The 137979-nt window shown below is 37.1% G+C and overlaps 8 protein-coding genes, 2 non-coding genes and 1 pseudogene across 25 annotated transcripts; 5 read left to right on the top strand and 6 right to left on the bottom strand.

The window, feature by feature from the left end:
• Positions 1-17209: 17209 nt before the first annotated feature.
• LOC132154825 (poly(U)-binding-splicing factor PUF60-like) lies at positions 17210-35160 on the bottom strand. 7 transcript variants are annotated; one of them, XM_059563515.1, is made up of 14 exons: positions 35047-35109; positions 34128-34198; positions 33325-33432; positions 32609-32704; positions 28928-29017; positions 27118-27186; positions 26674-26835; positions 26502-26594; positions 26185-26398; positions 25691-25881; positions 25345-25401; positions 22944-23055; positions 20658-20905; positions 17210-17924 (listed from the first exon to the last, which is right to left on the bottom strand). In XM_059563515.1, exons 4-14 carry the CDS (start codon positions 32687-32689, stop codon positions 17625-17627), a joined length of 1617 nt encoding a protein of 538 aa, XP_059419498.1. In that variant the 5' UTR covers positions 32690-32704; positions 33325-33432; positions 34128-34198; positions 35047-35109; the 3' UTR covers positions 17210-17624. The 7 variants fall into 7 exon arrangements, with proteins under 7 accessions (XP_059419498.1, XP_059419496.1, XP_059419497.1 ...); XM_059563513.1 differs by lacking the exon at positions 33325-33432 and having other exon boundaries at positions 35047-35133; XM_059563514.1 differs by lacking the exon at positions 33325-33432 and having other exon boundaries at positions 35041-35121.
• Positions 26912-27035, bottom strand: LOC132155442 (small nucleolar RNA SNORA57). Its single transcript, XR_009437237.1, has one exon. It is a non-coding gene; the product is annotated as a small nucleolar RNA SNORA57 (small nucleolar RNA).
• Positions 32121-32253, bottom strand: LOC132155444 (small nucleolar RNA SNORA57). Its single transcript, XR_009437238.1, has one exon. It is a non-coding gene; the product is annotated as a small nucleolar RNA SNORA57 (small nucleolar RNA).
• Positions 35161-37181: 2021 nt separating the features above from the next.
• Positions 37182-64071, bottom strand: LOC132154824 (nuclear receptor-binding protein 2-like). The gene is made up of 18 exons (XM_059563510.1): positions 63543-64071; positions 42713-42835; positions 42435-42536; positions 42258-42347; positions 42116-42156; positions 41169-41263; positions 41022-41045; positions 40606-40689; positions 40361-40416; positions 40153-40248; positions 39930-40062; positions 39325-39427; positions 39184-39234; positions 38958-39093; positions 38751-38804; positions 38603-38666; positions 38415-38470; positions 37182-37900 (listed from the first exon to the last, which is right to left on the bottom strand). The coding sequence occupies exons 1-18, from the start codon at positions 63660-63662 to the stop codon at positions 37802-37804; spliced, it is 1527 nt and encodes a 508-aa protein (XP_059419493.1). The 5' UTR covers positions 63663-64071; the 3' UTR covers positions 37182-37801.
• Positions 64072-66553: 2482 nt separating this feature from the next.
• LOC132154821 (kelch-like protein 18) lies at positions 66554-73602 on the top strand. 2 transcript variants are annotated; one of them, XM_059563507.1, is made up of 10 exons: positions 66554-66792; positions 68301-68431; positions 68538-68678; positions 69163-69361; positions 69531-69691; positions 69927-70063; positions 70148-70370; positions 70539-70643; positions 71493-71604; positions 71726-73602. In XM_059563507.1, the coding sequence occupies exons 1-10, from the start codon at positions 66658-66660 to the stop codon at positions 72110-72112; spliced, it is 1731 nt and encodes a 576-aa protein (XP_059419490.1). In that variant the 5' UTR covers positions 66554-66657; the 3' UTR covers positions 72113-73602. The 2 variants fall into 2 exon arrangements, with proteins under 2 accessions (XP_059419490.1, XP_059419491.1); XM_059563508.1 differs by lacking the exon at positions 66554-66792 and adding an exon at positions 66828-66910.
• A 1198-nt stretch (positions 73603-74800) lies between these two features.
• On the bottom strand, positions 74801-78028 carry LOC132154822 (phakinin-like). The gene is made up of 8 exons (XM_059563509.1): positions 77480-78028; positions 77316-77398; positions 77069-77225; positions 76819-76980; positions 75860-75988; positions 75542-75777; positions 75123-75199; positions 74801-74973 (listed from the first exon to the last, which is right to left on the bottom strand). Exons 1-8 carry the CDS (start codon positions 77906-77908, stop codon positions 74930-74932), a joined length of 1317 nt encoding a protein of 438 aa, XP_059419492.1. The 5' UTR covers positions 77909-78028; the 3' UTR covers positions 74801-74929.
• A 3382-nt stretch (positions 78029-81410) lies between these two features.
• On the top strand, positions 81411-89198 carry LOC132155405 (keratin, type II cytoskeletal 7-like; annotated as a pseudogene).
• A 5474-nt stretch (positions 89199-94672) lies between these two features.
• Positions 94673-96863, top strand: LOC132154820 (C-C chemokine receptor type 9-like). The gene is made up of 3 exons (XM_059563506.1): positions 94673-94719; positions 94957-95024; positions 95175-96863. Exons 2-3 carry the CDS (start codon positions 94974-94976, stop codon positions 96210-96212), a joined length of 1089 nt encoding a protein of 362 aa, XP_059419489.1. The 5' UTR covers positions 94673-94719; positions 94957-94973; the 3' UTR covers positions 96213-96863.
• Positions 96864-102329: 5466 nt separating this feature from the next.
• LOC132154815 (serine/threonine-protein kinase PRP4 homolog) lies at positions 102330-111381 on the bottom strand. 9 transcript variants are annotated; one of them, XM_059563490.1, is made up of 17 exons: positions 110237-111381; positions 109973-110113; positions 109545-109697; positions 109389-109470; positions 108829-109036; positions 108402-108475; positions 107984-108074; positions 107702-107849; positions 107340-107477; positions 107104-107257; positions 106906-107020; positions 106624-106775; positions 106459-106545; positions 105343-106148; positions 103223-104164; positions 102980-103065; positions 102330-102571 (listed from the first exon to the last, which is right to left on the bottom strand). In XM_059563490.1, exons 1-14 carry the CDS (start codon positions 111286-111288, stop codon positions 105945-105947), a joined length of 2799 nt encoding a protein of 932 aa, XP_059419473.1. In that variant the 5' UTR covers positions 111289-111381; the 3' UTR covers positions 102330-102571; positions 102980-103065; positions 103223-104164; positions 105343-105944. The 9 variants fall into 9 exon arrangements, with proteins under 9 accessions (XP_059419473.1, XP_059419472.1, XP_059419475.1 ...); XM_059563489.1 differs by having other exon boundaries at positions 103018-103065; XM_059563492.1 differs by having other exon boundaries at positions 103645-104164.
• A 4108-nt stretch (positions 111382-115489) lies between these two features.
• On the top strand, positions 115490-117738 carry LOC132154819 (melanopsin-like). The gene has a single exon (XM_059563505.1). The coding sequence runs from the start codon at positions 115829-115831 to the stop codon at positions 117341-117343; it is 1515 nt and encodes a 504-aa protein (XP_059419488.1). The 5' UTR covers positions 115490-115828; the 3' UTR covers positions 117344-117738.
• A 1427-nt stretch (positions 117739-119165) lies between these two features.
• Positions 119166-121664, top strand: LOC132154191 (transmembrane protein 53). Its single transcript, XM_059562782.1, has 3 exons — positions 119166-119383; positions 119610-119713; positions 120605-121664. The coding sequence occupies exons 1-3, from the start codon at positions 119329-119331 to the stop codon at positions 121301-121303; spliced, it is 858 nt and encodes a 285-aa protein (XP_059418765.1). The 5' UTR covers positions 119166-119328; the 3' UTR covers positions 121304-121664.
• Positions 121665-137979: the final 16315 nt, after the last annotated feature.

Raw genomic sequence — 137979 nt, 5'->3', positions numbered from 1 at the left:
AAAGTACAGAACATAAGAAAAACAAGTGGATTTAAAAACTTGCATGCCAAACTTATGGTCATTTGATGGTGAGAAGAGCAGCAAGCAACATGAGAAAGGGCTTGACTCGTACCAAAGTTTTAGAAATTATTGTGCAGCTTGACCCCTCCAGCGAGCTGCAGGATTTATTGTGTTCTCCCTCTGACACCACACTATGATCCTGATTTTGTTGTGGCACCCTCATCATCATCTCCAGCTTCCACTGAAGGCGAGGAGGATTCAGAGGATCCTGTATCAGGGTGGATTGGGAGAAACGGTAAAGTGTGGTTTTCCACCAACGTGGAGACAACTCACTTGTCAGAGGCATGACGACAGGGATGACGTGTTATGCCATCCCAACGGTCCAGAAGTGTGTGTGTGTGTGTGTGTGTGTGTGAGTAAGTGAGAGGGAAAGAGAGACCTTTGTGCACTTACCTTGATGTATCTGAAAAAATCAAAATGTGCACCTCAGCTCTCAGAACTACATGGAGTAAAGAAAAACAAAGTAGTGTATTTATGCAACTGCTGCCTTTTGATGGTGATAAGTATGGACAGCCTATGTGTGAAATGCTTTTCTTTTCTTGATGGTAAAGCCAGTTTAAAACCTTAAAATCCTTCAATGATACACTTTTTTATTTTTCTTTAAAAAAATCTACTTTGCATCAGATTTATGAAAATAATTTATTATGAACCAAAATGCAATATCAATCTCAAACTGCAGCTCGCTGGAGGGTTCAAGGAACTTTGGTACAAGTCAAGCCCTTTCTCGTGTTGTTTGCTGCTCTTCTCACAATCAAATGACCAGCAGGATGGCATGCAAGTGTTTAAATCCACGTACCTTGTTTTTTTAGTCTGTACTTGTCACCACCATTAAAAGGCAGCAGGTCCATAAATACACTTACTTTGTTTTTGTTTACTCCATGTGAGAGCTGTACATTTTGATTTTCTCAAATACATTAAGGTAAGTGCGCAAAGGTCGCTCTCACACACTCTCGCTCTCTCACACACAATATAATATGCTGTTATATCCATATAGCTCCATATACAAGTCAGAAAATAAGCTTTTTTGCACAGGCCTATCTAAAGGGTTATCAACAGTACAAATTTTTTTTTTTACCTCTTTCCAACAGGGAAAACCACCAACCATCAAGAATGCATGATTTTATGGTGTCATGGCTTGGCAATCAAAAAATGTCGTTTTAATGGAAGTCAATGGGGCAAAAACAGCCACCAACAACAAATGAGGGAGAAAAAATTCATATCTAATGCTGCATATAAACTAAAAATGCATCAAAGACAGTGTTGTTACTAATCTTTGACATGCCCAAGACTGTGATAAAATATATTTATTATATATATAAATATATATCCAGCCACAATTACTTTTATATTGACAATAAGTCATTTTGTGTTTTCCCCCCCAAATCAGTGACCAAATCATCATTTATGAACTTGGCAATTAAATAGTTAAAATTTTTGATTTTTTTTTTTTTTTTTTTTTTTACATTTGGTAGTTTTGAAAAGGGCAGAGGTTGGTTAATGGTATGCAAAAAAAAAATTGAAAAAAAAAAAAATTATCTGATACATTTTTACAGTAGTTTAATGTAGTGGATGTTTTCATCCCGGACATATCAAAAGAGTAGTGAATTTGAACAATGCACAAGGGTTAAGTTAAACCAACAACAAAATTATCCTCAGGTGAATTATTTTACCACACTAGAGATCAAGATGTTAGACAATTCAGTTAGGAATTACTGTTACCCATCACCTAAGAGTGTGAACTATCGCTCGGGACTCTCTAGTGTTCCACTACATCTTCTGTATACCTGCAGTAACCAGACAGACTCAAGACAATGCCTTTAGATATGATTTAATCAAAGCCAAGAGGACCTCATACCAATCAGAGAATCCTCATGACAAAAAGAATACAACAGTTATACTGCACATGTGCATGAAAAAAATTTATTCATTTCTATTTTTTGTCTAATATAATTTGTTCTTCATATGAAGACCTGGCAAAGCAAATTTGTTTTTTTGGTTACTTAAGTATGTTACTCATGTCATGTGGTTATTCTTATATTCAGACAGACATCTAGCCGCCTTGTTCATATGCATCCGCTTTTGTAACACAGTAACTTTGGCTCAAGTGTTGTAGACGTTTAGTACTCAAAAGCATACAAATGTTAAGCCTGCAAGACAAGAAATGTTAGAAATTTTAAAATGATTAATATAAAAATTCCTTCACGTTACATTATATAGATGTAAATATTAAATTATATATAAATATAATGTAATATGTGAAGGTTTTCATTTTTCTTCAAATGGCCACTTGCAATTGAGCTTGATAATTGTTACATCTCAGACGCATCCAACACATCCAGTTTGTTGCTGTTCATTTCCTGATAACTGAAACAGTGCAAATGCTGACCCAGTACGATGAATCACTGCCGGGGGACAGTTCTCAATCCTTTTCATAATCTGCAATAAGAACAGTAAGAAACTTTTATTGCAGGAATATTTTGTCAACATACAAGATGGATCATGATGGTGTTCTGTGAATGTAGGAGGTTTATGTCCCCAATGGACTAATATAGTAAAGTGTAATGTTACCTCTTCTGTTTTTCTGAGAAGTAAACATCGTTCCATGGTTCCTTTACAGTCAATACAGGAAACCTGAGGCTGAGAAAAACACCATTGAAATGTGTGAAACGGTCAGGTTTTTCTACAATGACTTCTACAGGCATTTTGACAATTCTTCTCTGATAGTGAACACTTACTGCCTTATTTTCGAGCGTACAGTGTCTCTGATGGACACTCTGTGTTTTGCTGTCACATGAGGTGGGTCTCAGTATCACATTGACCATTTTATCATTCTGTCATAGAAATACGTACATGTAACTCTAGCATAAAAATGGCAAGCAAATATACTTGTAGAAGAAGCTTACTTTTTTTGTGGAACACTTTAAGTACATGCACAGAAAACCAAAAATCGAAACAAACCCACAAATGACAGACTATGAGTTAAATAACTTACTCTATTGGCAATGGTGTGAAAGTCAAGGTGTTGGCCTTTTCCATAATCCTTATTAGCTTGTTTTATTGCCTTGTCAACAATATTTCTGGCATGATCATCTAAGTCATCATATGTGGTTCCCTTTGTTGACTCCAGCAGGATCAGAGCGTTGAGCAGGAACAGTACGCCTCTCATCTTGACCAGTAACTGAAGTGCTGTGCTGTTTGCCTGATGTTTTTCAGAATCAGTTACTGGTGTTATGTCTACACAGCTGTGATTGGTTGGCTTTGTAAGTAGAGGCCCTCCCCTGTGAGGATGAAAAAAAAAAGGATTTCTGTAGGGTTTTAAAGTCTTTAAGAACTTTTTAAAGCTCAAGTAAAGAAAAATCAGGAATAAAGGCAACAAAATGTGTCGATACACGTCTTGTTGTTGTTGAGTTGTATTTATAGCAGCATTTTAAAGTTTCAAAAGATAAAAAAAAAAAAAATTAGTTAAACACCAAAATTATTAGTTCACTAGTGTTTTCACCAGCTAAAAAATGGTTTTAAGTCAGTTATTTTTATGTTTTACTGTAGTGTAACAGTAGGAAATATCAGTTTACATTTCCAAATTAATTAATTTGCCATCAATTAATTGTAATAATTTGTTTGCACAGAGTCTGCCAGCAGTCAGTGCACCGAAGAGATCTGATCTCATCATCTAAATCCAGACTAAATCCAGAAGAACTGTGGCAACGTCTCCAAGATGCTTCAAGAAACCTACCTGCAAACTACAGTACTGTTAAAGGTTTTAGGCAATCGTGTAAAAATGCTTTCATGAGAATGCTTTCAAAATTAATGCCATAAATAGATTTTGTTTTATCAATTAACTTCTATTAACTAAATTAAATGAACATTTGGTATTACCACCCTTTGCGTTTAAATAAACCTTTGCCCTAGGTGCACATAGTTTTTCAGGTAGCTTTGTAGGTAGGGCTCTTGAAGCATCTTGGAGACGTTGCCACAGTTCTTCTGGATTTAGTCTGTCTCAGTTTGTTCTGTTTCTTCATGTCATTCCAGACGGACTGGATGATAGTGAGATCAGATCTCTGTGTTGAGTACTGGCTGCTGTCAGACTCCTTGTGCGAACAAAACAAAACTAACAGTGCAAAGAACATTTCCCCAACTGAATTAAAGTAAACTAAAGTAAACTAAAATTACTATGAGACGTCTGATACGTATGTGTCTGTTCAAATCAAACTTTCTATTTAACCTGGTCACTTAATCTCATTCAACACAATTCACAAGAGTCACCTTAGTTAACATAAACCAAAATCACAGAATCTCTGCAGTGGATCAACCTTTCATACCATCTTCCCGGGATAACGGGTACAGATTCAGATACAGAGTATAATATTTAATCATGTGCTGTTATTATCTTACTATTTTTTCATCACTTTAGATTCCTCATTCCTCATATTTGTGTATGATCCATAATCCATCTCAGTCAATACATAATTTAAAATTTTATCCCATAAAAAATGGTCCATGACTCAAAATTGCATAATTCACACAGAAGGCTTCACAGGGGCATATCCTTTTATTTAATAATTTATTTATAAATGTAAAAAAATTTTTTATCTCAGGATAACAATATTGATCTTTTTCAATTTTTTAACAATTCTCTCTTGATCTTTATTTTCAGTCATGTTTTTAATTCATCACCTTGAGTTAATTCTCTTATTCAAGCAAAGAGCGAGTTGTAGTACTACAGCCTGCTTTTGGGATAATTGCCCTGCCGAATGTAGTGACAGCATTCCATCCAGTCACTGCTATCACCTGAATTCCCAGGTGAGTGTCAGATCTCTAGTATCTATACCAGAGGTGCCAAACTCGGTCCTGGAGGGCCAGTGTCCTGAAGAGTGTTGCGCCAACTTGCCTTGACACCCCTGCTGGGAACTTTCTAGTATGCCTAGTAAGAGATGATTAGCTGGTTCAGGTGTGTACACTATCACTCCCCGATTGTTATCATATGAGCGTAGAATCTTAAGTACTTATAATTCTAAGCTGCTGCATACAAGACAGGTTGCTCTTTGCAGAGACAAAGTTTTATTGAGAGCTTGTGATTGTCGATCACAACAGACAAGTACATTTTACATTTTTGGTATAAACTCCCCTATGTACCTTACTTAAGTTGAAACAAACAACAAAATTATCCTCAGGTGAATTATTTTACCACACTAGAGATCAAGACGTTAGACGATTCAGTTAGGAATTACTGTTACCCATCAACTAAGAGTGTGAACTATCGCTCGGGACTCTCTAGTGTTCCACTACATCTTCTGTATACCTGCAGTAACCAGACAGACTCAAGACAATGCCTTTAGATATGATTTAATCAAAGCCAAGAGGACCTCATACCAATCACAGAGAATCCTCGTGACAAAAAGAATACAACAGTTATACTGCACATGTGCATGACAAAGATGACATTGATTCATTTCATATCATTTGTCTAATATAATTTGTTCTTCATCTTAAGACCTGGCAAAGCAAATTTGGTTTTTGGTTACTTAAGTATGTTACTCATGTCATGAGTTGTTGTGGTTATTCTTATATTCAGACAGACATCTAGCCGCCTTGTTCATATGCATCCGCTTTTGTAACACAGTAACTTTGGCTCAAGTGTTGTAGACGTTTAGTACTCAAATGTTATGCCTGCAAGAATAGAAATGTTAAAATGATTCAAATAAAAATTCCTTCACATGTTATATTATATATATATTTATATATTTATATATATATATATATATTTTTTTTTTTTTTTTTTATTGACACACACACACACACACACACACATACATACACATACATACACATACATATATATTAAGTGTAATGTGTGAAGGATTTTTTTTCTTCAAATGGCCAGTTGCAATTTTCCTTGATCCTTTTTACATCTCAGACGCATTCAACACAATGAGTTTGTTGTGTGTATTTCCTGATTTTTAAAAGTATGCAAATGCTGACCCAGTACGATTAATCACTGCCGGGGGACAGTTCTCAATCCTTTTCATAATCTGCAATAAGAACAGTAAGAAACTTTTATTGCAGGAATATTTTGTCAACATACAAGATGGATCATGATGGTGTTCTGTGAATGTAGGAGGTTTATGTCCCCAATGGACTAATATAGTAAAGTGTAATGTTACCTCTTCTGTTTTTCTGAGAAGTAAACATCGTTCCATGGTTCCTTTACAGTCAATACAGGAAACCTGAGGCTGAGAAAAACACCATTGAAATGTGTGAAACGGTCAGGTTTTTCTACAATGACTTCTACAGGCATTTTGACAATTCTTCTCTGATAGTGAACACTTACTGCCTTATTTTCGAGCGTACAGTGTCTCTGATGGACACTCTGTGTTTTGCTGTCACATGAGGTGGGTCTCAGTATCACATTGACCATTTTATCATTCTGTCATAGAAATACGTACATGTAACTCTAGCATAAAAATGGCAAGCAAATATACTTGTAGAAGAAGCTTACTTTTTTTGTGGAACACTTTAAGTACATGCACAGAAAACCAAAAATCAAAACAAACCCACAAATGACAGACTATGAGTTAAATAACTTACTCTATTGGCAATGGTGTGAAAGTCAAGGTGTTTGCCTTTTCCATAATCCTTATTAGCTTGTTTTATTGCCTTGTCAACAATATTTCTGGCATGATCATCTAAGTCATCATATGTGGTTCCCTTTGTTGACTCCAGCAGGATCAGAGCGTTGAGCAGGAACAGTACGCCTCTCATCTTGACCAGTAACTGAAGTGCTGTGCTGTTTGCTTGATGTTTTTCAGAATCAGTTACTGGTGTTATGTCTACACAGCTGTGATTGGTTGGCTTTGTAAGTAGAGGCCCTCCCCTGTGAGGATGAAAAAAGGATTTCTGTAGGGCTTTTAAAGTCTTTAAGAACTTTTTAAAGCTCAAGTAAAGAAAAATCAGGAATAAAGGCAACAAAATGTGTTGATACACGTCTTGTTGTTGTTGAGTTGTATTTATAGCAGCATTTTAAAGTTTCAAAAGATAAAAAAAATAAAAAATTAGTTAAACACCAAAATTATTAGTACACTAGTGTTTTCACCAGCTAAAAAATGGTTTTAAGTCAGTTATTTTTATGTTTTACTGTAGTGTGACAGTAGGAAATATCAGTTTACATTTCCAAATTAATTAATTTGCCATCAATTAATTGTAATAATTTGTTTGCACAGAGTCTGCCAGCAGTCAGTGCACCGAAGAGATCTGATCTCATCATCTAAATCCAGACTAATTCCAAAAGTGAAGTTCGGCCAAGTATGGTGACCCATACTCAGAATTTGTGCTCTGCATTTAACCCATCCGAAGTGCACACACACAGAGCAGTGAACACACACCCAGAGCAGTGGGCAGCCATTTTTTATGCCTTGCTCAAGGGCACCTAAGTCATGGTATTGAGGGTGGTGAGAGAACTGTACATGCACTCCCCCCACCCACAATTCCTGCCGGCCCGGGACTCAAACCCACAACCCTTTGATTGGGAGTCCGATTCTCTAACCACCAGGCCACGACTTCCCCAACACAAAAGAACTGTGGCAAGATCTCCAAGATGCTTCAAGAAACCTACCTGCAAACTACAGTACTGTTAAAGGTTTTAGGCACTCGTGTAAAAATGCTTTCATGAGAATGCTTTCAAAATTAATGCCATAAATAGATTTTTCTTTATCAATTAACTTCCATTAACTAAATTAAATGAACATTTGGTATTACCACCCTTTGCGTTTAAATAAACCTTTGCCCTAGGTGCACATTGTTTTTCAGGTAGCTTTGTAGGTAGGGCTCTTGGAATGACTAAGCTACAATTTGAGACCAGAAACGCAGTAACTTTAAGAGTAAATAATGATGATAATAATAACTATGCACCTGTTTGTAAAGAAGCTTGTAAATTAATTTCTCTATCTAATGCGGTCACGTCACGTGACAAAAGAATGAACGATAGGTTAAAGCCTTAAATACAGTCTATGATTAAAGCTAATGGAGCTGTCACTTGATGAAGGAACAACTCAAACACGAAAACTTGTCAGATAAGAGATGAGGTGAACTAATCATAGACTGAAGACCCAGGTAAACAATGAATTAATCTATAATTAAACTATAGTTTTGTATTGTTTGTAGTGTGACAAACGTTTGCGTAAGTATTAGTAAACATATTAGGGAAGTAACACGTAAAATTTTAATTATATTTCGATAAAAAAAAAAATGACTCGAAAAAGATTGGTTAAAGAGTAACTAAACCCTAAACCAACTTTTTTTAGTTAATGATCTATAATAATGGGGCTTTATTAGTGCTGTTCATTGATTCAAGTAACTTTTTTGACATTTGAGTATAAAGTGTTTTAATTCTATAATATATGGTGTAAAAACGTCTGAGTGCTGCCCTCTTCAGGTTGAACGGTGGCTACTGCAGTTGATTTTTCCTATTGGATGTTGTGGTGGCAAGTGACGTAAGCGGTGGCAGGTGACGTAAGCAGTTTCCAGCTCACCACGCCCCTTGGTACGAGCTACCACACCCTTGGCAGTATAAAACCATCTTTTTCTGTCAAAATCACTGTAGTGAGTCTGGAGTTGGAATTGCGATTATTGAAAACGACCAGGATAGACTATTATAGCATCTGTTTAGCATAGTAATTATATAGTTATTTAGATTATTTTGTGTAGCCTATGTAGTAAATTAGCATAGTTTTTAGTGTAATGTTAGTATTATTAGAAGCACAGTTAGTTAGTAGCATAGTATTGCATCAGTTAGGATAGCTTCAAGTTGGCGTAGATTTATCTGTATTTAGTACAGTGGTCAGGATGGTAGGTAGGTGTAGTGTTGCTGGTTGCATGCACTTGGCCTGGAAGACCGCGAATTCCTGCCTAGAGCTGGAGTGTGCAAACTGCATTTTACGCGGGATTGCTTCTCCAACGCAATGGAGGTGGAAATGGGCTTCTCCACACAGCTCACGCTGAAAAGCGACGCGGTGCGGGAGTTAAGACCGCATTTTGAGCCAGCGGCTCGAATTGATATGAACAGACACCTCGACATCCTCCACTTAAGGTGAAGGTGGGGGAGAAAAATCCTCTACTTCAAATGATCGCTCTGTTGCAAAGCTACTTGCGTCACTACAGTCACTCTCCATTTTAGCGTCTCTGACAGCAGCTGTCAATCAATCCATCACTGTGGGTCTCAGGTTCACGCCGCACTCGCTCAGCCCCGCCCTAGGTTCGTCCCCTCTATCTCCGCTGTGATCTGCCCACTTTTCAGCATTTTTCAAATATTGCCAGTGGGTGGAGTCAGGCCTTGACCAGGGGTTTAGTTACCCTTTAATTTTGCTGAAAGAGACTAAAAGGCCCCGCCCTCTTCTGGTAAAGCGCAGAAAGCAGCAGCTTATTTGCTTTTAAAGGTACACACACCCAGGGGGGCAGGGTTTCGTATTTTTTTGAAGCACCCCTGGGCAGTAGCCCCTCACTGCAGAACACAAGATCCAGGGGGCGGAGTTGGATCCAGGTCCAGGGGGCGGAGTTGGATCTACTTCCAGGGGGCGGAGTTGGATCTCCTCCCACTGCATTTAGATTGGACATATGGCAGATTAACGTCATACATATTCAAGTCATACTTTCCGCATTCAGTCGTAAGTAAAGTTATTCTTTTGACGGAAAAATAAACTTGCCAAGAATTTTTTTTAAGAACACTTTAAATGCTTAGTTGCAAACACTGTAGTCGGGAGCACATAATTATGGGCAAGTACCAAATATTTTAATATTTTCATTTGGATGAACGTTTGTATTGAATTTCAAAACATTATAACTACCTAAATAAAAAATAGAATCATACATTTCACAATGCCTGAAATGCCCGTGGTTTCTTGTTACAAGTAAGAATAAAAACAAGTGTGTTTTTTGATTGGCTAAATCTTTACCCCTCTCAGTAGTCCACTTTCACTTCAAATTAATAAGTAGGCACATCTGCTTTTATTGGAATGGTATTAAATCAAGTGTCTACTACATATTTTCTAATCAAGTAGAAAATAGGTGTGCTTTCATCTACTGATCATGAACATTAATAGAAAACTGCATGTGACTAAAATATAGTCAAAATCCTATGTTGTAAAAGATGATGTGCTATGCCGGCTATTTTCAGTAAGAAAATATTTGCCCAACCTCTCTCTTCACTGTTCCCACATCGCAGACCTCAAATAAATTAAGTATTACATTTTTAGACAGTTTTAAAGTAAAGAAGTAGAGTAAAGAAAATACTATGCACAACTTCTTGAAACAACCAGTTCTTTATTTACCCTCGTAAGATCACAAGTAGCCTTGTAAGATGCACTCTCATTGGATCCATGCAAATCTCATAGGAGACCCATTTTAACCTCAAAAAAGTGAGTTGTCACTGAAAGGTGAGGAGTTTGCATCTATTGCACTACATGCACACAACACTCAAAGAAGGTCAGCACAGATTTGGCAGAACTCGCTGCAGAAGCCTGGGTGGGTGTCGAGTTCCCCTCTTCTTCCTTGACCTACATATTCTACAGGTATAGCAAAGAAAGAAAAAAATAAATATTCCAATGTTCATTATTTTTGTAATGTTTTAATTTATCATTGAAGGCAAAACACCACATGGCAACAACTAACACTGCATACCTGGAATACAATTTTTGAATATGTCTCCACACTGCATATAAGCTTCCAGTCTGTACATTTTGTAGAACTCTGCCTTGTAGTATGAAAAGAAAGCACTCCAATTTGTGACACCTGTAGACATGTAAAAGTACACACATTCAAAAATCCACAAGGCTAGAATTTATTAACCAGCTGTTCAAGCAAATAACATAAGAATTTTTTTTAAATACGTAAAAAGTTATGCAAAAACTACTAGGGAACACTTACTGTCAAGCCAAAGAAAATGGGCTCGTCTTCTTAAGGCTTCCCCCGTCACAAGGTCTCTGAAGCGAGTGCACTCAAGGGCCAGTGTCAGAATTGCCTCGTCACCCTCCTGGAGAACAACATTGATAAAAATGTTTTTACAGATGCTGGCAACTGTAAGCAAACAAAAAGGAGAAATATGAAGATTTTGTCTTTGTTCTGGGCATACATGTTTGTAGTGGTTTACATATAAAAAATATATATATAATAAAAAGGAATAATGGGATAATGGCCCATCTGTTTTCATTGTGAAGTTAATAACAGGGTGATCGGGACACATGTGTAGTCAAGATTGTATAAAAACCACATACTCCCTGTAAAAGGAATACAAAGACCAGTATGCTGAGAGCAATGTTGGGTGTAACTAGTTACCGAGTAAATAGTTACTGTAATTTAATAACAGTTACTTCATATGTAATTGAACTAATACTGTGTATAGACTGCAGAACATTTATACACAATTAAATAGTGGATTTAACATCAGCATTTAAAGTCTAACATTAAAATGAATGCTTTTTATGTACCCTTCTCACTTTAAATACTTTGTCTAATTCTCACAATAAACTAGTTGTGTATTAGCATGAATAATGCTGGGATATTGCCTGTTTATTATTACTTAAAAAGCACATATTAATATTCTTCAAAACGTTATTCTAAATACTTAATCCTAACCGATTCTTAAACTTAACTACTTTACTACGCTTTACTAAGCAATAATTAGGAGTACATTGTGAAAAATAGTAAATAGTGAGAATTGGACCGTAATCTAAAGTGTGAACAGAATAATTTATATAGTTACTTGAAAGAATTAAAAGAAACATTTCATGTCTATCTTTGTATCATTAACTTGTCAAGGCTGATATAGGATTTAGAAAGTAATTAGTAATAAGAAATTGAGTACTTTTTGGAGAGAGTCATTTGTACAGTAACCTACACTAATGTAATTAGTAACTAGTAATTAATTACTTTTTTTTTTTTGAGTAACTTTCCCAACACTGGCTGAGAGTAAAATTTCTAAAATGTACAATTGCTAGTAACTCAGACATTATACCACAAGAATCCCATGCTCCTTGAGACAACCATTCATGTAGTTCACTTGGTCCTTCTTGAGTCTTCAGGCTTCCCTATAACACAGTAAATGGTGTCAGAAATAAAACGAAGAAAGTTAAAACTTTGGAAAGACAGCATGGTTTTGCAAATCTGGTTCTCACCTTTTATGGCTAATGCACTCTAAAATTAAGTTCAGCCAGCACTCACGAATGGACTTTCCTTATACAGTAACTGTGTTTGGCAATAACAGTGAAAATGTGCATGTTCTCTACACTGCAAGTTGCACTTGACAATTAGGAATTCTGAAAATGAAGAAAAAAAAAACATTATTTATATATATATATATATAGTGAAAGTGAAGTGACATTCAGCCAAGTATGGTGACCCATACTCAGAATTTGTGCTCTGCATTTAACCCATCCGAAATGCACACACACAGAGCAGTGAACACACACACACACACACTGTGAGCACACACCCAGAGCAGTGGGCAGCCATTTATGCTGCGGCGCCCGGGGAGCAGTTGGGGGTTCGATGCCTTGCTCAAGGGCACCTAAGTCGTGGTATTGAAGGTGGAGAGAGAACTGTACATGCACTCCCCCCACCCACAATTCCTGCCAGCCCGGGACTCGAACTCACAACCTTTCGATTGGGAGTCCGACTCTCTAACCATTAGGCCACGACTTCCCCCTTATTATATATATATATATATATATATATATATATATATAATAATAATAATAATATAATAAAGGGATAACATTTTAGTAACATTGGCATAAGTTGTGGTACTGAATGCATTATTTGGATTATGACAATTATTTATAAGAAAATTCTGTGTAGGACTTATGACAAAGGCTAATGAAAGATTCATGTTAAAAGAGGTCAACAATACGTTATTGTATTGTTCAAGTCTTACAATACTATGAGGCTTACATTAAACAAATTAGGCTAATGAGCAACTGTTAACGTCAGCAAAATAATATTAAGAATGCCAAAAAAAAGAAAAAAATGCCAACCTACCTTCACGCTCCACTGCCAAAGATAAGTGGTTGCAGACATGGCCACCACATAAAGTTCCATGGTGGGTTTGAACACAGGCAATGATAATTAGAGTAACAGCATGGCATCTCTGAAGGGCAATCTTCTCACGTCGCAACACTGTTCCCTGCATCTATTGTCAACGTTAAGTGGATTTCATATGGTATTTCTTGCCAAGTTAGCATAGCCAACAACAATAAGAGCAAATGTTGGTGATTACGGGCTGCAACTTCACGAACATGTAACATTATGCAGCTTCTTCCGGTAGAACACGGTTTATAAAGTGGGAGGAGTTGGATCTAGGTCCAACCTCACCCCCTGGATCTTGTGTTCTACAGTGAAGACCTTCTCCCCCTGGGCGCCGCCATTGGCTAGCGGACCCCCACCTGCTGTTAGCATTCCATTGACTCCCATTCATTTTGGCGTCACTTTGACAGCGAATAACTTTACATCTGAGGCGTTTAAAGACTCCATTTGTCCAGTAATTATTTCTAAAGAAACACGAAAATGTACAAAAGGCTCCATTACCTTGTATCTTACGTTATGGCCACGTAGAAGCAGTTTTTGTCAAAAATAGGCTAACGATTGCGTCATAACATGCGACTCTCTGTCGCACAGTAGAGAAATTACCGTATGGACAGGAGGAGAAGCTCGCAGACAATCTTTTACTGTCTATGAGGCTATCGGAGGGACGTGGAGGCATAAAGTCAAGGGAGATAATTAATCAGAATACTTACCAAAATTTGCTCCTGTTCACGCTCGCCTTCTCTGCAAGATTCGGTGGGTGATTCGGATTTCTCTTGGCACAGCGATTAGAAGACTTACAGGTTGCTCACGTGACATCTACGTCATCAAGCTCAGTTTGAGTCTGCGCAGTACGCCCGACCCCCAGGAAGTGCGTGCTTCTAATTGACTTCACTTGTCTCCATTGAATCCAATGGGGTCGCTGTGGCCATTTCTTTTACTGTCTATGCACACACCCAAAGAGAGGCAAATTTGACAAGCTATAAAAGATCTTCAAAAAGTGAAACTTGTATATTATATGCATTCATTACACATAGACTGATATATTTCAAATGTTTATTTCTTTTAATTTTGATGATTATAACTGACAACGAAGGAAAATCCCAAATCAGTATCTCAGAAAATTAGAATATAACTGAAGACCAATACAAAGAAACAGGGCTGCTGCTGGCCAAATGGGTGCCCTAAGCAGAATTGTATTGCTGTGCCCCCTCCCCAAATTATTATGGAAGTAAAAAAAACAAACAAACAAAAAAAAAACACCTACTATAGGGGTCAGAACTTTAATAAAATATAAAAGTAAATAACTAACTTGTAATTAAATTGTATTATTTAAAAATTGCAATTGTACCTACACAGTTGCCTATGGCTATGATTTACTAATACAGTTGTCTGATTGTTTTTTTTTATTTTTTTATCTTCCTTGACCATGGACCACAGATGTAAATTAGATTTACAACTAACTCTGGTACAGGGCTTGAACTGTGCACGGTCCCTGTCAAATAAACGAATAAAATAAATAAATAAAATTGATTTTATAGTCTCAAGCATTCAGAAGTGACACACAAGAAAATTTAACTTCAATAAAAACAATGATTAGTTTTTGTAAGGGTTGTGATGTCCACATGTTTTTGTTGAATGAATTATGTAGGCTAGCATTTCTATCGAAAAAAGGTGGACAAAAAATTTAAAGATTAAGTGAATATTTTAATTACATGTTTAGTCAATATTAAACAAGGATTTGATCACCCTGTTACAACAATAATTAATTAATAATTAGGCCTTTGGTGCCCTTTGCAGGCATTTGAAATATATATTGTTTTTTTCGTAGTAAAATTTTGGTTAATGTTCGGAAGTGGACATGGAAACTCAGAGAATATTAAGGCAGATGCGGCAACGTTATTAACTCGATGTTATCAAAATAAAATAAAGTTTAACAGGATTATAAAAGTACCTTAAAGTGGTGCACGGGCCTCATCTTGGGCCTTTTTCTTTTTCTTATCTCGGCGCTGGACTGCTGTTGTCTTTTCCAGGGCATAGTTGTCCATCAGTTATGATAATTTGCAGACAGCCGCAATGGCGGGAATGGCACGTCACGTGTGCTTCGCCGGTCTGCTGTCTTCACCATCAAATGTTTTTTATTTTTATAATTGTGTTTATATCTTCATGTTTACATGCTTATTTAGGTATACGTATATGTTAACATACATATAAAACGAAAGTTTTTTTTTTTAGCAACTGGGATAGTGCCCCCCTGGGAGCTGTGTAGTCTGTGTACAGGCAACAGCGAGACTGCAAAGAAAGGATTTTTATAAACCTTGGCCAACTGAAAAGTATGAACATGAGAAGTATGAGCATGTACAGCACTCAATACTTAGTTAGGGCTCCTTTTGCCTGAATTACTGCAGCAATGCAGCGTGGCATGGAGTCGATCAGTCTGTGGCACTGCTCAGGTGTTATGAGAGCCCAGGTTGCTCTGATAATGGCCTTCAGCTCTTCTGCATTCTTGGGTCTGGCATATTATCGCATCTTCCTCTTCACAATACCCCATAGATTTTCTATGGGGTTAAGGTCAGGCAAGTTTGCTGGCCAATTAAGAACAGGGATACCATGGCCCTTAAACCAGGTACTGGAAGCTTTGGCACTGTGTGCAGGTGCCAAGTCATGTACTTCCTGGTATACGGCTGCGTTAACCTTGGACTTCAGAAAACACAGTGGACCAACACCAGCAGACCTCAAGCAATGTGGATTGTGTGCTTCTCCTCTCTTCCTCTAGACTCTGGGACCCTGATTTCCAAAGGAAATACAAAATTTACTTTCATCAGAGAACATAACTTTGGACAACTCGGCAGCAGTCCAGTCCTTTTTGTCTCGAGATGCTTCTGACGCTGTCTGTTGTTCAAGAGTGGTTTGACAAGGAATGTGACAGCTGAAACCCATGTCTTGCATACGTCTGTGCATAGTGGTTCTTAAAGCACCGACTCCGGCTGCAGTCCGCTCTTTGTGAATCTCCCCGACATTTTTTTAATGGGTTTTGTTTCAAAATCCTCTCCAGGGTCCGGTTATCCCTATTGCTTGTACACATTCTTCTACCACATCTTTTCCTTCCCTTCGCCTCTCTATTAATCTGCTTGGACACAGAGCTCTATGAACAGCCAGCCTCTTTTGCAATGACCTTTTGTCTTGCCCTCCTTGTGCAAGGTTGTCTTTTGGACAACTGTCAAGTCAGCAGTCTTCCCCATGATTGTGTAACCTACAGAACTAGACTGAGAGACCATTTAAAGGCTTTGCAGGTGTTTTGAGTTAATTAGCCGATTAGAGTGTGGCACCAGGTGTCTTCAATATTGAACCTTTTCACAATATTCTAATTTTCTGAGATACTGAATTTGGGATTTCCCTTAGTTGTCAGTTAGAATCATCAAAATTAAAAGAAATTAATTTGAAATATATTAGTCTGTGTGTAATGAATTAATATAATATACAAGTTTCACTTTTTGAATGGAATTAGTGAAATACATTTTTTGATAATCTAATTATATGAGCAGCACCTGTATTTTACATATTGTAAAAAGGGCATAATAGGCCCCCCCCCCCTTTTTTTTTTTTTACTTATATACAGACTTAAAATATTGAAAATTAAAGGATTTTTTTTAACACCATTCAAACTTATGAGCCTTCTGAAATTTATATTTTTTACTCCACGAACACCTTTCCAAAAAAAATAAATAAAAAGGCTGCATAATCAGTGTTTGTATGAAATAGTTATATTTCATATAGAAAAATTATTCTCAAGCCATGTTTACCATGTTTTTCTGCTTTCAAAGTACAAGTTCACGTCACCCCTGTTAAAACATTCAATGTTTGATTTGAACCCAAAGCAACATGTGCAAATATTACCCTTCACTCATGGTTGCATTTGTATTTACCATGTATACCACGTTTAACTATTACACCATCACCCTAATTCCAGTTAATCTATTAAACAGGACAATAATCACAAAAACAGCCGCTGTTTAAGTGCATTTCAAAATGAGGAGCTTCTATACAATTTCAGAAAGAGAAAAGTCTGAAACAGACCCAAGTGTCATATTTAAAGAATTTATTGTTCTGACATTGGAAACCAAGAGCATAACAGGTGGATGACAATATTTTAAACAATAATAGGGGGGGAAATGACAAAGCAACTGAACTTGGAGAACATCTGATGGAATGGGAAGTAATCAATGACCAAAAAAAGGGAAGGGGGCATTCAGTCGTTCACATTAAAGTACAGCAATAAAAAAAAAAAAAATATTCATGAGCATTTCCTTGTCTGTCCCATGAGGGATCATTAATAATATTAATATCAACATCGATAAAAAATAATTACAAGTTATAATGAGAAGCCAGTACCAATGAGAAGAGTGTCTGGCGGCTGTGTCGGTGTAAGTGAGAAAGAGGAAAGGGAGAGATGGAGAGAGAAGAAAAGGTTAAGAAGGGCAGGATGTATTTTTGACAGTCTATGCAGAGAGGTCACTGTTGTCAAACCGTTCCTGATCATACACCTCGGCGATGACCTTGCGACCTCCAAACCAGCGGTTGTTGAGTGCCTGAATGGCCTTGTTCATCTCTGATGCTGCTGAAAACTCAACAAAGATCTTGACAATGACGTCAGCATCCTCCTCCTCACCCTGCTTCTCCTGGTAGATGATCACTCTATTAACGGCTCCAAACTTCCCACATTCCTCCGTTACTTCTCCTTCCAGATCGTCATCTATGTCTTCAGGTCCAACCATGTTCCTGAGCACCATAACCGTAGACTGGAAAGAGTATAGACAAGTGTTTAAATGTCACTGCTCTACAACTTCCAAAGTATTATTATTTTTTGTTTATTCAGGAGGCATTTAATTGGATTGCATTTAATTGGTCAAAAGAATTTTATAATGTTACAAAATATTTCTTATTCAAATAAATGCAGTTTACTTAAAGAATCCTTGTTTCCACAATTTAAGCAGCACATCTGTTTTCAATACTGATAAATGATTCTTGTGCACCAAATCAGCACATTAAGATTTCTGAAGGATAATGTGATTCTTATGACTACAGTAAAAATCAGCTGTCACCACAGGAATAAATTACATTTTAAAATATATTAAAATAGGCTCTACAGTCAGACCAAAATTAATGCATTCAACTGTTAAAAAATATTTAGTTGCACCTGTGCAACTCATCAGGGGCTCTTTAATAGCATATTGGCAGAACAGATTTTCCAAACACGTGTATTAGAGTGTTTGCACATTGGAGAACATCAACAGTCTCAATTGACATGTTTTTGCAGTGTTAAGCAATGTAGACAGTCACAGATAAATCTGTTGATTTCTTGAATGCAATAGCCAAACAGATGTTTAGGTTAGTCAGAATCCACTCATCACTCAAAACACAAGCATTTTTAATCAGAGCTGAGCTCTGCAAGCTCTCAAACTTAAAGTTAAGCGAAGACACTATGTTAAGATATTCATTGTGCTGTGTAGATAACTTCATTTACTAAAACAAAAGTTTGAGATTGTGATAAACTGAGATGATTGAAATGTTTTTAATGATAAAGGGAGTTTGAAAATGAAATGTGATTTTATAAAACAGTTGAAGCAAGAATTTAATATCAAGTGACTTACATTTCCTTGAATAACAATAGGAACATCTGATTTTGTGCTATCATCAAGAAAATAGCTCCAAGCAAAGCCAAAGCAGAACTGCTGCACACCTCCAAGCAAACACAGTGGTGTTTCTTTTATGAACAAATCTGCATTTTAGAACTAATCTAGTGAGTTAATGATTCAATGACCCACTCATAGTCACTTTGTTCACTAATGAATTGGCTATTTGAATTAATCTACTGAATGAATGATTCAGTGACAAAGACAATGACGTGTTGCCACCTACTGGCAGTTTTGTTTTAGTTTCATCTAAAGCCCCGTTCAGACTGCACAATTTTAGCCCAGTTTTTGGCTCGCCGACAGGTTTTCAGAAATCGCAGACAAATGCCCGAAGTCACAGGCAAATCGGTGCTCGTCCATGCGCGTGACAATCACGCAGTGTGAATGAGCAAAGATGCGATCTGAGAGAATCGCCGACAAGTCGCCGATGCCTGCGAGATATTTGGCATGCTAAATATCTGGACCTGTCGGCGATTCAAAATCATGCTGTCTGAAAAGTGTTCTGACTGAAAACTACGTCGGAAATGACCGACAGCCAATGAGAGAGCAAGATACAGAGCAGCGGGGAGTTCGGGGAGGAGAATCCTTGTTCCTCGCGTCTCCCCCAACCATTTCCTCCTCCATAATCTTTTCTTTTTCTTGTTTTCGCTGCAAATCAGCGCACAGGCAATTCTTACTGCAAGCTTCTTGCGGGCTACCATTTTTAATAATAATCCCAGTCTCACTAGAGAACTCCAGTCTTGCACGTGTGATATCGCGTTGTTGTCTTGTCACATCTCACGTGTGTTTGGTTGTGAAACGTAGTTTGCGTGCCAGACAGAGTTGTCAGCGATTCTTCCTATTGTAAAGTCATGCAGTGAGAAACCTTCTGTCGCCAATCCATCGTGTAGTGTGAACACAGCAGTGACTGAATGCTGGCCAAGATAGTCATGCAGTGTGAAAAGAACAGTGACCCGACTACTTTGAAAATCATGCAGTCTGATCTCGGCTTTAGCAGAATTTATTATAATTTCTTTTAACCCTTTAACTGTCACCCCGCCCCGTATACGGGACGCCTACATTTACTTCACGATATTACAATTAAATCTAATCTTGACAAACTATATATATCATTGGAAAGGTCTAAGACTCCCGAATATATATTTTACCAATGTTTTTTGTTAAAAATTATGTAGGAAAAGTAATAGATAAATTTATGACAAGAGTGCACCCTCAAAAATCTACATTATAACAGGAGTTTTGACCTTTGTTAAAAAAAAAAAAAGAAAAGAAAAAGACTTTGTTGCCTTTTTCTCTATCATATTTTAGAAATCATCAGAAATTATATATCAACTGAAAACTTTAAATCTCAAAATTCATCCTTTAAACCCCATTTTAAAATCAGACATTGCATTACCATGTAATTGGTACATCAATATCATGTTACAAAATGTTTTTATTCATGAATTATAAAAATGTAAGTTTGAATCGTGCACTATAAAGTCTATGTTCAAAAATGTGAGTGACAGTTTTAAACCAATCAAAACATTACTTACACAACAATTAATTGAAATGCATTCATTCAACCTCTAAGCCTCATTAAACAGTTTTAATACCGCAATTTGAAAAAGTTTCAAATTTATTAATTTGACAAAAGAGGACAAATTAAAAACTGTTAAAATAAATGTTTTATAAAAAGGTAAAAATAAGCCCCTACAAATCACTTTAAAGAGTCAAGTAACACCTCATAATGGGAAGGTTCAGATTTGTCATTCATCAGGAGGTGCTCCTAAATTTAACATTATGAGCACAAGTGCTCCTAAAAATGAATCCAGTTACTTTAATTAATTGAGAACCAACCTCTTGTTTTCTCAACAGTTTCTGCATGACCATATGTCTGGCGCTGCTGCCAGAAATGCTCATGTGCTCCTGTTCACTGAGCATCTCCTGCCCCGTGCCGTCTAGAGCGGACTCTTCCTCTTCTTTTTCCTTCTTTGCCTCTTGGGCTGCAGCCACAGCAGCTGACAGTGATGGTGGAGAAGCCAGCACTGGGTTCACAAGGCCCACCTGAGGCACAACAGGAAGTGTGGGCCGCGCTGGTGTCACCCCTGCACAGAAACACAGGAGTATGTTAGCTGTTGTCTAACGTTAATTTCTTATAGACATCTATAAAATACCTCTGTATTTGAGCAATAGCTTTACCAGTTTCTATGTCCTTTACTAGAACGGTTCTCTAACAAATATCCAAAGCACAGTTTAAGAAAAAGTTGCTGTCATTTAGGGTGGCATGTTTCAAACCCATGTGTCTTTTTTTATACAATTACAATGATTGGAGAAAGTCAGTCAAGTATGTTTCAAACCAGTAATCTACAACACTGTCTTCAGAATTAATAGTATGGAAAATCTAAATCTAGGTGATTGACTGATAACCTTCTCCTCCAGATGTTAACTGTAATGACTAGATCATATGTGGTCAGTGATATAAAACTTGACAATCAATTTGTCAACAGAATGTTCAATTTGTGAATGAAAACGGGTTACAGCTCCAAGGTCTGCTAGAATGGATGTTAATATTTTTATTGAATAATGTCTTCAATTTCATAATTTTTTGCTGAACTATTCCTTACAGAAAACATTTATCTAAACAAGACCAGGAAACACACACTATATGATAGAAATTAAGCATTATAAAAAAAAAAAACACCATTGTAGATATCAGATAGATCTGGCAGTGCTTCAACATCCTTCCTCTATACCTGCTTTTCTCTGTGACAATGTTGAGCATTTAATTAAAACACTGAAAAACAATTTAGATGGGGTCACTTTTCCCCTCTTTGATGCAACATCTGTCCTCTCTGGGCTTGGCTTCAAGATCAATTCCACAAAGAAAAAACCCACACAGGATCTGAGAGACTCACTGGCCAATAGGAATGAGAGATTTGTTTATGAGGGGAGGGGTTAGAAACAGTCCTCTTCAAACTTGGTTGATCAGTGTGCAGCAAAAGGGAAGGGTCATGGCGAATGTGGAGAATAAAGACAGGGAGGGGAAGAAAGGAGAGAGAAAAGGAGAAAGAGAGAGAGAGACAAAGGAGAGAAGAGAAAATAAAAGAGAAATCTATTAGTGGACACGTCTCACGATAGGCCATGTTAAACTGAGTACTGTGTAGGTCAACAAAAACCTGAGGGAGAGAGATTGTGTACATTTAAACTACCGTAGAAGTGGGAGATTAAGGTCAGTGTTCAAAAAGAGATTTGCAAGTAAAACAAACAAGTCTGAGCACAACCACTTAAAGTTAGTGATCCCATCTAAACCTTGTAGCCCTAAGTAATGTGTGGGAGGTCATGCCTGCTAAATAAGGATAAGAATAAGTAAAATAAGGCATGTGTTTGTAATTATCTTTCAGTCTGACTCCTGCACATATTCCTAACAATCCTGTTTTCAAAAACAATACATGAAATGCTACCATTCATGCAAATTAGGGATGCACAGAATTTAAAATTCTTGGCCAAAGCCAAAACAACATGGTTTTACTCCATGTATTTTGCCAGTTTTTTTTTTTTTTACTTTTGCATAAATTAAATAACCAAAATGTGTTTTTTTAATGTTTTTTCTTGCTTTTCAAAGAAAAAGCAATTAAAAACTATTTAAAAATACTTAACACTAATAATCTTTTAACATTCTAGCAGAAATTATACCAACAATGCACAATTTAACAAACTTAACAAGTTAGTGAGGTAATATTTTTTTGGCCATCAGACCCCCTTCTTGAATCAGGCATGTACTTTTTACTGTACAAATAAAAGCAGCCTTGCTGAGCAGAAGAGACTTTTAAAACGTTAGAAAATATTAAAGATCCCAATTTGAACACTACGTGTGAATGTTAATATATTAACAGAGCTGCTGTAATTATTATCATCAGAGCTTTTTTTTTGTGACATTTTCAGCCGAATAACATTCAGTGCATCCCGAATGCAAATTACACCAAAGTGAAGGGCCCCAGTCTTACACGACACGTAAACCACATGCAGAACGAAAATATTGAAAAACATACAACACGATTAATGCACACGTGAAAACACTTTGTTGCAGAGTGCCACAGTACTGACAACATAATGATGTAACAAACCATTTCTGAATGCACCTACCTGTAATGACCCCTGGGGCCTGAGCTGCCATGACGGCCTGTGGGAGCTGAGGCAGGTTCAGGCCTGTCCCCGCGGTCATCGCCCCCAGGATAGATGCTCCCGCTACCGCTTCCTGGAAGAACAGAGTGGGACATATAGGAACACCGCCTGGACAGCGCCCGTTAAAAGCACACATAACACCAACACGACTGGACAAGCATGTCACGGGACAGGACATGAGACAAACAGACCTTTGCACACTCAGACAAGCCTTGGGCCAGCTGCATAAAAATGGGAAGTTTTTAGCTTATTTTGAGCCTAATGAGAAAAGGGATGCTCATATTGACCAAAAATAATATTGGCAGATGAATACTTTGTTAAACGGCTTAAGTTTTTTTATTTTTAAGTTTGCTGCACTGTAAAAGAAAAATATTCTTCACATACTTGATAACTCAAGTTTAGCACGCACCTGCTCCACTTTCCCTTAGTTAACAGTAGTAGTAAATGAAACACAATGGCAAGTGATAGTATTGGATGAATGGTTATCGAGGAGTGAATTTGAGATTCTGAATGGACTATAGCTTAGAAAGCATGCAAAGAGCCCTCTACTTATAATCACTAAAAAGCAGTCACTCATCTTAGTTAATTGCAATCTCACAAAGTTCCATTGTATTCAATGAAGTTCTACAGGCTGCGCTCCAGACAATTCCTTCAACACATCAACATGTTACTTTTTTATTTTATTTTAAACTACATTAGTTGTGCACAGAGTTAGGCCTGCTATTTATTTTTATGTCTGACGTGAACAACAAGTCTATGCCAGTTCTTCAAAGTGCAAATAAGAATTTGGTGGGCGTTTCATTTTGCAATCTTAATTTGTTAATTAAGGTGAAATATATTTAGTGTAGGCTTATTTATATTATTTTGTTTTTCCACTGTTTTCAGAAGCGTTGCAAGTGTGTGATAATTTGTGGATCAGTGAAGCAGTGGTTGTTGGTATGGAAAAACTAACCAAAATGAGCATCCCTAATTGAGAAATTAGATTTCTGTCTGCATTAATTGATAAAATATCTGTAGTCTACCATCTAATTTTTTCCCCTGTCGGCATGACAGAAAAAGATGTGGTCACAGTCAACATACATTTTTTTAATGTGCTATATGTTCAGCTGTCCCTAAAACATTAGATTATAAAAATTATATGCGAACACATTATAAACTTTTTTATTTTAAAACGGCGTTAATTAAAAGATGAAAATCAGTGAAATACAACACAAGTTAGGCATTTTAAGCTAAATAAAACCATGATTATTTGAACTTTATACTCAAAGAATCCAGAAAAAAAATGTGTCATGGTTTAAACTAAAATATTAAGCAGCACAACTTTTTAACATTAATAATTGTTTTAATAATTGATAATAATAATAAATTTCTGAAGGATAATGTGAGACTGAAGACTGGAGTAATGGCTGCTAAAAATTCTGCATTAAATAGAATTTATTTCTGTTGGCAAAGTAGATTAAAATTAAAGGTTTTGAATGGTATTTTAGATAAAATTTTTATGCTCAAGGCTGAATGCATTTTCCTTAATCAACATAAAAATATATAAAAAAATCTTACTCAAACTTTTGAATGGTAATGATTAAAAAAACATCCAAAAAAGTTAAGAGCTAAAGGAAATTCTGAATGAAACAATCAAGTGTGCGCTCCAAGTGTTCATCTAAACATTCAGGCATTTCATGCAACAAGGCCCAAGACCTGAAGTAAAGGTCAAGAACGAAACAAGCTAAATGGATCATTACTATACTTTTCCTATACAACTATACATTAATTTAAACACTGTAACATAACAGTTCGAAACTTATGCATTTATTTGCCTAACATAATTTAAACTATATATGACAAGCATGAGACAACAACAGGACAATTACATTCCTAATCATACAAATTTACAATATATATTTAGTTGCATACAATAACAATTTTAGCATGATCTATGCTGTAGCACAGATGCAATAAAATGGAAGTAATCCACAATAGAAAAGGTATCTCTGAATTAAAATATTAAAGGCACACACATTAACAAAGAACTATCATGACTATCAAGGTTTAAGAGATTAAGCAGACATCCAGATTTATATATTCATTATTATGTGGGCCAAAACCAAAAAAATTACAGATAAGAGGCATAATGTAGGCTGAAAATTTTTGGCAGAGGTGCTACTTAAAGTCACCTGCAACTAAAACTGCTCAGCTTTTAAGTTTATGGGCCGGTCTAGTAAATATTCTCAACCTGGCACACTATAGAGCAATAAGCATCAGTGTAACTGGGAAGTCCTGAAGACAAGACTCTCGCCACACTCATATTCTACACAAAACAAAAAGGCACCAGCGTGCTTTGAACAGAATTTCCTGAAGGATTTACCAGACAGTTGAAGAAGTCTTCTGTCCGATTCTCCGGCTGGGACAGATTCCATGCCATCTGTTTTTGGAGTTTACACGCTATGTTATCTTTCTGCATGTAAAAGCTCGGTCTCAAATAAGTAATGTTGTTTCATAACTTGTGTCTTCATGCCAGTCAAAGCCTAAACTGACTCAAATCAAACCCTCACATACAGCACCAAGTGTTTGCTCTAGCCTGCTAAGCGAATTAAAATCACGCTGCCTTACTTTACAAAGAAAGGCTTTTAAATGGCAAAGGAAGCAGCTGCTCACACACACTCTCTCTCTCCCTGACTAACAATAGATAATCAAGGTGTGTAAATGCTCACCTGTGCTGTGATTTTGGCAGTGGCGGCAGCAGCCGCTACAGCAGCTGCAGGAGGAAGACCGCCTGGCGTCGTTGGTGTCAGAAGGGGCATGGGTGGTGTGACTGCTTTGCCCACTCGCAGGTACTGGCCTCCTAAGTCGAAAAGGTTCATGGAGGACACTGCATCCAGCGAAGACTGGGCCTTATCATATTCTACAGGGGAAACAAGGAGGACTAAGACTCAACAGCTTTAAGAAGACTCAGCATTAATCTACCAGAGCTCTGAGACAGTTACTGAGTAATTACCAGCGGGCACTTATGGCACAAAAGTCCGTAACAGAGCCTAAGAAAACGACAACAGAAATAAAAACTTACTATGAAAGCATGTGAGGAACCTGCCCCCACCCTTCTCTATCCCCTGCGAGACATGTAGAGAACAGCATTCTACCATGACTGACTGCTCTCAGTCAGATACATTTATATGCAACCGAATGGGTGAAGCAGCCGCCTGCTCACCTATGAAGCCATAGCCTTTGTGTTTTCCCGTCGTGGGGTCCCTCGCCAGGGTGCATGACTTGATTCTTCCAAAGGCCTCGAACACACTCTTGATGTCTTCGTCTGACAAGTCAGGATGCACAGATGCCACGTAAATTCGGTTGAAGGCGCGTGCTTCTTCAGCTAGCTGGTCTATGATGGGTTGAGCCTGACCAATGTTGCTTGGTCGTCCCACCTACATGTGTTGAAATGACAGATCAGACATTATTGAATGTATGGAGTACTCGGAAAAATAAAAAAGTATTTCTTAAACCAAATTTTTTTTACAAAGTACTCACTTTAATGTTTCTACCGCCCAACATAACGGAGTTCATCTGTTCTAAAGCAAGCTGTGCTGCTTCTGGTACTTCATATTCTACAAATGCAAAGCCCTGCAGAAAGAGTAGCTTATCGTCAGTTAAAATACAGAAAAAGAAAAAAAATAAAGGAAGAAAAAAAAGCCCTTCTGACCTTGTGTTTTAATGTAACAGAGTCCCAGGACATGTCAATGCTCTTAATGGGACCGAAAGGAGCAAAGGCCTGTCTGATGGTGTCTTCTCCTAGCTCATAGTAGATGGACCCAACATAAACACGGCACATTATAGCTAGTGCCCGCTGCCTTTGTGCTGCAACCTGTAATAGAGAATTGAATGGATCAGATGGGGTCATGCCAGGCATCTACTCATTCATAAGAGCTCATTATTCACTGGCTTGTTCCAATGATTCAGGATAGAACCAGCAGACTATAAAAATGCTGGCACCCAAGACATAGTACTGGCATTTCTTTACCTCTGCCTACATGTACTGAACCACCGTATGCCAACAAAAGGAGGGGAAAATAACATCTACCGTATTCTCAAAAAGTTATTTAAATAAAGATTACTGAGATTACTTTGAGAAACTGTTGGGACTTACAGACTGTAGTGGTGAGAGGGGATCTCCGAAGCCCATCGATAATGAGGCCATCTGAAGGGAATTGGGGATCTGTCAGGAAAAATAAATCAACTTGGTAAGTCCATCCTTGTTGTGCAGCTTTTTTCTACCACATTCGGAAGTTGTCAGATGAAGGTTGAAAGGGTCTTGAGACAACATATTACTCACATTATGATACAGAATTACAATCATGATTAAATTGTGTATACAACAAACAATGTGGTGTTTTTTCAAACACAACCGCTCTCTAACTGCATTTTTCTATCATCAGTTCAAGCGAACGCAAACAACGGGATTAATTTTCATGAACCCAGCAGCTCATGAATCCTTAGAGCTAGGGCTGCAACTAACGATTATTTTGATAATCGATTAATCCGTCGATTATTTTTACGATTAATCTTTATGTACTTAAATTTTAGTTCAACCCATTTTTTCATTCAACATAGACTTTGAGATTTTAATTGAAAAAATACCTGGCGTTTTGTTTTATTATGTGTTAGTAATCCTTTGTCAAACTCTTCTGCAATCAAAAACCCATACTCTAGCAAATTTCACAAGGAGATTTCAAATAATGTTTTCACCATGGCAGTCCTTAGGGCTCCTAAAGTAGTTTAACATCCCGAACAAAGCTTATTAAGGAATCTTTCATAAAATATTTTCACGAAGAATAAGAATAAAACAGAATAAATTTGCAGTACATTGCATTTTATTATTTTTTTCCTCTAAACACACAACTTACACCTGGGAAACAGCTTTATAGCTTATGCTTTGAAATTGTAAACAATCCTTCGAATAAAGTGCCAGTGGCATGAAACCTGAATGGAACTCACATTTTAAAGTAAAATCCATCAGAAGGTTGTCCAGAAAAAAAAAATTGACACACAAAAAACCTGCTGTGTGAAAGAGAGCAGTGAATACTTAGAAAAAAAGTGCATTTCAAATACATTTACCTCTCATTCAGTCATAATTAGCCTGCAAGACTGAATTATGAACTGGTAAACGACAAACTGATCAAAGAACATGTTTGTAAATCTTTAAATGTTAACTGTTAAAAAGCAATGTTATTAGCTTTTACGACTAAACATTTGCAATCAACATTGTACTGGAGAATCTGCACAAATAAAAGTCTTAAACAGTTCAGTAGTGCAGAGTTTACAGGTTACTCTTCTTTTTTGAAGGCTCAAAGTAAAGTACTCCCACACTTTGGATGACTTCATTTGATTAGTTTTATCTTCCGCTTTTTTCTTTTTCTTTCTCAAGCGTACTCCACTGCCGTCTGTCTCCACCATCACGCTGAATGCTGCAGACGCAGTTCGGGAAGCACATGACATAAAACGAGGCCAGCTATTGGCTATTCGCTTCTTTTTGCTGAATAAAACCTGCAGTGGCTCATTACTGCCATTACTACACTTTGGTCACCGCAGATTTAAAATATGCACAAAATGAGCCGCTAACGGCAAATAAAAGTTGTTTAGCAACTAATCGATGATGAAATTAGTTTTTTTTCCTTACAGATACACTGAATGACCAACAATACCTTAAGCTCCACCAAAATGTCGTAAATTCAGTTAAAATGACAAATAAACATTCATAAGTGGTTATCAAGTTTTAATTGTAAACAAATTATCAAATAACGCTTTATCATCATAAAAAGCTGTGCCATTTTATAAACAAGCTTTTTATTTACATATAAAAACAATATATCAGTCTGATGAGTAAGCTAAAAAAAAAACATTTACTAGCCAATGGCGAATCTATTGCCAAAGTGTGTGTAGAGGGCTGTCAGGTTTACCTGAAGGTTGCTGAGCTGTTGCTGCTGATGGGCGAGGGTCTGCTTGACCAGGACGCTCTTGATGCTTTGTTCCATGGCATACTTCTTTGCCTACAATTGAGAGCACATAACACTGAATGTATACTTATTAAAATAACTTCAAACCACCTCAGAAGGACCCCAAATAGCCAGCTCTCTCGTCAGAAATAACATACTTCACTGAGCTCGACAATGTATGTATGTCTGCTTTGTGGATTTTTTGAAGGGGCGTGTGAAAGATCTTTTCCTCGTTTTCCCAAGCATCAGCATAATTGCAAATAACATTGTTTTTTTATACAACTGTTCATTTAACAAGTAGTTAAGTGATTTACATTTTAGACCAGGGCTGGGCAACTTTGGCCCTTTAGACAATACTGACCGATGAAATTTTTTTCAACAGATTATACCAGAACAGGCGCTCATCTCCAAGCAAGCCACAGCGACATTTTGTAACAGAATGGGTGATCCAACAATTCACTAATTTGCTAGTCATTTGCTTCATTATTGAATGAATCAGACATTTGAACGAATTGGTTGAATAAATTACCGTACTCAATTTAAAGACAATCTCTGCCAGCTGCCACCTACTGCTGGTTTTAATTCATGTACCAATGCATTATCACCAACATTTCATATTTATAGATTAAAATGCAAAAAAATATAAATAAGGCCATCCTTAAAAATATTTTGGTTTGCAGTAACAGTAATTTTTTTTTTAAAAAAAGGGTCGTAGGTTGGTCTATATTTTTTTTTCAAGTTTCAATGTAAAAAAAAAAAAAGTAAATTTTTGTGATGGTGATGACGTCGGTATGAATTTAAACAAATTAGCATATCGTGACGTCACTGACTGGGTCTTCAACCCGTGCCTTCGGGCGCATCATTGCAAACCTAATTTTGATGCAGGCTATATAGACCAAACAAATTTCAATTTGTCAAAAACATGTTTATTGCATGAATTTCAGGTGAGAAAAAAAATGAGTTACTGTTTTACTTGCATCCACCGATATGTATCAATGCAACCTACAAATGAGAGAACGTTTACTTTGCTTTCTTGGGTTGTCACTTTTGTGAAAAAAATCCTGTTTGATTTGAGTGACGAGTGTTCATTGAATCGATTGTAAAATGTCTAAAGTTTTATACGGCAAATAACACCAAATATAGGTAAATCCACGGACAACAGGCAGGAGGAATGTAAAGATTCAATATATTGGTAAAGACCAATATTTCTGATGATTTATTGGCGTGAAGTTACATGCAAAATGACAAACAGGAGTGCAACATTTTCGAAAAACAATAAGCAGAGTGGACTGCCATAATGCAAAACATTTACTGCAGGCTTCAACATGGCTGTGTTTACGATTAAATTTCAACAACAACAACAACAAAAAAAAATTGCATAGGCGATTTTCTTAGGCTATCAAAAAAAAATATTTTTTCGAATATTCGTCGAATTTAAAATAAAAATCCACATTCGAATGCGCATATGAATTTAAGGTGTGCATTAAGGAAGCTGCCTTATGAGCCCCAGTGCGTGTTCCATTCCATCTTACCGCGCGCACAGCTTTGTCTACACAACTTTCAAAGGCGGACAAGCTCGACACGCAGTATCTGCTTTCTCATCTTTCACCTCGTGTACGCGCACGAGATGCGATGACAATATATGTGTAGTAAAAAATTTGAATTTAGTTTTTTCAGCTATTTTGACAGCCCTAGGCGATTCAAGCCCGAAACTGTATGAGACTGAATACCGGCTGAATTCACATTTCTGTTGTAAAAAGAGAAACATTGTGCAGAAGTATTATTTGCTGTTATGCGTGTTTGTCCGAAGCTGCAGTTGCTGTGTGACAAAAAACAAAAACAAAAAAAAACAAAACCTGGACGCGCTCAGAGAAAAGGTCGTTAAAATCATTTTCTTATTTTCGTTTTCGAAACTTGTGTTGGTTGATTCGTGCAATAGATTTTCGAACATAAAGTGACAGTCGTCATGGTCACGGTTTTAGACTAGAGAGGAGAAGGGATGGGAAAAGATCTGGGCAGTTTTTCCAGAACTTTGTGCCAAGTTAAAGCGTTGTCGAGCTGTTTTAATGAATTTTTTTTTGATGTATTATGGTGCCCGAACCCGTATGACTTTGAACAGTGACCGCGAACATTTAGTTTACTGCAGCCGCAGCCATCATTACCAAGCGCGAACCGTTGAGTCTCACAGTGAGTGAGAGTCTGAGACGAAGCGAACGCACAGGCCACAGTGTGACATCCGTGTAAACACAGATGATGTCAAGGGTTTTTTTTTAATTAAAGAAGATAGCCTTCATTTGTATGTAGGCCAAGGCAATTTATATATTTACAATACTTAAATATAATTAATAGTATTTTATTGCGTTTGTATTAGTTGTTTGAAGAGTAAAAAAATAATTGGTCGGTCTTAACGCAAATTTACAATCGGCAAGTCGGTCGGACTAAAAGGGACTACGGACGTAAATTAGCATTACTGCTATAATCCGGCTTGTTTACATTTTGTATTCTGTACAAATGTTCATCAACATGCTTTGTCCCTATCAAATAAATAAAAAAGAAAGAAAGAAAAGCAAAAAAAAAACAAAAAACATTGAGTCGGTGCTAATTTGACAGGGTCGGTCGGGTTACGGCAAACAAGAATATTTTTAAGGATGGCCTAATTATAATAATATATTTGCATTGTAAATGCATTCATGTTACCTCTGAGTTTCTTTAAACAGTCTGTGTAAACGTATCTCTTTTAATCTGACTGGTACCATAAAAGTTCAGAATTTGACATTAAAGATGAGGCATGCTTTTAAATTTGGTTAGGATAAAAAAATGTCCACCTACAAAAGCAAAAAATGCCCTGAAAATCAATTTAAGAGGGCAAATATCACAAAAACTAACATAACACAAGTTTATGGATTCAGAATAAATTAAATTTTCCCTATGAAATTTTTTTTCTCTTCAGACAAGAATTTTTTTACTTGGACATGATAAATGACCGATTTACTTGCCCGAAAGACAAGCATGTACAGGCTTAATGTTGAACTCTGCTTCAGTTAAACAAAAATACATCTATAAAATGTAATGTCAAGTATAATATTTTACAAATCTGCCAATTTATTTATTTTTTTTTTTTTACAAATGTTAAATGAGAATATTAATTTTTTTTATAAAGTGTACCAGCTATTGAGAATAGTACTAGCAGATAATCAGATGCCACTAGTACCGAAGGCATAGCACTGGTTCTGCTCTTGTCCACTGCTTGCTTACATGTGCACTGAGCAAACACATGCTTATAAAGCAAGTGGACATTAAAAAGAATTGTCAGCAGTGCCTTCTCATCTGTTCCAGCAACTGACACCCCCCCCCCCCCCCAAATCTCTTGATTGCCAAAAATATATATAATTTTACCAACTTATTAATTTTAAGCTAAATTGTGCTTTGTTGGTATAGTGTCTGCTAGAATGTTAAAAATGTTCAGTGTTACATATTTTTTAATTTGTTGTTTTGTAATATTTTTTTCTTTGAAAAGCAAAACAAGACAGTAAAAAGCACATTTTGGTTATTTAATTTATGTTTTTGAGTTTGGTTAGATCAAGTCAGATATCAATCACTATTTCAGTACCCATATGCAGAAGCAGTGTCTGGGGAAAGTCTCACCTTCTGCAGCGCCTCCTGCTGTTCTGGGGTGAGGGGCGGCAGGCCGAGCTTTGAGGCCATGCTCTGTCCATTCTCCATCATCAGAGCCTCGCCTCCCTGCACAGAGCACAGGCATCTGTCAGGCCTGATGAATGTGAGCGGCAGCAGAACTGCACATCTACTCAAGATACACACTGGACTGCAATACACAATGAACAACTTACAGCTTTAAAACCATCTAGGTTAAGAGCAAACTCAAATTACATGTAATAAATCTGGATAATACTTTATTGAACAATAGTAGAAAATGCATCTTAAGTGAACTATTTAAATTTTTTATTGCATAAGAGAGTATTAGGATTAGATCTGGAAACAAGTTCTCATATTTACATTACTGCAAATGAATCTAAATCATTTTGAGCTTGCTCTAAAACAGCTTTCTACATCTCAGCACATGTTAGATATATTCAGTTATAGCATAGGTCTTTGTTAAAGACATTTTATATTGAACAGAAAGGCCGTTGATAATGAGCCTTCAGTTTACATTTAATTAACAGGCCTCTCACAATATGGTAAGGGGAACCATGTATTCGTACCCCATGGTGACTTCTCCCCTCAGTGGAAAAACTGAGATACTTGATTCTGTCAGTCACTGGAGGAGCCTATACCCTTATAGTGCATATGCTAAAGTAAGTGAGCCCTCTTATTTAATACTACACAAGAGAAAACTTAAGTACCTTTGCTCAAATGAACTCCAGAGTGGTGCACTGCCCCCCTTAAGGAGGTTTGAACCCAAAAGGTTCTGCCATTGGCTTTGGAAATATAGTACAGTCAAGAGATATGTTCTACAGCACAGACGACACATAGAGAGAAACGACAAAAAGAAAAAAGGAAAAGAAAAACACAAACCTACTTAGAACAATAGAACTGGATAGGGAGACAACAATTTGAGATCAAAATGGACATCCAAATCCAGGGGGGCAAAAAAAGGTGCCTCTAAAATGTTAATGACATGAGGCCCTGGGTGAAAAACCTTACAGAATATTTTGTACACATCTGTCCTATGAAAATTATTCTTAAAGAAAAGAAGTTCACCCCCCCCCCCCAAAAATGAAACTTTGTGATTTAAGGCCAATTCACAATAAGGATGACTATAAAACTTTAATAATCGTTCTGATTGTATAAAAATGACACATTACAACTATTACAATACTGTTGGTATAACTTTCATATATATATATATATATATATTTTTTTTTTAAATCAAAACAATAAAAACATTAACAGCCAATCTGAATTCACTCTTACATATTTTCCATGATTTTTCAATCCCTAATAGCTCTAACACTTCATTATACATATACTGGTGACACTTAAACAACATAAAAAGGAAGTATAGGTTGTCTGATGCAATCTGTTGTTTATCAAATATGAGTAATACTCCAATAACTGAAAGGCAATCATACAAAGTTCTTAGCAAACCCCTTTCAAAACAAAGGGGAAGAGTGGTCTTGGGGTGAGCAGTGGATCGGCCCCTTACCTAGCACCTGCTCTCCACTGGGGGGTCTTGTGAGATTATTTATTGGGAGCTTTTACTGTTCAATACAGAGTCTATAAGGAAAGAGAGAGGTTTCAGTAAACTCATGTAACGTTACACGGAGTCCATTTCACAAGTTAAAAGGGGGAACTTTTAAGTTTTTCAACCTAACGTTACTTATTATAGCATGACTTTTGAGTCTGTAAAACAGACTAACGTTAGTTAGGAAAACGATGAACTCTGAATAGAACATTTAAGCGGCATGCTCTGATTTAATACAAACACATTAACGTTACATAGTCAATGTTAACGTGACGTAATCACACTGACCAGGAGGTTAAAAACAAAATCAGTTGTATGAATGCGTCCCATACACTCTCGCAGGACATTAGGCCTTATGTAATGTTGGGTTTAATGATACTCAAAAAGATTAACGTTACTCGACGGCAATGCACTTTTTTTTTTAAAAGCAAATAGTAACTGCAAATAAATTTTAACAGCGTAAAGACTTTTAACCGAAGCGTTTAATTTCTGGACCGTGCATCATCAGCGGGATTGATTCAGCTCAGGGGGACAATGTGAGCGGGTTAACACGCTAGCTCATGTAAATGAAGAAAGTGAGAGAGCACAGGCGTGTGGTTAACAATCATAGCAATACACCGTTAACATCAACCGTTTTAAACAAATACTAATAGTTACAAATCCGTCGAGCAAGACTGAACCACTGTGGTTCTTATTGGACACGCAGCAGCAGGCCAAGGAGAAAATCCCGCTCTCGGTGCGCTAGGCTAACGTTGGTTAGCCATTCCCTGTTCTTCTAACTTTTTAAATGAAACCTCTGTCCGAAAACATTTTTATACGCTCTTTAAATACTACCGTGTGTGTATATTAAGAGAGAAGTTAAACAAAATATTACATTTACCGCTGAAACAGCCACCGCCATGGAGCACACCTTCCAGAGCTAACGTCCACACGGCGAGGAACACTATGAAATCTCGCGATACCGAGAGAGAGTTAGGTAAGAGGCGCGCAGCTGCAGTGTGATTGGAGGAAAGCGAGTCGCGTTGAAAAAACAGAATGACGCACAATAAAACAGTTTCTCATTTTATTGAGACAATATGTGGCGGTGCCTCTGATAAGACGATAGAAAAAAATTAACATGTCTACTGTAGAGAAATAGCGTAAAAGCCCACACATAGAGGGTCCGGGCTAGTAGTCACATTTTTTACTGCACTGACTATTTATCTAAATGGGCTCATGAAAGTTTCTAAACACACGCATTCATGTATACACGTAATTATTATATATAAATAAATCGTATTATATATTAGGCTATTAGTGATCATCTAACAATAAGCAGCAAGTTATGTGTTTTTAACACTGTTTTAATGTTTTAACATTAAAACAGTAGAATAGGCAATAAATAAATAAAAATTGTATGCATTTAAACCATGTGACAACTGTCCCTATACCTGACCTGAAAAGTCCCCTTGTACTGAGAGCACTTTACATCAGTTGAAATCTACATTAATTATATGAGAGCTTTCTATGCTATTACACAAAATAAATAACTTCAGCCATATTAAAGTATTAATTTTATAATTTAATGTTATAGTACTTCATGTCACAGTATACAATTTCAACACAAATAAAAATAAAACTAAACCAAAGCAAAAGCCTGGTTAATGTTTTTGATTAAAATGAGAAAGGACACCAGGAATTAGGAAGAGCATATTTAAAAAGTTACTGTACATTCATATCTCTTGTGTCTACGTACAAATGTATTACATTGCAAGACATTGGAGTCTTATAATAACACTGGGAGGATGGTGACTTTTTCATGACATCTGAATCATTTGAATTGGCAAGAATAAAAGGAGAATACAAATCCTTTGTAATAGTTTTCTGAAGCTGCAATACATCCATTGTGCAACCATGCCAATATATATAAAAAAAGAACAATTCTGTAAAAGCATTCCTTTCCTGACATGCAAATATTTTCAAAGCCATTGGGGAGTACAGTACTAAAAGCATCCCTAACAGATACTATTGCTTTGGAAGGAATGGCAACATGGATGTTTTCACAGAATGAATACTGTTGTAAATATGCAAGTGTTAGTCAAATACAGGACCCTATATTTGCAATGTAGTACCCACTCTTGCCAGCACTGCACCCAGTACATCTTTGGCTGTGACAAGGTTCAAGTTTTCACATATAGAATACATACAAAATAGCATATGAATCATTTCACATGACACGAAACATGCATACTGTGGTAATATGTAAATGCCAAATAGAATAAAAGCCCTTCATTCCCAGTGGAGGGATTTATTAAAGTAAACCATAATTTCTTCTGATTCAGTAAACGTCAGTTCATTGTATGCTATCGCTATGCATTAATTAGTGTAAGGGACTAAGAAATAATTCAAAGTAAACTGGACCCATATATTTCTAACACCTCTGAGCAGACAGCTGATCTAGGGTCAGGTCATATTCACATTAAGAAGGCAAATAAAAAATCTAGTTCAAGCTTTTTCTTGGTAAAAGACATCTGGATTGAATGCTCTCCTGCTTTGTTGCTTAAAACTGAGCAAATATCAGATGGAAACGTTCTTGAGGTCAGTAAGATTTTAAGCTGAATTAAGTTTGATCAAAAATACAGTAAAACAGTAATATTGTTAAAATATTATAAGATTAATATAGGGTTTAAAAGAACAGCATTTAGTTCAAAACTGATTTTTTTTCACAACAATGTAAAAGTTTTACTGTCACTTTTGACCAATTTAATGTGCCCTTGCTGGATAAAAAATTGTTTATTTCTTTAAAAAAAAAAATAATAATATTACTGACCCCAAACATTTGAATGGTAATGTACTAGTTAAGGATATCATTATTGCCATTGTCATCTGCTAAGTTACCATCTGTGTAAAAAAAAAGCAATTGAGATCAACATCTTAAACTCAGTGAGATCATTCAAGATTAAGAGCTAGAAATAAAAATTCAACATCTAAAAATAAAGTGTTGAAATACATTAGTACAACAGATTCCAAGAGCACTTTTGTCATAGTACCATACATTTGTTTACTCAACGTCAGCTCGTTAAAGCATACAGAACAAGATCATTTAGAAAAGTAGAATTAAACATTTTGATGCATTTCCTTGCTTGAACTTTTAAACATGTATACCAAGTCGGTGCATTAATTGTTTAAAATAATAAATAACACATTTATATTGGAACAAAATTGTCTGTTTGAGATTTTGTCCTTTGCTAGATGACAATGGATTATGCCATATAGACACAATGACTCGGAGGGATGTTATTACAAAAAAAAAAAAAAAAAAAAAATTGATCACAACAAAATGCTGGCACTGAAGCAGAATCTCTGCAAGTGATAGAAGTGTTCATCATGGTGAGATGATAGCAGTATTTCGAGATCCTTCAAGATCAAAATGAACAGTTTGAGCTCTTTGGAGTTTGTGCAGCTACCATGCGGTATGGTGTGAGCCTTTTTTTCCCCAGGCCCGTCACTTATTCTGAAGCCATCTTGTCGTGACCTTCATTATGTAATGTTGTAGTTTTGGTCTCATTTCCCTCTTCTGAATCTCTCACCATCGCTTTCCTCATGCTCTGACCCAGTCTTCAATCTCGGTTTGTCTATTATGGGACTAGTTGGGCTTAGTACATCACAGCCATGGCAGTAGGAGAGGTGGACGTCCCTGACCTGTGCTTATAAAATGCATCCTCAAGAAAACATGCCAACTTCTCACAGTCTTCCTGCATGACACAAAAACAAGATAATAACAATAACACAAAGCAAAGCTATTTTTTGAGTTGGTTTTTTTTGGCCTACACACTAGAGGACTAAAGATTTATCATGCACAATGTGTTATATACAAGTACTGATTTTCTATTAATTCTTCTTAAACTGCTTATGGTTGGGTGATATAATTAAAATTTTAACCCTGTAATTTATATGCATGATGCACATCACCAAATGGAAATTGGCATTACAGCAAATAGCTATAAATTGAACGATACCTTACGGGTTTCATGTGGTTTTCACCATTTAACAAATAAAAACTCCAACTTTCAACTACTATGATTATATCAACTTAACCCACATATATTCAGTATACGCATGTAAAAAAACAATACATATACTATATAGCAAATATGGTATATGCTTAAATATAGTAAGTATTGTATATAAATATAGTATAAGCTCTTATCTGCTAAATGTGACTGAAAGGCATGAAGAAGCCTGATGTTTAGAAGATCTTGAGCTTACTTCACTGATGAAAGCATGGTGAACCAATTCACTAGCCAAATCTTTGGGAGTGTCAGCTGAAAAACAACAACAACAACAACAAAAAAAAAACCTTTTGAGCCATTTACACACATCTCATATACTTTCATTTTTATTCTCAAAAAATAAATGCAACAAGAACACGTTTGAATATTTTAAAATGTACTTACATGGCAAAACATCACAGCTGAGCTGACGGTGAAGCCTGTCATCCATCTTTAAAAAGAGAGAGAGCTACAGAGAAAGAAAGGATAGATGATGCACAATGTCCACAGCTTTTCAGGTGAAGAAGCTAAGCAAAACTAAATGGTCTCTTACATGACTCCTTGTGCCTTCCTCATTCACTTCCAAATTACATTGGATCTGGACAACCTGTATGAAACCACAAGGATTTGGCTATTTAGTGCCTCTTTTCTGTTGCACAAATCAAACACACCAGGTTTTTAAGAGGACAGAGTCTCATGGAGCAATAGATCAGGAGTTAGTAACTCTCAACATTGTTTCTAACGTTAATCATATTCTAACCTTTCTGGTTTCAGTCTCCTGTGGTTCTGGGGTTGGGGTCTTCACGGTCTCCATCTGTTCCTGTGACAAAGAAAGAGCTCGGGGGATAGGATGTGGCCGCTGACAAGCAAAGTTCATGAGGGGATATATGCCGTTCCTGTTTGAGCAGAAGAAAGGTTTTAAATGATCAAGTATGGAGACAAAAACAGTCCAAATCTTAGATCAGCTGATGTTCTCGGTGACTCACTTCACATCCTCAAGGAATTTGTCCAGCTCCAGAGGAGAAACGTGAGAGTACCTTGAAAAAATAAAAAAATAAAGAGAGAAGGACGTCAGAGGAAAGTGGGAAACAATCAGAAACTTCAAAAATTTTGTTTGAGAAACTTACTTTAGATGGACTCCAGGTCGGTCACGATGATTAATCTCTGCCATGATGCCATTAGGGTCAAAAGATTTTGTTTTCTCCTCCACACAATTCTCAGGAAGGAGATCTGGAGAAAATTAAACTAAGTTTATGACCTTAACCAAAGAGAAATGGAAATATGAAGGAGCAACAATTTCCTTTTGCATAAATGTGCCATGCATAACATTTCTTTTATGTTCCACATGTGTTAATTCATAGTTTTGATGCCTTCAGTGTGAATCTACAATTTTCATAGTCATGAAAATAAAGAAAACTCTTCCAGAAAACTGGTCTATCATTGATTTATTGTTTGATTGAATACATGTGTGTTGATTTGTGAGGAATTGGATATTAAGATTCAATTCAAATAAAAACTTGATTTTAAATGCACTGAGCACTTCTTTTCACTTTGTAATAATAAAGAATAAAATGTAAAAGCATGCAATCCCTTTATTTTTGTTATATAGCAGACACGTTTCAAGGCTAAAGTTTTTTGCTCTTTGGTGGAATTTAAGATCTGAATTAAATCATTTCTACTCTGAGGACTCTGAGGAAGGGATGCACGACAGTGTTTTCCATGTCTCACTTACACTGGTTATTGATAAAGCAGTGTGCAGCAAGCAGTTTTAAGGAGTGGACCTCAAATAACACTCTGTGGAACAGCAGGTCATGAGCTGTAGGTCTCGTCTTGGCTTCTGTGTGCACACACGACTGGATAAATTCCTGTCAGTGTAAGTGATGAAGGCATTAGAGTAAACCCCAAACATTCAACAGAGCTGTATTAGTTATAAACATACACTTAAAATCTTTTACCCTCATGAGAGGGTCCTCAAGTGATTGTCCAGCATGATCAATGGCCTCTTTCGAAACTGAAATGTCTCCATTGGCCTGGATTTCCAGTACTGCCATCTAAAGGTGAGCAGGGAAAACAAAATTAAGTCACACATAATCTCTTTCTTTTGTAATTATTATAATCTGCAATTTTTTTGATAGTTAAGGATTGTTAAAGTAATAATCAGACCTCTAAGGCACAGATGCCAAATGAAAAGATATCAATGGCGTAGTCATCTTCAGCAACTTAAGAAAAAGAAAACAAAGAAATGTCATGAAAGTGAACATTTATATTTTGCAGTTTTCTAATGTATTACAAATTATAAGCAAAACTAATTTTCTTTGCTGAAAAAGAAATGCCCAGGTTTCTAGGTTTTTTCTAATTTTTCCAGATTGAGAATGATGATAATATAGTAAAAGGCATCGGATACTCACTGCCATACTCCGGAGCAAAGAAATGCTGGTTCCGCATTTCATCTCGATGTTGATGCACATTCCCATGAATCGCCTCAGCAAATACTGAGAGAAACATACAACATTCAAACTCTATTTTTATTACATTATATGAATGGAAAAATATTGCCAGTAAACGTACAAGATCTGTAGCATATGGGCTAGAGTCCAAAATAAATCAAAGCATGCCTTATTTTCTTTATTTATGTCTTAAGATTGTGAAAGCTGACAATAATTATTATAGTACATTAATTAACTGCCAGGATTTTTGGCCAATATACGAAGCGTTGTTTAAGGAAGGAAGGAAAAGAAACAGTCCAAGTACAGTCAGTGTTTTCTTTCTGACAAGATAACCAAATTCCTGTGCACATGACATAGAGAGCTCAGAATGGACTTACCGTTAACAAACAGCCTGTGCCAAACTGTAAAAGAAAGAAGAGACATATTACTGTTCTAAAAACAGATGTTCTATGTTAAAAATAATCAAACATCAAATCTTTTTGAGTTAAACCTTAAACACAAGGATTACAAGGCTAGTGTCAAACCTGAGCCGATCTTTATGAGGCCATTGTGCTGGATAAAGATGGTGTCACAGGTCAGGTTACCGTGGATAATGGGTGGATCACATGAATGCAAGTAACTAAAGACAGAAAAGATAAAACATTAGTACTTGTCTTCACACACACACAAAAAAATCCTTCGAAACACACTGAAAATGTAAAATAATCCATACAAATAAACATGAATTTTATTAAAATAAAATACATTTTAAAGAGAAAAAGGTTTAAACTAATAAAATTATATATATATTTATATTTTTTTATCCAGGCCTCAACTGGCTTCACTTGAGAATACGACCTCAGCAGCAGTTTATGAGCACTGTTTATTCATATTAATCATTTAAGCTAAACGCTTTCAAACTTACGGTCTACACTACAGTCTCCGTGCTCACAGCATCCCAAACACAAATACACAAATTTTTATATTTATTTATATTTTTTTATTGTCTGGCTATCTGGGACTTCGGTATGGAGTTAAAAGGTTAGGATTATAGCTTTCTCGGTAGTATTATATCACATTGTGAGTTTATATTCGCACTTTTTGTTGTTTTCTCGTGGTATCTGATAGAGCATTTGGACATGGAAGCCGTGACACGTGACGTCAGACTTAACAAGCGAATAGCTGAATGTGTAACTTCTAGTGTCATGAAACATAACTGTCCCACACTCCCCTCATCTGTGATTGGCCAAACAAACTGACAGCCCCGCCCCCCAAACTCACACCATTGGCTGAGTTAGTGTTGCTATGCTGGGTTGGTCAAGATGCTAAAACAACCAAAGAAATGTTTTCAGAGTCGCACAGAGTCACAGTGTTCACTGACTTCTAGTTGTCTCTGTATATTAAGCTGGGAAAATATTTTTATTTGACTTCAGCTTTAACAGCAAATGTGCAGGTGATTTCAGGAGATGATACTTAATCCTCAATGTCCTACCTGAGTGCAGAGAGTATCTGCGTGCACCAGCGCTTCCATGCCTGAGACATACAGATAGTACCAGTGTGTTATGATTTTGTCATATTTCTGCCAGAAGGTGGCATCGTCCGCTAACTTTTCTATGATTGAGAAAACATCTCACCTTCACATTCATAGTTTTGTGGTTTTTCTTGGTCTTCTTCAAAAACTGCTTGAGGCTTCCAGATGACATGTATTCAGTGATAAAAATAACCTGTGTGGCACGAAATGAAAGAAAACATGAAAGTCTGAATTTAGGGCAAGGTTCATTTCTATCATGTGTGTCTTGCATCTGTCTCACCCTCGCTCTGCTCTCTCTCATGTCCAACCAGTACTTGTGAAACTTCACAATATTCGGATGCTCCACCTGCACCAGGTTCTCAAACATCTCCTTTATCCGCTCCTGTATAACAAAGTATATCAACTCTTGGTTTCACACTTCAAGCTTTGTTTCTGTCATCGTACCACCATTCCAGCATGATGACACTCCAATACAGTAACATTTCACAGATGTTTGTGGAGCAGCATACTAAGTATCCCATCCATAACATTGATGTTGGAAAACAAGCATGGTCCTACCTCAAAGGACTTGAAAACCTTCTTGTCTGAAAACTCCACTTCGTTCCAAACCACCTCCACCCCCTCTTCAGTGTCCATGGCCAAGTACGCACTCTCAATACCTGGGACATTTCCCTGACTGACCTAAACCAGAAAAAAAGGACATGGAGAAAGAGGAAAGGGTGAAAGTGAGTTTGGCACTCCAGACTATGCCAAGTTCATACAAAGTACCATTTAGCCAGTGATATCTGCAATGTTTACTTCTCATTGCACAACTTTTTAAAGTGTTTGCAAATGTGATATTTTAGTATCAACTTCTTGGTACTGCTAGTACAGGAAATTAGTATTTCTGTGAAGGAGGAGGACAAACCCCCTTTCCGCCCACTTGCTCCACAACTATCCCATGGTGCACGTTGTGGTTTGGGCTATGAGGAGCGAGCATGACAACACTGACTTTGAATGGCCTGTTAATTCTTGTCTGTGTTTTGTCTTTGGAATACTGTAAATCAAGTTTAAAGTACAAAAACTGCTGTTTGCTCTCCAAACACTTCAAGTCACCACTTTTTTTTTTTTTTTTGGGACAAAACCAGACGTTTATTATCACAACTGCCTAAAAGAAAACCAACCAACAAGCATCTTCATGTTTTGATTTTCTATATTTATAGGCTGAATCTGCTCCCCTCCGGCTGATCGGCGAACTCCGCTAGGTTTTGGTGACAGACACATGATCCAGTCACGCTGAGATCCAGCTGCCCTCTTAAAGTCCTTGGATTCAACTGTATCTCAGATTTAAAACCATAGGACTACAAACTGATAATAATGTTTGGTATGCTTCAACAAAGAGCTTCTTAATTGGTCAGGGCGTTCAGTCACAACAAAATAGGAGTAGAACAAGTTGGAAAATCATTATAAAGTTTATTAGGCTAAATTGTATCAAGTCAAGTAGCAGTTCAAGCACAAATGATGTGCATGATTGATGATTACATTTCAAAGTCTAATTCTATCAAGGATTATCCTAAAAACTGCACACTCACTGTCAATTGTCATTGTGTTCCAGGCTCAGAGGTTAAATATTGGCCATTAAAAGGACTGGCCGATTCAAAGTTTTATGACACTTTGCTAATACTGGCTGAGCAAAGCAAAGCTTGGTTACGTAAGACAGAGAACAGAAGGACACTAAAAGCATGTCCAATTACATTTGGAGTTAATTAATTCCCTAGTTGCCGCAAAAAACAGACAAGGAATGTCTTTGTAAACAAATAAAAAAACTTTCTACCCAGCTGACGTCTCCAAATTATGTGTATAACCACAGGCGGTTGAGCCTGGCTAATGTACCTCATAGCACTAGTGATGCACATATAGGATGCAAAGATTTATTAAACTAAGATCTAGTGAATTTAAAAATCAATGTTCAACATCTTCCATATAAAAATAAGCCCACTGATGAAGTAAGCCTCTGTCAAAATATTGTTGTGGTGTACAGTTTGTTTTTTGGTTTCTCGTGTGTGAGTTTTTAAAAAGAATGTTTTGAGAAGAAGTTGTTAGAAACTCTAAATAGCAAATAACAGGGAACACTGTGCCCATAAAACCAGCTGATATCATCTGACGTACAGTGGTTCGAAATCCTTTCTGACATGAACCCACATAACAGCTTTCCCAATGAAAACAAACATTACGATCTTCACTTCCTGCCCTTTCATCCCCTATCCTGCATCTGTCACAGATACGCTTCCAGCTGTATTACCTCTTCCTGCATAATGTATGAAATCTAATAAGTTGCTCTTCTGTGGAACTACTTTCATCTCTGGAAACCTAACCGTGCATGCTCAGTTTTCCCTTATATATCCTATCAAACATTTCTGAGGATTAACAAAGAGAAAATGTGAATGGATTTGCATACCTGGACAAATCAGCACTTAATATGCAGATTCAGCTTTCCAGCTATAGTTATCATCATGAATGGTTCCTGAATTCAGCACGCTAAACCCAGATGCCTACTGGGCCCCCAGACACAACTAATTGTCTTGTCTGGGAACAAATGATAAACCTCTCTCTATGGGGCAGCTGCCTTTGTGATGGACAAAGGTGATCTGCCGCCACAGTTTTAACTGACATGCAGGAGACACTCATGTCTCCACTTTGCTGTAAATGTTGGAACAAAATAGGTTGTGTAACACACTTCGCTGGATAGAGACCCAATTCCAGATGTGAAAACAAGCAACACTCCATCTCACTCAAGACCACCAATACAGCCTGAAGGCACCCTACTTAGTGGTCTGGAGGTAGAGATGAACACATGACATGACATGAAGGAGACACAAATCTGCTGCTCCGCATTCTTGTGGTAAAGTTCACAGAAAAAATTAAGGAGTTGCCTGAGATGAGCAGAAATGCTGTTATTCTGTTGTTTACCGCCTAACTATTGATATGAAAAACAAGGCACTTCAATCTGCAGAGCGTGGGAGCCAGATAATTATCATAAATTATAAATACATTAAAATTTGTGCAGATGTAAAATAAATGATAAATAAATAAAAATAAACAAATAATTGAATGTTTAGAAATATATTAATACAAGATTTCTATTGTATATATTTAGAAAGGCTTTTATTTTAAATAAGTGACATTATTTGGAACTTGCTATTTATCAAAGAATACTGAAAATAAATGGTCTAATTGTTTCCACAATAAATAAATAAATATTATTAAGCAACAACGGTTTTCAGCATTGATTATAATGAGAAATGTTTCTTGAGCACAAAATCAGAATATTAGAATTATTTCTGAAGGATCATGTGACACTGGAGTAACAGCTGCTAAAAATGTAGGTTTTTACATTATAGGAATAAATTATTATATATATATATCTCATATTTTCCGGACTATAAGTCACACTTTTTTTCATAGTTTGACTGGTCCTGCTACTTATAGTCAGGTGCGACTTATTTATCAAAATTAATTTGACATGAACCAAGAGAAATGAACTAAGAGACATGAACCAAGAGAAAACATTACCATCTACAGCCACGAGGGGCGCTCTATGCTGCTCAGTGCTCCTGTAGTCTACACTGAAAACATAGAGCGCCTTCTCACGGCTGTAGACGGTAATGTTTTCTCTTGGTTCTTGGTTCTAAATAAATGCGACTTATGGCGCTTTTCCATTACCAGTACCAGCTCGACTCGACTAGACTCGACTCGTGAAACTGCCGTGACGTAATCTTCTACGCGACACACACCCGCTACCCACACAGACAGGACAATGGAGGAAATCGAGTGCATGTTGTTTTTGATCCTCGGGATGTGGCTATTTCTCACAGCAAGAAGACAAACGTTGTTTCAGGAGAGGCGGAGGGCAGCAAAACGAAACACTGCTGAAAAAAACAGTGTAATGATGACGCAGTGAATAGTGACGATTCTCTCTGACCAATCAACAGTCTGCTGTGTTTTCACGTCACATTATAGTATCGCCTCAGCTTGCTTGGAACCTCGCCGGAGGTGGTACGAAAAAAAGTACCTGGAAGCAGGTACAGGTACAACTTTTACACAGTGGAAAACCAAACAGAGCCGAGCCGAGGCGAGCTGGTACTGTGTAGTGGAAAAGCGCCATTATAGTCCAGTGCGACTTGTATATATATATATATATATATATATATATATATATATATATGTTTTTTTCCTCATCATGACGTATTTTTTCGACTGATGCGACTTATACTCAGGTGCGACTTATAGTCCGAAAAATACGGTATATATAAAAATAGAAGTTTTAAACTATGTTGATTATTATATTTGTTTCTAAATTTAACCAGGTTTGAGCCCTATTGCTAATGTTGAAATCTGATATTTTTAATATTGTTAATGTACTAAGTTAGACGATTCCCTATATTTAATGTTAACTGAGAGAGAATTACTTGAAAGCAAAACAGACTTTATAACTGAAATATACTCAACTGAAAAGTCTAATTAAAACAGACTCGAGAGCTTGTGAATGAATCAGAATCTAACTGAATCGGGAAATCTGTATCAATAATACCCTGCCCACATATTACACTTGCCCAACCAATGAACACAATTATTCCCCATTTATCAATGTAAAGTATGAACCGGTAACCCAGGGTTATTAATCCTGGTTTAAAAATGACTGTGGTTAAACATTTACAATTTAGTTACTAGAAATAGTCAGGATGCAATGAATCACAAATACAGGACATGCATAAAAACCACTGATTTTCAGAAAATGTACCCAAACACTTGAGCATGTTATCAGTTTCACCTTCCTGAGATTCACACACTTGGCAGTCACTCAAAAGGAAGACTCAACGTGATAATCCTAGGAGTAAAGTGTCACACTCATCAAGCTTTCATTGCACGCTCTACAAGCTTAAGCTGTATTGTGTAACTTTTCATAAATTATAAATACATTAAAATTTGTGCAGATGTAAAATAAATGATAAATAAATAAAAATAAACAAATAATTGAATGTTTAGAAATATATTAATACAAGATTTCTATTGTATATATTTAGAAAGGCTTTTATTTTAAATAAGTGACATTATTTGGAACTTGCTATTTATCAAAGAATACTGAAAATAAATGGTCTAATTGTTTCCACAATAAATAAATAAATATTATTAAGCAACAACGGTTTTCAGCATTGATTATAATGAGAAATGTTTCTTGAGCACAAAATCAGAATATTAGAATTATTTCTGAAGGATCATGTGACACTGGAGTAACAGCTGCTAAAAATGTAGGTTTTTACATTATAGGAATAAATTATTATATATATATATCTCATATTTTCCGGACTATAAGTCACACTTTTTTTCATAGTTTGACTGGTCCTGCTACTTATAGTCAGGTGCGACTTATTTATCAAAATTAATTTGACATGAACCAAGAGAAATGAACTAAGAGACATGAACCAAGAGAAAACATTACCATCTACAGCCACGAGGGGCGCTCTATGCTGCTCAGTGCTCCTGTAGTCTACACTGAAAACATAGAGCGCCTTCTCACGGCTGTAGACGGTAATGTTTTCTCTTGGTTCTTGGTTCTAAATAAATGCGACTTATGGCGCTTTTCCATTACCAGTACCAGCTCGACTCGACTAGACTCGACTCGGCTCGGCTCGCTTTTCGCTCCGTTTTCCATTGCAGATAGTACCTCCACAATAGTACCTGGTTGTCATAGCGACGCTGCAGGAAACTGCCGTGACGTAATCTTCTACGCGACACACACCCGCTACCCACACAGACAGGACAATGGAGGAAATCGAGTGCATGTTGTTTTTGATCCTCGGGATGTGGCTATTTCTCACAGCAAGAAGACAAACGTTGTTTCAGGAGAGGCGGAGGGCAGCAAAACGAAACACTGCTGAAAAAAACAGTGTAATGATGACGCAGTGAATAGTGACGATTCTCTCTGACCAATCAACAGTCTGCTGTGTTTTCACGTCACATTATAGTATCGCCTCAGCTTGCTTGGAACCTCGCCGGAGGTGGTACGAAAAAAAGTACCTGGAAGCAGGTACAGGTACAACTTTTACACAGTGGAAAACCAAACAGAGCCGAGCCGAGGCGAGCTGGTACTGTGTAGTGGAAAAGCGCCATTATAGTCCAGTGCGACTTGTATATATATATATATATATATATATATATATATATATATATATATGTTTTTTTCCTCATCATGACGTATTTTTTCGACTGATGCGACTTATACTCAGGTGCGACTTATAGTCCGAAAAATACGGTATATATAAAAATAGAAGTTTTAAACTATGTTGATTATTATATTTGTTTCTAAATTTAACCAGGTTTGAGCCCTATTGCTAATGTTGAAATCTGATATTTTTAATATTGTTAATGTACTAAGTTAGACGATTCCCTATATTTAATGTTAACTGAGAGAGAATTACTTGAAAGCAAAACAGACTTTATAACTGAAATATACTCAACTGAAAAGTCTAATTAAAACAGACTCGAGAGCTTGTGAATGAATCAGAATCTAACTGAATCGGGAAATCTGTATCAATAATACCCTGCCCACATATTACACTTGCCCAACCAATGAACACAATTATTCCCCATTTATCAATGTAAAGTATGAACCGGTAACCCAGGGTTATTAATCCTGGTTTAAAAATGACTGTGGTTAAACATTTACAATTTAGTTACTAGAAATAGTCAGGATGCAATGAATCACAAATACAGGACATGCATAAAAACCACTGATTTTCAGAAAATGTACCCAAACACTTGAGCATGTTATCAGTTTCACCTTCCTGAGATTCACACACTTGGCAGTCACTCAAAAGGAAGACTCAACGTGATAATCCTAGGAGTAAAGTGTCACACTCATCAAGCTTTCATTGCACGCTCTACAAGCTTAAGCTGTATTGTGTAACTTTTCCTATAGAAAGAGTGCTGACAGAGGTGTAGTATTTTCAGTTCTTGCCTCGGGGCATCCCTCTCCCAAACCCCTCAACCTTTTATCCTTCATTCATGTATGAAATAAAGAATTGGCAAAATCAGTATTAAGTGATGAACAGCTTTGCTTCTGGGTAAACCGGGCAAGGTAGATGTGTTTGTGGAAGTAGGAGGATGAAACCTAAGCCAGGAATTTAAGTAGTCTGTAAGGCAGGTCTATAGTTGCATTATTTGATAAGTATGTGGTCAGTTGCTGTTTGTGATCTGCAGAATGGTATTCATCTGTATGCCAGAAGCCCAAATACAGGCCAGTGGTGACTAATGCACAACTTTATCACATAAACTGGAACATTTTAAAAGCCACATCACGGCAAGTGCGCCACTAGGTTTGAACATGACAGGCACTTTTGAAGTTAGGAACGGTCACAGCAGGCCTGTAGGATCGAAAGCTCTAGTTTGAATGAGGGGTTAATGCGAAGAGCGATCAATGCTGATGGACTTAGAAGGATCATAAACAAAGAACAGTGCAATATGTAGCAGGCAACATCAAATGACTTAGCAAAAAGAGAAGTAGGACGATGAGAGAAAGGTAAACAAAGAGCATTATAGAATAAAAGCATGATGTGATGTCTAAGCAAAAGTGTGTTAGTCACTACACTCATGACTTATGAATGCCTTGCTTTGTGTTTCTGGAGATGTGAGAAGCCATCGTGTGAATGGACTGAAAGCTTTGTCTCCTCTTCTAGCAGTTTTTTTCTTCCTCTATAGCTTTTGCTTCCTGACGCAAAGTTCTGAAAACTGGCATTTTGCAAGGTTGTGGCATGAGAACACCTGCAGCAACCAAACCAAAACTATCCAGCTTTGAAAAGATAAACAAGTAGTTTATACCTGACGTTTAGGTGGGTTAAGGGACCATTCTGAATACAACAATCATAATTATTAGACACAATCTTGTCTTAGAATAAACTAAATTCAAATATAATCGCAGTCCTGGTGATAAGTGAATAGGGGACCGAGCAAAGTTCTCCTAGATTACAAGAGTGACACATGAATATGGGTAGCTGAAATAAGGAGTGTCTTTACTTGTGACATTCAAAAAAAATAAAATAAAAAAGGAAAAATAAAGCATGCACACACACACAAAATGGCACAGTGTTATCCACATATGAATCAAAAATACCATCTGCTCAATGCCAGTTCTTTAGAAACACCCAAGTAAACTTACAAAAAATAAAATTAAAATTAAAGATCCACTCACAAATCAATTTTTAAAGCAGAATGAAAGTAGAAAATGTACATATAGAGTATTTTTCTTAATGATTTTTAAGATTGTATTTATTTACATTTTCAAGGCCGGGCAAACACAATTAAAATTTCCAAGATTTCCAGGACCATAGGAGCTATGTAAAAAACAAATCTTATAAGTCATACATTATGGATTATTTAACCCCCAGCAGTGGAAGTAAAGCTGCATGCTGGATGAAATTCCAGTTAAATCTTGTATCTGTGAAATCAGAAAGTTCTGGTCTAGTTACTGTTAGTCAGTCACATGAGATTTATTTTAGGACTCTCAGAGCATGAGAGAGCTGAAATACTCAAGCTGTCATCAAAAGCTAATTCTATAGACTCGCTCACACATGACACTAATGGCCTATCTCGGTCATCTCACATCTCTGAATTCAAAACTCTGAATAGACGTATTGTCATAACTAACTGAAGAAGTGCGGCAGATTATTCTAGCACAATTAATCAGACCAAGTCCTGAGGGAAAGAGTGAATCGAATACGCTAACTGCAATTGAGAGCAATAAATAAATAAATAAAAAGTTCTGAATTTTAAACGGACAGATTACAGACAGTTTTACACTGAATTAACAAAAGAGGAAATTTCAGTGTTACAGAAAACCTCAGAAATACAATAATATAGGTATTAGGATCATTTCTATATCAGAGATCTTGAACAGAGGGTCTCCGATATCCATAATAATGATCAACTCCAATCTTAAAGTGATGCTTCACCCAAAATAATAATAATTATTCTATAAACATTTACTCACCCTCAAGTCACTCCAAAACTGTATGATGACTTCCTTCTGAAGACAATTTATTTTCATGGAAAAAAAACAAACAAATATTATATATATTATATATATATATATATATAATAAAACTGTAGGGTCAGATGCTGTTTGGACCTGAACGTCTTCAAAGTATCATCTTTTGTGTCACACAGAAAAAAGAAAGTCAAACTGGTTTGGAACGACAAAGGTCCAAGATGAAGAATTTTTATTTGTAGATGAACAATCACTTTAAGTCAACATCAACCAAAGCTAATGTTAAGAAGCTATATGGTTCAGCTATATGTTTCATCATCCATTTCAGATTAAAAAGCTGGAGTAAAAATTTCATATAGAAGCGTACAAAAACAAGTTTACAAAGTACTGACTTTAAATTTATTATGTGAAAAAGAACAATAAAAACTGTTGTTTTATATTAATGTGTGACCATTTTAACATTCTGTGAACAAACCACTAATCCTCTGGCTGTCACAGGAAACCCACTCTGCCAGTCCTCTGGGAGATCCGGGATCTTTGAAAGAGGTTGGCACAATCTACTGGAGCCCAATGCCAAACACCAATCAGAGAGGATCTTGATAATATAGTGTGATAAGAAAGATGAACAGTGGTCAGAATAAGACGACCAACATTATTGTTTCTTAGAATCTGGACAAAAGAACATGCAATGAGTGAGATAGAGAGAATACCATATGGATGGCTTAATGCAGTGAGACAGATGGCGCTTGCTGGTTTTACTTCACACTGGCCACTAGCCAAGGCACACTCTCACTCACTTACTCATTCTCTCTTTCTTTCTCTCTCTCACACACACACACACACACACACACACACATGAATCTGCAGTTCCTCTCCACTGGGTTCACCACTGGGTTAATTCGTGTACATGCATCATCGCCACCTTTCAGTGGCTGAGAACTCAAGGGCCAGTGAGTGTCTCATAAGCACACCAGGAGTTGGTGGCATAATCAAAACCTGATAATGATTTATGAATATATCACAATATACACAACAGTTTAAACATTTGGGGTCAGTAAGATTTTTTTTAAATGCTTTTGAAAGATGTCTCTTATATTCACCAAGGCTGCAATTATTTAATTGAAAATATATTCTGAATATTCTGAAATCTTACAATAATTTTTCCATTTTAATATATTTTAAAATATGTATTCCTGTGATATCAAGGCTGAATTTTCAGAAGCCATTACTCCAGTTTCCAGTGTCACTTCGGAAATCATTAAAATATACTGAAATATGTTTAAAGAGATTTTTTGTGGAAAGCATGATACATTTTTACCCTTTAGCCGTGTTTCCACCGAAATTACCAAGAACGATTGTACCAGGAACTTTTTTATTATTTTTTTTTTTTTTTCACAGGAATTCTTCCCCCCCAAACCTGTTGCTTTCTGGATTTCCACCGCAGTCTAAAGCACTGTGAAGATTAGGAAAATACTCTGGTGACTTAGGTTTGTGCGCGTTTCTCAATACAAATGACGCAAATTTCGGACTTGCATCCTTATTTCCACTCTTGATCAATTCAATGTGTTCTTGTTCAACAAAAGTATTAATTTCTTCTTTTTTTTAACGACTGAACTCCAACTTTTGAATAGTGTAGATTTCTTTGTTTGAAATTCAACACTAAAATGTTTATCAGAACTTCAAAAAAATCGTACATTATTCATATGAATGAAAACTGGGATTTTTCAAAATCAGCTTAACATTACACTTGATATTATGTAATGCGTTATACATATGAGTAGTTGAGTCATGTCATGTTGTACATTAACTGATATGTGCTCACGGTTACCTGATGGTGTGACTGACTGCACAGTAAAATTTTATATTAACGAACTAATGAACTACTTTGCTGTTATTTGGCAACCGTAACCACGTGAACCATCAATACACTATAAAAAAATCCAACTTACATTTTGTATTACAAACTCAGTTTTTAAAGTTAATTCAACAATTTAACATTAAAAAAGTTGAGATAACACAGAAATGTAAGTTAAATAGAAATTTAGATCAATTTCTTACACCAAATTAAAGTTAGAACAACTAACAACTTTAAGTTGGTTATTAGTATTGCCCACAAAGGCTGATGAGCATGCGCAGATCGATCGCTTTTTTATAAACAACGCCATTTTAATTTCTCCTGTTTAATTTTCGAGTTTCCTTAAGCAGCGCCTGTTTATTCCCTCATTGTGATCGCTCTGGTAAGTGTAGTTCTATGTGTATCAATTCACAATATGATTTAAATGAAGTTTGTTCACAAAATGCGCTTTTGTACAACATAGGTGGCGGCAATTTTCCTGCCTGGTCAGTGGAAGTTAATCCCTCAGGTAGGTGTTGTTCTCTATATAATATTTACCATAAGAGTTGAAATATGTTTGTTCAAAATATGTGCTTTTGTACGCCGTTTTAGAGTTGCCTCAGGCGGCGCCCAGTTAACGTTGGTCTGTCATTGTTATCACTCCGGTAAGCGGTGGTTCTTTGTGTATCAATTTAAGCCATGATTTAAATTAAAATTGTTAACAATATGCAAATCTTTACAACGGTGTAGGTGGCGGCAAGTTAGTCATTTCAGTTTTCCTGCTTCGTCTTCGAGTTGCCTGAGAAGGTTCAGACGAGCGCGAGGTTTTTTTTTCTCGACAGTGCAATCGCTCTGGCAGGTAATTTTCTATGCAGGCTATGAGAATAATTAACAATAAGATCTGAATGGTATTTGTTCACAATATGTGCTTCTGTACAACTGCTTAGGTGGCTCCAAACTGGTCAGTTCAACCTCTCCTGCTTCGTCTTCAAGAAGTCTTTAAGTCATTCGGTGGCTTTTTTTCCAGACAGTATCAGGACTTAGGTAAGCTGTTTTATATATATTAAGTAAAAGGATTTAATTATTGTTAAGGATATAGAGTTTTATTTATTTGTTTATAATATGTTCATTTTGTACAGTTGTGTGGGTGCCTTTGAGTTTTGAATAAGGTTATTTAAGTTGTAAGTGTATTAATAAAAAAAGTTAAAACAAATGTAACCGTATAAGATAAGCTTGTGTGTTTTCGTCTCAAAGATGTATTTTCTTCATTTATCTTATTTTAAATTTATGTGCTTATGTTTGCAAGGTGTACTATAAATCTGTATGTTTTAAAAATGCAAATAACTTAAGAGCTATTTTAAAGCTTAAATTCATAGTTTTTGTTTTTATTTTATTTTTTTATTTGATATTCGTTTAATCAACTTGCTTGCTTTTAGATTGTACTTTAAAGGGATAGTTTACCCAAAAATCATAATTATGTCATTGATAACTCACTCTCATGTCGTTCCAAACCAGTAAGACCTCCATTTATCTTGGAAACACAGTTTAAGATATTTTAGATTTAATCGGAGAGCTCTTAGTCCCTCCATTGAAAACTGTGTGTACGGTATACTGTCCATGTCCAGAAAGGTAAGAAAAACATCATCAAAGTAGTCCATGTGATATCAGAGGCTCAGTTAGAATATTTTGAAGCACCGAAAATACATTTTGGTCCAAAAATAGCAAAAACTACGACTTTATTCAGCATTGTGTTCTCCTCCGTGTCTGTTGTGAGAGAGTTCAAAACAAAGCAGTTTGTTATATCCAGTTCGCGAATGATTCATTCGATGTAACCGGATCTTTTTTAACCAGTTCACCAAATCAAACTGAATCTCACCTTTTAAGATCACACAAGTGCTTATCTTCAAGTGAGCGTCACTTAACATTGAATGGTGAATTGTGTGACTTTAAGGAAATTTGTAAAACACCCTATTACTCCAAACATATAAGGAGCCATTTAAAAAAAATCATGAAACTTTAAGGTGCCCTTTTAGCCAGTGTGGTTTTTAAAATACATCTGATTTCATCATCCATTGGTCACAGAAGTCAAAAACATTGCAGCTTTTCCATTACAGACTTTAAAGCAAATATCATTATTCAAAATGCAGAACCAAAAGACAGTGACCCACAAACTCTGTTGCTATGCACACACTTTTATCACAATATTTTTATTGCAGTTAATTTTATATTGCTTGTGATAGATATGAAGGACAGATATGAAAGCCAATACATTTTTGACTGGACCCGTTGTTATTTTTGCACATTATTTCGGACTTGAATTTTGTGATAGTTTTTATTTGAGGCTTTCCCAATTTAGTTAACTGTGTAGAAGTTTTTAATTTTGCAACACAAATGTGACAAATAAGCTCTTAACTTGAAAAAACGTTCTATTGTAATTAATTTATTTTATTGCGAATGAAATGACTTGATTTGGTTTGTGATTTAAACTTGCTCTTCTACAAAAAAAAAAAAAATCATATTGATGAAATAAAAAAATTGTGATTCTGTCCATTTAAAGATTTTTTTGAGGACCAATGTTGTACTGAGTAGCATTTAATAAATCAATTCATTCATATTGGACTGACAGTTTTGTGCTGAACTTTAAACTGCTTGAGTAAAACCTAAAGTTCTGAAGCTGCACTGTAAAAAACAAACAAAAAAAAAGTTGAGAGCTCAAAAACCTTCGGAAGCTGGTTGCCTTAAACTTAAGTTTTGTCAACTTTAGTTTTTTTTTTAAAGCAACTTCAACTATCAGGTTTTGTAAACTTATGGAGTTTTTATCATTTAAGAATATATTTCTAGTCAACTAAACACAAAATTGAAAGTTTAACTAAAAGTCCACTTAACTTAATATATTATGTTGATTGAACATGCACAAAAAGTTTGTATAACTAATTGACCTTTAAGTTGAGCAAACTCAAATATGCTTAGGTTTGTTGCCTTAAAATTTTAAGTTGGCCCAACTTATGATTTTTTACAGTGTACATGGTTGTTCACAGCATAATCAGTGACACTGTCAGCAGTGGCTAATTACACTAAGGCTAAACAGTTTATTTTGCAGAATTTGCACCAGAAAATAGCTAAATTATACAATTTAGATCTATATAGAGTGTAAATAGACATGACCTGCTATTAGTACAATGCATCTATTAATAATAATAATAATAATAATAAATTTTATTTGTAAAGCACTTTACATTTGACACCAAATCTCAAAGTGCTACAGTTGAACATAATTAAAAACAATACAGTATTACAATAAAAACACAACATGTTAAAAGACGGGACTAAAAACAAGCTTTAGCTGTTAAAATAAGCCTGTGTAAAAAGGTGGGTTTTTAGTCCTTTTTTGAATGTGTCCACTGTCTGCGGGGCCCTGAGGTGGTCTGGAAGGGCGTTCCACAGGCAGGGAGCAGCGACTTGAAAGGCCCTGTCGCCCATTTTTTTGAGCCGTGTCCTGGGCATGACCAAACGGTGCTGTTGGCCTGACCGGGTTCTGGTTGATGAATTTGGCGTGAGCAACTCAGTGAGGTAAGTGGGGGCCGCACCGTGCAGACAGTGATGGGTATGAAGGAGGACCTTATATTCTATGCGGGACTGAATGGGGAGCCAGTGCAGCGAACGAAGGATGGGGGTGATGTGCTCATGTTTTCGCACCCTCATCAGGACCCTGGCAGCGCTGTTCTGAACATACTGGAGCTTTTGAAGGCTCCTGCCAGGAATCCCAATGAGGAGTGCATTACAGTAGTCCAGCCTGGAGGAGACAAAAGCATGGACGAGCTTCTCTGCAGCAGAAATGGAGAGGGAGGGGCGCAGTTTGGAAATATTGCGGAGGTGAAAGAATGCAGTTTTGCAGATGGAGGTGACATGACTATCGAAGGAAAGGTGGGGGTCAAATTTTACCCCTAGGTTAGTAACAGAGGAAGAAAGGGGAGTGGTGTGTCCAAAGAGTGAAACAGTGGTGATTGGAGAGGAGCGGAGTTGATGAACAGTTCCAGTTTGAATGACCTCTGTTTTGGAGCCATTCAGCTGCAGGAAGTTTTGACTCATCCACGCCTCTATCTCCTCCAGGCAGGAGCTAAGGCGGGCAGTCGTGGTAGAGGGGGAGCTAGAGGGAGTGACTTGAAGGTAGAGTTGTGTGTCGTCAGCATAGCAATGGAAATTAACTCCATGCCTGCTGACGACACGACCCAAGGGGAGCATGTAAATGGTGAAGAGGGTTGGACCGAGTACGGAGCCCTGGGGGAGCTATTCAGAGCTAGTGGTTGATAAAATGTCTGAGCAATAGTGTGTGGAGTTAGTGAATATATCCTTTACTAACAACACTTAGCATAAATAGCGTTTTTGAATTTGATAACATCAATGGCATGTGTATCTACCATTTCTACCATCAAGGCATATACTGTCACCCTGCCACAGATGAAGCACAAAGAAGAAAACCCAAAGACATCAGATTTCTACAGACGATCTGTAAATCAGGAGTTAGGAGATTCATAATAACCTAGTGTTTCCAAAACAATTGCTGTAGTTGGAAAGTTTTCAGGAAAGAAAGTGGTCAGCACCCAATGTTTTCCAACTTAACTAATGCTGACAGACATGGGGACATACTGTTTGCTCAACTAAAACATGGCAAACCTCTTAAAAACAGAAAAGTGAGTGACCTGCTGAGCTATTTTAAGACAAGCCTTTTCTTCTAGCCTCACTACGAGGGCCTCCAGTAGAAAGGTTTACTTCTTTTTGAGGAATGACAAAAGACTTGAGAAATAATTGTGAAAAATGCAAATTACCCATTCTTATTCACCTTTAAGACCTTAAGCAGTTAGTCTGCATTTTTCACAGATTCTTGTAGAATCTTTAGCAGTGTGAGGACTGAATAGACTATATGCACGGTTACTTCCTAGTTTTAGATAAGCCAGCTCAGTCATTTCCGGTCAACTATCAAAATTAGCTGTGCTGTAAGGGGAGTGCCCTTTGATTAGTTTCTCTACATCATCCAATCACAAAAAAAAAAAAAAAAAATTATTTGTCTAAGAAGACCACACTGTATACTAACTTAACTGAAAATTGAGTGTTTACTATTGTCCTTTTGCAGACACACTTTTCCTATTTTGATACTGTAAAGCTCCTTTGACACTATCTCTATTATATATACACTACCGTATACCGTTTCAGGAATGACAAGAGCGAGTGTCAAAAATTATGCAAGTGAATCTGCTAAATTGTTCTGTGGGTCATTGCTATAATTGACAGTGATAATTGTAGCATGTTACAAAACATCTAAGCCAGTGTCTAAACTTTATCTCAGACTAAATTCAGAGTAACAAAACTACAGCAGCAAGTCTGTACTGGCTGAATGTTTTCAGCAGCTTCTACAGTTAAAAGATTGAAAAAAAATAGTTTTCAAATTACATAAAATTATTTCAAAATATTTAGCTCACCATTATTCAGGTGTTATACCATTAATAATGAACTGAATTAACTGACTGAACCCAAGAATAAAATTTTGACATTAAAGGTCCCATGATAAGGATTATTTTCTTTTTTTGTAATGTTTTTTTTACTGTTTCCTGAGGTATACTCGAATAGTTAGTAAGATTTTTACATTACAAATTTAGAAATAAAAGGCATTTTTATATCCTGATTTTAGTCCTCTGGCTTGAATGCTCTGTTTGAAGGGGCGTGTCTGCTGTGAGACTAAACGTCAACTGTTGTGATTGGCTGACATCTTTGCATTCGAAATGCGTATTACTTGTGGAAACCCTCTCAAATACTTTTACTATTACAGCTGTCGAGGTTAACGAATCGTGGAAGTGTTGATTACAGCGTTATTTTTTTAGATATTTTCCCATCACATGAATAGCTGCAGTGATGAGCATTGAGTAGACAGAGTCTGTTTGTCGCGTGAATGCAGTAATCTCGTCATTGCAACGCATGTTTTTTCACAAAATGCTTTCACCTACAACTAACAACTAAAAGCAAACACAATATCGACATGAATACAGCAAGATCTTTGTTGTGCAGCATAACAGGGTCATTCATTATAACGGCAATTTGGGCAAGTGTGCATATATACTCGCGATGTGTGATTGACAGCTCTGAACAAAATAAAAGGAGCTTCTTTGATCGCTCTATGTAGTCAAATCACAATTTAAATAACAGATTTGTTTCATGCTATGCTACTAAGAGAAACAATGTTAAACGATTTAGAAAGAAAGTCTGTGTGAACTTGAATAATTAGCAACACATCAGAAATCACTGATCACAGATCATGTATTAATGATCACTGTTACTCACTGTTTGTGGTGGTGGTGTCGAATCCATATCATAAAAGTCTGTTTGTAACGCCTGTGCTGACATTGCGACTGAATTAAATGTAAATGTTGTGGCGGGCAAAGCAAAGAAAGGGGAGGTAACCTTAACCTTATGACAACATAAGGGGAAGATTCAGAGCGGCCCGTCTGAGCTCTCGTTTTCTCAAAGTCAGAGCAGAACACCCAGGGCTTGGTTTACACCTATCGAAATTTCTAGCCACTGGGGGACCATATACAGGCTAGGGAAACTCATATTAATGTTAAAAAACTCATAAAGTGACATTTCCATGCCATGGGACCTTTCATCACTTACCCCCATGTCGTTCCAAACCTGTTAAAGCTTTGTTCGTCTACAGAACACAATTTAAGATATTTTGGATGAAAACCGGGAGGCTTGTGACTTGTACCATAGACTGCCAAGTAAGTTACACTGTCAAGGTCCAGAAAAGTATGAAAAGCATCATCAGAATAGTCCATCTGCCATCAGTGGTTCAACTTTAACGTTTTGAAGCGATGAGAATACTGTTTGTAAGTGAAGAAAACTAAAAGATTGACTACTTTATTCAACAATTCCTTTGTCAACAGCCTCCTCTGTGTCTCTACACATCACTCAAACTGCCTACGCACTTCTGTGTCAGCCGCACCACAAGGATGCGCTGTTTTCTTTCAAATCAAAGCATAAATAAATTTCTATGTGTATTTATGCTGATACTGATACAGCCATGATGATACTCAGTAGAACACCACAATTGTGTGCATTGCATATTTATCTCTCATCATTAATTAATTATTCTGATGAAACTGCACAAATGGGTTTATTAAGTCTTTTGAGAAACAGCAAAACGTTGGAAAACAGTTGCATAACAAAAGTGTTTGAGAGCTATAACAAGCTTGCTATCACAGAAATCTCTCCAATAACTTCCCTATTCTGCAGCCTTAATTATAGCTAAACTCGAAAATGTGCCAATTCATTTCTGCTGCTTCACGTCACAACAGAATACAGATAAAAAGAAAAGTTAGAATAAAAGCCAATTGAAACCAACAATGGTTTTGATTTGCACCCGTTTGAATGTCATTCCTACGTGAAAAATAACACACTTCTGCCAGAAAACATCATGGCTCAGCCATCTGCCCACTGAGTCATTTTCACTTTGAGTTTTTCCACTCACACACATGTGCTCAGTGCTAATTAAGTGTAGGGGATGAACCGTGGTAAACATCTGCTCAAAAACTCTGTTGACTGAATTTTTTAATAAAATGAAGGAATTTGATGATAAAAATGTTTATCAAAAGCAAAATATCCAACTTCTGATTGTAGACTTTATGTCCAGTCAGTGTACAGTTTGTGATGTTGAGAGCTCTGTAATACTAAAGAATACACGTCTTCAATGCATAAGGGCCAATTCACATTAATAATTACTATAATAATAACAATTAAGTTTTAAAAATCAATGTCCATTTAAAAGAACAGCAGAGTCCACTCCAACTGCCATGATTATGGCACAGAACAATAATGTTGGAATCACTCTCAAAGTGATTTTTTTGATCTGAAGAATTTTATCTTGTATCATTGTGGACGTACATTTAGACTTCCATTTCTCGACTTTCAATTATGTTGGTCAAATAAATGCAATATAAAAAAAAAAGTTTTCTCAATTGCCCTTTTTTAACTTTGGAGTGTGCTACAATTTATTTACAATATAAATAAAACATTTGTTGGGTTCTCCAATTTTATTATTATTATTATATATTATTATTTTTTGAGTAGTAAAGCCCTCTTTACAAAAAAAAACTATTTGGCTGTCAATCCTAATGTCACAAGGTTAAAACTGTCGAGGAAAAAATATAAATGCATGAGTTTTGCAACTACCCAAAAAACTCCCAACATTACAGCATCTTACACTCACACTGAAACAACCCACAGAACAGCAGCTGTGAGGCATGTCCAACGTTTCTTCATTTAAATGTCAGCGTCACTGAGGAAAGAAAACCACCACACCACTGCAAACAAAACTTTCACTCTTGTTGTACAAGCACGTCTGTCCTCCTCTTAGCCAACACTCTGCGTTCTGGCACCATTAACAACACTGACGCAATAAGAGAGCAGGCCACATACTAATAACATTCTTGCTCTCAAAGCCTTTCACAAGGAGGAAATAATTACTAATTGTGCTCCAGCCACTTTGTCCCAATGTTTCAATCAAATTTTGCATCTTTAATGCTTCTCACAATCAAGTGTCATGGAAAAAGAACACATAAATCACCCCCTCTTGAGACTTTCCCTTGACCTCTGTGAAATTTAAGATGAATTGTAACATAAAATGGAAAACATTTACGAATATCCACATGAAGCGAGCGTTTTATGTTCCATCCTTTTAAGCACACATTAAATATTAACAGATATTTCAAATGAATTTAGTTTGGCTTAACTTAAGTGCAATATTTTTCTTATTAGTTTTAATTAAGTTACTGTTACATAGTAACATCTCATTAACTTGGCATTCACATAATATACTATCGCATTTCTATAATTCAAATCCGTTAAAGGATTGTTAGGCTGGATTAATTAGGTCAACTGGAACCGGGATCACTTCCCATAACACCCCAGATCCAGTCCATATCGAGTCCAGTTGGTGGATCAGCACCTAGAGACGACCTCTACAGACCTGAATGTCAGCACGTCAACTAGATGCGCTCCAGACCTCTTCACCTAGACAACCATCAGCACAAGGCCACGGGAACCAGACGAGTCCTCTGCACCTGTGTTGCAGGCTGGAATTAAACTACGCCATGCTGGTGTCGTCTGGCCAGAGAAGAACTAGCCCCCCAACTGAGACTGATTTCTCCCAAGGTTTCTCCATTTCTGTCATTGATGGAGCTTTGGTTCCTTGTCATTGTCACCTTTGGCTTGCTTAGTTGGGGACCCTTGACTGATTGCACAGACACATTGAAAAGAAAAGAACTGAACAGGATGATGACATCACTGAATCATCAACGAACTGACTTTAGCTGGAAAAATGACTCTGTTATTGTCTTCTTGCATTATTGACAAACTATTTTCCTGTTTAACACTGTAAAGCTGCTTTGACAACCAATACTGTATAAAGCACTATACAAATAAAGGTGACATAATCCAGCGAATGTTGTCAAAAAAAAAAAAAAAAAATTAGCTGAAATATAACAGGTATATATTTATTCTGTATACATTTTATATACTTTTGAGTCAGTTTTAAACTTAAGCTTTAAAATGCTTTAATAAGATCAACTAACTTGAATAATTAAGTTCACTTTTAGGTGAACCTGATGACAGAAATACTTCTTTAGAGAAAGACATGCAATAACTAGTCCACTTTACTTTACTTGCTAAATAAGTATACTAGAAGTCAACCGGTTTGCATGCTTCTGAAAAGTGTAAATCAAACAGTTAGATTTTACACTGTAGGTGGGAAGGGTTGTCTAAACTAAATCATAATTTATTTAGCATAAAAAAGAACGTTTCACAGTTAACACTACTAAGTAGTATATGGTTAAAAGATAAGGTTATAAGGTTCCAGTGTGCTGTAAGATAGATGGACTGAACGTGTGCCAATACTGATAAACTTGAGTATACTGTATCTGTGACTTATCTCAAAGAAAGCCAAGATCTTAACGCCTCAACACAAGCCAACAGGAGTGGGCTGACACCAACACGCCCATTTTATCTCATAAAACAAAAGATAAAAGATCAAGAAAGAAAAAGAACATGAAACAAACAAATAAAAATAACATCAACTAATTCTCTGTGCGCTGTATGCGCGGCGTGCGTGGATGATGGGGGAGGGGCAGTGCGTGAACTCAAATGCGAAAACTACGTGTAACACTTATGAAATGCTGTTAAATGTCCTTCAACCACAAATATTTATTATTAAAGCATAAGTGCTTCGATTTACGTTGCTTTTTAAGACATTCTTCAGGTGTTTAACTGCTGCAAATCACTGTAAACTCTCCATGTGGACAGACAGAAACCAAAAGGATAGTTTTATCGCGAAGACACCCACAAACACACCATGCTATGTGTTTGCATTAGCAGAGCCCTTTAAATACTTAAATAACAGTTAAATACACAATTAAGTCCCATCCAGTCGTCGTCTTTACTAGAAAATGACAGCGATGCTTCATATGTCCATTAGCCTCGAGACGTACCTGTTCCCGTCGCTTCTGCCAGCGGCCGCAGGGGCTTTCCTCCAGGATCTCACTCTCATCTTCACTCTCCTCCTCTTTCCCCCCGGACCCTGATATACTCTCTGGGACGGACATAGTCATTTTACCCTTGCGTGCTGCTTTCACTGCCCCTTTAAGACCAGCTAGGCTGCAATGTTGTCGCTGCAAACGTGTTTCATGAACAAATATCGAAGAGTGACGAATATCGCTGGTCACGATTCAGAGTTACAGCTCGCTTATAAATAATATAACACACGACACGATTTGCGAAAAGCGCTTTTAAAAGCGAGATAAAATATGCAGTGCTATGCTGAATTTAACCCCATCCTTAAGGGATCTTAGAAAATAGGATAAGGCACCAGATAGCAGACGGTCTCGTACGTGACAGACGTGGGTCTCTGGAGGTTCAGTCGCAGCCCGCCCTACACTTACTCGGTGTGCTAAAGAGCCCGACCTACAAGCATCATTTCACCTCAGTCCAGCTTTCCCGACTGGCTGGGGCTTTCTGAATTTCCTCTTTTTTAATATGCTACCGTAAAGCTTAGACAATTTGCACAGTGATCCTTTTACTGTCCCGTGTCATAAAACATTTCAGTGCATGTCAGATTACTCAACCCCAGTCGTAATTTACACAATGCAAAGGGTGATTGGTCAATAAACAATATGGCCTACACATGAAACAACACTTCAAATGATAAAACAAGTTTGCAATCTTGCCTTGACATGCCATTCAACACAGTAGTGTGTTGAGTTTCTAGTAAAGTGACTAAACAGTGAATTGTATGTATTTTAGGCTTCCTCAAGTCAAGGCTTGTAGAGTGTTGCAACTAGTATTTAAAAGGAGTGACAGGATTTAGGCAGGTGGGAAAACCTTCCACATACTCTTAAAACCCTTTCTCACGTAGGCTACAGCTAGTGGCTCCAAAATGTGTTTGGGCACTTAAGACACACTTAAAAAAAAGACAATTTAACAGTTTTTCACATCAAAGGGCATTTATACTTCTATTTTTTTAAGAAACAGTACACTTGACAAATATTCATTTCTGATTCTATTTGAAATAAATACAGATATTTATATATATATCCAATTTCTGGTTCTCAAAGGTAGTAGGACATGTCTATACTTAATTCAGTTAACTACACCTGACCTTTGTTCACACTGCTAAGAAACTTGAGGGGAACTTCATACAGTGTGCCCTAAAAAATGACCCTGAAACTAGTTGGTTAAAAGTAAAATTACAGAAATTCTATGAAATGTGAAGTTAGTTCTGAAAAATGTCTTGCATAATTTGTTTCTAGAGTGTACAATGACATTTACACATTTTAAAGAGTCTTATGTGTCCAAATACTTGTTAAGGGCTACTCACTATATGCTTGTGGAGTATCTCACGCTTACTGACCCTTTATACCTTTCACTCTCTTTCTTGCGAAATCCCATGAGAAGTTGCATATGTTGCCAATAATGTGCCAATCATCATCAGTTGTACATGAACATTACTTTAATATTTTGTTTTTAATTTATATATATGAAAATACTAACTTTTTTTTTACCACATAATATGTCTTCATACACTAAAGTGTTGATTTCACCAAGTATCCTAACACTTCTGTTATATGCCTTGTTTTGCTTTCTAAAAAGCTTTACAGTCAGTTTATTATCTATTTCTTAGAAAAGCACTTCTGCTAAACTATCCCCGAGGTTAACAGCTCTTCTGCCTGAAAAAACGTATTTTCCTGCCATTCCAAGTTTGCCAGAATGACTGACTCTGTTCATTTTTAAACTAGATGAACTAGAATTCGTAGGAACTTTCAGTCATGTTACTGGACATTTTGTGCCACCTGCTGGTAAAGTCCTGTAGTTACAAATTAATATTTAATAAACACGATTTTATAAATAGGCTATCTGTCACTTCATTATCGATCATGGGTACTTGTGTCGGTTGTGTTTACAGTGTACGAGCTCTGGTTTTTGTCAGCTGAACAAGAAGAAGGCCTTTACAACTAGAGTAAACAATAAAGATTATTTTATTGCAACCCATTAACTTAAAAAATCTAAAATGTAAACTTTTAAACTATCATCTAGCCACACTAGACACATACAGCTCTGGAGATGTGATTCAACAAACTAGAATATCTGTAGAGTCTCTGAGAAGAGTTTGTCTTTCTGTATTGCTTTGTGAGGCCACACGTCTGAGTGACTTAGCTCTGGAGTCCATCAGACAAGATTTTCCAGGTGGTGTTTTTTTTTCCAGAGGTTGGCAAAAGCAGTGGAAATATGTACTGCGTTTTGCTCATTCCTGGCCTGAGAACAACCATTCATATGATTATTTTACCATTATATTTACTTGTTTTACTCTATATGAAGTTGTGAGGACCCATAGTTTTAGAAGTAGTATGTGATAAATTTCATGTCATATATATATATATATATATATATATATATTTTTTTTAAGTTGGCTAAATATTAAGCAAACCACGTTAAATGACACATTCATGTCAACATTCTGTTAATTTTAAAACAAAAGTGTTGCAGTTTTAATGTAATGGTAAAGTTGTTTGGCATGTCTGATGGCATGTCTAATGTTAATGGAATCAGGCAAATACAATCAGTTAGACAGAAAATAAAACTAATAAAATACAAATCCAGATTAAGAACATATCATTTGAATTTCTATGAAATTAATAAAAATGACAAAACTAAAATTGTATAGCCTAATTAGACGGATTTACGCAATAATCAGATACTCGCGTGACTGAAAAAAACATTTTATACCTCATCTGTCCCTTGGTTTATACTTGGAAAAAAATATCCTAAAAAGACTGAACTATCACATTAAAGTATATAGCTGTCATGTGAGTTTCTGTGAGGGACTATGTTGTCAAAGACTATAGATCTGGTCTGTAGTCTGAACTCAACCTAAGCCATAATGTACATGTGAATCACACAAATAATACCAGTACATCCACATAAATCTGATTTGATCCGTGTATGAGCTCTGCATGATAGGGAGCAGACACCGCCGGTGGAGGGCACTCATAATACAGCTCGAGCTACGGCGTCTCGGTTTGGACCAAAAGGGTCGTTGCCAATCCATCAATGACGATGAGTGACACGATTTTTGAAGAATTAGAAGATTTGATGCATTTTTCTGTCGCCGATTTGCCCGCTCGTGGATATGCAGTGATGGAGGAGATCCGACGACAAGGCAAACTGTGTGATGTCACCCTAAAGGTACTGTGCTTTTCTTTGTTAGGGTTAATTCGCTAGTGAAATGCTAACCAAGTAGCACTGGGCTGTCAGCATGGGAGAGGCTAGTGAAGTACAGACACTGTCAGCGGAAGGAACAACTGTAATGTTCAAATTTGTTAAGTCGTTTGTTAACGTGTCTCATTGCAGATAGCTCTTAAATTGATATATGTATATTTTGTATCAGTTGGAAAGCGAGTTGTTATTATTTTGTTATTTAGTTAGCATGTATAGCTAACATCCTCATCATCTGCACCAGAGCTGTATATATGAACTAAACTTCTAAAGCACGGAGGAAAAACAGTACATTCTGCTATTGTTTCTATTATTATTTGAACCTGTAGATTAATTTTTAAACTACTTGGGGTTTGAATTCGCCTTCCATGGTATGTTAAGAGGTTGTCACTTCCTTATGTTTAATGTTTAACTATATTGTGAAGCTGATTTGAATAGAAACACCAGTGACAGCCAGCATATCTTGAGCTGTTTGATTTATTTTGGCAAACTGTTATAACAGTTTGGCTCTGGCATTTCTTTTTTTTTCTTTTTTTCTTTTTTTTTTTTACATAATTAATTAGATTGATGAATTAGAATGAACTAGATTGGCTTTTCAAATATTGCCTACTGTTTGTAATCGTTTGTATACAAAAAATGTTTGTAAATTGTTTAACAGTCAGACTCCGATATATATATATACTGATATATACCAAGTGACTGTAGGCCTTTTACATAAATGGTTCTCAATGTTTCTGACTCCAAGTCCCAGAGACAAATTTCGAAGGCTGTGTGTGTACCCATTTAGGCTAAGATTTTTTTGTACTAATGACAAATTAGCCCCTCCCCAACCCCTTTATTTACAGAAACTAGAAGGTGGTGAAATATTTTAAATAATAGTTGAATAATTGGGAATAAGACAAATTAATTACATTCTGTAATTAAAGAACCAAATGTTTTGAGTTATTTTATGACCATTAAATTTACATGTCATATATTATATTATGATGTTGCTGTATAAAACAGCATTAGGAGAAGCGTCTGGTTATGAAAGATGTGCTCAGTCTCTGATCTGCTGCTGTGCTTTAACTGTTGCATCATCAGCCCTTTATGTGGGTCACAGAGAGCAGTAATCCTCTTTATCTCCTTCACTTGACCTGCTGTATGCATGTTTTTGCTGACTAACAGTAATAGGACATAGGCCTATACTACAGTTTTCAGTATATTAGGTTTTACCCAATGTCTTACTGCTCTTTTTTCCACGTATGCTCCTTCATTCATTAAAATTTAACTCGTCTGTTAATTTTTGGCCAGAAGAATGGTCATAATATGTTTTCATTTGGGTGTTTCAGATTTTTCATTTGGCACTCAATTATCGACACTGAACCAGGACATTTTTCTGTATTATATATATATATATATATATATATATATATATATATATATATATATATGGGATGATTTCTGATCAAGATTTGTGTATCTGTCTGTTTATGCAGGTAGGAGAGCACAAATTCAGTGCTCACAGAATAGTCCTTGCTGCTTCTATTCCGTACTTCCATGCCATGTTCACCAATGACATGGTGGAGTGCAAACAGGATGAGATCGTCATGCAGGGCATGGACCCCAGGTGAAGATACAAACCTCAAAGGGACATCTGAGATATCTAGACATGCTCTATTGTGTTGTTTGTATATGTACGTTAGAGTTTTCGCCTCTGTTTTGCATCTAAACAGTGCACTTGAAGCCCTAATAAACTTTGCCTACAACGGACACATAGCCATAGACCAACAAAACGTCCAGGCCCTTCTCATAGGGGCCAGTTTCCTGCAGCTTCAAAATGTCAAAGATGCCTGCTGCTCTTTCTTACAACAGAGGTAATGTATAAATAAATAAATAACAATTTCTTCATAAGACCAATCTTTTTCCCCCCCAAAAAATTCCCAAAACTTTTAATCTTCAAGGATGCATTAAATTGAACAAAAGTTACTTATATTTCTGTTTAAAAAAATAATAATTCAATAATTAAAAAAATAAGTTCACCAAAGAATCCTGAAAAACATATATCACTGTTTGCACAAAAATATTAAGCAGCACAACAGTTTCAACATTTATAATAAGAAGTTAAAATGTGATTAAATAATAATGATAACATCACAATCACAGTCAGGTGTTTTCCAAAAGCATTGTTAGCTAACTGCGGTCACAAGTTTAATTGAGCTCCATTGGTAACGATGCAGCTTGTGACCATCGTTGCTTTTGGGAAGCACACCCCAGGTTATAGTCAATAACTGTTACAGGCCTCTCTTAGGTTATGGTTTTAAAGTGATTCATTGTTCCAGACTTGCTCCTAATTTACAGGTTGCATCCAAAGAATTGCCTTGGTGTACGGCAGTTTGCAGAGACTATGATGTGCACCACGCTTTATGATGCAGCCAACAGCTTCGTTCACCAGCACTTTTTCGAGGTATCCATGTCTGAGGAGTTCCTGGCCCTTCGGCCGGAGGAGGTGCTTGAGCTTGTGGGCTGCGATGAGCTCAATGTCCAAGCAGAGGAGCAGGTCAGAGTCTCTGGAGAGATTGGATGAAGACATTGTAGTGACACATTGTAAAGAAAGGATGTAGCTGAATGAATGGATGTAGATCATATACTGTCATTGTGTCATAGTTTTGGGCCTTTCTTTTGAGACACTATAAAGAAGAAAACCAGACCTTGTTTGTTGTTTGTAGGTGTTTGAGGCCGTACTTGCTTGGGTATGGCATTCACGTGAAGATCGTGAGTCACGGTTACCAGAGTTAATGTCTAAAACCCGACTGCCTCTATGTCGACCTCAGTTTATTGCTGACCGAGTCCAACAAGATGAGCTCGTGCGCTGCTGCCACAAATGCAGGCAAGTTTCTTTATGAGATAACTTATGCTCCATAATTGGACCTTTTGGCATCACACACTTTTTTGAATCTAAAATATTGCATGTGATTTTTGCATAGAAAAATAATTTTTCAACACAAACGCTTTCCATTTTCAGATATTATATGATAACGATAACAATTTCGAGACTATGGAACAGTTTTTAAGTAATATGTGGGATGTGGGATTAATCATTTTGGGGACTTTTACTCTAACAGGGACCTTGTCGACGAGGCGAAAGATTACCATCTGATGCCGGAGCGACGTCCACACCTCCCAGCCTACAAAACACGACAGAGATGTTGCACCTCCATCGCGGGCTTAATCTATGCAGTTGGGGGCCTCAATAGTGCTGGTACCTCCTCCTTTCAGAAACCTCATGTGCTAGTTACTCAACGTGTCAGTGTCAGTTTTTGTTGAGTCATTGTTTTATGCACAGGTGACTCATTAAACGTTGTGGAAGTATTTGATCCCATTGGAAACTGTTGGGAGCGATGCCAACCTATGAGCACAGCCCGCAGTCGAGTGGGTGTCGCTGTCGTGAACGGGCTGCTTTATGCCATCGGTGGTTATGACGGTCAGTCACGGCTTAGAACGGTGGAAGTTTACAATCCAGAAACTGACACATGGACCAAAGTTGCTAGCATGAATACACAACGCAGGTAGGAAATCCTGAAATTGTCATATTTATTATGTGAGGGAAATATATTTTAATTTGAAAAGCTACTTGATTGTTTATTGAGAAAGAACTGGAACAAGTTGAACAAGTTTTCAATACATGTGAAATATATCTAATGCTTTTGCTATTTCTTCTCTTCGTTCTGCATTAGTGCAATGGGAACAGTCGTAGTTGATGGACATATATATGTGTGTGGTGGATATGATGGCAAGTCCTCTCTAAACTCAGTTGAGTGCTATTCTCCAGAGACTGACAGGTAATCATACATTCTTCAAGAAAAATTCAGGGTTAATGTAGGGCTTCCACCTTTCATTAATTTGTGAATCAAGTGATTAGCAATGGAAATGATTTTGTTATAAAGAAGAAATTAAAATGTGGACCAAAAAGAATATCAAAAATGTTGTGATAATATTTAATAATATAATTGTTCAAATACTTTCATCAGGCTTTTTTATATTGCAAAAGAGACCAACAACTTAGAATAATACATTAACATTATAGAAGTTAGTCATCAGTTGAATTTTAAACTATTACTTGTAATGGTGATTGTATACATAATATAATATTATATTATGTAGATAAACTTTTTAACAACTTGATGTTCTTACACTGCACTATAATTAAATGCTTTATTAATCTTGGCCAAACTATATGTAATTCAAAAAGGTTGTACACGATCATGCAATCTTCACTATTTGATCAGATAGAAAATGTTAACACAGCCTAATAGGCTTGCTACTGTCTATTAATAATAATGTTGTTAATATATTATTTATCCCTTTACTTATGATTTTTATGATTTGTGGAAACACTTTTATAAGTGTTTCCACATACACATTAATTAAGATATTTATTATCTATTTATGAATAATAAATTTATTAATAAATCAATATTTCATGGTTTAAGTAAAGATGTCTTTGATAGCAAAAAATGTTATGGCATCAAGAATCCTTTCAGTGGTATTGGACCTGTGACAACCCTATTTTGCCGTTTATTAAACTATCCATTTAGGTGTTCATTTATTTTCCATCTCAACAAACATCGTAGCTTTCTTTGGAATCAGCATATGTCTGATTTCATGTGTTTATGTGTGTTTGTTACCAGATGGACGATAGTTACAGAAATGAGTGCGAGCCGCAGTGCTGCTGGTGTTACTGTATTTGAAGGCAGGATATATGTTTCGGGTGGTCATGATGGTCTACAGATCTTTAACACAGTAAGTAAATATCAGCATTCAATTTACAGGATACATATTTGCAGTATTTTGTACCCTTGTTGTAAAGTTGTGAATGTTCTTCAAATATATATTTCTTGTTGTTTGATGTTTCCGCCACTAGGTGGAGTACTACAACCATCATACAGCGTTATGGCACCCTGTGGCTCCCATGATAAACAAGCGCTGTCGGCATGGTGCCACAGCCTTTGGCAGCAATCTGTATGTGGCAGGAGGATATGACGGCTCTGCGTTCCTCAGTGGAGCAGAAGTGTACAGCTCAGTAGCAGATCAGTGGAGCTACCTAGTGGCCATGAACACTCGACGCAGCCGCATTTCTCTGGTGGCCAATTGTGGTCGACTCTATGCAGTGGGAGGTTATGATGGACAGTCCAATCTCAGCTCTATGGAAATGTATGACCCAGAAACTAACCGTTGGACGTTTATGGCACCAATGGTTTGCCATGAAGGCGGGGTAGGGGTGGGCTGTATACCCTTACAGCCTGCTTAACTCCACAGCCTCCCTCAGCCCATTAGGACATTTTCATTATTTAAAAAGAAATGGCTTTTGTACTGAGTGATGTAACAAAAAGCATTCATGACCCTTGGTTCACATGTTTGTATCAGAGGTTTTCTTTTATTGAGAAAAGCCTAAAAAGCAGATATGCCAGTACACCTTTAATGGTGATGTAATCCTGTTTTGTTCTTTTTGACAACCAAATGTAGAATTCACACATGCATTCGAAGACATTTACAGGAAATGGGCCGCTGCTAAATAGCACACTTCTGCACTGTTAACAGATAGTGTACATTAAAGCATCAGCTGTTGGGGAGTATCATCATAATATATACATATAAAGTTGTAATGTTTTTCCTCTAAACTGGAAGCCAGTTCAGATTTCTAGACAGGTGAAAGTTAATCACTGTTAACCCATGCCATAATTGGGAGAGTATAATTAAGAAGGTATGATTAATAAGGATAAACTTGTTTTTAATCATATTTTATCACAAAATGTTCTTGCTTAGAAGTACTAACGGTATTTTACTTGGGATATTGATGGGAATTTAATGTGAGCAAATGACTTTTTATTTGTATGTGCAAAACATCTGCTAGATGTGCCATGACATTACACTTTACATAGGGCTATTTTTTTATTTCACCACTTTATTGACTTGAATTGCTGAAAGAAAACGTCTTTTTGATTTGGGGATGACAGATCAGATCACCAGCTCTGTATCTGGGATAGATGGGTTGTGGTGTACCCATCCAATCCCGTGACTTGCTTTTACTTTTAATTTGATCTTCATATTTTCGAGAACTAGCACACTTAGCAGTGAAAGTGAAATTGACGTAGGACTATTTTCAGATATGTGCTTTCAGGATTATCTAGTATAGTGGCTTCACATCCTCTTATTGAACTGTGAGTATTGGAGATTTAAATGAAACATTCCCTCATGTTTTGTGAAAAAAGTATCCAAATTATGTTTAATAACTGTATAAACGTATACATTTTCAACTTGATGGTTTTCAAATAACACATCTGAAATTAGGATTACTGACTGTGAATTTTTAATACGGTTTCTATATTCCTTCTCATAATACCAGTACTGCATTTCTCTGCTGATTTATTTTGTATTAACTTCCAATTGTGATGCAGTATTTCTTCTTTTAATTTATTGTTAGCTGTAATCTTTCCTCTTTTTATAGCATTGCACATGGTAGTTTGTCACACAAATGAGAATCAAGTTTACATTTTACAGAAATCTAATATATATATGGATCACATCTCTGTATGTGTTTGAATATCCTCGGCTACCTCCGTTTTGAGATGGGAGAGCTCAACAGGGACAAACATCGAGTCTGCCGCCCCTGTTAACTTTTAAACATTTCCATGTAACCTCAAGGAACGGCATTAACTGAGATCTTCTGTGTGGGACTAAAATATTCTTTTTCACATAGTTCCTAAATGTCTTAAATAAACATTGATTTTATGGACACAACGGCGCCATGTGCTGTAATTTTCTTTGTGACGCACAACAGCTTTGGGTCCCACCCTTTGAGTGGTGTTTTAATTGAACGGGCGTTTGCTTGTTCAGTTAGTATGAGACTGAAGATGACTGGGAACATGAAAAGAGCCCTGATGGTGTTACTGCTCATCTCTGTGCTGAACCTCTCAGCTGCTCTTCCTATGGAGCCACTTCAGAAGGTATAAAACTTATTTTTTTCTTTTGGAGCTGCTTCTGGTATTAAAAAGAATAACTGTAACTGATGTAACGCATTCGTTCTTCATCTTACAGACGCCTCTACTGATCCAAAAATCAGATCCACAGCCGTCAGAAAGTGTAACACTAGGAAACTCACAGGTGAGAAGCATGTTTATGATGTTACATAATCAAACCTATTTTGTTTGTATGTGGAGTATTACAGCTGTGCCGACGTTTGTAGGATGTGAGGGTCAGCAGTCTTGGATTCCGTATGAAAAGAGCCAATTCTGCTAACACGAAGAAACCGGCCCGTTACTGTGCTGGATGCTTCTCTGTCATTGGAGACCCAACGAGACCAGAGAAGTGACATCTGCTGAATGAATAACCCTAAATATGAATATCTTTCAGTTTATGTTAGGAATCTTGTGTAATCTGTTTATGCAATTATATTTTAGTATGCTATTCTAGACTGTCGTGTCTTAAGTCGTGCACAAAAAAAAAAAAAAATATTCAATAAATTCTCAGTAAAATAAGTGTAAATTCAGGACTGTTTTTCTTTAAAAACATCACCTATTTGAACTAGGAATGTCAGTCACCTATTGGCTTTTGTTATAGCGTTGTGCTTTTTCTCTCATGCATGCAGTAAACGTGATATTTGAGGATTTCCTAAACAAAGAAATGATAGTTCAGAAAGATAACATGGATTTGAAGTAACGTCTAAGTGGCTGTTTCATAGACGTGTCATTATAACCACAAGGTGTTATTAATGTGTTAAGGAGCTTCAGTTTTGACCATAGTCAATTATTCATATTTCCCACACTATCATTTATGGCTTTGCTGCCTGAGGGAGTAAAATAGGATATAGGCACATCAGAATATTGAATCATAGAGACTAGTGTCAGAGAAACAACTGGAGACTCTTTGTATAGAAAATCTTCTGCTAAATGCTCAATAAAAATGAACTGAGCTCAGTATTTTATGAGTGCATCTTCAGTTAATGTCTTATATTATTTATTTATTTCTAACCTGCACAGTAATCATGTAGTCTATAGATGGTGTAAATTACAAGTGAGGAGAAACAAATGAAAATCAACATTTTTGCAAAGATTAATAAAATCATATATCATTCCGGCTTGCTTTCTTCTGGAGCACCAGGAGCATTAGAACCTGATAGAAGACATCAAAAGACATTTTTTTAAATCTCTTAATCATCTCTTAATATGTTCTACAAAACATTGTTGTCATTAATGTTAAGCTTAATATTCACAATGCAATCAGATAATTTGAGAGCTACATTCTGTAGATGGAAACAGTACCTTCAGTCTGTGCACTGCTTTGTGGTCCAGGTGTGGGATCAGTTCTTCCCTCAGGTACTGAAGAACCACCGAGGAACCTGCAGTACAGAACAACATTGTGGTTACATGAGGGATCGGTCTGGGATCTCAGAAACCGAAACTAGGGAAGAATTTAATTCAGGGGTCTCCAGATCTGGTCCTGCAGGGCTCGTTTCCTGCTGAGTTTAGCTCCAATCCTAATCAAACACACCAGCAAATCAAGTTCTTACTAGGTATACTAGAAACGTCCAGGCAGGTGTGCAAGTTGGAGCTGAACTCTGCAGGACACCAGCCCTCCAGGACTGAGTTTGAAGATCCCTGATTCAATGCATTTGAGGAACGAGGAAGAAGACTTTAGTTGTCTTATCCTCGTGTAATAAGAAGATTGAAATGAGCCTTACGTTGAGGAGTAGAATCTGCTCTCCTCTCCATCCAGGATTCCATGATATGTTCCAATCTCCATCTCCAGCTTCATCTTGTTGTTGAGTAAGGTTTCGTAATCACGGCGCTGCTGCTCGATGTCCCCGCGGACGTCGTTGAGCTCCGCCTCCAGCTTTGCAATAACAGAGCCCAGATTTTGGAGCTCAATGCCATGCCAGTGCTTGGCGTCATTGAGGGTGTTCTCCAGGCCTCGTTTCTGCAGGGATCATGCATAGTTCAGTCTAGTGAATTGAATACTGTTGTGCTTTATGATCTTTGCTTTGAGAAGGTTGTCCTACCAGAGCTCTAATAGACTCGGTTTCGGCCTGCAGACTCTGAATCTTGCACCCAGCATCACTGCACTCTGTCTTCAGACTCTCAAGCTCCTCTTCCTCTCGACTCAGCTTACTGGCCACATTTTCAGTTTGCTGCACATTTACAAATAGGGGATTGTCATATTATGACTTTTTCAGTCAGTTATTATTACAAAATAAACCCCAATAAAGTGATTGCGACACTGGCGTGGTCCTGATGGAAATATTTATTTGAGTAGAAAAGGTCCGTAATATTATTCAGTAGTTTTGTGTTAACATAAAATAAACATGAACAGTACTTTTACAACATTTATTAATTTCGATTAATGCTAATTTCTCATTTCTTTTTTTCCAGTAAAAAATTATATTTTTAATTTTATATAAGTCGTTCAAAACGTTTTTTTTTTTTTTTATGAATATTTTTTTTAGAAGTCTCTTATGCTCACTAAGGGAGCATTTATTTGATCAAACATGCAATATAAAAATGTATAATTACCAAGAAATTGTATTATTCAAGGTAACTGATTTCTATTTTCATATATTATATAATGTTATTTATTTTTGTGATGCCAAAACTGGATTTTCAGCAGTCATTACTCCATCTTTAGTGTCACATGATCCATCAGAAATCATCCTTATGTGTGGATTTGGTGCTCAAGATAAAATAAAATAATAAATGATGTAAAAAATGTACTCATTCACTGTTAGTTCCTGATACCTAATGCATTAAATGACCATAAAATGTTTTCAAATTATTTTATGTGAGATGAAAGAAACTACAGATTGAAAACAGTTAATTATACAGTTTAGTGGTCATTGTACACACATATTTGGTCCAGGATGAAGTGATTGACTGATTCAGAATCAAGTATTGCAGAGCACTGTGTGATAAAATAGTCTATGTCCTAATAAATAACTCTAAGGGTTCATGTTCTGTGGTTTACCTTGCACTCAAGGTAGGCATCAGTCTCAGCACGGTTCTTCTCAATGACCTTCTCCCAGCGAGAGCGAATAAAAGCTAGAATCTGGTCCAGGCTGGTCTCAGTGGGAGCATCTGGCTCATCAACCTCACGGTCGGGCATCTGCTTATAGATCGCTCTAACATCCTGAAGAAGAGCAAAAGAAGATACCAATTTCCCAATAAGATATCTCTCTCATGAAGAGGGTTCGATTGTGGAGCTGGTCTTATCTCACCTCCATGTGATTTTGGTCCAGATTCATTAGCTCATTCTTCATACTGTCAATCTCCTTCTCCAGGTCCATCCCGGTCAGGTTTGCATCATCAATGACTTTGTACAGAGAGTTAATTTCCTCTTCCAGTGCTTTACGGAATGGCTGCTCATTCTCATACCTACACATGCATGCATAGAAACCCTGATGGCAATCAGATAAAAGCTAGGGATACGATTCAAATCTGTTGCTGTTTTAATCAAACTCACACCTGTCTTTAAAGTCCTCTGCATTGGCTTGAACATTCTCAGTCTGGAGCATAAGTCGAGCATTGTCCAGGATGGCCTCACTGACCTGTTAGAAAGCAGAAATAAACGCCTTATTGTACACTCTATACTTGATGTATTTCTCCAAACCTGTCAAACATTCTCTTACCTGCATATAAACATCCTCCCAGTCTTGTTTCAGGCCAGTCCATGTCCCAGCGCTGACAGCCTTACGATCCAAGCAGTGTCTGATCTGTTCCTCCAGCTGTTGGTTGAGTTGCTCCAGAGCATGAACTTTATCGCGGTACTCCAGCAGGCACGTGTTGAGGCTGTCAAAGCCAAACTGTTGGCCTCGTTCTCCGGGCTGGGTCAGCACAGGAACACTGGTGCTTCTAAGGCATTGCAGAAACACGCTGTGGATGCCTAGAGCTCTGCGAGACACACGTGCACCCAGGCTGCTGGTACCTCCAGTGGGAGCCATGCCTACAAACACTCCCCGAGGCGCAGAGGTCCCTGCTGCACTCATGCGACCAACACCGCCGGGCCGCTCGGAAGCAGCCTGGCCCAGGAAGGAGGATCGGCGTCGTGGCAAAGGCATTCCTGTCCTGAAGCTTTTTAAGTGACAGGCCACTATCAGTCCATAGACATGACCACTAAGTGAGCGTAAATATCCACTGACCTCCCCTCAGCTAAACAGCAACAGCTAAGAGTGCATCCCTCTTTATGGTGGCCTGTTTTTCTGGAAAGCAGGCTCTTTGTTTTTAGTACTATTGTGACAGAAACCTGGTGTTGCTGGTCACTGCTCTTTGTTGTTCACCGTTAGGCAGTTTTCGGCTGCCTCAGCACAGTGGTCTTCTCAGGAAAGCTCTATAGACCAATCCAGGTCCCCCTCTCAGTACAGGTATGGATGACTATGTTTGACAATGACAGTGGGGAAACTAAACTAGCATCACAATGACCAAAGGGAGCACTTTTGTGTGCGTGTGCATATGAATCCAGAATGTTATTTCACCTCTTATAATCAAAGTATAAACAAATGCAGAATGAAAAGAGTTAATTGTTTCACAAGATGATTTTGCGTTTGATAAGTAATCTTCACCACATTTTCCTGTTAGCTGGTGGCAAATGGATCAATCTGACCTCTAATCAGATAAGTCTTTTTTTTATAGTTTGTGCACTTGAAAAGCAAGGCCTCTCTGCTGACTGGCAGAGAGGCCTTGGAAGAATTCTGATTAGACTGAATTTGTATTATTGTACTATTTGTAGGCCATTCTATTTCTGCTTAAATTTACATTAGGAGAGTAGTAGAGTATGCTAGTAACATTGAGCCATTCAGTCCAGCAGCACTGGCATTTTTCACTGTGGGGATTTTTCATTTGCGCTTTCAACCAATTCATTCAATTCATTCAACCAATTCGTTCCAAGCATCGATTCATTCAGGAATGGGTTGCTGTGTCTCAATTCACCTACTTATACTATGGCCTAAAAGTATGTACTCTTTTTGTGAGGAAGAAGAACCTACTTTTTTGAGAGTGTAGCAGAATAGTAGGCAAGCTTTGGGAAGTACTTGGGACATACAAACTACTTTGTTATTATTACATCTTAAATGACTGTTCTGTTGCTTAGTTACATGCATCATTTCACCAGCAATATTAGCCATTAGAGTGTGGATTGATCTGCACTTTGAATTCCCACAAGAAATAGTAAACCATCCGGGTACCTCTGGGATACTTATTTGAACATACTACGATTTGGGACACACTATTTCAAATTTCATATACTATATAGGACAGATAGTATTCAAATTTGTACACAGTGGGTGTTTTAATGAGTGAGTCACTGAATCATTCATTCAACTGATTCATTTGTTCAGTAATTATGATTCACTTAGTTAGCAATGACATCACTGCAGTTGCTGTGTTTGGTATTATGCTAATCTGGGGAAGAGCAAAAACAAATTACCTGGCTATCTAAAACAAGTTTCTCAATATTAACTTACTAAACTGTTTTATTACAGTATCACACTTGCAGCCCTGTTAACACTGTAGGCCACTTTAGGACACTTTAATCTGCACAATGCTTGTATAGTGTAAGAGTAATACGAGTAATATGAGTTATGAGATCATAGTAATATTGTGTCAGATTATGAAGATGCAATGTTGATAACTGGGATATCTTTATCCTTGGCCTTTATCCTAGTAAGACATGTTCCTGGATCAACATCTTCTGATGATCATTGATTGACATTATTGTCCAAAATCCCTAATCCCTACCCCTAAACCTAACCGTACCCAATATTTTTATTCCTAAAATCAGTGGGAAATGATAGCTGATGAACAAGGGTGTAGAAGCACCTTACTCTGGTTGTAAACCTAAAACAGATATTTCCTGAAAAGTTAAATCTCAATTCTGATTGGTTGATTGGAATGTTGTTCCAGGAACATGCTGTACTTGGTGAAATCACGCTCGCCGATTAGATATTAACACATCAGCAGAGAATGGCCCAATGAGGATCAAACCTGTTCATGACAGACTTTCACTGATTTCTGAGAAGGCCAGAGGCTTTGTTAAAAGCAGATGCACCATTACACAAGAGATTGTGTTCCATAAGCTATTTAGGCTGATTCAGGGGCTTTCATGATCTACTGTATGAAACTGAAAATGTACAAAAACAAAATTTTAGCATGTAACCCAGAATCAACTTTGGTTTTGCATGTGTTTCGCATAGCAGAGAGCTGTTAGAATATCTTGAAAATATCTCAAAAGGGGACTTTTGAACTACTAAGGTACAGTTTGATGTACTTTTTGTCTTCCAGCCAAGTTCGTCAACAGAATTTTGCTGGCTGTTTCTGCATTATAAACAAATCTACTGTTATGTTTTAAACCAAGGCGGATTATCCTAACCTATGAGTTTGACTCTTGTAATAAACCCCAAGTATTAAAATAATCAGTAATGGAATAAAACCTCTTCCTCCTCTAAATAACCCTGGGAGAAGTGCAATGTACACTTCACTTCGTTATGGCATTCATTAAAAAAGTGAAATTAAAAAGTGTCACATTTTCCACTGAACCAGAGACAATTCCTCATCTGATAGGAAAACAAAAGAGTGTGATTCCCCCTTCTCGTTCTCTCTGTCATGTATTGGTCAGGGTATTTTGTAAATTTGTATTTTATTTGATTCTGAGTCAAAACAATTCAAAACAATTGAGATAGCACTGACCTCACAGAAAACTGCCTAATGTGTCAATGTCAGCATTTATTTTTTTTAGCTTTGTTTTCATTTGTCTCCTAGAAACAAGGCATACATTTCTTAGTAGGTTCGTTGGGTGTTCCTCAGTCCTTTAGTTTCTGATGTTTTTCTCTGTAAAACAAACAAACAACAACAACAAAACATATTTACTAGCGTTTTAAAATCTGTTCATATTTTCAATTGTTTTCAGATTGTTCAAAATCTATGGTGTATTCCAGCCATAATGCTAATTTAACACATATAATTTACAGAAATTCCGTGCAATAGATTTAGTTTTAGTTAACAATAACAACACTGGCAGATTTTTGTGGAGCATTATTCTATAAATCAGCATTTACAATGTCCTTTTCCTGTAATTATTCACAGGTTCAAAATGTTCTGTGGCTCCTCAAGCAAACACATCAAATTAGGTTTTTGGGAAAATATCTTTGGGAAAATTTCTTTTTGGTGACAAATAAGATTTAGGGCATTTACATTTTCTGATGGGGAATTAAATCTTAGTATTTAGTAAGGTAAAATTGTATGACACCTTTGAAAAAAACTTAGGGGTGATATTCATCATTCAGATTTCACTGAAATACAGCATTTACACTGAAGACCCAGAAAGAAAATATGCCTGCAGGTCAGAGGTTATTTTGAGGTTTAACAGACAGTCGACGCCATTCTTTGCTACTGAGACAAGTTACAGCTTATTCTTTCTGTACGGAGTGTTTTTTTGCAGTGTTTTTTTGTTATTTGCAGTGCCCTCTGTCCATCAAGTGTATTTGAACAGCGATCGTTAGTCTCTCGCCCTGCACTCTCAGCTTGTTTCCGATCCTTTAGCCTTCTCTGATCTTTCAGCTGTTCACCATGGCTTTTTCCATTTCCTTGGCCTCTTCCAGGATGTCTGGTTGATATGGGGGATTTGGTGCATGTGGTGGAGCAAGATTGGGTCTGGGTCTCGGGGGTAGTTCTGGCTTAGGTGGAGCTCTTGGCCTGGGAGGACTAGGCTTTGGAGCTGGTGGAGGTCTCGGCCTTGGCCTTGGAGGAGGTGCAGGGGCTTGTGCACTGGTTGCCAGTCCTGCATTCACAATGAGTCATGCCTTTTCCGCAGGAGGACTTGGTGCAAGCACCGCTGTCACTGTTGGTTCATCATCAGGTGCTGCTGTGGCCCGATACTCTTGAGAGCTTTTTTTCTCATACGTGGCCAAAGTACGGGGGCTACAGCTGGAGAACGCAGCTCTGGAGGCCAAGCTGTCCCAGCTGACTTAGAGGACGGATGTTTCTCAAGAGTCATCTGTGACTGTGACGATAGAGTATCGCAGCACATTGGAAACTCTCACTATCGACACCATCAAACTGGAGATTGAGCTGGACAATGTCCGTGGAACTGCCCATGAACTGAAGGCTAAGTGAGTGTTTCCTTTTTGTTTTCCTTTTTGACATTATAACTGGTGTTTTCTTTTGTTATGACATTACATTTGTAGAAGTATAACTTAAGATTTTATGATGTAATTACATCAAAAAAAGCCTGAGGTGTATTACAAACTCTTGTGTGATGCTGGCCAAAGCAATACACTTTTAAAAGAGATGTGCAATTTAATCAAGGCATTTTTAGCAGTTTTCAGATGGTAAAGGTGCTCAACGGTAGCAGTTCCCTTGAGAAAGTGGTAGAAAGTATTCATCAATAGTGTGAAAAGCTTCAGTGCACGTTCTCAGCATATAATAAACATCTCTTGAATAAATCACAGCTGTCTGAGACAGGAAACAGATGACATAGGAAGTGGTTATTGATCAAATTCTCAGGCATTTCATATTGCCTGCAAAAGCCCCAATGCCACAAGAGTAGCTGAGATGCTGCAAAAGAACACATTTCCCAGACACCTCAGACGCTGCAAGAACTTTACATCATTTACAGTAAACTAAGTGTCTGAGAATATGAGATATGAAAGTGCTGAAGCATTAGGTGGAGATTTTTGGCACTTTTTATGACGCTGTATGGCAAAGCTATATGGTAAAATTCTGGACAACAATAAAAAACATTTTTCTTTGAAACATTACATACCCGGATCCCCATCTGTTTGTTTTGAAGTCATCCAAAATGAGAAAAACAAATTTGTTGTTTATTTTTTCAGGACATGACTGAAGAGCAGAGTTTAGCAGAAGCCCAGGCCCAGTCCAGTGTGGGTGTTGCTGAGTACCAGACACAGATCGCCAGCCTCACATCAGCCATAGAAGTGGCTAAAGCAGACCTTCACAGACACATCCTGGTCTACCAAGATCTGCTGGACATCAAACTCGCCCTGGACGTTGAGATCTCCACCTACAGAAAATTGCTGGAAGGAGATGACTTCAAGTAAACATGCTGTAATCATATCGGTAGTTCACATATAACATGCTTTTGATTAATTCAACACCAGGAATTTAGGTCACAACTTACTTACATTTAAATTTTAGGTCAAGTATTTCACCATAATCACCTTTACTAATTTATTTTAAATGGTGATGGTCAGTGGCATGAAATACAAATATTCCATGTAGTAGCCTGATCACAGTTTATAATTAGTGTCAGAAATAAATTGGAATGTATTATCATAACACACTTCTAAAACTGCTAGAAATGTCATGTCATCTACATTTATGCAGTTCGGGGTGATAAATATAAAGGGATTGTCTTTAGATATGTATTGTTTGTGGCATTTTTTTTTTTTTAACTTTATTCTTACTTCCAGGGTGCCTGAGTTTACAGAGTCGTCCTACACTTTTTCAGGTGAGAACCACTTTTGTAAGTTTCAATGAAACCAAATGCTAAAGCCAGTTAACAAATCACGAGGAACCAAAAGGGATGGTACCAAAAGCATCAGGGACTGTCATCAGGGAGTTTCCTGACTGCTTTGAAAAGCTTTTGTGGTCAGACGGTTGTATCTTACTGAGTGTTTGCTTGCTTACTGTTAAAAAACTCTTATATTTATGAGCATACATTGCATGATTGCTCATACCAACAGAAGGTGTCTGCTAGTACAGCTATGAGTTGATTTTTGTATGACGGAAATAGACAGATCTTCCTGAGATAACAGAGAGATAGATGACCAAAGTTTCACTATTCTGTCATCATTTACACACCCTCATGTCATTCCAAACCTCTATGACGTTATTTTCTTCTGTGGAATAGACAAGGAAAATTTTGAGTTCAAGTTTTAAAATGTATATCATTATTATTCACTGATAATCACTGTGACTGGATCATGAACCAGATCAGTCCGATTTGTTAATAAATCATTTAGACAGGTTTGTGAACTGGATACGATTCATGTAAAAGATCTGATTTAAAACAACTATTAATGGATGGAATATGTTATCAAGTCGTGTGGACAATATTTAATTTTTCAGTTTTTAATTGCCATTTTTGTCTAGCTTTGCAGCCCTAGTCATCATTCACTTTCATTATATTGAAAACAGTGGTCAAGATATGCTTTAAAATTCACTTTTGTGTTCCATGGTATAAGGAAAGTCATGTGGATTTGTATCTCTGTCCCTTTAAATATACCCTACAGTTACAAAATTTGGCCTTGACGTGACAGCAGATTGGATGGTCATTCTGTTTTTCATTTTTAGACACATGATGAAATAACGCAGTTGTTGACATCTGGATTTCGCAAATTCAGCTAAAGGGAAGATCTGTGTTTTTTATGAGGGAAACAGTGCATTAATTCATGACATATTTATATAATAGAAATGGCATCATAAGATTTGCTACATGCGCTTTTCCATCAGGGAGGGCCCTGCCCCACACCAGCACCCCCCCAGGACTCTCCCATAACCCTGCCCCAAAGGACATACAAACTAGATACATCCTGACAAGCAAGTTTGACTCTAACATGTAAGGACAGTGTAGGACAGAAAATGCTTCAAGTTTATGAATGTTATGGATTTGAAAAAGAATTATTATTGCTCATCCCTTATGTTCAATTCAATTCAATTCAAGTGTATTTGTATAGCGCTTTTTACAATACAAATCGTTACAAAGCAACTTTACAGAAAATTAAAAATAATAATAATAATACAAGACGTAGTCAGCTAGATGATGAACTATCAATATTATTAATTAATAGTAATTATATGATGCAGTCACACATGTAGCAATAATTGTTAGTTCTGTTTGTTGATTCAAGGTTAGGATCATCTGGGGTCCTCTGAGGGTCAGCATCATCTCTTCTCAGGTGTTCTGGATCCAGACTGGAGCTTGTGTAAATCCTAGTTACCACGGGATGTAAATCCCGTGGCAAAACATAGAAACAAGATAGAGACATCATTAGCATAGCTGCTGATCCAACAAAGTAAAATTAGTTTAACCCAAGCTAAAGAATAAAAATGCAGATGCAACTACACTCACAATTTAAGAGATACATTATTCGAATGCTTGGCGAAAGAGATGCGTTTTTAATCTAGATTTAAACAGAGAGAGTGTGTCTGAACCCCGAACATTATCAGGAAGGCTATTCCAGAGTTTGGGAGCCAAATGTGAAAAAGCTCTACCTCCTTTAGTGGACTTTGCTATCCTAGGAACTACCAAAAGTCCAGCGTTTTGTGACCTTAGGGTGCGTGATGGGTTGTAGCGTGGTAGAAGGCTAGTTAGGTACGCAGGAGCTAAACCATTTAGGGCCTTATAGGTAAGTAATGATAATTTGTAACAGATACGGAACTTAATAGGTAGCCAGTGCAGAGACTGTAAAATTGGGGTAATATGATCATATTTTCTTGACCTGGTAAGGACTCTAGCTGCTGCATTTTGGACTACCTGTAGCTTGTTTATTGACGAAGCAGGACAACCACCTAGAAGTGCATTACAATAGTCCAGTCTAGAGGTCATGAATGCATGAACTAGCTTTTCTGCATCAGAAACAGATAACATGTTTCGTAGCTTGGCAATGTTTCTAAGATGGAAGAATGCAGTTTTTGTAACATTGGAAATATGATTTTCAAAAGACAAATTGCTGTCTAATATAACACCCAGATTTCTGACTGTAGAGGAAGTAACAGTACATCCGTCTAGTTGCAGATTGTAATCTACAAGATTCTGTGTGGTGTTTTTTGGTCCAATAATTAATATCTCTGTCTTATCTGAATTTAATTGGAGAAAATTATTTGTCATCCAATCTTTTACATTTTTAACACACTCTGTTAGCTTAGATAATTGGGAAGTTTCATCTGGTCTCGTTGAAATATATAGCTGAGTATCATCAGCATAACAGTGGAAGCTTATTCCGTATTTTCTAATAATATTACCAAGGGGCAACATGTATATTGAAAATAGAAGGGGACCTAGGACGGATCCTTGTGGCACTCCATATTTTACTGATGATAAATGAGATGACACCCCATTTAAGTAAACAAAATGGTAGCGATCGGACAGGTAGGATCTAAACCATCTTAGAGCCTGCCCTTGAATACCTGTATAGTTTTGTAATCGATCTATGAGTATGTCATGATCTATGGTGTCGAACGCAGCACTAAGATCAAGTAAGACTAGAAATGAGATGCAGCCTTGATCTGACGCAAGAAGCAGGTCATTTGTAATTTTAACAAGTGCAGTTTCTGTGCTATGGTGGGGCCTAAAACCTGACTGAAATTCTTCATACAGATCATTTTTATGCAGGAAGGTGCTCAATTGAGCAGACACAACTTTTTCTAAAATTTTAGACATAAATGGAAGATTTGAAATAGGCCTATAATTTGCCAGTACACTAGGATCTAGTTTTGGTTTCTTAATAAGAGGCTTGATAACCGCCAGCTTGAATGGTTTTGGGACGTGACCTAAAGATAACGACGAGTTAATGATATTGAGAAGCGGTTCTTCGGCTACAGGTAACAGCTCTTTTAGTAATTTAGTGGGTACAGGATCTAATAAACATGTTGTTGGTTTAGATACAGTGATAAGTTTATTTAGCTCTTCCTGACCTATATGTGTAAAGCACTGCAGTTTATCTTTGGGTGCGATGGATGAAACTGAAGTGTTAGACGCTGTAGAATCTACATTCGCTATTGTATTTCTAATGTTATCTATTTTATCAGTGAAGAAATTCATAAAGTCATTACTATTTAACGTTGGTGGAATATTTGAATCAGGTGGCGTCTGGTAATTTGTTAATTTAGCCACTGTGCTAAATAAAAACCTTGGATTGTTTTGGTTATTTTCAATGAGTTTGTGGATATGCTCTGCCCTAGCAGTTTTTAGAGCCTGTCTATAGCTGGACATACTGTTTTTCCATGCAATTTTAAAAACTTCCAAGTTAGTTTTTCTCCATTTGCGTTCAAGACTACGAGTTACTTTCTTGAGAGAGTGAGTATTACTGTTATACCATGGCACAGTACGTTTTTCTCTAACCTTTTTCAATTTGATGGGGGCAACAGCTTCTAATGTATTAGAGAAAATAGTGCCCATGTTGTCAGTAATTTCGTCTAATTCATGTGTATTTTTGGGTACAAATAGCAGTTGAGATAGATCAGGCAGGTTATTTGCGAATCTGTCTTTGGTGGCTGGAACAATAGTTCTGCCCAGACGGTAACGCTGAGACATATAGTTAATATCAGTTATACGCAGCATGCACGATACAAGGAAATGGTCTGTAATATCATCACATTGGGGTACAATATCTATAGCAGTAAGATCGATTCCATGCGATATAATTAGATCTAGTGTATGATTAAAACGATGAGTGGGCCCGGTGACATTTTGCTTGACTCCAAAGGAGTTTATTAGGTCAGTAAACGCAAGTCCTAATGTATCATTTGCATTTTCAACGTGAATATTAAAATCTCCCATGATTAGCGCCTTATCAACTGTAACTAGAAGGTCTGAGAGGAAATCTGCAAATTCTTTTAGGAATTCTGTATACGGCCCTGGTGGTCTATACACAGTAGCCAGAGCAAGAGATACATTAGATTTCTTTTGCATGTCTGACAGTGTAACATTTAGCAAAAGTATTTCAAAAGAGTTAAACCTGTATCCTGTTTTCTGGGTAACATTGAGAATATCACTATATATTGTTGCAACACCTCCTCCCCGACCAGTCTGACGGGGCTCATGCTTATAACAGTAGTTTGGTGGAGTAGACTCATTTAGACCAAAATAATCATTTGGTTTTAGCCAGGTTTCAGTCAAGCAGAGTACATCAAAACTATTTTCTGTGATCATTTCATTTACAATAACTGCTTTGGGTGTGAGTGATCTAATATTTATGAGCCCAAACTTTAAAAATTGTTTTTGTTCATTTACTTTACATTTTTCTGGTTTAATTACGATAAGATTTTTTCTAGATCCTACATTATATTTTGACCTCACTATTCGGGGAACAGACACAGTCTTAATAGTTTTTACAGCACAAGTACTTTTATCATTTAAGCGGGTGGAACAAAACTCATCATAATAGTTATTAGAGAATTGTCTTACTAGTCACATGGAGCGAAGTGTCCTGGAGATGTTGTCAGAGAGCAGCTCCGCTCCGATTCTGCTGGGGTGTAATCCATCAGCGCGAAACAGCCTAGGACGCTCCCAGAAAAGATTCCAGTTATTAACAAATAGCAGTTTCTGTTCTTTACACCATGACAACAACCATTCATTTAAAGCAAAAAGTCTACTGAACCTTTCGTGTCCTCGTCGATACGTGGGCAGTGGTCCTGACACGACGATCGTCGCCGCGGGCGTCGTGCTGCGAACCTTCTCGATCAGGCTGCTGAAGTCCCTCTTCAGCGTCTCCGTCTGCCGCAGCGTGGTGTCGTTAACCCCGGCGTGAAGCACGACCGCTCTGGGGCTCTCGTCGACCTTCAGGATCGCGGGTATCTGCGCAGAAACATCGAGAACACGAGCACCAGGCAAACAATGAGTGTGCACTTTACCTTCGGCTAACGTAGCACTTACGTGTCGGACGATGGAGTCTCCGATGATCACAGCGTCGCGTCCTGTCTCGCGGAGGGGAGCGAAGCGGTTCCGGATGGAGATGTCGAAGGCAGGAGGGGGAGAAGTCGTCGCCCGGGACCCGGCTCGCGTCCTCCGCTGTGGATGCACCCAGGGTCCGTGGTGTCCCGGCGTCGCAGTGAAGGACATCTGGGAAGATCGCGTCCTGGGTGCACCGGGCCTGTGCAGAGAAACACACGGAGTAGACGTGGTGGGACTGTTAACAGATCGCTGTATACTTACCCCGGACTTGTGAGCGTCAGCCCGGGATGATTCCAGCGCGGTTCTCCGCTCTCTCAGCTGGGCCTGCCTTACCTCCAGGTCGCGAATCTGCTTTCCCACGGCCTCGAGCTCGAGCTGCACAGAGTGGAGACATTCATCCGCCATTAAAGCAAGTAACAGTGAGTACAGCAGTGGTAATGTGTGTGAATAGAGTTATGTCTTTTAATGTGCCTATGTCTTTGTTTCCATTGTCACTTTTTCTCTACCAACAGCTGGGCAAATAAAGGTCAACGAAATTATTCATGAAACATACGCAATCATTTGAACCATTTGATTAGAAGTGCAATTCTGTTTGTGGAGTTTTTGAGCTGCCCTTGCATTCACCATGTGACTTTGCTGTAATGCCTGCATGTGACTTCCCTCAACTTTTCTACACAGAGACATCAGTCAACTCTGATGCAGATGATACAGTATCCTCTTGAATGCTGGGAGGCGTCCAGTCAATGCAGTCTCGATGAATGCAGACCCCCAGCCCATGTGTGGAGTCCTATCCTTGTCTCTCCAATAAAGCTGTATTTTGGATGCAAACTTTTGTTTCATTTTTCTTAGTATATAATGCAAAGGCAGTTGTTCCCAAACTTTTTGCAGCATGCACCCCTTTCTAGTTTTTGACACCTGTCAAGCACTCCCCAACACCTAATCTGATTGAACTTCACATTTTAATTGCAATAACTAAATACAAATACTCTGGTTAAACTTCAAATTTTTATTTGCAATAACTAAATACAAAAATTACTGTAAATTAGAAAACATAAAATAAATCTGTTATAAATACAAAAGATTACTTCCTTGATTTTTTTTAAAGTGCCCGTTTTTAACCAGGTGTCCATTTTGATGAATGTAGTAAGTGAAAAATAAATGTACGAATTACCAGTTAGCTCCTAATATGAACAGGGTTGGGCTATTGTGACAGATGTGTTCGTAAAATGAAATTAAATCATGAGTAATTTATAGCTTGTAATGTGAAATTTTATTTCTTAATAAAACTTTTGCATGTGAAGTTTACCTCAGTTAAATACGTAAAAATAATAAAGAGACAATCTTTTTCCCCGCCATTACAAACATTCTATCGCGCACCCCCGGTGGTCAGTCTGCGCACCACTAGGGGTGCATGCACCCCAGTTTGGGAACCACTGTGCTAAGGCATTCAGTACCAGTTTACTGCAAAAATAGGCCTCATTCACATAAAAAAAATCATATAATTTTAGTATAAGCACAGAAAAACTCAATCTGAGTAGTCTGAATGAATGGAACTGAATGTATCAGACTTTTCAATACATATGAGAGACAGGACTGTTTAAGATTAATGGATTTGTAGAATGCATTTCTAGAAAGATGACTTTTCTATTGTACGAGAGAATACAGTTGAGGTGAACTTTTAGGTCCCTAATGGGATGTAGTGATGGTAAAAATTGAGAAATTATATTGGAACGCTTTTGCCTTCTCATGCAATAGGCTTGTTTTATATATATATATATTACATTTATTCATTTAGCTGACGCTTTTATCCAAAGCAACTTACAATTGCTATATATGTCAGAGGTTGCACGAGCAACTAGGGGTTAAGTGTTTTGCTCAGGGACACATTGGTCTCAAAGTGGATTTGAACCCAGGTTTCTCACACCAAAGGCATGTGTCTTATCCACTGTTCCAACACCACCCCATATATATATATGAAGAGTTCAGATGCAAAAGCCTCTAAGTGCCATCTGAAATTTTCTTCTAAAATTAGGATTTTTATTAAGCTCCTATGCTTTTTTTAAAAGTCATTTTACTTTAATTGCAATGTGCAGGTCCTTTTCCAGGCTGTTAAAGTGAAATAACTGAACATAAATATAGAAACTTGATAAAAATCCTAATTTTAGATGAAAATTTCAGATTGCACTTAGAGGCTTTTGCATCTGAACTCTTCATATATTTTAGGGGTGCATGATAAATATCGGCTGATAATTAATGTGCATCTCGTCAGTAAAGCTGGTTCTCTAATCAGCTGTAAATTCCCTCAGGTGCGTGATTTCACATAGATCAGCTGTTACTACACAGAACTGTTGTTAACTGACAAGCTGCGCAAATTCACGTTCATTATCATCGAAACAGCTTTACTGACGAGAATCACATTAATTATCAGCCGATATTTATTGTGCACCCCTAATATGTATATATATATATATATATATATATATATATATATATATATATATATCCATAACTAGGGGCCATTCAAACAGAGAAAAAATGTGAGAAGTGGGAGAGTGCAATAATATATATATATATATATATATATATATATATATATATATATATATATATATATATATATATATATATATATATATATATATATGTTTACATAAAATAATTTGATAATACAATTCAGCGTAGCGCAACGTAGAACCTTAAAGGGGTAGTTCACCACAAGAAAAACAATTTATTTATTATTTACTCACCATCACATTGTTCCAAACCGGTATGATTTTCTTTCTTCTTTTAAACCTATAAAGAACATGTTGGTAAACAAACAATTGATGGTATTGACTTCCATAGTATGAAAAAAAAAATACTATGGAAGTCAATACTGTCAACAATCTTCTTTGTTGTTGTTGTTGTTGTTCAGCAGAAGAAAGGAACTCATACCAGTTTGGAACAACCTGATGGTGAGTAAATGACAGAATTTGTATTTTTGGGTGAACTATCCCAAACAATCTTGTAGTGTTCGGTTATGCTACCTGTGCTTGTTGGATGAAGTAGCTCTTTACTACGACAATGTTATTGAAAAATGTAGTTCGTAAAGTTAGTAGTTCTACTTTAGTTAGTTACTCCGCAAAAGCCACCAGAAGTATGTGACTTCTATGTATTTGTGTTTTTAGCTGGTTCAATAGTAATATTTTTAAATAAATGTTAGTATGAACAACTTCTTTAGATGCAATGATGCTATATAAACGCCTTCAGAAGTTTAGTTCCTCTCAGACAGTTGTTGTTAGATTTCATGTTGCTCCAACTATAAAATTGAGGAAGTTATGCTTGTAAAATCACGCTACCATCATGTCATTTGTTTTTCTCACTTTTTTTTTTATTTTAATTTCGCACTTTACCACTGTGATGCACAGGGCTCATGACACTGTTCAAAACAGCATGTGACTTAAAAGAGTATAATGGAATAGTAGGCACTCTAAGAAAACAACTAAACAAACTCAAACAGATCTACACCTCAGTTTAACCTTATGTTAGAGCAGAGAGTTAGAAAAACAAAAAGAGTGAGGGACTAAAGCTAAACAAGCCACAGATAAGCAGCAGACTAAAAACTTGAAATCTATATGTCACGGCATATGTCAAATAATAGTATAAAATTTTTTGGGTTTTCTACAAAGTGTATGAGTTAATTTATAAACCCTCCATATTCAAACAGTTCTGAGGGGTTGTGTGAATTTGTGCTTTGTGTAACCTTGTGGTCTTGGCATGTCGTGCAAAAGTTCACCACAGAATGTTCTCAGTACAAGGTACTAAATGACAAATGTTTGTCCTCATCTTGCGGTGCCACAACCGTTGCTAGGTAATGCAGGTTTGTTATGCAAACTGAGGAGGGACACCACGTAAATCAAACTGAATTTCACATCAGTTTGCACTGATTTAAAGCAAGATGTGGATTGCATTGGCTTCTGTTTACACTAGTGATTGATCACTTTATAACAGTCTTCAGTTCAATGAAATAACCTAGAGATAAGGGATCTGTCAAAGTTAGTTCTTTTTAACTGTGTTCAGGCAGTCTAACATGAATCACATGCTACCTCAAGTTTTTTTTCTCTTCAGTTTAACCAATCAGGACTCAAACCACAGTTTGAGGAAGGCCTGAAAACGCAGATAAAGAGATGTGTGTGTGTGCACATGTGTTTCGTTTGACCTGGTCATCGAAAACTGTATAGAAAGAGGAACATTTGGTGGTTAGTTTGCGTAATGGACACCTATAGAAGCCACCGGGTTTAATTATAGACATGTTGAGAACGTCAAACCTCTTGTGATATCCAACCGTTTCCTATTATTGCGAATCAGTATATCCAACAAATTTTCACACAAGATGAAAGTTTTTACCAGCGCAGAGCATGTTTTGGTCTTATCACTGTAAATCATGACTGGAAATGAGCGATAAGATAAATTGAGAAATCAGTATTGCATTCAGAAATGGCAGCAACAGCAACAGCAACAGATCCAAGATAACGTAAAAAATCTTCAAAATGTCTTTGAGAAGCCATCCAACAGCACAACCCTATACTATCTTTTGTATATCTATGCTAGGCTTGACAGTTGTTTTTTTAGCAATTTGTACTCTTATATCAAATATTTTTTATTTCATTTTTAATTGTTTGAAAGGGGGTGCTGTCTCTGAAATGATAATGAGGAAGTTTGTCCTTCGACACAGGATATGGCATAATAAAGCTCTGAGAATAAGTGAAACATGTGTCTGGTAAGACAATATTAATGATAAACAAGATGTCTGGGGCACGAAGATTCACACTTGAGCAAGTGAGCACACACGCAAGGACGATGTGTAAAAACATTCATCTTTAAAGATATCATCTACTTGTGTTGTTTGTTGTGTGTGTAAACGTAAATTAAAAATATTAAAAGTCAGTTATGCTAAAACTTCCAGCATTATAGTCATAATGCTTAGTCAGGGTCAAAAGTTTGTGTGTATCATCTGTATTGTGCAAAAATATTGGCAAAAAGTTGCTGTGCATGTCATTGCTCATTTTCGTCAGTTAATGTATGGTCATTGTTTTAGTTGTGCTATTAGAATCTATATCTCGTCATGTCACTGACATTGTGACTGACCAGTGACTAAAAAACATTGTATAGGTGCATCTCAATAAAGTAGAATGTCATGGAAAATTTACTTCAGTAATTCAACGCAAATTGTGAAACTCGTGTATTAAAAAATTCAGTGCACACAGACTGAAGTAGTTTAAGTCTTGGGTTCTTTTAATTGTGATGATTTAGGTTCACATTTAACAAAAACCCACCAATTCACAATTCACAAATCTCAAGAATACTTCATAAGACTAATAAAAAAACATTTTTAGTGAATTGTTGGCCTTCTGGAAAGTATGTTCATTTACTGTACATGTACTCAATATTTGGTAGAGGCTCCTTTTGCTTTAATTACTGCCTCAATTCGGCCTGGCATCAGTTTGTGGCGATGCTGAGGTGGTATGGAAGACCGGGTTTCTTTGACAGTGGCCTTCACCTGTAAAAGGGAAGATAATGGTAGTTACAGGTGATTCCTTATTATTTTTTTCTTGTATTTTAATCAAGAGAGAATACAAGAGTTCAGTATAGGCAAACTAAAAATCGAATTAAATGACAGTTCATTTTAGAAGTTTAACATCAGAAATGAGTGAACAGGGGTACCAACACTCTTCCCTGGATGTCCAGAGAGAGACAGTATACATAAGGGATGCTTTAGACATTCACTCTGTACACAATCTCTTACGTCAGAAAAGATGGTTAAGGTGTTGCTGGTGGTGCTATTTAATTTCTGCTTTTTCCATTTTTCCTTTTTTTTCTTTTTGTGCTGCATGAAGCACATTTTAGTCCTGTGTGTGCAATTATGTATCACCGCATGATATTGAGGAGCATTCTCAAACACGTGTGTGAACAAGTGCATCACATCTAAAACTCATTATGCTCAAAAATGAAATGAAAACAATATAGTTTATCTTTTATGCTGTACTATGTATAAAAAGGGCTCATAAACAAACATTTCTGATATGCTGTTATGCTGTTTAAAAAAAAGTTCATGCGTCACTTGTGGTTTAACCTCAACCTTTAAAGCTTCTGCAAAACAGACCTTTTCCAGACGGCGCCAAAACACAGCGTGAAAGTGATCTTAGCGATCGGGGAGACAGCAGCTAATCTGTATTACTAGTCCCAGTTTTCAAATAACATAGAGTAAGTACTGGCTTTACCTGGCTTTATCTAAAGAAACATGTTGAGAGAATGTTAACGAATTGAGTGTTTAATTTCATTTAAACAGAACAAATTCAACCATTCTGGTTAATGATATGCATTGTTTCTGGTTGTGGATATTTGGGAATATAATATAAAGTGCATTTTGACATGATAAAAGTGAATCTTTGTCAATATGAATTTATTTTTTATATTTATTATATATTCTTTTCTTTAAAGAATAGAGAAGATCAACAATGGACATGAATGAGTCTGTGACCCCGTTCACTGGGTTGGCTTCAGAATATGTAAGTGATATCTGAATATTTACTTTAAGTGCACGCTGTCCCATTATAATATTTGTCATCTTTAAGATCAACAAGATTACAATTTAAATGCAGAGTATCAGGGTTAATAAACTAAAAGCTAAGTAAGACATAATTTACTATATTTCACAGGATTATGAAGATTCTTCCACAACTATGGGTGATTATGAAGACGGTTTAATATGTGAGAGATCATCAGTGCGAGAGTTTCGAAAGTACTATGAGCCTGCTCTCTACTGGATAATTGTGATTCTGGGAGCCATTGGCAACAGTCTTGTAGTCTGGATATACTCATACTTCAAAAACCGCCTGAAGTCAATGACAGATGTTTATCTACTGAACCTGGCTCTGGCCGACTTGTTCTTCCTCTGCACTCTGCCCTTCTGGGCCGTCGATTCCATCTTCGGTTGGACCTTTGGCTTGGGCCTCTGTAAATTCGTCTCTGCCATTTACAAAATCAACTTCTTCAGCAGCATGTTTCTACTCACCTGCATCAGTGTTGATCGCTACATAGTGATTGTCCAGACTACCAAAGCGCAGAACTCCAAGAGGGATCGTCTCCTGTACAGCAAACTCATTTGCGTGCTAGTCTGGCTCCTTGCGGTTGTGCTATCCATTCCAGAGTTTCTCTTTGCTCGTTCAAAAATGGACGATGAGGGCAATCAATTTTGCACGATGGTCTACTGGAACAATGAAAAAAATCGTACTAAAATATTGGTCCTGGCTCTCCAGATCTGCATGGGCTTCTGCATCCCTCTCATAGTGATGATCTTCTGCTATGCCAACATCGTCCGCACCTTGCTCAAGACAAGGAACTTTGAGAAGCACAAGGCCCTGCGGGTCATCCTGGCAGTTGTGGCGGTGTTTGTTGTATCTCAGCTTCCGTACAACGGCATGTTGGTCTTTGAAGCCACTCAGGCAGCCAATATGACCATCACAAACTGCGAAGAAGTCAAACGCTTTGACATCGCCGGCCAAGTTATGAAGAGTCTCGCTTACATGCACAGCTGCCTAAATCCGTTCCTTTATGCCTTCGTTGGAGTGCGTTTCCGAAAAGATGTTATTCGAATTTTCCAAAAACTTGGCTGTCTTACAACCCTCAAGAGCCCCAAAGTGCCACGCCCCTCTCTTATGTCAGACACAGATACCACAAATGCGCTCTCATTGTGATCAGTGTCAGAACACTGTCAGTGACGATTGCTTAGCAAAAGCTTCTGTTTTGCTGCAGGTGTGAGTTTTGCATCGGAGTTTCAAAGCAGAAGTCTGAGGTTCCATAAGATCATGCTTGAAAACATGCTACCTGGCAGAGGGTGAAGTAACCTGCTCACCACAATGAGATGGCTGCAGCATTGAACTGCATAACAAGAGTACTCTTTGTTTGGCTGGGCCATTAATATGAATGTCAAGTCCACGAACAGTGCTGTGACAGGGAAGGTGCATGGTCACCGTTTTTTTTTCCATATAACTGCAACATTATTTTCCATCTCTTGTTCAGCATTAATATCTAAATGTTGTGTAACAACATGATTTGTCTTGTACTAGCACTGAATTTCTTCGAAAAGTATTTTTCTTCCAAGAAGTTATCAATGTTTATAAATGTTATTATATTATATATTTGTCTTTTCGTTGCTGCAAAAGTATAACTGTGAATGTTTTTAGTCATGATTTAAAGCCAGTTGTGTACATTCGGGGTATTCGTGTCTATTTTTTGTTTTTACATCACACCAAAAAATTATGTATACATGTATTTGCTGTTCCTTTTGTAAATAATGAAAAATAAAAATTGTCAATAAAACCTGATATGCAGGCTTCATAACTGTAGTCTTATTCCCTGTCTTTCATACACTTGCCTTTGCTTAAACACATTTTCTCCATCATGTACTGATATTAGATACAGGGTCAAAAAAAAATGTTTGTCATTATCTACCCCTAAATGGTGGCTTAAGGGTACTAATAGACTCTCTTTATGGCTAAATAAGTTAATAAAAAAGAGCTTTTGAGGGTACTTTTCCAGTGGAAAGTATCATTTCACACTTTCTTACCTTGTCTTAAAGGTAAGAATAACTAAGTCTTTTAAATGTGATACTTGTCATTCAAACCTGGCAGACGGCCACAAATGTGTACTGTGTCAAGAACCGTTGGGGCTATGACGCACATTATCTGTCTGGTTTACTCATTGTGGGTCTTGTGGGAAGACACGTATAGAAACACACTAGAAAACAGACACGTGCTAGCACCCACCCTACACAAGAATTTCAGAAATCAACACACAGCATCCTCAAAAAGTACCTTGAATTCAAATTAATGCACAATGTGTACTTTTGTACATAATAATCTACCTTATCTACTGATTAAAAAACTGCTGAATAAAATGTAGTCATAGCTTTGCCTTTTTCATTTTTGGTTTATTTATTTATTTTTAATACTGAATACTAAATGTTAAAGGCATTGCAGTTCCTTTCAGTTTCTGTGCCATTGAATATATTTGTGCAGTGCAGACAGGGACAAACAACCACAAAGCACAAACACACCTTAAATCTGTCTGCCTGCTCTGCTCACGACAGGAAGTGGCAGACAAGCCAATATATGTTCTTTCCACTCAGTGCAGGCACATGTGACTGACGCTGGCTCATCAGTGATAATCTGAGGTTAATTATTTAAACTAAAAAAAGCTAAAAATAAAAATAAATAAAACATAATAAAAAAGATAAACACTACATGGACGCTGTAACGTATCAAATCTACAAGCTTAATGCGATATTTTGGTCAGATGTTTTTCTTTAAAGGGATCATATGACATTGCTAAAAAGAACTTTATGTTGTGTCTTTGGTCTAATGCAATGTGTTTATGCGGTTTAAGGTTAGAAAAACTAATTACTTTCCACATACTGTACATTATTGTTGCTCCTCTATGACCCGCCTTTCTGAAACGTGTCAAATTTAAAAAAGCTCATTGTTCTGAAAAGCGAGGTGTATGCTGATTGGCCAGCTATCCAGTGTGTTGTGATTGGCTGAATACCTGAAGCATGTGACGGAAATGTTATGTCCCTTAACATAGTGTGATGCCGTGTGTCCCGACATGACAAGACAAAAACAATAAAACCCATTATAAACAATTTGTTGCATCAAGTTTGAACATAATTATTGATTATAATGATTTATAATGACTTATATATATATATGACTTTTAACTTTTTATGCATTGCATTGTGTATCAGACTGGGTAAAACATAAAACCATATCTGGAGAAATGACAAGCAACAACTCTACACTGCTCAAAACTCAGTGGCAAATTCTTCATATATAAAAAAACTTACAGGCTGTGAATCAGTAGCGCCAGACTGTCCTTGCAAAGTTGGAACTGCCCCACTTTATAGAAACAGACACCAGCATTGTAGGCTACTCTCATAGGAAACAAGAAATGTGCAGCACACATCTGAATTTTTGGGTTGAAGTGTCCTGTAACAGTGTTGTAAATACAACTTAACCACTTATTTTTAGTTGTGTTCTCTTTTGGAAGGTCAAACAAAGTAGTTTTGTTTCACAATGAAACACAGCATCACACAAGGCAGGCTATAGTGAGAAACGGCCAGTTGGCCTTGAGAACGGCACGGCCGGCGGGCAACCACATGTGACGACCCTGGACTGGACTCCGCTTTGTCCATGGTGAAAGCCGATCAGTCGATTCACAGCGTGAAGTTGATGTATTTCCTCAGAGACCAGCACGGATCAGCTCTAGGCATGACGAATTGGATATCGTTCTTATTTGGAAGTCCAAACAAAGTTGCTTCGCTTTCACAATGAAACACACAGCATCTCCACAATGGAGGCGGCAACAGCAACAATAGCCTACTACAGCGAGAATCAAAGTTATGGCTTCTTTCTTTGCGTGAACATTTGGGCGGTGTCATGCAAATCTTCCCACACAGTGACATAGACATGGGGTGTGTTAGAATGAGCTATTTTAGGTAGGTGTGGTTGACTCTTAACTTTTATAAAGAATATATCTTTGGATTTGAGACTTTAGTTTTGCAACTTGAAAGATCTTTTTTGTGCACCAAGAGCTTGAAACAATAAAAAGAGAAAGGAAAAAATGAAATCATATCATATGACCCCTTTAAAACCCTTTTTGTCTATAAAGCTCCTCCTATGATGAACATGCACATTTTTTTTCCAAGCATGAAACATTTAAAATGTTAAACATGTTTAAAACATTCGTTTTCGGTGTTTATGATGATCCCAGCACACACATTATAAAGCTAATACACGTGGACTAAAAGGTAGTGAAGGGATGCCATGGTTTCAGCATTGCATTATTTGTGTTGGAGGAGGAAGTCAGAGGTGCTTTCACTTTTGACATATATGAATACATTTGACGAGATATAATGAAGTTCACTCATCAAAATTATGCGACAGCCGGGAACTTGGAACGAAAAAAGAAAACTTGGAAGAACATTCCACGTTCTTATCCGGTCGAAAGGATAAAAACAGGTGGATCTGCAGTCGTATAATAATGTAGTGGCTTGCAGCGCACCTACTAAATACCTTTTTACTGCACCTACTGTAAGTGGCAGTAATATTTAAGTTACATGCATGTAATTAAGGAAGAAAACTATCACAATGTAATATGTAAATAGAATAAAACCGAAAACCAATTACATCTCAGTATGCAAATTAACATTACATAATCGCTTACCTGCTGAAAGTGTCAGTGGGAGACTTTTGAAGCCAATCCAAATTTGAAATGGGTTTTAGAAATATGAGCGTTTCACTAGCAAACAACTGACTAGAAATCTGTCTCTACTTGTGCATTTGGCTTATGTACGTTACTGTAACTGGCGTGTCCAAAGCAGTTTTCGGACAGAACTCACACCACCACTTGAAGTTGAGTGCATGTCTACGGCACACTTTTCATAATTTCGTTCCAGACTTGCAGGGGTGTTTTATTTTGACAGTTTTTTCATTGCAGGTGCCTCTTGGTCAACAGAGTGTGATAAGGTAAGGGGTTTATTCCTATGAATATGACCCTTTATATGGGACCCAAAAGAAACAGAACCTTTATATTATCCTAGTTTAGTAGCATGTCATCAATTGGAGTTTTGAGGTAAATATCTCGTTTTTTTATTACTTTAAACCTTCACTACTTTGTCTTTGCCAACAAAAGGTTTCAAATAGTAATACATACATTTTTATCTCTGCTAGTGAAATGTTTTATTAGACATATTAGTCATAGTGTGTCCACATAGGTAACTTTAGATGACATACCCTTTGTCTATTGACACTCTTGTTTGAATATTCTGTGTTCGCAGGACGTCTACACTCAGTACAGCGACTGGAAAGTCTGTACATGTATGTGGCAGTGAACACACAACCGTTATCAATGTTTCTTCTGCATATGAAGTTACTTTAGCTGCAACTGTTATGGATTATTATTTAGTTTATCCTAAAGATGTGCAATGCATTTTATTTTGCAGGTGTCTTTGGTTGGCAGTATGTCTAATGCCTGTATGGCACAGGAACCAACCACCTGTTGCAGCCAAACAAAATCATCCCAAGTGTAAGTAGATACTGCCTTCTTACTGACCGATCAGGCATTGCCAGCCATTAATGTGACAGGGTCATCTAAGCGTAAAGCGTTTTGAAATATCACTCCTAATAATGCTGGCAGTGGCAGTATTATTTGCAATAGGTGTTTTATTATGTTTTTTTTATTTAACTTGCATTTAATGTAAAATTAATATCTTGAATAGACTTGGCACAGAGACTTGATGTGTTTGCCAGAAATTTTAACCTTTTGTTGAACTGTATGTAGCTTTATATCATGCTGCAACACTAGACTTCTCATGCTTTGCCAAATTGATACTCCATGCCACAATGCTTGGACATCTATTGAAGAGGTTACATGGCATCTAGAGAAATACTTCTCTTGTAATAGCTGTTTCTGTACTAATTATTTTCTTCAGCTCAAAGCAACATCATAAAACCCAGTTAAGGATGCTGTCACACAGATGGCAGAGGCTTGGTCTTCAGCCTCCAATCCTCTGGGACAGACAAGAACACATTTCTCAACATAAACCTGAGGTAGAAACCAGAACAGAACTGGAAATCCACCCCATACAGATCAGATGCACTGTGTCTCCAAGGGACGAACGACCAGATGAGATCAAGGCAATCAGTAATTCCCTTTGTAGCAGATACAATAGTGAACCATCTGAATCCGTCAAATCTGAAAACAGTGACCTCTCTGACCAAGAGAAAGACAATAAACCTATATTAAAATGGGAAACTGTAGAATTGGACCTAATCTCTACTCATTTGATAGAGATCTAGAACGTACAGAAGGAGCAGGAGAGCAAGTGTATACTGAGGTACTTCCATTTCCACTTAAAGAGCTCAACTTTAGTCAGTTGCTATCCAAAGCAGGTAATTTGGACAGCCAGCACAACCTGTGTTTATCTGACCCTTTTCTCACAGCTATGGCTGCACGCATGATAAAGCTGGAGAAACTTCAAATTGTGACTATACAGAACGAACAAGGAAAAGCAGCCAGATCTCGTCAAGCAACTGCTTTGGTTCGAAGCGCCAGTCGTCTGAGACGTGTGGACAGCCCTTGTTCTCAGGTAGAACACTTAAGGACTAAAGGAAATAATTCAGCTTTTGAAGATAATAAAAAACGCACCCTTTCTACAAGCACTCATTCAAATTCTATGCAACGTAATCGCTCCTCATCAAATACTGGGAAGGTGTGGGTTGGATTTCAGCAGTCATCGGCTTTACCTAAGAAGCCACATTCTGGTATGGACAGATTAAAGAAGACTGAAGCCCTTGTTCAAGATCTTTTTGTTCATTTGACCATGTCACCAAAATGCAATAGTCCAAATAGTTCCAAGAGATACAAACCCACAAAGAAAGCCATGCCAAAGCATCAGAAGACTTCCTCTGAAAATACTAGTGTTCCTGCTAAAGCTCTTTACAGGAAAACATAATTATTTTTAAGGTTTTTAAGCTTGAAGATTAACAGCATGTTATTACTTGTGTACATGTTACTGTATTTATTGTTCCAAATTGAATACAAGTTGTGCTCCGTCAACAACATTTATGGTATGCTGTCAGTCACCACAGGAAAATAACTTCAGTTCTGGGGAAAACATCTTACACAGTAACCCAAAACCGTTCTTCAGTAGCTCTTTGTTTTATTTGTGGGCTTTGTGGGAACTAAGTGTAATACAGTGTTATTAATTGATCAAAACACTTCTACGTAAAAATGAAATAAAACCAGAAAATAAGTAATTGTAAAATTCACCATTTATTAATATTCTTGTGAAATACTGGCTGTATATTCTGACAAAAAATGAACGTATTGTTATGCTGTGCACAGATTTTGGTCATTTCCCCTTTGACTGGATAAGAAGATGAGCTCTTGAAAGGCACTTCAATAATAGAGTAGGACAGCAGCTGGCCGTCAAGATCTCTCTCACACTTGGGAGTCACATGTGGCCATGAAAGTAGGGAACATTTTAACACTTAACCTGAAAATAGAATAGAAAATGGTTAGTTGTGGTTTAAGGAACGGTTACTTTTGTGGATGACATGCAAACATGTATTTCTTAAAAAGGAAATGCATTACCTTTTGGTTGATAAATCTGGTATGTCTTATACCAGATTGCAATATTTTTTATTTATGTAGAGTCAATTTATTTTATTTTAGGATTGTATATATGCATTTTATATGGTGGTGTATGAATTATATGAATGAATTGCTTATAAATCGCAAATTTAGGAGGCATTTATTGGGTTAAGGCAAAAATTGGATTGTACTTTATGAATACATCTGGATCTGACTAAATTATATATATAAAAGAATGTCAACCTTTATCAGAGGCTAAATGAGGAACTACTTATTAAACCACATAATATATTGTCAGCTTAAAATCTACAGCTTAATTCTCACAAGAGCTCACTCTAAAACAGAAACCTTTTCCAGATGAGATTTCCTTTAAGAGTCTTCTTTAACAGACAGCACCTACAATACAGAGAATAAATATACCAGTATCTTGATACATTACACTAAGCACACATTCTTGAAATATCCTGGGGAAATACACAATCATCAGCCGACAACAAAAGGTGACTAAATCAGTCCACTTAGGTCTTGAATAAAAAACGTTCCTAGAACGAACCTCTGTGGTACACACCAATGGATAAAGTCAATGCAAGGTCCTCACAAAGCTGAATACGGATAGGTTATTCTGTGATCATTATTCTGTTGTCTTTTTCATTTTTTTTCTATGTTATATTTCATTGAATTTAAACATACAAAAAAAGGGGGTTTAAAAAAAAGAATATATATAGCTATCTTTATATTTATCATCATATTTGGGGTTTTGGGCAGTTCAAAAACCCATTGTATGCTGTAAAGTTCATTGATATCATCTCATATGTTCAGCCCCAAAAAACTGGATTAGAAATGTAAAATTAATTTATCGATACTACAGATGAAATGTGAACATTAATCCTATGAGAACCAGCGCTCTGAACTGGCTGTTCATTTCTAATCAGATCTTTGCTTTGTGTTGGATCTAAACATGCCTTTAGGAGTGACCTGGATAAAGAGCCCTGAAGAGGTCTCGTCCCTTTGAAAGCAGAGGCAGGCAGGAGGATGATGGACAGACATGTCTCCATTGGCCAGAGAATGTACTCGAACACAAAGAAAAAGTGGGAGAAACAGCACAAACAGCAGTTAGTGTCAATGAAACAAAACCCACCATAAGGTTCCAAAGACACTGAGTAATGTTCTTACAGTGTTATGATTAACTCAAGTGAAAATTCTTGAAAGACAGACAACTTGTGGGAACTCTAAATTCATGTTTTTTTTTCCACCACAAAACAGCTTTATTTTTATATTGTTTAATGATAACAAATAATGTGAATTTACAATAAATTCTAATTATTCCATTATCATGCAGGACAAGCTTGGCAAAAAAATAACAGGCAGATAATTCTTCCAGCATACTCTATGACCGGTCTGTCTTTTAGATATGAAACAAAAGGAATTGAGATATGAATAAAGAAGCAATTACCGCTTGTAACAAGCAGATTCATAGATCAGAGCGGGAAAACCCCTGTATCAAAAGACAACATGGTCACATACACAAGAACAGTCACAAAAAAGACATCTAAAATATGTACGCATAGTGAAAAATACACCAGAGGGTTTGTACAGTAGTGAATTGGAATCATACACATTACACTTTCTCATGCATACTGAAAAGCACTCAATAGATTGTACAAAAACTATGACACGTAAGTGTGACAACTCTGAAAAAGGTGAGGTTTGTCTGTCAGAGGCAGTACACTGAAGGTGCCAAGTCCATTGCAAATACTTGGATTTACTCTTACCCTTAATATCAACCGTAACCGCTTCCTTCCATTTTTGAGAAAGCAATGTCTTTGAGAAAGCAATGTCTTTGTCTCTGTGAGAAACATCACAACAGAAGCTCTGTTCCAAAATCTAGTGAAGCCGCCTATTGCATGTTAAGGCAGCACCCTCAAAAGTGAATGATTTGGAATGCTTTACATAGGTTCTCAGCTGCAATACTATATCAAAAATAATAAAATAATGAAACATAATAAATGCACGTCATACAAAATTTGAGTAAAATAGTTTTCATTTTACACTTTTTTAGAATACAGTATTGCGCAATGTATACTACCGTTCAAAAGTATGGGGTCAGTAAAAATTTTTTTTGAAGAAGAAATTGATACATTCATTCAGAAAGATTGCATTAAGTGGATGAAAAAGTGACAGTAAAGACATTTTCCATGTTACAAAAGTCATATTTCGAATAAATGCTGTTCTTTTGAACATTCATCAAAGAATCCTAAAAAAGGAATCATCGTTTCCATAAAAATACTAAGCAGCACAATTTTTTGTTACACAGAAAATAAAAATAACTGATTCTTAATAACTGAATCAGGCATATTAGAATTAAAAAAGGATCATGTGACAGCAAAGACTGTAGTAATGGCTGCTGAAGATTCAGCTTTGCCATCACAGGAATTATTTGAAACATTTGAACTGTAATATAATATTACATGATATGATATTATAAAATATATGATGCCTTACTAGGTTTTGGTATAGAGCAAAAGGTTGACAAGGTTTCAATGCATGTCCATTTCTCCTACTTACATTTTGTAAACATGCAGAAGCCTTAAGGGCATTATGATGACACTTTATTTTTGGGCTTGAAAAGAACGCAAAATATTGATGCCGTTTGCTTTGGAAGGATTCGCTTACCTTCAGTGTACCGATAGAGGTGTACAACCTGCCTTTACAGAGAAGGCCTTCCCTGCAGACCAGGTCAAGCAGGACCCAAGACCTCAGATTCTGCAGAGACACACCTAGAGCAATGCCGTGGGCCTGCACGCCAGGTTGAGTTCTCACTCTCACACCTAAGGGAGGGTGGATATAGACAGCATTTATGCTGGTCTTAAATAAGTTGCACTCTAAACAGTCCTTGGTGGTTGAGTAATATTTGGTTTACATAAAATTCTAGAATTTTACATAAAATATGAAGTCTGTGAACTGGATAGTTTTACACTCTGAACATTGAGCATAATATCAAATATATTTGACATTATTATTAGCAAGAAGCTGTGTATAAAGCATGCAATCTGAAAAAAGATTATCTTGAAAGATTTTCTCTTTACAGCTTACAGGGTGTCTTGTAGGTCATCTAATTATAATAATAATAAAATAAAGTAAATCTTGAATCTTGTCCTGATCTGAAATGTACTACAAATAAAACAGCATGGCAATGAAATATGCAAACATCTTTTGTTGTCCGAGTCATATCTGCATATACAAAACCATCATAAATCTCTGAGATTTGCTGCTGATCATATGCACTCCTGGATGTAAGGATGCTGTAATGCCTGGTTGATGGTGATCCGCTTGGCAGGATCCAGAATCAGAATCTGGTCCAACAGATCTTTGAGCTGAATAACCTTCTTTCGCTGGTCCTCTGGTAGCGCCTGGCGACCCACCATATCCATTGACAGGTCCTTAGTTGGGTTAATGGTACTCATGACAGTGACCTTTTCCTGCAGAGAAAGAGACATAGGTGTAGAGAGGAAGAATAGGGAAAGGTGAAATAAAAATGGCTTTAAGTAGTCTGAAATAATCAATACAGATATTTTTCAAACTGCATGAATCATTGGAAAAAAAAAAAAAAAAAAAATCACAAAATGGCTTTGCAGAGTTGCAAAGTCAGTGGTTTTCTCTTGGGGTACAGTACAAGAGTCCTTTATTTTATTTTACAGTACAGTTGTAGTCTGATTTTTTTTTTTTTAAATCAGTAATATTACAATTAGATAATATTTCCCCCAAAATCATGTAGCCCTTACAACTTACCCTCTCAGTGACCTTGTCGACCTCTGTATACAAAAAGTTATAGCTTTGGTCAAAGTGCTGGTCCTTGAACAGACCCTTTCTGATCATCTGTGAATATAATGAAAAAAATATATTTTGTCTATTTATTTATTTCTCTATAATTTGTAATATCTGATGAATTCTTACTTTATTAGGCAATTTTCCTTTCAGGTCCATGGCAAGTTTCAGCATGTGGTTATTTGTCTTTCCGGGGAAAAGGATTTTTCCTGTGTATAGTTCATAGAGAGTGCAGCCCACAGACCACATATCGATTCCGTAATCATATGACTTTCCGATGACTACAAAAACAGGAAGAAAAACTCTTTAAGCTTAAAAACAAGCATTACCCAAGTTCAGATCCGTTTAATAAAACTCTTTATTTTCAGTGTACTAAGATGGTTTAATTTGATTGGTTATGTTTTTCCTTACTGATCTCAGGTGCCCTGTAGAAGCGGCTGACCAGATAAGGTGTTATGTCATTGTCAGCCACATGTGACGCTGAGCCAAAGTCGCACAACTTGAGGATGGTCTTGGATTCGTTCACCTAAAGAGTTTCATGTTATGTTATGTCATAAGACAGAGATGGAAGTCAGTGTGCAATATCTATGGTCAAGAATTGTCACTCACAAGAATGTTGTCGGGTTTGATGTCAGCATGCAGGATGCTGCAGCGTTTGAGGAGTTTGAGGGCCAGGAAAAGCTGCTGGCTGTACGAACGCACAGCCTTGATGTGTAGCCCAACGTCCTTACCATACTTCCTCAAGACCTCCCGCAGGTTCATGCTACAGCCAGAAAACAAAAAGTTGCTTTAAGAGAAGAACTCAAGTTGCTTTGATGCATGTGAATCTGTTGACTGTAATGTACCTGAGTGGTTCAAACACCAGACACAGATGCTGCTTGTGGTAAAAGTGTCTAAAGAGACGTAAACAGTGGAACTTGTCATCTACATCTGCGTCATTCAGTTTCTTCAGAAACTCCAGCTCTTTGAGACCTGTCTTTTGCCTGTGGGACAAAACATGTGGCTGTCTGTCACGTTCAGACCACATCTACACCTACTCTAAATCTCAGTTCCTGTCCAAATAAATCCCCATGACACAATTTATTGAGAACATTAAAACTGTGGACTTTGCCAAAACCACACATTGTGGTTTGATAAAAAAAATCCAACTGTACCAGACAGAAGTGTTTAAAGGCTAAGCATTCTGCTTTTAAGGGAAGTGTCTTACATCATCTCATTGTTGCGGATTATTTTCACTGCCACTTCCCGACTGGCTCGGGCCAAGTCTCTGGCTCGGATCACATTACTGAAGACACCATGTCCAGTGTAGCCGTAAACTCCATACCGTTTGTCCAACACCTCACCAATGTTCACACCTGAATACATTAAAAGAACAATCATGTTTTTGATGTCCTCTTTAACATGAGACCCTAAATATTTTTCAATCTTATTAACAAGTTTTGGATTCTGTAGATTGAAATACAGCATTTGCTTCAGGACAACAACTTACGATAGTAGCCCTCTGCATCTGTCCAGTTATCTCTGAGACTTGGGTTCTCCTTAAAGTCCTTGCCAATGCCTGTGGCCCGTAACCTGGCACTCTGCAGAGAGAAATTAGATTTGGATTTGTCAATGTCAACATGATTGAATTCAGAGTTGATTAAAATGTTCATTTATGAACGAGTGACTGACACTGTAAGAGACCATTTCAAAGTCTGAGGGGCCTGGAGATCCAGTGAGCACCAGAGTCAGATTACATACTTGTGGAAAAAAAGCTTTGAACAAAGTTTCCTGCAAAGAAACAACAGCTCGCACAGGACTATGCAACTCTACCTGTAGGATCCCCTTACATGGACAAATTCAATCAAATTCTGGAGCTTGTATAGCCATTGAGCTATGCAATGGAAAGCAGGAACTTGGCTACTTACGTCAAAGTAAGCAGTGAACGTGTCATCTGACTCTGTGAACATATCAGGCGCTGGTGGCTTTTTCTGATTACCACCTAAAGAAAAAGAACAATGATGCGATAAAAGGAATGTAGACTTGCTGATAACGTATCAGACCACCTTATATTACATCAGAGTAAATGTTTTATCTCAAATTTCAATCCCCCTTTCTTTTTGTCTTCCCAAAATACTGATATGAGAGCCACCTTTGATTTTATACTGACACCTGTTGGCATGGATGTAGCATCAAGCAAACGCTATTAGTAACTAGTGCTGTCACAGAAATATCCAGATATATCAGAATATAATGATTCACAATTTTCTGATCACTGCATATGAATCAGCAGGATTTTTAATCCATCCCTAGATGGTTTAATTAATTAATTAAAATATTTTGCAGATGACATACCATTTTGTTCTTGAGAAACAAGACTATGCTTGGCCTTCACATTATCCTCAAAAGTGTCCAGGTTCTCTTGCTCGTAGGCTTTGACATCAGCAGCCACACGCTCCAGGATGTCATCAGGTGATGGCGATCTGCTTTGAGTGCTACTCTGAGGACTGCCGTGATCTGAGAGTCCTGACATGTTACTGTCCTCATTTACTGGCTTATATTTCTGTACAGGACACATTACAAATACAATCACATTACATACACTACCGTTCAAAAGTCTGGGGGATGGAAACATATAACCAAACAGTGGTGATGCTTAATATGTTTGTTGAAACTATGATACATTTTTGTTTATAATTAATTGATTGATAGAATGTTTAAAAGTAGAGCATTTTTGAAATTGAAATCTTTTGTAACATTGTCTTTACTGTCACTTTTGATCATTTTAATGTATCCTTGGTGAATAAAAGTATTAATTTCTACCTCTTATAAGTCTTATTTATCCCAATCTTTAGTTTATGTTACATTAGTGTACGTCTCAAAGTAAAAGCCACAATAGACAAAAAGGTTCTAACCTGAATGATGGCCAAGCGCTGAAGTCTCCTCTGCTCTATCAAAGCCTCCTCGTCCTCTTCATCAATGTCATAATCCTCCAGCCTAGACACCGATTAGTATTCATGATTGAATCCGAATATGATCAGCAACATAAAAACATTTTCATTAACACTCACACTGCATCATCTGAGTCCTCCTGTTCAGGCTTCATTCCTTCAGATAGACTGCCCTTAAACATGTCCTCTCTTTCCCTGCTCCATCTCTTTCTCCTTTCCCGTGATTTTGAACGCACCTTCTGTCTGCGCTCCATCCTGTCATGCTCCCTAGATCTACACATTATTAATACCGTTTTAATTCTACTGAGAGATGTTATAATAAGTAAAACAGCATTGAGATGTAAATGTGATGCCCCTTGTCATTAAAATTCCATTGAAGCCCCTCGTTCAAGGACAGCAAACCAAATTCTTTTACCGCTATTTTTACAGAGGCAATGTGTAAAATAGATACAAATTCATTGTGCATTTACTTTTACCTCATTGAAGCTTATTGGATAGCTGTAATGAGGAGTTGCACATTTTTAAATGGTAGCACACACCACAGTCACCTGTGTGTGAGAGGAGACCTGCTGGTTCGTCTCCTAGGAGAACGGGACCTTCGTCTGACAGGGGAGTGGTTTAACCTTCGTCTGGAGTTCAGAGAGGGACTCTGCTCTCTATGGCTTCCTGCGGCATCACGAGATCGCATCCTGCGAATATTACAAAACCATATGAAAGTGAGTTTAATTTTGGGTCACAACATGAACGTTCATAAGAACAATATCATTAATAATAATTTATCTATCAAAAATGTAAACAAACAGAGCTAGAACCTGTCATTGGAGAATCTCTGCCGAGACCGAGATGGGCCTTTCCTTGGAGGGGATCTGTTGTGACATGAAGCTCTTTCCTGTCTGGATGCCCTGTCTGTGCTCTCAACGACACGTTCGGGTGAGCGGTGGCCCCTGGACTGAACAGAGAGTCTGTGTTGTTCCCGACCTTGTTTTCTGCTAGGAGATTGATTCTCTTTTCCAGATGAGGATTCTTTTGAGGGTGCTTTAACTGATTTCTTGTCTCTCTCTCTGTCAGATTCTGGCAAGTTTGTGTTTCTTTCTTTAGACCTAGACTTGCTTCTTCTTGCTGAGGATCTGTGGTCTTCAATTTGCTCTTCAGGCTGTGTAGTTGATTTTTTGTTGCTTGATGGCAATCCCTTGGACTTCACAGGAGATTTAGACCTCTGACCACTGTCTTTGGATCTCTCAATGCTTTGGGATTGTCTCCGCTCCCTTGCCTGGATGGGAGCACTAGGTTTCTCACTAATGTTAGCATCAAACCCATTCTTACTAGCTTTTTTTTCTGATTTATGGGCCCGAACTGTCTCGTCAGACGTGCTTCTGTCTTCCAGCCTGGGATACATTTTTTCATCATCTATGTAGTCCTGTCGAGATCTTCCAGCAAGTCCCACTGCTATTAATTGCTCATCAAAATCTTCTCTCTGCTCACCATTTCGCACAGCTTGATGGATCTCCTCATCCTCCTCTGAATCAGAGTTATAACCCTGTAATATCAGTCCCATACCTGATTGCACAGCCCCTTCCATCAGCTCCATACCAAGCTCTGCTTGAATCATTGCCTTTTGTTTCTCCAAATCTTCCAGAGCAGCAAGGTCATAAAGTCTGGATCGCTTTGAAGAGATGACTGCACCTTCATAGCCAGCAGAACAGTCTTGATCATCCCGGATTGAGTCTCTGTGTTTCCGCTTATGTTTGCGTTTGTACTTGTGCTTGTGGTCCCTCTCATCTGGTGAGGGATATTTATGTTTTCTGTGCTTGCTCCGATGTTTGTGTTTTCTTTTCTTGTGTCTTTCCACCCTGGCAATGTCCATGTTATCTGCTTTTCTAGCTCCGTCTTCACCAGGAACATATTCCTTTTCATGCACACTGTCAGAGCTCTCTACATCTCTGGAAAAAAGTAAATTACAGTAAAATGTATAAAGAGAACAAAACCTAGATAGTCTGGTTTTGATAAATGACCACAGTTATAAGGTATTCAAGACGTATGTTCCATTGTTGTTGGTTTAAAGTATATACAAACGTCTAACGTTAGCTGGTTTACGTTGACCACCGGGACCGTTATTGACAGAAAACTACTTGTTAAAAAAGTTGTAAGGAAACGTTTTCTTTCTCAATAAACGTAACCTATATTTATACATCTAAATACCAAAATGATGCAATATAAAGTCTGTAAATGTGTTACTTACACATTATCCTTTGCTATTGTTTTGGCTAACACGTCCATGTTCGCCATCTTGATTTTTCTTGCCGAGTCGATTGAGAAAGAGAGTCGATTCACAATTCAGTCAGGTATGCTACCAGTACTAACTTAAAATTAAGCGATCAAACTGTCCTCCAAATATCAATTTAAAAAGTTGTTAACATTTTCTTCTCAGTATACATTAATGTACCTTGGAAATAGGGACAAATAGACTGAATCACTGAATCGATGAATCAATTGTTTGGACCTCTAACAAACCACGCACGGGCGGAAACGCAGAAGAACTAACATGAAGGAAGGGATCTTAAAAATTACGTGCCAACGAACAGTCGTCATGAATTTATTGTTCCCTATTTTTGCCCACACACTTAGTTTGAACAATTCAGAATTATGTTTTTTTTCCTGAAAATATTGTTTAGGTTTGTCAGTACAGAGAAAATTGTAGCAAATGGCACATTTTACGCTATATCTGTGTACGGTAATTACGCAGTGGTCCCTAAATAGCACGTTTACGTCTACAACACAAGCCAAGTAATTTAAAGATACAACGCCATTTGATGTGCTGTTGTGGGGTACGCACATAACACACACACACACACACACACACACACACACACACACACACACACACACACACACACACACACACACACACAATTATACATAGTGAAACTGTGAACGACTTAACAGTTAATTCACAAATTTAGCTTGCTTTCTGAAATATTGGATTACTTTTGTGTTTAATGCAGCTGATGCTAGTAGTTTATATCTTGTTGTGATTGATCACATTATCTATACGTCTGACATTATTATTGTTTTTCAGAGTGTTGTGCAATAACAGGCTGTACAATAACACTTAATGAATTAGCTATAAATATATCCAGTGCCCAATAGCCTTTCTGAAGTGCAAAACACTGAATGCTTCATACTTCATACAATGCTTCAATTATTGTCTAACTGAACTATTCTCCCTCTTCTCCACTGTTCCCACGAATGAGTGGATTTAAAGATACATACCAAGACGTCCAACCAGTAACCTTTGACTTGCAGATGAAAATGTTAGTCTCTACTGTAGTTTAGCCAAGGGGATTGAAGCACATATGTCCACTTTAGTGGAAGCTTTTTTAGTTGAAGTATACCAATGTTTAGTCTGTCAGTTTACTAGCTCCCCAAAAGCCAAGATTATCCATCCTGTCTTGAAAAGAGGGTGATCTCCATTCTGGCTCAAAAAGCAACTAGGATCAGATGGACATGGAGCACATTTCTTTCCTCCTCCCAATGTAAGACATGTTTCAAAACATCACCCCACGGTCATGGGTACAGAAATCCAGGATGAAGAGATGGCCCAGTCAGCTCATCTCATGACTCTTGGCTTATGAAGAATTTCAAGCACTAGTGTCAACTTAAGTCTGCATCCTCAGCAAAACCCTTGTCCCATACAGAAGGTGAGAAAGAGGCTGGAGATGCCAACATGAATGCTGAAATGCTGAAGCCATCTGAGGAGGATAGCAGATTGGCCTGCACCCTCTGTCAGACAGTGGCATCCATTCGTAGCATCCTAAAGGTGCATCTGAAATGCCATTGTGGACACCAAGCCTTTAGGTGCCCTCGCTGTGGTTGGGAATCAGAATACTGGGTTGATATGGAGCAACACTGGAAAGGACATGGAAAAAGAAAAGGCAATGACACATCTTGTCCACCGCCAGTAACAGCTCTGGTTCTTGCTTTCAACAGCACCTCCTCAAAGAGCACAGACATTTGAATGATATTTATGATTTCGAATAAAAATTTTAGTAAAATTTTATACTGACAAATCATTGTTTTGCTAATTATGCACACTTCTTGTAATAATTCAGTAAATTCCATGTGCCATTGCTTTTGAAATATAATGTAATGGTTTTAAATAATATTTGTTTAGAGCTCTAGTCACGGTTTAATAAGTTTGGTGGAATGTAGGTGAATGTTATTTGCTAAATTTTATTGGGTGGTTAAGTATAGGTAAAAGTCGGACAAATAAACATCATATTAGTTACTCTTCTATATATTCTGTTCTATATATTGTTCAAACACATTTGACATATTTGGAATTAACATGTATGGAATCAAAATGAATGTGTCTTATTTCATCACATCCAGCTCTGAGAATGAGTCCCAGATGTGGACCGGAATGGGATTTCAAAATGGGATCAGATGCGTCAAGGAAACTGTGCACAAACCTGGCAAGGGCTTCATGACTGCTGGTACTCCTGAAAGTAAAGATATAGACTTATCAACCTAAAAAAATCACAGATTAACACTAGCAACATGACCTACCTCCACCTTCAAGCCTGCAAGACAGACATCCTTGAATGACAAAATGCACTTGATAATGTAATTAGCTTTAGTGTGGAAGCCCACAGAAATATACATTTTTAAAGTTTAGTCTGTAAGAATTTTTTTTTAATAAAATGATAGATTTCTAAAAGATTTGTAAAGACATTTATAAAAATGGATGTGATTTTTTAAAAGATAAGATTAAGTGTGATATTAATAAAAAAGTCAACCACCTTAATGTTATTATTATTATTATTTTTATTTTAGCTAAGTTCTTTGGTTAATTTGCTGGCATTTACAAATCATATAAAATGTTTAGTTGACGAGTGATATCTCGAGGTCAGTTATTGTGGATAAAGTCAACCAATTATAGAATCTTCATACAAGGATGTTTTAAACTATGGCCTGAAGTATGTTGACACCCAAACAGCACATCAGGTTGTTGAGCGTCCTTAAAGATGTGGGAACATGCCCCCAATCAGTCATGTGTCAGTGAGATCAGACAGTGATGTAGGATGATGGAGCCTGGTGGTCAATGGGGTTCAGGTCTGGGGTTTTGTGTAGGCTTGTCAAGTTCTTCCTCAGTAAATCATTAATTTATGGGCATTGCTTTGTGTACAAAGGGGCATTGTCATGCTGTAGGAGAATAAAGCCCTTTCCAAATTGTTGTCTTAAATTTGGAAGCACACTATTCTAAAGAATGTCATTGTAAGTAGTATTTGTAAGAGTATTTCTGAGATTCTTCCACCCTGGAATCAAAGGGCCTTGCCAAATAGTTTGCTCATTAATTAGAAATGGCATGTTCACATACTTTTTGCCACTCACTAAACTCAAGGTAAAAATAAAACTAAATTCAGTTTTAACAATAACTGCTGTTTTTTTCTTCTTCTTTTTCTAAAGTGGGTCAAGTCTCTATCGTGAAAAGGATTGAAGGCTATAGGCTGATCATTATTTAACTGGAACAGGGAGAATCATTTCAGTCCATGTTCGGGTCAGTGAGCTGTTCCCATGATGAGGGATGTTAATCAGTCCTTATTGGAACAGTCATTGTGCTCCACTTTCACATTACATAAATTGATTTGGCTCACTGCATCCACTCAAACAATCCATACACTCTTATTTTGGTGCAAAAAGTGCTTTTTTCCATCAACATCTGCGATAATTTACTTCTCTAAGCAATAAACAGTGGAAACACTTTTGTAGTTAATGACTAAAAATCGAAACAGCTTTTCATAGTCTACATTTCCTCCTGGTGACCTCTTTACCTCTTATACAACTCACTGCCAACATTTCAAATGAAACATTCCACCTTGAAATAATGTAATGAAAATAAGGCCACTGTATGGAAGGGGATGTCTTTCTCTATGTCAGTGCCATTTATTATCAATATTATTCATAATTTTAGCTCATAGCCACAGGGTAAAATTTGCCAACACTCTATACAAATATATCTGTTTATTTCTTCTTATAAAATAAAGACTAAAGCACAATCATCCAGAAATAGCGACAGGTCCAGTATGATTTTAACAAGATCAAAATATTTACAGTGTTTTCTTTTTTTCTTTTCTTTTTTTGCTGTAACCGTAGGCCAAGTGATAATTTTTGTCCATTACGAAAGGCCAAGCCACAATCTACTTACTGATCAATAATAACTTGGTGGTGCATTGATTAGTATATAAAAAGCTAATGTAGGGAGCAACCATTTACAGACTCGACACAGAGACGAGAACAACACAGGTATTTAACAAGAGAATTTAACCGCTTTTTTCACTTTCCTAAACAAAATTACTATCAGTTGTGTTTACAATTAATTTACCTGAGACATCAAACCATACATCATGAGCCATCACTCCTCATGGAGAGGGCATCACTGTGGCCCTGGAGACATCAACTGCACTACAGGCTTTAAGGAGCCAATGGGCAGCAGGAGCTACAAGTTGCTCCATGTGCCTTTCCATGGGCCGACCCACAGCCACCACCATGAGCCTCCGCACCCGTTCCCCACTGTGGATGTTCCTGATCATGCTCACTACATTATCGGTTCTGTCATCTTAATAGTCGGTATCACTGGAGTGATTGGAAACGCACTGGTGATCTACGTGTTTTGCCGGAGCCGTACTCTTCGCACCGCAGGGAACATGTTTGTGGTGAACCTGGCTGTTGCTGATTTCTTCATGTCCCTCACCCAGTCGCCTGTTTTCTTTGCAGCCAGTCTGCACAGGCGTTGGGTGTTTGGTGAGAGCTCTTGTGAGCTCTATGCTTTTTGTGGGGCTCTCTTTGGGATCTGTTCCATGATGACTTTGACTGCCATCGCTGGGGATCGCTACCTCGCCATAACTCAGCCTCTCGCCCTCGTAAGCAGAGTTAGCAGACGCAAAGCAGGCGCGGTGTTGGCCATCGTGTGGCTCTACTCCCTTGGCTGGAGCCTTCCACCATTCTTTGGCTGGAGTGCTTATGTTCCAGAGGGTCTTCAGACTTCCTGTTCTTGGGACTATATGAGCTTCACTCCATCAGTGCGTGCATACACCATCCTCCTCTTTATTTTTGTCTTCTTCATCCCACTAGGGATTATTGCCAGCTGCTATTTTGGAATTTTCCAAACTATCCGAGCTGCGGGAAAGGAAATACGAGAATTGGACTGTGGGGAAACACACAAGGTGTATGAACGCATGCAGAATGAATGGAAGATGGCAAAAGTTGCCCTACTGGTCATTTTGCTTTTTGTAATATCGTGGTCGCCCTACTCTGTGGTGGCCCTCACCGCCACGGCTGGCTATTCCCATCTCCTGACTCCCTACATGAATTCAGTACCTGCTGTGATCGCCAAGGCCTCAGCCATCCATAATCCCATCATCTACGCAATTACGCATCCAAAGTATCGGACGGCTATTGCTCGTTACATTCCAGTACTCCGCCTCATCTTGCGTGTCAAAGAGAAAGATCTTCGTTCCTCTTTTAGTTCTAGCAGTGTCAGTTCCCGTCGTCCAACCCTCACCAGCCAGTGCTCTCTGGGGGTTAGCATTGGCAATGCTGCGCGAGCTAACGGCCGCTGGGGGAAGACACGCTTGTCTTCTGCTTCAGATAGTGATTCTTGTTGGACTGAGAGTGAGGCTGATGGTTCCAGTGTCAATTCCCTGACCTTTGGCCGTCGTGTGTCCACGGAGATCTCTACAGATACTGTCATTCTCTCACCAGGGTCAAGTACGAACAGCTCCAGTGGGCAGAAGCTGGAAAAGACACATAAAGTTGTAAGCGTTCCAGTGCCATCTATTACATTTGAAACAGATTCAGCTGACGGCGAGTTTCTGTCTGATGGGAAAGCTTTGCTCCTTAGGGGAGAAATAAGGGAATGATGAAATGTTTCAGAATAACTTTGGTTGTAGTAAGCTGAGTAGTAGTTGCTTTGACCTATTCTTTTTTATTAGAAATACTTATTTATATGTCCTTCTTTACCCTGCAAGCTTCTGTATTGTTAGTTCTGTGAACTTTTTTTCTTAACTTTTCAGAATTTAGCAAATGCATTTATTAATTTAAATGATTTCCTTCAGAAAATGTTAGCATTTGTTATTTTTTTCTTTCAATTAAAACCGAAATAATAACCATCTAGTTGTTTTTTTTTCTGGTTTAATCTGAGTATATATTCTGGCGTGGCATATACAAATATCTTAAGTAGTCCTGTTTATTTCTAACATTCATTGTATTTCTAATTGTTGTCTAAGTGTCGCAATAAAACAAATCCAGAAAAATTTAGTGTTTTTTTGTTTTATACCTGAGGTCCAAATTGTCATACAGACATTAAAGGTTACTTACCAATTTTTTTTAACTTCATTTAAAGTGAATATGAGTTCACATTTAGTTTTGCCAAAAAAAAAAGAAAAAAAAGGAAAAAGAAGTACTTCTGTACTTCTGAAAATACTGTGCCCGTAAAGAGACATGGTTGGTTCACTTAGTTTTTTCATTAACATTTTTATTAACATTAAACATTTAATTTAAGAGTTTTATATATTATTATTATTATTATATTAACTTATTAGGGCTATATTTTTATATTTATTGTTATATATGCTTATTTGCTTGCCTAATATATATTTTGTAAATAAACGCCTGACAATTATGCCAAGAAAGTTTTGACTTTATGATTGTATTGATGCCCATGTGTGATGATAAAGGAGTGTGTTGTGTTTTCATACAAATTAAACTACATGAATGATTCATTTCTCAATGAAATACTATAGTATTTATAATTATGGTCCATTAATTAGCTGAAATAAAATGAAATATATATTACATTTAAACTGCATTCCAGCAAAAATTCCAGTTAGCATATTTAAAGCTTTATTGGCATGTCGAGCATTTACAGTAGGTTATTATTTACAAAGGTATTCAGAACGTTAAGTAAAGAGATCGAAATGAAGGGGAAAAATTAATATAAACGAATGGTTAATATAATAATTTAATAATATAGTAATTTCTATAATAAATAACAAAATAATTTCTAAATTCAAAACGAAATATTAATGAATCCATCATAATCCTGGGTTTCTAAGGTCACGCAGGTTTATTTACATTTAATTCATGGCCACGAGAAAAATGTTGTCATTCCCTAAACATAAGAAGTCGTGGTCATGATAAATGGCTGTGTTACCTTGACAAAATGATATTGTGTCCACGACATAATATAACGTTCCCACGAGTTAATTTGACGTTCCCTCAAATTAATATGTCATGACCACGACATATTATCACGTTCCCACAATTTATTATGTAATGGCCATGACAAAACTAAGTGAACCAACCATGTCACCTTACGAGCACCGTAGTAAAAGAGTAAATTGTGATCATCTTTGATTTATAAATGTTTGAAAAACATTTTAGTACTGGAAATACATAAATTTTGTCTCATATACACAACTTTGACCACAGTAATCTCTTTCTTTGTACATATCCGTACAGTGGCTCTAAAAATGTAATAATTAAAATACTTAAAATGTATGAATTTCATTGTAGAAGATTTTCAGAACTTGCACTTTACAGCATAACTGTTGTTGAATCCTTTAATTTTAGTTATTTGAATACAATTATTAATCCTTTTAACTTTTTAGTAAAAAGGTTTGTTTTTTTGTTTGTTTGAAAGTACCTTTATTTTGAAGTTGTCTGTTACTTGTGAATCGTAACCCGGATGTTGTATGAAACAATGGCACGCTAGAGTTTCCTGCTTCACTCGTGTATCGGCCCTGTGTCTGACTGTCCTCTCAGCATCACAAGAACAGTGTAACGGGACACTCGTTTCAAGTGAATTATTAATGGCAGACAGACAACTGGGGAAATAACCGTCAATATGGGGGATGATGGTATAGACTATAACATAGTTTTTCCAGAGGCACTGATCTCAGGTAAGTGCTGTTCTGAGGATGCCAGTAACTGGGTTGCCCTGTTGCCCAATTCCCTGCGCATATGCCCAGTGCATATGCCCAGTAGCTATATTTAGAGCAAATGAATGGAAGCCTGGTTTAAATCTTAGTTTAGAGATGTTAAATAGAATAGGCCACTCATTTCACACACTGTAAGTGCGTATCGTTGGATCCGGGTTGTTTGGACGCATTATTCTTGTCTTGACAGAGAAGCACTGGCGCGGATCGAAGGAGCCAGTCGTTATTCTGCTGGGCTGGGCGGCCAGCAGAGACAAACATCTCGCCAAATACAGCTCTATTTATAATCAACAGGTCTCACATTTTCCTATGCCTTGAAAACATACACATGTTGTTGTTTCTTCAGTTATGGTTACAATTGTTCATGTGGATTTTTAGAAAATCTTAAGCACATTTGTCTCACTCCCACTAATGTTACATTTTTCTATAAATATGCACCACAAAGTAATTCTGTAATTTTTGTGTATTTTTTTTGAAAGTCGAGAACATTTCCATTACAGTCTACAGTTTGCAGCCACTAGCTACAATAATATTTCATGTTTACCACATATTAACAAAGAAATAAATGTTCACAACTAAATTGGAAATTATGCACTATATATGTAATTATTTTTATATTATATTTGTATTTATGTTATTCAAACATCATATGTCTTATGTTTCATATTGAGCATTATATCTTTAATAACTTTTGAGAAAGTTTTTGGTAAATTGTTATTCAATATTTCACTCTTGGGTCATCATAGGTGTAGTATTAATTTCTGTAATACTTAGTAATACTATAACTATAAAAAGTTTTAATAATCATTCTAATTCTGTGAGAATATGTCCACATCACAGCTATAATGATAACGACACAAGGAACAATATCATTGAAATCATATTTAGACAATTTGTTTTTAAGTGTTTAAAGCATCAGAAGGCATAACTGGCTTATAATGAACAGAACCTTATCATCTGTTAGTGTGGATTTATATAGTTAATGTTATACTTCTCACTATGGTTTGCATTCTTTGTGTAAACAGGTCTTCAGACAATAAAATCTGCACATAAAAAAACAAACAAATTTTAAGGTGACATTAATCAAACAAAACAAAATTATTATTTTCCTAAAATTGGGACATTAAGGTGGACCATAGTTACACATATATAGTGTACTTCTGACAGCTTCTCTTTTCTTGGTAGGGATGTGTGACTATACGCTACACAGCTCCTTTGAAGACAGTTTTTATTTCAGAATCACTTGGCTACAAGGAACTAAGAAGCACTGCGCAAAAACTACTTGAACTTCTGTTTGACTACGAGGTGGAGAACAACCCAGTTTTCTTCCATGTTTTCAGCAATGGGGGCTTCATGCTTTACCGCTACATGGTTGAGTTATTGCACAGTCATAAGCAGTTCAATACTCTGTGTGTGGTGGGCACGGTTGTGGACAGTGCCCCTGGCAGTCAAAACGTTATAGGGGCCCTAAGAGCACTCAAAACTACCTTAGGGCCCAAAGTCAATGTGCTACTGCAGTACTTCCTCCTGGCACTGTTTGCTGTGGCCATTTTCCTTCTCAGAATTGTTTTGTATCCTGTGACCAAGTACTTTCACAAGAATCACTATGATGCCATGATGGAGCACCCGGCCCCTTGGCCTCAGATGTACCTTTATTCCAGAGCAGACAGGGTGATCAGGTACAGGGATGTGGAGAAGATGGTAAAAGTGTTGCTGGAGAAAGGGCTGACAGTTGAAAGTTTCGATTTCATCACCCCAGCCCATGTGAGTCTATACAGAGACTGTCCAGAGGACTATTCCAGCAGGTGCAGGAAGTTTCTGACCCACTGCATGAGTTCTTCAGAGGAGACCATGACAAAAAAGCGTCTCCAAGTTCAACACTGATTATACAATTCTTGATCAGCTTGTTAATATACACTCACACTGTAAATTTATATGTGCACCAACCATCCTATTTGGGAAATAAAAGGACTGCTGTTTAATAAATTAAAAAAATTATTACTAAGCTCAACATGAAATTTTAACAGGATTACATTTGTATCCTAATCTCTAATGTATTTGTTTTATGCTGTGAATTAAATTGTAATTTAGGGGGTTACTGGTTTATTACAATGATTGAGTTTTTTAGACATTGTGAATGAGTATGTTTGTGTATTTAGACATTGTAAATGGATAAATTAATGTATTTGAGTAATGCGCCTTTCTTAAATAAAAGCTTCTGTTGACTAAACTTGATAAAATTCAACTTTTGCAAAGGGAGGTCAGTACTGCCAGTAAGCTGGCCTGTTGCTTGAACTTCCAGAGTCTCAAGACAGGTCATAACATCTGTTACATGTCACCACATAAAACTGTAGATTTGTCCAATTTGAATCCGAAAGGTAACCACTAGTTCTCAAGACTGTCTCTAATTAAAGTGCATCTGACCCAAGAAAATAGAGTTGTTAAAATATTGTCAATTTCCACAACAAAACAACAAAACGTTTTGAAACTTCAAATCAATTGCAAAGTGATTCACTCTTTCGAAATGCTTGAAACTCCGCTAATAAGGGCATCTGCTGGTTAAAGTATTGTAAATGCAGTGAGAATGCAGCAAAAACTGAAATTTTTGTATTTATGAAGTCAGTATGAAGTGTGCACTGAGCACTGATTCGAAACAAAAGATTCGTAAAGGTTTCTAAGCTTCGCCTGTTTTTTATTTATTCTCCTCCTGATCTAACCTGAGAGTGAATGCTCTTGTGTAGATTAAAACGATGTACTTTTTATGACAGAATCGTTCTTTTGCGTCTGTTCTCTTTAATGAATAATGCATATTGAACCTATTCATTCATTGTTTCAAACGGTTTTGAATCAAGATGGTTTTCAAAAAAATCCTTATCCAATAATCACAACAGACGGGATGGATCTTGAAAAAGCATCATTCAACCCTAAAGCAGGGACTGCTCTGTCAGACTGGTCACTCAGTACAGCAACAAACAAACCCATTGAGTAACAATGCTTCTTTGTATTCATATTGCATTTTTTTCCAGTATTTACAACACAAAACCAGTTCCTTGTGCTCAGCTGCCACGGTAGCAATCATCATTTACAGAGTTCATCCTACCTATATGAGGGCATTATAGAATATCTTCAACAGCAGTGCAGTATCTTCACCTCATATTTGTCATAGAAAGATATTTCACTTCCAGCCAGGTAAAATTGGCATTTGTCTGTCTTGACAGTCAGCCAGCTTGTGATCAGGAGGACTTTAAATTGGTCAGACAGAGGTTCTCATGGCATGTCTCCGACTGTCACGTTTGACATTTCAGAGCGAGTCACTGGCATTTGTCTTTCTGAAAATAGCCGTCTGTGGCACTTCATATATCATTTCGAGCCACTGATGGGGAAGAGAGAAAGAGAGGAGTTTATTTATCTGTTTAGACAGATGAACATTGCTTATTGTTTCTGTCCGGCTGGTTAAGAAGCATGCATTGCTTATGTGTTTTCTTGAAAAAAGTGTTTCAGGACTAACTTTAAATTAAATTATGTGATAGTACTAGTGATAGTATTAGTTTTCTTTTTCAGATATATTTTAAACAACACAAACACATTAAATAATATACACACAATGTCTCCACAAGGTAAAACCTGACATTTTTGACATTGCATGGTCCCCATGAGGGGAATTAATATGAAAAATAGTAAATAACTTTGATCCGAAAGTGTAACAATGCAAACAAGTTTTCTGTAAGGGTATAAGTATAAAAACAATAGATGTCTATGGAAAGCCACCCAGAGTTCAAAGAAATCTAATGTGTGTGTGTTTTCAGATTCAGATACCCATAAGTTTATTGTGATTACCACCATAAACAAAATGATGGAGCACAATAAAAAATGAAAACAAATCCAAAATGTAAAATTTGTACTATTTCTCCTTTTGTTTCTTCATGCTTTTGTTTTGCTGTGAGTCACTGTTTGCTAAAGTCCAGTGATAACTGTTTTGTCTGTATGTGCTTTAGCACATTAGTTTCAGTAGAGAGCAGCATTTTTCCATGGTTCACCTACTGTATCGTGTAAAGCACGTCTCTCCATCCCTCTGCCTTTGAGTGTTCTCTGTGATAGCTTGTCTTTTTTCACCAATCTAGCTATAACACCACTGTTTACAAGGCTTAATGTATATACTTCCTACTATGTGAAGCATGTATGTGAGAAACAATTAAGTACAAGATTTAAACTCAGCTAATATTATTGATCACATCTGATATGCTGCTCAGATCAGGAGTAAAAGCATTTCATCCTGAGTTTAACAGGAGAAGATGACCTTTTGGCTTTCATAGAACTTTTATCATTGGATTTCTTTTAAGCAGCAGGCCTGTGTAATTGACAGCACACTGTGTAATGACAACGCCTGGAAAAAATCCTGAAATTGCCCTGAGAGTTAATGAAGTCGCACAGTGTGATGAGGGAAGATTGTGGTGGAAAGGGGTCAACAGGCCTCTTCAGCCCTCTCGTCCATGGAAAATGGCTGCTGTCATGCGCTGAACATTATGGGAATCTGAATGCCCACACAGCACTTGCCCAGAGATGAATGATTTAAAACATTACCCTTTGGCAGATGAGCCTCGTTTGCAATACAAGGGACAAGCAACAGTGAGAAAGAAAAGTAGGCTCCTTAAATAGTTTTGTAATGAAATGTATATATATTTTTTATAATTTACATGATCTATTTTCTTCAGTTATATTTCTACATAAGACACTGGCTATGTTCAGAATGTAATACTAGCTTTCAAATTACTGAATACTCAGTGTACACAGTATAATGCATACTATTTTTAAATAACAGAATCAAATGACATTATTTCATTATTTAATACATCATTGAATTTCACATCACGTTGTATGTACGCAACTCCAAAAATGGCAATTTTGTGATTTTATTCCAGTTTTATTGAAACATGTTATGTCTGAACAGATAATGAATAAATAAAGATTAATAATATTATTTCTGTTCAATCATTACACTAGCAATTGATGGTCAAGGTTAGTGCACTGCAGTGTGGGATAAAGTCAATAATATACTCAGTTGTATATTGCACATTTTGGGAAATGTAATAGTTCATCCATGTATTCAGTACAGAAAATGTGCAGTTCATGTAGTATACGTTGTATATACATACATTTTACATTTACATTTTAATAAGTACTATGATAGTAAGCTATTCTGAACATCCATGAACAACCTGCTTGAGTCAGTGCTGTAGGCCTGGGTGCAATGTCCAACCTTGAACAACAGATGGCAGTATCAGCCAATGCAGCAGTAATGCTAGAGTCTGAAAATGATGTCCATTAGCAAAACAGCCCAGCAGTAAAGCACAGAGAATGTGGTCTGTCTCCTCATTTTAAAACACCTCCGAATTATTATATTATTATATATAATTATTAAACTGATCCATTTACATTAAGTTATCATATGCAGAGATTTTTATGTTATTTTAGTAGTAGCACACTCTTTTTAGTAGCGGTAGCCTACATTTGCTGGTGAACAGCTGGTGATACTCTCGACCATATTAAACAAAATATTTTATTTTTATATTACTTTTTTGAATCTGGAGTTAAAAGATAACCTGAAACATTGGCATTTACAGTCAATGGCCATCAAACACAGAGGGGATGTCTGTGAATTTTCTAAATCTGTTTTGGGATTTGTGACTGTCACCCTCTTTTACTTTGAGTTTAATGTCAAATCATACATTTGTTTTTACATGCATTGCCCTTTGGATAACTGAGATAGACTGCTTGTGAAGATATACTGCCATATACAATCACCATGCACTCGGTTAGGTTCATGCTCCATTTCTGAAGAGCAATATCTGATATGATATTGTTGCCCTTATTCAAGGAGAAATCGGTAAATCTGTCATGACAGTCTAAGTTATTAGATAGCCCAGGAAGAAGTTTTAATGTTTCAGAGGATTTAAATGATCTTACTGTTAAATGATCTTATCTTACTGATGATCAGAACTGTATTATCTTACAGGTGAACTCAGAAATTAGGGGGCCTGGATCTAAATGCAGGCTAATCTTAATAAAGATAAATCAAAAAAAAAGAAAGAAAACTGGACAAAAACAGAAAACAAATAAAAAAACAGAACTACTGAAGAACACCAACTAAACACTAAAGACAACCAAGACCTAACCAACTTAATAGATCCAGCAGATTAACATTTATATCTTCAGACACTCAGCATTGGTTCTTGTTTTGTCCTGTTTCTTGTATTTTTTTGGTTTATCTTTATTAAATTAATTTATGCTGCACTTGAATCCATTCCTCCCTTGTTTCTGATTTTACCATCATCATAGACACTTCCCCCCAAAATTTAAATTCGGTCATCATTAACTCACTCTTTTGTTATGTTTTTCTTCGGTGGAACACAAAAGAAGATATTTTTGAAAAATGATATGTTGAAATATTTTGTCCATGAGGTCCAAAACCACACAGACTATACCCCAAAATATCTTCTTTGACATGAGGGTGAATACAACCCGAATTCCGGAAAAGTTGGGACGTTTTTTAAATTTTAATGAAATGAAAACTAAAAGACTTTCAAATCACATGAGCCAATATTTTATTCACAATAGAACATAGATAACATAGCAAATGTTTAAACTGAGAAAGTTTACAATTTTATGCACAAAATGAGCTCATTTCAATTTTGATTTCTGCTACAGGTCTCAAAATAGTTGGGACGGGGCATGTTTACCATGGTGTAGCATCTTCTTTTCTTTTCAAAACAGTTTGAAGACGTCTGGGCATTGAGGCTATGAGTTGCTGGAGTTTTGCTGTTGGAATTTGGTCCCATTCTTGCCTTATATAGATTTCCAGCTGCTGAAGAGTTCGTGGTCGTCTTTGACGTATTTTTCGTTTAATGATGCGCCAAATGTTCTCTATAGGTGAAAGATCTGGACTGCAGGCAGGCCAGGTTAGCACCCGGACTCTTCTACGACGAAGCCATGCTGTTGTTATAGCTGCAGTATGTGGTTTTGCATTGTCCTGCTGAAATAAACAAGGCCTTCCCTGAAATAGACGTTGTTTGGAGGGAAGCATATGTTGCTCTAAAACCTTTATATACCTTTCAGCATTCACAGAGCCTTCCAAAACATGCAAGCTGCCCATACCGTATGCACTTATGCACCCCCATACCATCAGAGATGCTGGCTTTTGAACTGAACGCTGATAACATGCTGGAAGGTCTCCCTCCTCTTTAGCCCGGAGGACACGGCGTCCGTGATTTCCAACAAGAATGTCAAATTTGGACTCGTCTGACCATAAAACACTATTCCACTTTGAAATAGTCCATTTTAAATGAGCCTTGGCCCACAGGACACGACGGCGCTTCTGGACCATGTTCACATATGGCTTCCTTTTTGCATGATAGAGCTTTAGTTGGCATCTGCTGATGGCACGGCGGATTGTGTTTACCGACAGTGGTTTCTGAAAGTATTCCTGGGCCCATTTAGTAATGTCATTGACACAATCATGCCGATGAGTGATGCAGTGTCGTCTGAGAGCCCGAAGACCACGGGCATCCAATAAAGGTCTCCGGCCTTGTCCCTTACGCACAGAGATTTCTCCAGTTTCTCTGAAACTTTTAATGATGTTATGCACTGTAGATGATGAGATTTGCAAAGCCTTTGCAATTTGACGTTGAGGAACATTGTTTTTAAAGTTTTCCACAATTTTTTTACGCAGTCTTTCACAGATTGGAGAGCCTCTGCCCATCTTTACTTCTGAGAGACTCTGCTTCTCTAAGACAAAGCTTTTATAGCTAATCATGTTACAGACCTGATATCAATTAACTTAATTAATCACTAGATGTTCTCCCAGCTGAATCTTTTCAAAACTGCTTGCTTTTTTTAGCCATTTGTTGCCCCCGTGCCAACTTTTTTGAGACCTGTAGCAGGCATTAAATTTTAAATGAGCTAATTAAGTGGATAAAAGTGTAAAATTTCTCAGTTTAAACATTTGCTACGTTATCTATGTTCTATTGTGAATAAAATATTGGCTCATGTGATTTGAAATTCCTTTAGTTTTCATTTTATTAAAATTTAAAAAACGTCCCAACTTTTCCGGAATTCGGGTTGTAAATGATGACAGAATTAACATTTGTGGTTGAATAAATCTTCCATCTCATGAAACCCTTGCTGAGATGGTTTCGAATTGAAGATACTTCCGGTCCAGTCAATACTAAAGCCTTGTTGCTCATGCCTGGGTTATGACCTATCCTTCCTGAAGTTGGATGTGTCAACAGTGTTGTATTCTATGCGGTGTCTCGGGTTTAGAGGTTAACCATAAGCCGATGTCTCTGTCTGCTCTTTCCTCTTCCATCCGCTGTATTTGTGTCATCTTTTGTTTTGCAGCTTTGGATGTCTGGTGTCAGGAAACGGACACATCACATCAGCCCATGTTTGTCCTTTCGTCTCCTTTACTCCCCCACTTTTTTGGCACAGTGACCCACGGCGCTTACAGTAATCCTGCATGGCCAATTCCGGCCCACTGGCCTTTTCCTCCACATCTGTTTCAGACGAGACATGTTGTGTTAGAGCTTCAAGTCCCTTCCACTAATGAGCAAAGCGTCCCACCGAAAGGAACATTGAACGTCGGCCCCCCCTCCCACTCGGGATGAAAGCGCGAGAGAGACATGACCAAAGTCGTCTGCGCTTTGACAAAAATAAAAAGCTTCCCTGGTGTGTAACTTGAGGAATTGAACACTCAGAGAAGAGAGAAGGGCTTCCAGTCGGACTTTTTCACACAAGTTTCCACTTATGAGAATGAAGAGAAATGAAGAAGAAAGGGAGAAGGAAGAGAAAGGGGCCCTCAGCGTGCGAACAGCACCTCTCGGAGACATCGTTCAAAGTGACTGTGCTTCACAAAGCCCCTTCAAGAGAACATCTCCGGCTCTTCACAGCCATCGCATCTGACAAGCAGTGGGCTCCTGTTAAAAGCACTGTCGAATTAGATGTACAAAAAAACAAACCTATTCTACAATAGAGGAAGACTTGGTTCAAGAGTGCATGTGTTTCAACGGCTCGTTTTGAAAGATTGAAAGTGTAAAAGTGTGACGACACTGGTCCCCAAGCAAGCGTGGGGTGTGTTTAATTTGACTGATATAGGGCACTGCAGACGGAAGTATGTCTAATGAAGGGGAGATATGTACTCTTGTGTGACAGCCCTCCAGAAGCAAGGGCTCACAAAAGCTCTAAAGAGGCACAGAAACAAAGCAGCTGGCTTTTGATTCTGCCTTACAGCTGACACTTCAGCTTCTCTTGTTCTCTAAGGCAAAAGTCTCTTTGTTATACATTCTGTGTTATTGGATTTTCAAGTATATAATACTCTGATAAAAGAGCAAAGAAACACACTGGCCCAAAAAAACCCCCCCATTTGGACACTTTTGCCACATTTAAAAAAACATATGAATGACCTATGCATTAGAGAACATAATTATGTCAAACTTTTATTTTTTTATATTTTTTTATATAGAGCATTAAAATATAAACAAACCTTTGTAACCCATTTATATACTGTATACTTTGAATTAATTTAGTTAAATATTATATTTCTTTGTGTTATGTATTTATATTTATGTAGTTTTAGATTTTATTATTAACTTTATGTTGTCTATAAGTAATGTATTCTCAAATCAATTCAGTTCAAATAAGCTTTATTGGCATGTGCAGTAGCAATTTTATGAGAGTACACACAAAATACTTTTTACTCAAAATAATCAAGCAATGCAATCACAGCCTACTGATTTGGTCTCAAGACTGAAATATCTAGAAATAAAAAACAAAAAGGTCTGCACTGCATAAAAATTTACTTTTTGAAATGTTTATTTGGAAAAACAGTCATTTTGGTTAGCTGCCTTTAGTGTCTTCAATTAAATTACTAAAATATAAAACTACACACAGATAAATACATATACATATATAAATATGTTTACATATATTTTTATAGATTTATATATACATGTGTCTCTCTGTGTGTGTGTGTGTGTGTGTGTGTGTATATATATATATATATATATATATATACTTTTTTTAATTAAAAGAAGTGTTGTTGTTCTTAGATTTGCTTCAGACTTGGCTCTGCTCTCTCATCATCATCAATCATCTTCAGCATTGCTGAAGATAATGTCTGAGTGCATTCTGATATTATCCCAAATCTGGACTGAGCAGTGGTCTCTGTCTGCCCTCTGTGGTGTCAGGTAGCTAATCCAAGAGAAAACCTTGACATTTTGTTCAAAGACTTAACTCAACCATGGGTTACTCTGTTTTATTTTTCGCCATGTTTTTAATCTTTTAATTAGTATATTTCCAACAGCAGTGTGCACTGCATAGCCAGTGGGTTATGTTCTGAGGAATACCGGTGTATAGGTTCTGAAAATAAAAATGAATATATATAAGAATAATATATATAAGAATAAAAAATTGCATACATTTATTTATTTGAGAAATAATTATTAAAAAAAAAACAGTTGCCAATTTGTGCAAATGTGTGTTTTATTAAATGGGTTATATTTCTGCAAAAAACACCTCATGTAAAATAACAGAGGCTCCTGGGGAGCAACAACCTTGACATCATTATAATAATCTTCTTTGTGTGCTTAAGAGGGTGGGACTGTGTTTAGCTTTGGTCCCATTAGTAAAAATCTCATGATTTATGCAGCTGCCGGTAGACTAATATCTTTAAAATTTTGCCTGGGACAACGATTTATCTTAAAGAATAATGAGAGGAGGTTTCGCTCTATGCAAAACGCATTAAGGCTAAATGAGGAGTCTATTACTCAAATCTGGCTGATAATCTGTTAGACCTCGCCAGATTTAGATGTGTCACCACGATGACGGGCCCTACCACTCCAGAACATCACAGCAGCCTGATGTTTAAAAACAACCCTCTACAGCTGCCACTACCCTTGGACACACATCACTTATCTGCATATCTGTTATCATATCAGAATTAATCTGCTCTTCCCCTCCCACACAGCCTATGAGGGGTTCAACTTGTGTAAGAAATACTCAGGAGACTCATGACAATGGCCAGGTTTGTGTGGCAAAAGCCTGTTTATCATTGGGTTAATTAACACGCAGGGGTTTATTCCACCACCACACGTGACTAGATGTGGTGCAGCAAAGATGATCATGTCTCCCTGCTGCTCTTTTGTCTCAGTCATATAAATGTAATTAACAGTGACAAACCCTTGCTGTGTTTACTGATAATTTTATATATATGTTATGTATAATGGGGTCAGCAGTCTAAGACCACTAGTGGAAATATTTATACTTTGCATCTGTTGAATTGAATTGATTTTTGTTAATTTTATTTAGGCTATTTATTGACTACAGATTATCAGCAACATGAATTAAGCACTTTTTTTTCATTTAAAAATATACATGAATTTCAGAATGTCTTGGTGTTTGTTTATTTATATTTTGTTTAGAATGAATTAAATAACAATAAAAAAAACTATAAAAGTTCTGTATATCTACTAGTGGTCTCAATAGGCTAGTCTCTGAATTTTGGACTTCACTATGCATAATGTTAATTTGATGTGCTTTTCTGGAAGATAACAGTGTAAATATTTGGTACAATTATAAAAAAAAAAAACTACAAAAAAACCTCTAGCGATAACAAACCTCAATATTCGGGACAGAATATTAAGCCAGACGTGGTATCAATCAGGTTAGTTGCTATAAACATATTTAAGTGACTTTTGTTTAAAATTTTACTTCAAACTGTTGTTCCGCAAAGAGTGTAGCTGCTAGTAAAAGAAGACATTTACACTTATGCCCGCTGCTGTAAGCGCCCCTTGCTGGATGCAACGTGAAACATTTCGGAATGTGGCAACTCAACAAAACTAAATTATGTTGCTAGTGCCTTTTTACGAATCTGCCGTGACTTAATAGCGGTTAAAACAAATACCAAACTACTAAAAAACTAAATACAGCTTACGTTTTCATTTTCTTCATAGTTTGTGTTGGCGAAGGAACTTACGGGAGAAATGTTCTAAACGTAATTATTGAGTTGGAGAGTTTGGAGGAGAGTATGAAGTAATGATCGAAATCCTGGCATGAAATCCAAACTAATTAAATGCAACAAATCACCTCTTTATTATGATAATGAAGAAAATAGATCAGTTTGCCTCTTGTCCTGAGAGAAAGCAGTCTGTCCTGTGATATCAATATCGGCTGCTGTCATACTTTCTTCTTGTTTAAATGGAAAGTTTGACATTTCTTAGAAAAAAATACTGGTAAGTGGGACAAAAGTGACTTACAGGGTGGAATTAGAATATTTGGGAGTTGAAACCCATTGTTTGCTTTAGTAGTTAAAGTTCTGGTAGTACAGGACACGTATAAATTATTAGTATAAATTATTCTTATAAAACATTTATGCTCTTTTGTAGTCTAACAAACGTAGTAAATGAGTAAGAGTAAGCGGAAGTGGTAGTTGAAAGTGTAAATATAGCATTGAGCTGTGTATTAATTTTTTTCCCACTCAAAATAGATATTTAAAGGTGCAATTAGTAATTTCTGTACTCATTAAAATGAATGACATATGAATAGTAATTTTGGAAACACCAATAGACTACTCAGCAGCTTCAACCTGCACGGCAATAATAAAAAGTGCTAAGTGACTCTTTAAATGTTATTTGGTAGGCTAACTTTAGTATGAAACCTGCAGAACTGGCACTGAAAGTGATTTCATGGGGTGTTTTTGCCGTCATGTTGCTTGACAGGGGACAGAGGTAAAACTGCAGCCATTCAGACCTGGGAAAATGGGTGACCTGTACACGGCAGATCATGTTTTGAATGGCCGTTTGGTACTAATTAATGGACTGCGGCTCATTTCTGGCCTGAAGTTAAACATAAATGGCGTGAATTAAACATGGGCATTCCTCATCTTGGCATTACTTAAACTCTAGGAGACAAAACCCAATGGAATGGCTGTGACCGCGGTTGCCATTGGGTGCTAAATGCATGCCGATGTGCACTTCACTTCACCCCACCCCACCCCCCGTGCATAAATTGCCACCTTCAGCGTCTGCCAATGGCATTAGCACCCAACAAGTTCACCTCGGCTGACAATAGTTAATTTGCACTAATGATGCTTTATTCCTCCCATTACATTAAATCATTTCCCTCCACTGCTCAACCTTTCCGTGTGCCAGTGTGATTCCTTCCCTTGCACAATGTCATTTAAATAATAGAAACATGATCTACAAAATATTACCGCCACATTATCTGATCTGAACAGTATTTACCTGACCCCTGGCTGGAAAGAAGCTTCTGGCACATTAAAGCGCTCATTTCACATCCTCAAGCCATCTAGGGATGCTTTTTGGCTTCTGAAGAGGAACATTTTTCAAAACTTTTGCCAAAGTGTTTTTTCTGTTAGGAAAAGTAAAAGTTTTATTGCACTCGAATTTCAAACTGTCAGAAAATAAACTAAATCCTAGTCTCGGTAATAGAATGAGACTGGTCAGCCCTGCAGCACTGGGTCTCTTTCATTTAAATGACACTAGTCTGAAAGGATAGTCATAAGTACTGCGAAGGGATGACATTTTCAGCACTGTTACATCACTTTTAATCGAATAGAGGTGTGTAATTGGTACCGTATAAGCATGAATAAATTTTTAAGAATATTACACTAGGAAAGAGTGTACTCTAATATTGCTTTAAGATAAAGTACACCAATGGAGCAGCATTATCATTTTAATGCTAATTTGTACCACTTGTCTCACTGGGAATTATCTCCTTGTACTACTTTTATCCTGTATTAAATTAAATTAACTAAAAAGAGTTAGGCGATGAAAACTACCAGAAGGATTTACAGAGGTTTCTTACCACACTTATTCGGATCTAGTACTTCCTTTTTCTTGGTTTGTTTTGCTCTACTTTAGTTTACTGTTTTAGCTGATTGCTTAAATAAAATAGAGCCTGTTAAAATAAATCAAACAGGTAAAAAGTCTCTCCATAAAACTGTGTCTGAGATGCTGTCGTTCCTGTAGTTCTGATGCAATTTATTCCTTTTAAAACGTTTTACTGTATATAGATCTGTTGGAACTTTTGATGTTTACTGGAATTAAAACTAGAATTAAGCAATTGTTGACATTGAATGGTGTAGTGTTTTGTTGCTTTCTAAAACATGTATTTATATATTCTGCTTTACTCGACTGTAGAGCCTGTGTAAATGAAAACCATTTCTTTGCGAACCTTTGCGAATCATAACCTGAGTAAGCAGGACTTAGCCCTGGTCAACAGTAAGGCTTCAATCTCATTAGCGGTTGATTAATGAAAGAGACTGACATTATATTAAACGTAGCAGCACATTCGCAAAGAGGCAATTTTACAATTGGTCTAGAGTTATGGGTACATATGTGAAGGGATCAGTTTGAATAAGGCAATGCTCATTTGTTATGTTTAATTGTTCCTGAGGAAGCTTTTAGTCTGGGTGAAATATGATTCTATTAGAAAACGATGCTTTCCCATTTAGAGCAAACAGACATGAATTATCTCATTTGGACCCTTTTCAGGACTGTGCTGTGTTATAGCATGAGGGTTTAAGAGCCTTACCATTTCATGCTTCCATTTGAGGACAGTGTGTGTGGAAGAAATGGACAGTGTGTGTGGAGGCAAAAGAGATTGTTCCCCTGCAGTGGAAATGAAAGGGAGATCTGTATTTACAGTATTTAACTGTAAATTTAAGTTAAATCCGTAAAACCCAAAATGTTACTAACATATTTTTACTGTAAAATTCCAGCAACCACAGCTGCGTTTTTTTGAACCGCAAATTTTACAGAATTTTTTTTTTTTTTTTTACAGTGTAAGTTATGTGGAAAATAACGTGTTTTTTTTAACCTTAAACCACTTAAACACATTTCATTACACCAAATACCTATATATATATATATATATATATATATATATTAGCAATGTCATATGACCCCTTTAACATTACATTGATATTACTGTAGATGAAAAAGAAGGAAGAAGGATATATATATATATGCATATATATACTGTATATATTAGAGCCCTATTGGTCGACTAACCGTTAGTCAATGAGAAGAGGCTTTAGTCTATCAAAATTGTATTTTTCGATTAGTCAAAGAGTTAAAAAAATCCACAGGGTTTATATATATATATATATATATATATATATATATATATATATAGACCTTATTCTTCGTAAATTATTTTCATTTAATTATTTTTATAAGATATTTATTGGTCAAAAGGTGTGAGAACAATGTCTATAGACCCTTCAGTACATGCAGGGCTCTTCTTCAATCATCTTCAATGTTATGGCATTTTCTGTTCCTCTGTATTCTCAGAGAGAAGCAATTCTTGTATTAAAACTGAATTTTAGATTTTTGACATAATTGGCTCTTCATAAACCACTGTCAATCTGAAAAACATATTTTGGAGATGTAAATTTAATTGTAAATATATCATTTTTCCTGAGTTGTCAGTGCCCAGTGCTGAATGACATATTGAGTCTAATATTTTATTTTTACATTCATATTTACATATCAGACAGTTGTCCATGTATGAATTTGATATAAGTTCAAGGTCTATGCTTTGCTTCATGTCAACAGTAATAAATATCATGACATAATATGATCGTGCTTGATATTTACCTTGATATTTTCTGTGGTTGCATTTTGTGCCCTCTCTCACAATGGATGGATTTATGCCTCAAATGTACTTCAAATATATACATGATTATGTTCAGAGATACCATTAAATTTGCTCGACCGGTCATTCACACTTACCTGTGAGTCAGAGTAGCCCTTGTGTAAAATCCTTGTCACTTCATTCCATGTACCAATATATCAAATGATTTACCCTGGAATGGGACAGTGTTACAGTAACGATTAACCATTAACATTATCTCTTGTAAGACTCTTGACACCCAAGGAGTTAAGTAGCTTTTTGCATGGGTGACATGTGAGTGAAACATAATAAAGGTAATTTACTGCAAGGCAAATTCCATAGCTAAAGGGTTCCCATGTTAAATAGCTCAGTGACCTTTAGCGGCTGATTACATAAAGGAGGCACAATCAGATTAGAGCAGGGAGGGAAAGGTCAAGCGCATTCGCGAGGGTGGACATTTCGGTCTACCTGGAGAGGCATCATCTCAGAGCGCCGTCCGGAAAAGCAGCCATCGGCTGGGGGCGAGAAGGTAGTTAGCCTTTGTGCCCCAAGAGCCGTTTACGTAAAGGCCAGCATCTGACATGCTCATGTGTCCCCTTGCTTTCATGTCCCGATGGAGGGCACTGTACGTGAGAGTGTCTTCAACCTGAATGATCTGCAGAAGACCTGAGCTTCAGGATGTTGAATTTTGTTGAAGTGAAGTCATGTGAAAATCTGAATGTCAAGCGTCTGAATTCAGTAGAGTGATTTGAGGTGTGTTTTTTTTTTTTTGGCTGTCATTCTCTCTGAGGTGATGCTGTCAGCTCATGCCTTTAATAGCTGATATTGTTAGCCTGTTCAGATACTGAATCATGTTAGCACAAAAATCTAAAAATTAATCAGTACAAATACAGTTAGACTTATGCTAAGCTTATGCTAAGCACCCTCAAACGAAATCAATAGCACCCTCAGTTAAAGCTGTAATAATGGCATTTCATTGCAGATTTGGCAAACTATCCAGTATATATAAGGTTTGCATTTGGGAGATCGGTTTCTATTTATTTGCATTGTTGAGCTATGTACCTAATTAATAGGGCTGGGTAAAAAAATATTGATATCTCGATATTAATCGATTCTCATTTTTTACAGAAAAATATAGATTCTTAAAGGGCTCATATGATGCTATTTTTAAAGATCATTTTTTTGTGTATTTGGTGTAACAGATTATGTTGACATGCTTTAATGTTCAAAAAACATTAGTTTTCAAATACTGTACATTATTGTAGGTCCTCTATAACCCACCTCTCTCAAACGCGCCATTTTCTACAAAGCCCCTCCTTCCGACAAGCACAGTCTGCTCTGATTGGCCAGCTGACCCACTGCATTGTGATTGGCCGAACTCCACAAGCAAGCTTCAAAAATATAATGCCCCTTTCCATAAACGTGAGGTTCAGCTTTCAACATAAATGTAAAGACAGTAAATATAGTCCTTAGTTTTACCATCAGTTCAAGCCCGAAAGGGGAACAAAGTCACGTGACAGACACAGTGATAATGCACGTATGTATTTGCAGTACTATTTAGAAAGCGGACTCCACTGTGATGTGACCATGTCTCTCTCTCACGCACAAACACCTATACCTACAGCAAATATGAGTGAACTACATGCATGAAAAAAAATCAATATCAATATCCAAGCAGCAAAATATATATATTTTTTGATTGTTGATCCTGTATGAACCATGCCATTACTGTATTAATATTCTACTGTATATTGCCATTAGATCATGGTCAGGCATTATTATTTTCAAAAAAGATATAATAGTATAAGTTTGTGTTGTCCCATTCCCATCACCTTGCAAAAGACGTACTTTGTTTATTTAATCTTACATGCATCCAATATATAGACAAGACCAATATGTGAAATGTGCAGTTCGCAGTTCACCTTACATAACAAGGTCTTTCAAGGTACAAGCCACCAATTTGTATAATAACAACATACTGTAGGTTTCGGTCATTTAAAGCACCAGGCCATTTGATTTTCCAGAACACTTGTATATGTGCACATATTACATGCAGTGTAAAACAAACAGCAAATACCAAGTGTGTATCTGTTTTGATAGGATAGTGACCAGTGGTGGCTCCTGGGTTTTAAAATAGAAGAGGCACACTAATTGTATTAGTCTGGTGATCCCTGCCAATTATTATTATTATTATTATTATTATTATTTGCTTTACCACTTTAAAATGGCTTTTTGTTTGCTTTTAGTCAGAAAACCATAGACTGTATAAAAACATGGACGTAGTGTCCGTGACGTCACACGTAGATTTCTGAAGAGCGTTTTTGAAGCTCAAAGTGGGCAGAACTGGCCGTCGCCATCATGGCAGTGCGTCAATGTTAGGGGTGTAATGATTCACTCGTTTTCTCGATGCATCGATTACAAACCCTGACGATTCATATGCATCGATCTTGAAACATGATTTTTGAATCGTGAATCACCAATCTTGGACAGTAATCGATTCAAAATGCTACGAATTGAATGAATCGCGATTTCTATAGCGATTCAATGCTTTCAAAATGTATACACATTAAATTACTACACGCACGAATTAATGGAGACCTTGAAGAGTGTTCGTGAATCGTGCCTCTTATCTGTCCTTCACGCGCTCCACTGTTTACCGCCTGAGACTGTCACAGGATTGCGCTCGCGCTCCATTCGTCTCTGACGCAGCTGACGTGTGATCTATAGGACTCGTGGCCAGTAATGCTAACGTGAAGTAGTTTTACTTTTCTGTAGTTTGTCAATGGCTCTCTGCATCTTACCGACGGAGTTACCGGAGCCGTCAACAGCTGTATTTATTGCATGGACGGAGCAGAAATGTAAGTGTCTAAATC

The sequence above is a fragment of the Carassius carassius genome, chromosome 12 (assembly GCF_963082965.1).
Source record: "Carassius carassius chromosome 12, fCarCar2.1, whole genome shotgun sequence".
NCBI lineage: Eukaryota > Metazoa > Chordata > Actinopteri > Cypriniformes > Cyprinidae > Carassius > Carassius carassius.
Note: the sequence above shows the minus strand (reverse complement) of the source record. Positions and strands in the feature narration are given on the sequence as shown.

Bases quoted from the DNA above. Each gene is read 5' to 3' on its own strand.
- LOC132154824 (XM_059563510.1), bottom strand. From the start codon at position 63,662: ATGACTATGTCCGTCCCAGAGAGTATATCAGGGTCCGGGGGGAAAGAG. The intron at 40,249-40,360 runs GTCTGATTATTA...GCTCACCTTTAG, and splicing joins TTGGCATCTGTGCCTTAGAG to ATGGCAGTACTGGAAATCCA. The intron at 38,805-38,957 runs GTTAGAATATGA...GGTTTCATACAG, and splicing joins AGGAGACTGAAACCAGAAAG to GTTGTCCAGATCCAATGTAA.
- LOC132154821 (XM_059563507.1), top strand. From the start codon at position 66,658: ATGACGATGAGTGACACGATTTTTGAAGAATTAGAAGATTTGATGCAT. The intron at 69,362-69,530 runs GTCAGAGTCTCT...TGTTGTTTGTAG, and splicing joins ATGTCCAAGCAGAGGAGCAG to GTGTTTGAGGCCGTACTTGC. The intron at 70,064-70,147 runs GTACCTCCTCCT...TTTTATGCACAG, and splicing joins TGGGGGCCTCAATAGTGCTG to GTGACTCATTAAACGTTGTG.
- LOC132154822 (XM_059563509.1), bottom strand. From the start codon at position 77,908: ATGCCTTTGCCACGACGCCGATCCTCCTTCCTGGGCCAGGCTGCTTCC. The intron at 77,226-77,315 runs GTGTGAGTTTGA...ATGCATGTGTAG, and splicing joins GCAGAGGACTTTAAAGACAG to GTATGAGAATGAGCAGCCAT. The intron at 74,974-75,122 runs GTACTGTTTCCA...GTCTTCTATCAG, and splicing joins AAGCAGTGCACAGACTGAAG to GTTCTAATGCTCCTGGTGCT.
- LOC132154815 (XM_059563487.1), bottom strand. From the start codon at position 111,288: ATGGACATTGCCAGGGTGGAAAGACACAAGAAAAGAAAACACAAACAT. The intron at 109,037-109,388 runs GTTAGAACCTTT...TGTCCTGTACAG, and splicing joins AGCGCTTGGCCATCATTCAG to AAATATAAGCCAGTAAATGA. The intron at 107,478-107,701 runs GTAAGACACTTC...TTTGTCCCACAG, and splicing joins ATCCGCAACAATGAGATGAT to GCAAAAGACAGGTCTCAAAG.
- LOC132154819 (XM_059563505.1), top strand. From the start codon at position 115,829: ATGAGCCATCACTCCTCATGGAGAGGGCATCACTGTGGCCCTGGAGAC.
- LOC132154825 (XM_059563511.1), bottom strand. From the start codon at position 35,067: ATGGCGGTGGCTGTTTCAGCGGTAAAT. The intron at 32,705-35,040 runs GTAATATTTTGT...TGCTCTGTGCAG, and splicing joins TGGCTGTTTCAGCGGTAAAT to GGAGGCGAGGCTCTGATGAT. The intron at 26,595-26,673 runs GTCAGAAGGGCT...CTCTTTCTGCAG, and splicing joins CTGTTACATTAAAACACAAG to GGCTTTGCATTTGTAGAATA.
- LOC132154191 (XM_059562782.1), top strand. From the start codon at position 119,329: ATGGGGGATGATGGTATAGACTATAACATAGTTTTTCCAGAGGCACTG. The intron at 119,384-119,609 runs GTAAGTGCTGTT...TTGTCTTGACAG, and splicing joins TCCAGAGGCACTGATCTCAG to AGAAGCACTGGCGCGGATCG. The intron at 119,714-120,604 runs GTCTCACATTTT...TTTTCTTGGTAG, and splicing joins GCTCTATTTATAATCAACAG to GGATGTGTGACTATACGCTA.
- LOC132154820 (XM_059563506.1), top strand. From the start codon at position 94,974: ATGGACATGAATGAGTCTGTGACCCCGTTCACTGGGTTGGCTTCAGAA. The intron at 95,025-95,174 runs GTAAGTGATATC...TATATTTCACAG, and splicing joins CTGGGTTGGCTTCAGAATAT to GATTATGAAGATTCTTCCAC.